At 51.4% G+C, this 142,565-nt stretch overlaps 1 protein-coding gene across 2 annotated transcripts; it reads left to right on the top strand.

The window, feature by feature from the left end:
* The first annotated feature begins 69,328 nt into the window (after window positions 1–69,328).
* Window positions 69,329–121,530, top strand: CD82 (CD82 molecule). 2 transcript variants are annotated; one of them, XM_080687946.1, is made up of 10 exons: window positions 69,329–69,639; window positions 91,509–91,576; window positions 96,724–96,805; window positions 102,238–102,310; window positions 107,148–107,272; window positions 107,394–107,468; window positions 116,945–117,046; window positions 119,598–119,816; window positions 120,060–120,143; window positions 120,637–121,530. In XM_080687946.1, exons 3-10 carry the CDS (start codon window positions 96,743–96,745, stop codon window positions 120,712–120,714), a joined length of 819 nt encoding a protein of 272 aa, XP_080544072.1. In that variant the 5' UTR covers window positions 69,329–69,639; window positions 91,509–91,576; window positions 96,724–96,742; the 3' UTR covers window positions 120,715–121,530. The 2 variants fall into 2 exon arrangements, with proteins under 2 accessions (XP_080544072.1, XP_080544073.1); XM_080687947.1 differs by lacking the exon at window positions 91,509–91,576 and having other exon boundaries at window positions 69,367–69,639; window positions 120,637–121,529.
* Window positions 121,531–142,565: the final 21,035 nt, after the last annotated feature.

The following is a 142,565-nucleotide window of genomic DNA, read 5'->3' as shown; positions in this document are numbered from 1 at the left end:
CCTAGATGTGGAGCATTATAAGTCATGGGGGGAAACTGGAGTAGATTCTAAATGGACTAGGAAGCCACTAGCAAGCTGTAAAGAGGCATGATGTGATCTGGCTTTTTAAAAAAATATTTTTATTTTTATTGATTTCAGAGAGGAAGGGAGAGAGAGAGAGAGAGAGAGAGAGAGAGAGAGAGAGAGAGAAACATCAAAGATGAGAGAGAATCAAAGATTGTCTGCCTCCTGCATGCCCCCTACTGGGGATTGAGCCCACTACCCAGGCATGTACTCTTGACCAGAAATGAACCTGGGACCCTTCAGTCCACAGGCCGACGCTCTATCCACTGAGCCAAACCAGCTAGGGCCTGGCTTTTGTTTTCAAGCGCCCACTGTAGCAGTGGGAGGCAAGTGGGTTGCAGAGTGGCAGTGGGAAGAAGCAGGGAGATCTGGCAGTTGTGTTTCAGTTCCAGCCAGAGAGGATGGTGGCTTGGACAGGAGAGAGAGCAGTGGGCAGAATGAGGCTGCATTCTGGAAGGTTGCGCTGCTGGGAGCTGCTGATGTAAGATGGGATGGAAAGTAGAGGATGAAGATCTGAGGCCTGAGCAGCTGGATGAATGATGATGTCCACTTGCTGCAGGGGTTGGGGTCAAAGAGTGCCACCTTCAACAGGAAGCGGATGTCAGGGGGTTGGGCTGGACTCACGTTCTCACAGAGTTCAGGAAGGTTTCCAGGGTCATGGAGCTGCTGCAAGGTGGGAGGAATCAGATCTCAATTCAAACACAACGACTCCTTTTTTACCTATTTTGTAGACAAAATGTTTTTCACTGAATCAGAAAAACAGAACAACAGTTTAGCCTGGTGGTCAAGGCTGTAGCCGCTGACACCCATGCTCATAGCAACGTGATTCACAGTAACCAAAGGTGGAAACAACCCAGATGCCCACCAACAGATGAATGGGTAAATGAAAGGTAGTACCAGTCACCCACAAAGAGGAGTGAAATTCTACGCTACAACATAGATGGACCGTGAAGCTAAATGAAATCAGCCAAATATTTGTCCCCAGAAGGAGAAACAGTATATGATTCCGTTTACATGAGGTACCTAAAATAGGCAAACTCATAAAGACAGACAGGAGAATTGATGTAATAAGGGACTGGGGGAAGGAGAAGGGGAGTTATTTCATGGGTCTAGACATTTTGTTTGGGATGATAAAAGTTTGAGTGTAGGCAGTGGTGATGGTTACACCTGATCCTCTGGGTACTTGGCCCCAGGTCCAGGCAGGCCTGCATCCCTAAGAGTGTTCCCAGGTGGAGTCTCACCCAAGTTCACTTCCACCTAAAGCAGCCATGGGCAAACTACGGCCCGCGGGCCGGATTCGGCCCGTTCAGCTATTCTATCTGGCCCGCGGAGCCGAAAAAGCGGAGGGTTCTCTTGCTCTCTCCTCCGCTCCTTTACTTTGAATTTATATTAGTTCACACAAACACTCCATCCATGCTTTTGTTCCGGCCCTCCGGTCCAGTTTAAGAACCCATTGTGGCCCTCGAGTCAAAAAGTTTGCCCACCCCTGAGTCCTAAAGGGTCTTGTCTGAGTCAGCTCGAGCTGCCATAACAGAATACCATAGTCCAGGTGACTGAAACAGTAGACGTTTTTCTTGTAGTTCCGGAGACTGGAAGTCCAAGATCAGGTGCTGATCAGCTCTGTTCCTGGTGAGAGCACTCTCCCTGGCTTGCAGACCTCGCTTTGTCCTCACAGGGCTCTCTGGTGTCTCCTCTTACAAAAACACTGATCCTGTGGAACCAGGGCTCCACCTTTATGACCTTATTTAACCTCAATTGCTTCCTTACTCTAAATACAGCCACACTGGGATTTGGGGGCTCCCACATATGAATGTAGGGGCTGGGAGACACAATTCAATACATAGCAGGCCTCAACCTCAGTGTGGTCTAATCCAATGTGTCCTCCTGATCCCAAATCAGCATCTCCTTACTTCTCCGTTGCACTGGTGGCAGCTCTGTGCTCCCAGTCATTCAGAGGTGTGTCCTCCCTCTCCTCTGCACTCCACCTGTCACCTGCTGTCAGAGAGGCCTTCCTAAAACACCAGTCAGACCATACCATTCCTTTTCTATCCCCATCAGCCAAGCTCAAATGCCTTCATTGGCTCCCCATGGCCAACCAAATGACATTTAAGCCTTTGGCCCTGGTATTCAAGATCATCCCACAGAATATTCCAAAGCTGTCTTTCTGTTATTCACCTGTCCTCTAGTCAATTGTTAAACTACTTTTTCCATCCCCCTGTCTTTGCTCAAGCCATCCCTTCTGCATGCAATGCTCTGCCACCTCCTATTTAGAGGATTTACAGCCTCTGAGATAACTTCTCTGACTCCTCTAGATGGAAAAGGCCTTCCTCTCCCTGGCTTTTTTTGTTTCTTGCATTATTTAATAACACCTTTGATAACACATGACCAGAGTTCAGCTCTATTAGTGTAAGCTTCTAAAGGGGAATTCATTGGTTCGTGTACCTGGAAAGTGCAGGCATGGAGCAGGTCCCCAAAATGAAGACATGAGGATTTTCTTGTCTTTTATCAGTTGACCCTTCATTTCACAGGGTCCTGCTTCACTCATTCCTCCTACAGATGGAGTACCTCCATGTCAAGGGGTGGGACAAAGAGGACATGGTCATGGTCAACTGCAGGTTCCTGCCACCACAATGTAATGACTTCACATGAAAGAGAGCATCTGTCTACAATCCTAGGGAATAATTCTAATTGGCCAGGTATGGGTCATGTGCCCTTCCAGGTCAGTCACTGAGACCGGGAGAATAGGGCACTGTGATTTCCAGGCAAGAGTCACAGAAACATGGAATATTGGGATTGGCACCTTGCTGGCAATGGTGTCAGGGAGAGGCAGGTTCCCAAAGAAAGGGGTGTATGGCAAATAAAAAACAAGCATCCATGATACCACTTGTCCTTCTTGCATACTTTTCATATTTATACTTCCCTTTACATGTGTTTATGTGAGTCTCACATGCCAGGCATGAACCCCTTGGGGACAAGAAGGTGTGCCTTATTTTTCCTCTATGGTCCCACACTTGGCTCAGGGTCTGACCCTAAGAGTTGTCTTCTTCCCCCCTGCATTGACCTTTCAAATGACCCTTGGTGGGGTGGGGAGACAGAGTAGGAGGACTGTGTTTCCCAAATGGAGCCATATAATTCCCTAGGAGTTCTGAGATACCTCTCCAGGGAGCCCCTGGGAGGGACGAGGAATCATCAGGCTCTGTATTATCCCATCTCATTGGTTCTCTGAGTTGTCCTTCATTAAAGGATTCCATAGTCATATGAACTTGGGAAACTGTTCACTATAGCCCCCTCTTAAAGATAAATAATGTACATGAATATATTAAATGCTCTAAGGAGTCCTGCAGCGGAGAGCATCTTGGATTTGTTTAACTCACTGGTTCCCAAGAAAAATTCATCACAAGATTCTTTAGTCTAGTAAATACCCTGAAGAACCAGTGTCCCATGGAACCCACATTAGGGACTCCTGGGCTGGGATCTTTAGAGCTGCTTTTGGCCCTCTCATTCTTGGGAAGTCGCCGAAGGACCTGGGGGCAGGGAGCCTGTAAAAGAGGACCCATGGTCAGGGTCTCCATATCTCTGAACAGCTGTCATTGGCAGAGGAGGCTGTTTTATACGATGCCCGCCTGTCCCCAGCAATGCCTGCCTTGAACACCGAGCCCTTCTAACTTACTGGTGAAAGTACGAGTTGGGTCAGCTTATTTCTTTCCATCATTTTAGCAACAGGTGCCTCAGATCTTAAAAAGGTGTGCATCCTTTGCTCCAGCAATTCCACTTCTGAAATTTTATCTGAAGGAAACAATGGCACAAATGCACAAAGAGAGAACAAAGACATTCATCAGCTGTTGCTTGTTCTCTCGAAAACTGAAAACTATCTGAATTGCCAGGATTAAGGACTGGTCAACGAAATTGCAGCACATCCCCTACCAGCCACTGAACACGTGACATGGTAAAGAAAACACATATGAAGACGTGGTGGGGAGCAGGCTACAAAACAGAATAAGAACCCACTTTTATTAAAATATCTATATTAGTGCTTCTTCAACTAGCTATGCTGAAGGACCACTTTCGGCTGGTTTCCAATCTCCTATAAGTCGGTGCTTTCGTGAAACACAATGAATAAAAATGTGGTGGCCATGTCAGATTGCTGTAGAAGTCTCTAACAGCTTACTCTCCTTTCCCATACCTATCTCTTCCTGCCCCAGGAGCACACAGTTTCCAGACCACACTTTGAATTGCCTTGTTTTATATCCTATATAAAAGCCTGGGGAGAAATGCAACGCTAGGTCAAGAGTGTTTTTCTCTAAATACTTAGTTAGGGGTAATAATTCATTTTTTTCTTATCTGTACTTCAGCATCACTACAATGACTGCATTCTTGAGTAATAAGATAGAGCTGCAGGTGTCCGAGGTGGAGGCTGGATGAGCAGTTAATAAGGAGGTTGTACGGGCTGTTCTGGCACAGGGTGGGAAGCTGGGAGCAGATGGCCATGGCGGCTGCCTGTGTAGGAGGAGACACCAGTGGGTCAGCAGTTTTCTGCAGGAGGCAGAGCCGGCAAAGGCAGAAGGCTTTGGTTGTCTTCTGAGTCTAGAGCAGCCGTAGGCAAACTACGGCCCACAGGCCGGATCCGGCTGTTCTATCCGGTTCTCTTGCTCTCCCCTCCGCTCCTTTACTTTGAATTTATATTAGTTCACACAAACACTCCATCCACGCTTTTGTTCCGGCCCTCCGGTCCAGTTTAAGAAGCCATTGTGGCCCTCGAGTCAAAAAGTTTGCCCACCCCTGGAGAGCATCGTCCCCGGCCCCCATCCCTGCTGTCCCCAACACTCCATCTCCATCCCTGGGCACTGAACTCTCTGGCCATCCTTTTCCTGGCCAGACAAGCCTCGCCCTGGGAAACACAGAGCAGATGTGTGTGCATCACCTGCACAGCACCCCGACACACCAGACATCACGTCAGCGCATCCCCACCGGAGGCTGAGCCGTGGAGGAGGCATCCTGAATTCAGGCCCCTGCCAAGGCCGCAGGCACCGTCTGCCGGCTCCTCAGCTCGGCTCCTCCGGGTAGTTTTCCCAGGGACCTCCACCCTGCCGGCTGCCAGCCCCAGGAGGAGGAAAGAAAGGCAGGGGCAGCACATTTGTGGTTAGCGTGGGGCGGGAGGAGGGTGGGAAAAGCTCTCTCCCCACCATTCCTGCAGGGTACAGGCAATGCCGTCCCCTAAGACAGGAATGTGGCTTTGTTGTTGTTGTTTCCTAAAGAGAAGAAAGGGCAGCGATGAGTTTCCAGACGCCAAGGATCCAGAAGAATGTAAACCGCTGCTGGGATGACAAGGCCTTCGCCTCCCTAGTACCCAGGCCCCAAGGATGCCTGAGGGCCAGGGGGACCTCGGCAAACAAAGTTGCCACTCATTCTGGCCTCAAAGCGGAGGGCAGGGTGACCTTGAGTGACTGCTGGCCTCTTGGTGCCTCCTCAAAGTCGGGCCCATCATGACAGGCAGGGCACACATCTGGGAATTAAGACTCTTTCAGAGTTTGCACCAACTCTGTTTTGCAGGTGAGGAACCTGAGGCTCAGAGCAAGCAGTGGTTGGATTGCCCAAGGCCACAGAGCTGGGGAGTGGTAGGCCAGACTGACTGGGAGATGTCACTCTCTTGGACAGGATGCTGCGTCTCTGAAGACAGTAAAGTCAGGAAGTCTCATTCTGGTTTGCACCCACACCCCCATCCAGATACCCTGGGCCCATCCAGGGGCTCTAACACCTGGCATGTAGACGGTGCTTCTTCCTAGCCTCCAGCCCTGTTGTCAGGTGCCGGGAAGCCAGTCATCAATGTGCCCATTGTAATAATTTAGTAAGTTTCCATCCCAGAAAGATTAGCATTTTCAGAGTGGACTCTGGGAAACCCCAAATCTTTAAGGCCTGAAGGAATAACTGCCTAAGAGTGGAATTTCGGACATGGTGGCAGGTCTGTGATTGTGGGGTCCCTCCTGGGGTTCTTCAGATTGTCCTTGACCATGTATATATCCAGCCCTCCCCGCACTGGCCTGCCTTGAGCTGGATTCTTCCCTGAGATTTGACTCCCACTAGCAGTGAGACATTGAATATTACCTACCATCTCTGAGCCTCCAGAAACCAAGGAGGGTGTACGAGAAAGTGGCCCAGAGTTCACCTTTTTCAGAATCACCCGCGAGGGATGTGACAATTGCAGGTGCCTGTGCCCCACCCCAGCCCTAATGGACGAGCCTGTCTGGAGGGTGGCCACTGGAAATCTGCCTTTGGAACAGAACAGGTTCCTCAAAGGATTCTAACAGCCACTGGGGTTTGACAATCACTGACATAGAGGATGTTCAAGGTCAGTTTCAGGCTCTGCATGTGACCCTAAGGTGGGTAAGCATTGTGTCTCTCTGTCTGCCTCCCGACCTCTACCCCACTTTAGCAGCAGGACAGCGGTGGGTGAAAGCAGGCGCCTGGGTGGAGCAGGAGCTCTGTGCTGGGCCTCCAGGCTGGATCTCTGCTCCAGGGCTGGCTGGGCCTGGCCCTAAGTCCAGAAGGCCATGTGGGCTGCAGCCTGGGTGGAGCCATCGCTTCAGCCCACATTGTCCTGGTCTTCTCCAGACCCTTCCCTGCGCCACAGCTCTGACCAGGGGCGCCTGCCATCCCCGCTCTGCAGACTTGCCATAGGCCTGCGTCTCTCTGCCCACACTTAGCGCTGCTAAGCCAACCTTGTCCTTCTTCAGGCTTCTGGATGATGTTGGGGACAAGCGCTAAGTATGGGACTAGGAGCCAGATAAAGGGTGAGAGGCTGAGGCTGGGCCATCCCATCTGTCCTAAACCTGGGAAAACAAATGGAATCCTAGAGTTCTGGCTGGATTACTGGAGTAACCTAGAATTTAGATCAAATTCTTGGAAAGACATCAGCAACAAATGAAGTAAGAGAAAAAACACACTTTATAAAAGAGGATTTAGAGAGAAACCAAGATGGTGGCATAGGTAAATACCTAAACTGCTGCCTCACACAACAATATCAAAACTACAACTAAAAGACAACACAGACACCATCCAGAACCACAGGAAAGCTGGCTGAGTGGAAATTCTACAACTAGAAGGAAAGAGGAAAGCACATTGAGAATCAAAGGAGCTGCAAAAGGCTGAGGTATGGAGACGCGTGAGCCCGTAGAGAGGACTGACTGCTGAGTGCACAGGCGGCTGAGTGCGTGGCTGGCTTTCTAAAGCGGGAGGGAGACGGAAGCTCCTGACTGCACTGAACTCCAGTTCCAGGTGAGTTACCAGGAACCCAGACTCATTCGGGGAGAAACTGGACTGTCTGGCAGTGGCTTTCTCTCTTTGTCTGGTTTGCACCCACATGAGGTGCAGCTTTCTCTCAGAGGTGCTTACAGCGATTACTGAGGGATACTGAGACCCAGGGGCCTCATAGGGCAGGGCTGACGGGAAGCCAAGGTTGTCTGCTCCGCCCTGAGACTTCGCCCCATCCAAGCTGAGCACAGAGGCTATTGCAATTTTGCAAGTCTTGTCCCATAAGGGTGTCTCCAGCACAGAAGTTCTCCCAGCGTAGACACAGCTGATCCTCACAGCCAATTGGCCTGGAGGTCAATTCCTCCCAGTGATACTAACAACAATCAAGACTTAACTACAACAAGGCTGTACACACAGTCCACAAAGGGGTGCACCAAGAGTGTCCACCTCAGGTAACTGAGGAGGCTGAGCCACTGGGCCATATAGGACACCTAGCACACAAAGCTACTCTACCAATTCAGGGAATCAACGAAAATGCGGAGACAAAGAAACAGAACACAAATGAAAGAAATGGAGGAAAGCAAATGACTGAATATAGAGTTCAAAACCATGGTTATATGGGCTTTCTTTTTCAAGAATTTCCTAGAAAAGGCCAATAAATTTAGCGATACCCATGAGAATATGAAAAAGGACCAACTAGAAATTAATCATACACTGACTGAAATAAAAAATATTGTACAGAGACCTAACAGCAGACTAGAGGAACGCAAAAATCAAGTCAAAGATTTGAAATACAAAGAAGCAAAAAACACTCAAACGGAAAAGCAAAAAGCAAAAAGAATCCAAAAATTTGAAGATAGTGTAAGGAGCCTCTGGGACAACTTCAAGCATACCAACATCAGAATTATGGGGGTGCCAGAAGAAGAGAGAGAGCAAGATACTGAAAACGTATTTGAAGAAATAATGACCGAAAACTTCCCCCACCTGGTGAAAGAAATAGACTTATAAGTCCAGGAAGCGCACAGAACCCCAAACAAAAGGAATCCAAAGAGGATCACACCAAGACACATCATAATTAAAATGCCAAGAGCAAAAGACAAAGAGAGAATCTTAAAAGCAGCAAGAGAAAAACAGATAGTTACCTACAAGAGAGCACCCATACAATTGTCAATGGATTTCTTAACAGAAACTATGGAGGCCAGAAGGGAGTGGCAAGAAATATTCAAACTGATGAATAGCAAGAACCTACAACCAAGACTACTCTACCCAGCAAAGCTATCATTCAGAATTGAAGGTCAGATAAAGAGCTTCACAGATAAGAAAAAGCTAAAGGAGTTCATCAACACCAAACCAGTATTATATGAAATGCTGAAAGGTATTCTTTAAGAAGAGGAAGAAGAAGAAAAAGGTAAAGATAAAAATTATGAACAACAAATACATATCTGTCAACAAGTGAATCTAAAAATCAAGTGAATTAAAAATCTGATGAACAGAATAAACTGGTGAATATAATAGAATCAGAGGCATAGAAAGGGAGTGGACTGACAATTCTCAGGGGAAAAGGGGTGTGGGCGGTGCAGGAAAAGACTGTACAAAAATCATATACCTATGCATGAGGACAGTGCGGGGGAGGTAAGGGCAGAGGGTGGGGTGGGAACAGGGTGGAGGGGAGCTATGGGGGGGAAAAAGAGGAACATTGTAATAACCTGAACAATAAAGATTTATTAAATAAAAAAAAGAGGATTTATAGAGTGATCCCATATCTACACTAACAAGAGAGTAACATGCTAATTGACCATACCTTTGAAATGCCCACCAGCTAATCAGGAGTGAGTATGCAAATTAACCCAACAAGGATGGAGGGTTAATTTGCATACACAGGTTCTGAGCAGCCGGGGGCGGGGTGAGACGCTTATGGCAACGACACAGGCGTTCCGCACCACCCCAGCCGCTCTGGGCCTTTGGGCAGCGTGGGAAAGCAGAAAGGTGGTTCCAGGTCACAGTGGAAAGGCAGCTCTGGGAGGAGTGAAAAGGCAGCTCTGGCCAGAGCGAGGGCAGTGCCGGCAGCCAGGGGAAGGAAGGCCCATTCTTGAACGAATCTTTATGCATTGGGCCTCTAGTTTTATATATGTGCATTTCAATCAGCAGTATATTGTGAATCTACATATTCATATGGACCCAGAGTTGGGCCCAAATTGGCCGTAAGGGCATGGTCTTCCACAAGACTGTCCTAACGTCAGACACTGGGGTCTTCAGGGATCCCTTCACTTCAGACCAGCTAGTTAGAAACTCAGAGGCCCCGGTGGATTCCCTCAGGTTTGATAATTCACTTGAAACACTAACAAAACTAGGAAAGCACTGTAATTATAATTACTGTTTTATTATGGCAAAAGGACACAAACTAGGAGAGACATGGGGCTAAGCCTGGGAGAGTTCCAGAAACAAAGCACCCAGTTCCCAGGACCACATTTCCCTCCCGGCATTGACATTTGACAAAGCGTACTACCAACCAGGAATTTCAACAGAGCTTCAGTGTCCAAAGTTTTTAATGAGGCTTCATTACATAGACATGATTGATTGAACTCAGTCTCCATGCCCCTCCCCTTCCCAGAGGTTGGGCTTATTTCATGGGGCTCAAAGCCCCAACCTTCTAATCCCATGACTGGTTTTTCAGATGTGGCCAGCCGCCACCCTGAGCCATCCTGTTAGCATAACCTATCAGGTGTGGTCCCAGTAGACACCAGGAATATTAAGGGAACTCTTATTACTCTGAAAATTCCAAGGGCTTAGAGCAGTGGTTCTCAACCTTCCTAATGCCATGGCCCTTTAATACAGTTCCTCATGTTGTGGTGACACCCAACCATAAAATTATTTTCGTTGCTACTTCATAACTGTAATTTTGCTACTGTTATGAATCATAATGTAAACATCTGTGTTTTCCGATGGTCTTAGGTGACCCTGCTAGCGGTTCTCAACCTGTGGGTTGCGACCCCTTTCACAGGGGTCGCCTAAGACCATCAGAAAACACAGATATGTACATTACGATTCATAACAGTAGCAAAATTATAGTTATGAAGTAGCAACGAAAATAATTTTATGGTTGGGGGTCACTACAACATGAGGAACTGTATTAAAGGACCATGGCATTAAGTAAGGTTGAGAACCACTGGCTTAGAGATTGCCTCCCAGGAACTGGTGACTTAGGCCAGCCTAATGCTTTATTACACAAAATGTATATGACATAGAAAAAGGAATGGAAGGAAAGCCCTCAAAATTTGAATAGTAATTCTCTCAGGATGCTGAAGTTCAGGTTGTGGCAGACATCATGTGACAGGTTCACCAGGACCCACCTCTCTTTTCCTGACACAGTTAGACTACATTTCCCAGCCTCCCTTGCAGTCCAATGTGGCCGTGTGACACAATTCTGGCCAACGAAATGTGAGCAGAAATAATGTTTGCCATTTCCAAGCCTAACCCATAAAACCCACTTCACAATCTTTACTCTCTTCCCCAACCACTGGTTAGAGACAAAGCCCCCAGAGCCTTAGAGGATGATGGAGCCATAAGATACAAGGATTCTGAGTCCCTGAATCATCAAGAGAAAGGCTATGCAACAAATATTGTCACTAGACTTTCACATGAGCAGAAATAATCCTATATAATAAAAGTCTAATACACAAATTGTCCCCTCAACTGGGAGTTCTACCAGGAGTTCAAACAGGGAGCGGGGCCAGCCGGCCAACCACCCGTGGCCCCTCCCCACAGCTGGCCTGGCTCGATTGGCCCTATCGGGGCGGGCCAGCCGGACCCCACTCATGCACGAATTCGTGCACTGGGCCTCTGGTCTAGTATATTAAGCCACTGAAATTTGGAGGTTGTTTATTAACAACAGGTGGTCTGTCCTAATGAGTGCATTGGCAATTTTCTTTCCCCCTTATGCTAATTTTCTTAACATTCTATAATAAATACTTATTATTTTTGTAAAAAGAAAGCAAACATTAAAGTTATTCTTTTTAATGACGACATACAAAAAAATTAAATTAGATGGTTAGAGAGGAGGGTGCCTGAATAATTTAAAAATGCTTTTGAAGAAAATTTTAATAGAAACATTTGATAGCACAGGCAAAATCTTTTTTTTTCTTCTGGATCTCTGAAATCCAAAGGGTTCCTCCTTCTCCCAGAGACCCACCAGCAAGCCTTGGAGAAGCTTTTCTCATCGATCCTTGCCAGGGTTAAGGAATGCTTCTCCAAGGGATCTGTTCCCAGCCTGCTACTTGAGTGGCATTCCCTAAAGCTGCTTCCACTCCTGCCCAGTGTCCTCTGCCTGGGTCACTGTCCTGCCCAGCAACCCTGCTGGCAGGTGCCTTAGAGATTATAAAGCCTTAGCCTCCATCACACATTGTATGTGGTTAGACTGAGGCCCAGGGATCCAGAAGGGAACTAGGCTAGGACCCAGGCTTCTCTTCTTCCACAGTGTTTCACCCAAGGTGAGTCCTTGGGTGTAGACAACAGTCTGAGCTCCATTGGCCTTCTCACCAACCTCATTGCCTTGACATTTTCACCATGAGGGTGTTTCCTTGCCTTCTGCTGAATCTGCTGTGGTTTCACAGAGTAGCCAGACCCATGTCTGAGGCCAGTCCCCACCCTCCACCCCTACAACCAAGCAGGACTTCTCCAGGGCCTGGACCCCTGAAGGTCTATTTCCTGGGGATACATTTTCAGTTCACTTCTAAAGACACCTTGCTAAGGACTCCCGTTTCCCATTTTTCATCTACAAGGTGGCTTGTCCTAGACATACTTTTTATTATCAACAAACACAGGATCTGTATTAGTTAAGGTTCTCCAGAGAAACAGAACCAGTAAGGTGTGTGTGTGGAGGGAGGGAGGGAGGAAGGGAGAGAGAGAGAGAGAGAGAGAGAGAGAGAGAGAGAGAGAGAGAGAGAGAGGAAGATGGGGGGGGAGATTTTAAGAAATTGACTCAAGATTATGGGGGTTGAGAAATTCAAAATCTGCAGGGTTGATCAGCAAGTGAGACCTAGGGACTAGCCAAGTCCGAAGGCCATCTGCTAGCAGAATTTCCTCTCATTTGGGGGAAGTTAGTCTTTTGTTTATTCAGGCCCTCAACTGATTGGATGAGGCCCACCCACATTATGGAGGGCAATCTGCTTTAACCAAAGTCCACTGATTTAAGTATTAATTTCATCCAAAAGCACCTTTACAGAAACATCAGGAATAATATTTGACAAAATATCTGGGCACCGTGCCAATCAAGTTGACACATACTAGTCACAAGATCCTTGAAAGCCCAGTCTTTAGGTTAGTTTTTCTTGACAATAAGGCCTCATACCCCAGGAGAGCTCAGGCCACGGTAACCATATGAAGCAGCCACCTGCTGAGCGCTACAATTTAATGCTCACAGCATCCGCATAATCATCACCACCACCACCACCATCATCACCATCCTCCCCACTTTACAGAGCAAGTGTCCAAAGTTGAGAGAAGCTTAGTGACTCATGCACGATTACATAGCTGGAAAAGAGAGGAAATTGGATTTTAACTCAGATATGGAACTTAAATCCATGTATTTCCATTATGCCAACCTGTCTCTCTTCAAGCAAACACAAAAACCATTTCCAACAAGGCATGGCACTGCTCTGGCATTAATAGGTGTTAACTCACTAAATCCCTACAGTAGCCCTATGACATCAGTACCTCTAACACCCCATTTATCAAAGGAGAAAAATGGAGCACAGTGAGGTGGGGCAGCAGGCACTGCAGAGTGCTGAGGTCTGATCCCAGCAGTCTGACCCCAGGGCCCACAGCTGACCTCTGTCTCATCCTGCCTCTCCGTGATACCCCTCTGTCCTCCATCCCACATAGACTTTTTCTTCCTAAAAAATGTTTTAGCCCTAGCTGGTTTGGCTCAGTGGATAAAGTGTTGGCCTGTGGACTGAAGAGTCCCGGGTATTTTTTCCAGTCAAGGGCACATGGCTGGGTTGCGGGCTCGATCCCCAGTAGAGGGTGTGCAGGAGGCAGCCAATCAATGATTCTCTCTCATCATTGATGTCTCTCTCTCCCTCTCCCTCTCCCTTCCTTTCTGAAATCAATAAAAATATATTTTAAAAAAAGAATTAAAAAATATATAATTGGTGAATATCATTTTTTATTAAATTTATTGGGGCAACATTGGTTAATAAGATCATAGATTTCAAGTGTACATGTCTATGGTACATGATCTGTACATTGCATTGTGGAAAGAAATTTCCTGAAAAAGAAGAATCTAGAAATTATTAAGCTCCAGCTCTCTGCAACCCCCTGAACTCTGAGCCCGAGTCTGAAACGTGTGCTTGTTGGTCACTGTGGCACCAGCTCCGTGGGGATCTGCCTGTTGTCCCCCATCGGTTCCCTATCCTCAGAGTCTACATACTGTCCCCTCATGGAACAGTGTCTCCCACTCTGCCAGTTTCCCCCAGCTACTTGCCAGCCCCCAGACAATTAAAGGTGACTGAGAGTAACCATTTTTTTGAGCCAATGCTGGGCCAAGTGTGGGGTTAGGGTTATGTGCATGGACTTCTGGAACCCCAGCAGTGCTGTGAGGCAAGCAACGTAGCAGCCGCATTACACAGATGAGGCGACCGAGGCACAGAGCCATCGGGTGATGTGGTCAAGGCTGTGCATCTGCCAAGTGTGGCCCACTTCAGGTCTGACTGGCTTGGCAGCTGGAGCTGGTCCGGGAGCTAGCTGGTCAGTATTTTAGGAGACATCGACTGAGGTGCCACTAGGAACCTGGCCTCAGCACATGCTGGGAACCCAGATACGAGTGAGATGTGGGCCCTGCCCTCCTCTGGCTCACTGTCTGGCCAGGCAGCACAAAAATACCTTTCCTGACAAGCACCCAGCCCTCCGGACCCCACGTTGCAATCCCTGGCCGGCCTTCACCTTCCCACTCTGTAGTCTGCCCTCCCAGCCCCCAGGCTGCTGCCCAGTGCCAAGGCCTGGCCTCCTGGGGGGTGGTGGCATCTGGTTCTGCTTTGCCTGGGAAAACAGCTCCGTTTACAAATATTTGGACTGTGGAGCTTCTCTCCCCACCCAGCCTCACTTGGGCCTCTAGATGAAGCCTTCCTGTAAGGCTTGAGATGAGGCTCCAAGCCGGGAAAGGGGGGGCCTCTGTTTAAGTCATCGTTTTCCTTCATGGAAAACGCACTCCCAAGCTCCCCCGGAGCAGAGTTGCCAGTGGTCTGGAGCCCTGAGGCGGGCAGTGTGTCCAGATACCAGGGCTAAAGGGACAGCATGCCATGCTGAGACCTCGGGCCCTGCCTGTGACACCTCAACAGTAGCTTTCGACTCCTCTTTCCCATAACTCCCCTCCTGGGTCTCCCGCCACCTCCCCCACCACCCCCGCCAGTCCTGGCAGCCGTGCTGGCCTTTCTGGAGCGCTGTGGCCTGGAAAGCAAGTGACTTGGGAATAAGGCTCTGGCTGTACGGAGACCAGGATGGTTCTTCCAGGGGGAAGTGCCAGGTATTGCGAGGCAGGAGTCCCAGCCAGAAGTCTCTTCTGAGGACCCACAGAGGAGGCAGAGCAGTTTGACGTTGCCAAGAGACATGATTCATTCACTTGCCAATTACTGAGCTCCTACTCAGTGCCAGCTCTGAGCTAAGACCTGGGATACCTCAATTCCTCCTCCTAGCACCTCCCTCCCTAGTGGGAAAATGGAGGGAAATCACACTGATGGGTAGGAATTAAAAACGAAGGGAAGTGTTGAGAAGAAGAGTTGGATTCCATGAGGCTTGAAACAAAAAATCAGATGGGAGTCCTGGGAGGACTCCCTGGAGGAGGTGATGCTCGACTGTGTTCTGTCTTACGAGCAGGAGTTCACCAAGGGAGGGGGCAGAGGAGTGAAGATCCCAGGTTTGGATGAGCAGGGAGTTTGGGAGGAAAGGAACGAAGTTCCAGTCAGTGGGAGGACAGAGATGAGGGGGCAGGTCATGGGGGATGGGCTGGAAAGCCTGGAGGAGAGGCAGATCAGGCCGGGCCTGAAAAGCATGTGAAAGGTCTGGGTCCCGGCCACTGAGAGGCAACCCGTGTCTTCCGTGCGCCTATGGACCACTTGCCTAATGGCCAGAGTGTCTAATGCCCGTCCCTCACTGGAGTCGTTGGCATCCGTATAGACTTTTTATTATTTCCTTTACTTCCCTTTGTCTAATCTTTTGGAATTTTTTTTTAAAGTAATGTTAACTTACCAAGTAACAAAATTTGCTGAAAAAGAGTATAATGTTTCCACAACAGTTTTTAAAATCCTATTATTTATAAAAGTTTACTTCTAAAGCTACCATTGGGTCTAACAGTGAAGAGCAGGCAGACTCGGGTTCGAATCTCAGGTCTGTCCTTCATAATCTGAGTGTCACTTCCCCTCTCTGAAACTCTTTTCTCGTCTGAAAAATGGGAAAGTATCTATTTCACAGTGTCACTGATAAATTAATGAAGCTAATGATATGAGCAAATGGTGAGCACACTGTGTCCCATTAACGATAGTAATCCTTATTGTCATTATATTCATGAACTTTTCATTTCCTCTCACCAAAAACCTGCTCTGTCCTCTGTGTTTCTCTCTTAGACCACAGCCTCGCCATTTGTCTAGTATTGTTCAAGCTAAAATCCCAGGAGTCGCCTTTGATACTTCACTTTCTTTCTCTTTTTTTTAAAAAAAAATATATTTTGATTTTTTGCAGAGAGGAAGGGAGATGGATAGAGAGTTAGAAACATCGATGAGAGAGAAACATTGATCAGCTGCCTCCTACACATCCCCCACTGGGGATGTGCCCGCAACCAAGGTACATGCCCTTGACTGGAATCGAACCTGGGACCCTTCAGTCCATAGGCCGACACTTTATCCACTGAGCCAAACCGGTTAGGGCTACTTCACTCTCTTTTCTCCCAAGGGCTGACCCATGTGCAGATGGTACCACTTCCTAAATCTGTCCCTTAAGGGCCATGTCTCTGCATTTCCCCCACTTCCTCTCCTTCCGATTCCCCATCATCACACCCTTGGCTCACTGCTCTGCTTCCTAAGTGGTCTCCCACTTTCCCCTGCCCCCCCAATCCCCAGTTCATTCTCCACACAGTGGCCTAATGACCCCCAGATCCTCACAGCTCTGGCTCTTAACATTCAGGTATAATTTAATTTCAGCTCCTCAGAAAAGAATCCTGACTGTCCTAAGTCACTCCTCCCCACCTCTCACTTTCTATTCCTTTATACAGCATTTCTCACTATTTGAAATTATTTTATTCGTTCATTTGTTTACTTGTTAGTGTCTAGAACATAAGATTTTTTTAGGGTAAGGACCCTTCTATCCCATTTATCACTATATCCTCAGCACATAGTAAGGGCTTGGTAAATATTTATTTGTTCAGTGAAGGAATTAATATCAATACTGTTTATATAAAATTAATTTGGAAATGCCTCAAATGTCATCTCCTCTCTGAAGCCATCTCTGGTTTCCCAGGGCACTTTGTGCCTGGTGACATATAGACATACAGACACTGGCCAGCTGACCTGTGGTTGGACTGGTTTTAGGTGAGTTGGTCCAGAGCTGCTGAGAGGAGCTGTAGGGTTTTTCTTAGAGAATAGCTCAGCCCTGTTGCCTCAGAGGCCTGGAAACCCCGCCCAGGAACAGGCTGGTCCATGGGTCAGGGAGCAAGAGGTCAGGATCAAAAACCAGCAACAATTTTCAAAAGAGGAAGAAAACTCTGACCATCAACCACAATGTAATGAAATGAGAAAGCCACCCAGAGAATATTTTCATTTTAAAAAGTGAGATCTTCCAGGGCTTGGCCATAACATGTCAGTGTCTGCTTGCTGCCCTGTAACTCATCTCCGCACCCTGTCCTTGGAACCTGCCCAAATGGCTCTGCTTGGCCGGTCCAATGTCCTGAGGCTGCCTAGAAAGCTGGGAGTCCATGACCTCCTGAGCTGGTGGCCGGGTCGAAGGAAATGCAAAAAAGAGAAGGCAAACCCTGTGGTGAATCTGAACTGGGAATCAGAGGTTATTCTGCAGCTTTGACTAAAGAGCAGATTTGTACTGAGTTAGCCCATAATGCTCTATTTACTATGGGCAATGGACTCTGGAGTCACTGGATTCAAATTCGGATTCTGTCAACTATAAGCTGTATGACCATGGGCAACTCACTTAACTTTCCTGGGCCGCACTTTCTCCATGTGTAAAATAGGTCCAGTAATACCCACCTCAGAGAAATGCCTAGAAGATTAAATGAGGGGGTGGGGGGAGAGATGGGAGGTTTAGGACAGTGTCTGGCACACAGTTAGTACTCTGTCAGTGTCCGCTTTCATTATTGTGCTTTATCCACACTGATTGATTTTCTGCAATACAACATCAGAGTTCATCAGAACCAAGTTGCATCTCAAGAAATTGAAGATTCATTTTACCTTATTGTCAATCCATTGCTGGATTCTTGTCAACAAACCTGAGAGTTTTCTGTCCTAATGTAGACTGTGAGAAAAAAACATACTTGATATGATAGGCAGCCAGGGCTAAGCCACGCTGTGCCTCCAACCTCTCTCACCCCATTTTTGTTTCTAGAGAATCACCTTTCTGAAGCATAGATCTGGGAGGCTGGGAAGAGAAGATAACTAATGGAAAAATTATTATAAACAATAGACAGCTTGTATAGTGCCTAGTTACAAAAATTATACAAAAATCAGTAGCTTTCTTATATAGCAACAATAACCAGTACAATGGAGACAAAGAGCCTGTTTACCAAGGCAACAATAATAACAATGACAACGAATAAAATATTGGGAGTAAATTTGACAAGAAATGCGCAGGTTCACATGAAAAAATATATCTCTACATATAGCATAGAGAGGAAGACTCAAATAAATAGATATGTATCTTGTTCTTATCTAGAAGGATTCAAAATTATTCAATTGTTAATTCTCCTAAAATGTATTGAAAAGTTCAACCCAATCTCAATCAAAACTCCAGTGTGATTATGTTTGAAGATGTCAGAGTTTTCTACGTTTTATCTGGAAGAAGGTATAGGAGAGAATAAAAATCTGGGGCAAAAAAATGAGAAAAGAGGGAGAAGTTGTACTAGCAGATTATTGAAACCTAAAGATAGAATAATATAGATGCTTTGATATGGGATCAAAAATAGGCAGATCAATATAATAGAGAAGAAAGTTCAACTTAATACGGCAACCTAGTAACTAGAAGACATGCTTCTAGTCAGAGAGGAGGAATGTATTATTTAATAGATGATGTGGGCAACTGGCTGGCCATTTGGGGCGGGGGGAGGGTGAAGAGATGGATTCAAATTTCTCTCACCAGAATAAATTCCAGATGGAATAAAATCCAAATGTAAAAACCCAAACCATAAAAATATTAGAAAAAAAACTATGGAAGAATATTTTATAAGGATAAAGCCTTGCTAAGTGGCAAATGAGACCCAGAAGCCATAATGGAAAAGATAGGCAGTTTGAGGCTTTACAGATTTTATAGTAAAATACATTGCAGATAAAGTTGAAAGACAAGCTTCACTTGGGGAAAAATATGACAGAGATACATTTACTATTCATAAGATAGAAATAGCTGCTACACATCAGTGAGGGGGGAAAGCAAGGAATATGAACAGCATTCAAAAAGATGATCAACTTCTCTAGAAATAAAAGAATTGAAAACTACAACAATGAAATGTATTCCCCCCCCCCCCCATCATATTGACAGTTTTCAAAGATCAGATACTCAAAGTTGGCGAAGAGGTCGGAAAATAGGCATTTTCATACACTGCTAATAGAAGTATAAATGGTTCAAGCTTTTTGGAAAGAAATTTGACATCATCAATCAACATTTTAAATGTGCAAAATGTGTAGAATACATTTCTATTCTTTCGGGGGTCTTTTATACATCTCTTCATGTGAACAAAATTGTGGTGTAATGGATGCTGTGCTGGATGACCCAGATCCTCCTTCAGCTACTAAGAGGGTTGACAGCTGAGAGCTCAGAGCTGAGTACCACACCATGTCAAGGATTGCACCCCCGGGACTGTTCTTGGCAGAAAAGAAACATCTTGCCCAAAGGGCAGCCTGAATCCAATGAATGGTTAATGGAGGTCTATAAACACCTAACCCTCTTGCCCCACTTTGGGGTAACCACAGGTTCCAGAACTCCCTGTGGGATTGGCCGAGGCTCTTGTTGTGTCTGCAGTGCAGCCCAACTTCTTTCTGTGCCCAAACATGCTCCCTTCTCTCCCTGGCAGATGTGGATGCTGAGAGCATCTTCCAGTAAACCTTCCACAAGCAAGTGTCTGTTTCAGAGTCTGGTTCCCAGGGAATCGGCCCTGTGCTATTTGGTGCTATGAGTGATCCAAGAAGACAGACTTCAAAGTGGGGTTTTGGAGCTGGATTATCTGCTGCCAGACTGACACTGAGGGCCCCCTCACTGTTGGTATGTGGAGCACGGATCATCATGAGAACACTGTAGCAGTGAAGTTACTAGTCTTTGACTGGTGGTGAACTGGGAGGGCTTGTGCGTAGAAGAGAACAGATGGTGTGGACCATGTAACAAGAGTTTGATAAGTATGGGGAAAGTAGTCATTCTAGGAACAATGGAATCGAAAGACTGTTGCAATAGATGCTTTGGAGATAGACAAGGAAAGGCTAAGGGTGTTTAACCAGCAATGAAAGGCTGATTGTGAAAGCCAGAAGGTCTCTTTTGCAGTTTGAAAAGAGACCCTAATCTCTGGAGGCCAGAAGGCAAGAACAAATGAAGATCAGGTGCAGGACTGACTAGCTCCAGGAAAGCAGCTTCTATGAAAGGGCAGAGTTGTGTAAAGGAAGTAGGGGCTATGACAAGGGGCTATCTGGATCGATACACTTGAAAATCATCTGTCCCCAAATGACCTTGGATCTTTGGGCGCTGCTTGAAGGCAATGCAGAGGCCTCTGACTTACAAGGCAATATACGTGTATCTCCCTTAGGATGTGCCCCTACCTTCTCTCCTGCCTGTCAGACAAATAACTGGGATTCATTCACAATATAACGTAGGCGGAGAGGTACATGGTAGGTAATGGAGGAAAGGTACTCTACTCGGAAGTATAGCCAACCAGAGTTGGTTAAGAGAAAATGACATCCAACCAACCAGGGTATTTCTTAAATTCAGGAATGAATGACCAGGAATCTGAGAGTAGCCACAATTCTTTGACCAGTTTCTGATCCTGAGTCAGTTTTTAGACCTAGACCCCTCGGGCTGGAGAAGAGGCTGGGTCTCCAGGAGAAAGGAGCCTGCAGCACTGTGGCAGGTGAACTTGATAAGGATTTCTCCAGCCCAGTTTACCTGGGTAACTGGACACTGGGGAAAAGATAGTCCTAAACATTTGGAGGGCTGTTAGACCCAGGGCATGCGTTGACATTGACACCGAAAGCATTATCACGGGCTTTCTGTTAGAATGGAGACATGTGGGAGCCAGGCCAGCCCAGTGGGTCTGTTTGGTCTCTGGACTTATTCAGATCATTTGCCCCAAACCCCCAATTTATCACTGGAATGTCTTTACTTAGAAGTTGGCAAAACGCATTGGTTGCTTAGCATGTGGAGTGCGATCCAAGTGTAAACTTCGGAAACTGCTTCCCTCGCCCCAGCAAAAGCAGTAAATAAAAAGCAGTACTAGATCCCAGAGTTGGGGTGAGGGATGGAGAATGGCAGCAATCAGGGCCACTCTTAAAGTTCCAAAGGATGCATAAAAGGTGGCCGCCGTCATGTTTCCATTTAATTCCTCAGTCTGGCCCCTGTAAAAGCCAGGCAGAATATGGAGGAGGACAAGGGACCCCTGCAAACTTAAGCAAGTAGTAGCCTCTCTTGTAGCTCTTGTATCAGATGCGGTTTCTTTGTTGGAGCAGATTAATATGGCCTCCAGGTATAGTATATACGACCAGCCCTTTGACCAGAGAGACCTACAGCCATTTACTTGGGTAACTGAACACTGAATGTGTTTTTCCCCACATCTAGCAGACAGGAGGATCAGAAACAGTTTGCATTCACTTGGAAGGAACAATAGTGCACATTTACTGTCATGCCCCAGGGCTATGTCAATTCTTCCACCCTCTGTCATAATATAATCTGAAGGTAACGGACCATGCAGACATTCTACAGAACATTGCATTAGTCTACTCTGTTGATGACATCATGTTAATCAGACAAGATGAACAAGAAGTAGCAAATATACCGGAAGCCTTGGGGCAACGTGCTCAAGGGGTGGGAGGTAGTTGTAGAAGGTTCACGAGCCACATTAGTAAAGTTTTGGGGTCCAGTTTGGTCATGATCTAGAGCAGTGGTTCTCAACCTTTCTAATGCAATGACCCTTTAATACAGTTCCTCATGTTGTGGTGACCCCCAATCATAAAATTATTTTCGTTGCTACTTCATAACTGTAATTTTGCTACTGTTATGAATTGTAATGTAAATATCTGCGTTTTCTGATGGTCTTAGGCGACCCTGCTAGCGGTTCTCAACCTGTGGGTGGCGACCCACAGGTTGAGAACCGCTGCTGTAGAGCCTAAGATCATCGGAAAACACAGATATTGACATTACGATTCATAACAGTAGCAAAATTACAGTTATGAAGTAGCAACGAAAATAATTTTATGGTTGGGGGTCACCACAACATGAGGAACTGTATTAAAGGGTCATGGCATTAGAAAGGTTGAGAACCACTGATCTAAAGCATTCCAAGCAACTCCCTCTGACTTTGATCCTCCTGCCTTCTTCTTATAAGGACCCTTGTGATTATCTTGAGCCCACCTCAATAATCCAGGGGCATCTCCCCATCTTAAAATCCTTGTTAACCACATCTTCAATTTCCCCTTTGCCAAGTAAGGTAACTTATTCACAGGCTCTGGGGGACTGAAATGTGGACAACTTTGTGGGGAGAGCATCATTCTGTCTTCTACAGGGGTAACTCTGGCAGCCACAGTGATCAAGACAGCCACACATGAACTGTAGGGTCCTATAGTTCTTTCACACACTATGCTTTGAAATCTGGTATGCTTGTCTGCCTGTCTTGGCTAGGGCAGAGAGCAGAGCAAAGCCATGTTAATTTAGAGCCATAGAAAGGCTAATAGCCTGGTGAGAGCTGAGGGTTGATGATGGTGGTCACTCTGGGCAGGGATATTAGCCCTGGGTCGCTGCTCAGATGGGTGATGGAGAGGGTGCAATGCAGAAGCTGACAGGATGGCACTGTTGTGTTGGTAAGACAGCACCAATGCTCAGCCTTCAAGCCAGGGTCCATAGTGGACCCAGCCACCTTGTCAGCACAGTGAGAATGTGGGAGAAACTGCTGCTTCTGAGAGCCAGGACTGCAGCTAGGGCTCATCTCTCAGGGCCTCACTCCGTAGCTGGAAGATGTGGTGATAATATGAATTCTCCCTCATGAACATCCATGAATGATGGGCATAAAGGGCATCATCACCTGGTGCAGGCACATAATAGGTGCTCAGGGAGTGCTAGCCACTGAGGCAGTGGCAGCCATCTGTCCACTTCCAGAATGCAGTCATTTCTGGCAAACAGCAGTCAACCCAGGGACTACATTTCCCAGACCCCCTTGCATCTGAGTGTGGTCATGTTACTGGTTCTTGTAGATGGAATATGGGCAAAAGTGATTGTTCCTCCCACACTGGGCCCATACAATCCCTCCCCACGGGCCTCCACACTCTCTCTTCCTTGTCTCTTAGTCTGCTGACTGAAATGTTAAGGACCTTTGATCATAGAGGGTGAAGCTGGCAGAGACTCCATCAGCCTTGGGTCCATGATAATATACAGTGAGCATCTCCCTGGAGTCTGCTGCCATGTAGACTTTACATAGATGAGAAATGAACGACTACATGTTAAACCAACCACTAAGATCTCAGGACTTTACCTGTAAAATCAACTAACCTGACCTTCACTGATCCATTTGTCAATGGTTACTCTGGTTATGCTGAAAATGAACCCAGGAAACAAAACTGCCATGAAGTTCAGAGAAGAAAATCAACAAATCTGAAAATAGAAGGATGGGACCGTGCATTTATGATAACCCTCAGGTGCCAGGACTGACCCTGGGGCCACAGTTAGGCGGCATGCAGGCTAGGTGCCGTACCTGGGACAAATGGACTCATTCAACACGGCAGCTCCAAATCATTCACTTCCCTTGGTTTTTATCACTGATTCCTAGGAGACAGGTACCAAGTTTATGTCCATCTTTACAGAGGAGCTTCTGTAAAAGCCTCACGGAGATGTTCTGTGATTTGCTTACACTTGCACAGCCGGAGAGCAGGAGGGCTGGGATTCGAGTCCAGGGTACCTGATGCCAAACCATGCTCTCAGCCCTGTGCCAGCCTCCCTCCACGATAAACTGGTGGGAGCTAAGTGGATTGCAGACTCAGGAGATTCTTAGTTTCAACGATGGACAATTGCCCAGGAGGTGGATAAAGCCATCATATTAAGATGCTTATAATCAGATTTGTATATCAGCAAGGAAGGTCCTCAGGAGAGAGCTCTAATTTATTATTCCAGGGCCAAGGAGTTTACAGAAATTTGGGTTAGGAGACAGAAAGAGCAGTGGCCTGGCCTGCTTCCCCCTCTCACTTCTTCTGTCTGGCCAACATCATCATGTTTCTGGCATTTTTTATTCTTGGCTCTTTATCTCAAACAAAACAAGGAGGCTTATTTACTATATTTCAGATTTAGAGATTTATGGGTTCACTGTCAAAAAATCTTATGGGGATTAGGACAAGAGTGAACTCTCATTACAAATGTCAATATCTTTGGGTCCCAGAGGCCCCAAGATCCATCTAAAAGAGTCTGTGTTTCATAAGCAAGTGTCAATAATGTGGCATATTCCTATCTGTATCCATTATCTATTGCCACAGTAATGCTGGGTTACAGCCACAGAGGCTTGGATGCATACAATGAGAAATGTGTGTTTGGCTCAAGGGTCTGTAGGGTTCTGCTGACCTGGGCTGGGCTTGGCTGTCCTGGGCTGGACCCGCTCCTGCATCTGCAGCCAGTCATGGGGTGTCTGGGCAGCTCCATGCTGGTGGAGCTGCATACATGTCTGGAGCTGGCTGGCTCTCCGCTGATCCGGGATGGCTTTGTCTGAGCTGCCTGGGCTGACTCAGCTCTGCAGCACAGGTCGCATCTTCCCGCAGGGGGTCCTCGTCTTCTGGCAGGTGCAGAGGAGCAAGAGACAGGAAGCAGAAACATGCAAGTGCTTTTGGAAGCAGGTGCTGGTGTCATATCTGCTGACAGATATGACATTGGTCAAAGCAAGTCACAGTCAGAGAGGAAGGGCACGAAAGGTAGAGGGCGAGCATGTAGGGAGGGTCAAGAATTTGGCAGTGGGGGGAGGAAGAGGAAGCATCACTGCCATCCATCTACCACAACACCTATCACTACTGTGCGTTCACCATGTTCACCACGAGCCATGTCTTAGGCCAGGCTCTGTAGTCCTGTCGTCCTGACCCTGATTTAAGGCCTCAGAGAGGTGTGTAACTTGCCCAGAGTCCCACAGCTAGTAAACCGCAGAGATGAGATTAGAATTCCAGGCCTGTGGACAGCAGTAAGTGATCTGTCCACACCAGCACATGGCTTGGATATGCACTGAGTGGCTAGATTATTATGATCTCTGAACGCATAATAATCTGGCCACTCAGTGTATATCCTATATAATAAAAGGCTAATATGCAAATTGTCCCCTCAACCAGGAGTTCGACCAGCAGGCAGGCCGGCCAACTGCCCATGTCCCCTCCCCCTGGCCAGGCTGGCTGGACCCCACCCATGCAAAAATTCATGCAACGGACCTCGAATACACACACACACACACACACACACACACACACACACTGAGTGGCCAGATTATTATGCGTTCAGAGATCATAATAATCTGGCCACTCAGTGTAAATACTTTAATGCTAATTTTGAGGATGATAAGACCACAACTGCTTAAATTTCTAACTTAAGCAGAGCATCAGTGTAGGAGTTGGAGCCTTTGTTGTTTTGTTAGTGCGAACATTTTAAATATAAAATTTCAATATGAGATGATTACCCTCCAATAACAAGAATAACAGTAACAGTAATAAATAACTTAGCAAGAACGTATTACGTGACAAACACTGTACTGAGAACTTTCCATGTATTACACCTCATTTAGGCCTCACAATTACTTTATATATGGGTATTATTTCTCCCTACTTTTTACAGAGCAGCGAGGAGAGGCAGATCCAGGCTCTAACACAAGTGGCTGATGTCAGAAGTTACGCTTCTAACCATCTTGCTAAATGGCTCCCTTCCTCTATTATTAAGTAGAATTGAACGTGCTTGGGGCTCACTTTGGGGACAGTCAGCCTTGGCCCCCGGAGCCTCTCCCCCTCTGCTTTTGCAGCGCCCCTCTTCATCTCAGGTGGTTGATCTGCCCGGGCAGGGGTGAGGGCCTGGGCAGAGGGGGAATCTCCAAAGCTGCAGCCCCGAAATTGTGCTGAGAGGGCGGGCGGGGTGGGGGTGTTCCTGCACACGCAGTGAGCAGACGCTGGCTACAGGGACCCGGCTTCCTGGCAGTGTAGACTCCAAGATGGATGGCCGTGGCCTTCAGGGCTGAACAACCTCTTCTCAGGCCTTTGATGCTGAAAGCAGAACAAATGTGAGCCGGCCGCCCGGCCACAGCTGCCTCTCATTAGAGCCTGCTTCCTCCAGCCCAGGACAAGGTGGACCCGCGAGGTAAGCCGGGGCAAACGCCAGATGTGTCCGCCACAGCTGGCTGCAAAACCTTGCTCTTGACTTCTTGCCCCCAGACCTACTTCCCTGAACTCCCCCCGCCCCGCCCCATCCCACCCAACCTCCCCTTGGTTCTTCAAGTGAGAGTCTGAAGTCTGAATGGGTCTCCTCTCCCTGCTACAACCACTTTCCATCACACATCCGATCCATCAGCAAAACCCATCAGCTCTGCTTTCGAGATATGTCTTCTGTCTAATCGCTCTCTCCATCTGCGCTGACACCCCCAGGCACAGGCTATTGCTCCCGGACCATTGCAGTAGCCTCCTGTTTTGCTTTGAAATGTTCATAAATTTTGAATTCATACGTCGGAGTCCGAAATGGGATCTTATTTGGAAATAGGGTCATTGCAGACGTAATTCATCATGATGGGGCCATAGTGGAGTAGGGTGAGCTCCAATCCAATAGGGCTGGTGTCCCTGTAGAAAGGGAAAATTCGGACCCAGACATGCACACGGGGAGAAGGCCATGTGAAGGTCAGGGTGAAGCATCCATAAACCAGGAAAGCCAAAGACGCCTGCAAAGCACCGGAAGCTCGGGAAAAGGCACCCAGTAGATCGTCCCTCACAGGATCTGCATTCCCCAGCCTCCAGAACTGTGAGACGATGACTTTCTATTGTCCAAGCCGCCCAGCCCGTGGTTCATTGCTGCTGCAGCTCCAGCAAATGAATATACCTCTGACCCTGATTCTCTGCTTTCTCTCTTGCCTCTCTCCCCTCCCAGGCACATTATACTCTACAGAAAAAGGGCATTTTAGAAGTCAAGTCTGGACTGTGTAATCTTCCTGCGTTGAACTACGAAATAGCTTGCCATGCCCTGCAAGGCCCTGGAAGACCCGGCCCTGTTGAGTTCTCTGACTTCCTCTCTTCCGCGCTCTCCCCAGACCGCTACACGTCACTCACACCAGCCTTGGTGTCAGTCATGCCAAGTCCTTCCAGCTGAGGGCCTTTGCACATGCTATGCCTCTCACCCCTCCTCCAAGCCTTTGCATGGTCACCTTGTCCAAAGAGCTATGGAGACATAGACACCAATGATATCACTGTGATGGGGAGGAAGACACCCATGGAGAAAGGGGAGGGGCAGGCAAGGAAACCGATGGAAGGCTCAGGGGTCTAAGCCCAGCTCTGGGAGTGGAGGTTAGTTCTCCAGGGATTTGGTTTGTTCTCCAGCGATGTTCAAGTTTTGACGTGAAGAGCCAGACTCAGCCTGATTCTTCTCTAGGGACTTGTGTAGCCTTAGATGGGTCTCTGGTATCATGTTGTGGGCCTCAGTTTACCCACCTGTAAAATGGATCTGTACATGACCTCATTTAATGATCCTGACAGCAGTGTAAGGGACGTGTTATCTTGACAACAGGTGCTATTGGTATCCTCATTTGTTAGAGGAGGAAATTGAAGCTGAAGCCGATGAAACAACTTGCCCAAGATCACCCACCACGAGGAATGCAGAGCGGGGGGATTTAAGCCGGAGTCTCCCTGGCTCCAGAATGCACATCTTTGGTCTTGGCGCTACAGTGCCTCTAAGAGTTGGGCCCTGAGTATCCACCTGTAAAATGGGCAGGTGTCGGTGCACGCACTGTTCTGAGGGGTCCCATGCATCCATTGGTGTAAGTCCATGAGCCTTTCCAAAAGGTGAAGTCCATCTAGATTTAGTGCGAGCTGGGAGAGCACCCGCCAAGTGCACACACCACAGGTAACGTGCCCATTAAACATGCCATGCGCCCTCTGCTGTGCATCTTAAGCAGGAAGAAACCCCAAAGCTACACAGGCCACACCTGTGGGCTCTCCCCAAAGCCAGTGGTCACTGCTTTAAAGGAGAGGGAGACAGCACTGGGGTAACCTGTTCCCATGAGGATTTCATGTTTTCAACTTTATAGCAGCTCTGTGTTTTTAAAAAATGAGTCTAAGCAAGATCACACATTAGAAGTGCTTGGAGCAAAGTTTTAATCTACTGTACATCAACTGCTTGCCAGCACTGCATATTATTAGTGGGAGTCCCCTGATACAGCTGACCTGTCACCTGAGAATGGCAGCTGTGACCTGTGACCCCCCTGGCCAGCCTGTGTAGGGTGCCAGGCTCTGGGCTGACACTCACACAAGTGCTTCTGGTTGACCCTCAGACAACCTTCTGAGGTACACGCAACATTCCTCTACCCATTCTACAGGAAGGGAAACTGAGCTGCGGCACCCAGATCAGGGAGCCCACGCATCCATCACGCCAGGACCATGGCAGGCTGATAAGTGACACCTTAGTTAATAGGGTTTTCTATAACTTTCTCAACCCTCACTTGTGCCTTTAAATAGTCATTCGCTATTGTCCCCAGGGATGTGACACAATCAACCTCGAAAGAACAGAAATTCTGAGATTTCGTAATTCGCTGAGATTTAGGTGATTAGTTAAGCAATGTGGGAAGAGGGTTTGTTTTGGGAAAGGCAGAATTTGGGGGGTAGCAGGAGGCTTTGACTCAGAATCGGGGCTCTGCCAGCACTGGCCGGAACCTGGAGGTGAGAATAACAGTCCCCTGTGCATTGGGAGACGGACAGGCAGAAGGAGCAGCGCCTTCCTGCCTCATCTGCCTAGGGAACCCCGGGCAGGCCTGGAGCGCAGCCCTTTGTCCCCAGGTATGACAATAGCCCCAGGAGGACTGTGCCAGCATCCCCTGAGCTAGATGTGCGGGTCTCCCGTGGCCCCAGAGTGGGGTGGACAGCCTCTAGGTGGGTGTCTAGAGACACCACCCCACTGCCTCTGTGGGACTCAAGTTGGCTAACCAACCGAACACAGACAGGCGGTGGCCCAAAGTGGGTCCCGTTGGGAAGGGTTATGAACCCCAAGCTATAAAGAGCTGCAAGGAGAGGCCCTTGGAGGCCCAGCTGCCTCCTCAGGCACCAGCCTGAGGAACTGAGGTCTGAGGGCCACATCGAAGGATGGAAGGTCGGGGCAGTGGCCCTCAGCGGGGTCAGCCTGCCTCAGCAAAAGCCTGGGAATCGCATGGCTGTCAGGGTCTGCCTGGATGTGACGACGTTTTATTGCATCAGCAGAATGAGGCTTCTGGACACAAGTGAAGGTTCATGGCAGAAAAACAGCGAGTTTACACGTATTTGCACACCTGAGCCTATAACCTGTAACATGTATACCTGCGCTATTGTTCCCCTCACACGGTGAGCTGGTTCCTGCTAGAATGTCCAGTTCCCTGCGCTCACACGCGCGTGCAGACACTCTCAGGAGTGTCTCCCTGACTCTGTGTGATAGGCAGGACATGGCTCCCCAAATAGGTCCCTGTCCTAATTCCCAGGACCTGTGATATGTGGCGAGATGGGAGAATTAAGGCTCGTCTGGCAATGGGCACCTCCCAAATTCCAGTCCCCACCGGCAGGGCCTTCTTAGTGTTCTCTGAGGCAGGACCAGTTGCCCGAGCCCTGGGCCGGAGCGGAGCGCCCCTGACTGTGATGGCTCAGTTGTGGGCTGGGCAGGAAAGGGGCCGGGCAGGGGCCTCCTGAAGGGAGCAGAGTGTGTCACACCTCGTAAAACCATGGCACCGAGTGCAGAGAGGGACTGCCCCCGGCACTTTCATCTCCCGTCAATAAAGTGTTATCAGCGCTGAGCTGGGTTTTCAGCTCTTAATTCCAGATGTGGCCCGAGGCCCATCCCCAGCAGGGACCCCTTCCCCTTGCCCTCTTCCCACCGCTCAGGGCGATGCTGGGCCGGGTGAAGGAGAGGGACAAAAGGCCTTTAGGGACTGGGTCCTGGGGTCCCAGGAGCCTGGCCAGTGGTGGAATGTCCTGATGCACAGATTCCTGCACCATGAGCTGCTGGTGCCTCCAAGAGTCTGTCTGTCCCCACTGAGATGTGGGTGCAGACACACCCTGGACTGGGTGCTGGGAGTCCGGGACCCCAGGGCTGTCCTTGATCTGAACGGTAGCCTTGGGAAAGGCAGTTTCCTTGTTGGGCCTCAATAGTCTTGGTAAAATGACGCTTGCTCCAGTTCCTTCGTTCCTTAGTCAGTGCCCACGCAGTAAGCCCACAGTGCAGCTGACTCCTGTCTAGTCTTGGAGATGCAGATGGACAAAGAGCCGGGCTCTCTACTCTTGTAAAGTACCCATCCTGGGGGGAAGCAGCAGTAAATCCCAGGTAAACACATAAAGGAGCAACAAACCCAGACTGCGAGAAAGGCTGTGCAGGAAAGGAAGTAGGACGATATGACAGAGGACAGACACCTCGGGGAAGGGTCTTGGTGGGAAAGGTGGTCAGGACACCGTCTCTGTAGAGGGGATGCTCGACTGGAGCCCGGTGGGAAGATGCATAGGAACAGCATTCCAGGCAGAAGAGACAGGGAATGCCAAGTCTCCGAGGGGAAACAAGCCTGGAGCCTCAGAACAGAGAAGCCACTGTTGCCGGCATGGAGGGAGAGGGAGGGGGTAGGAGGTGAGGACAGTCCCATAGTCAAGGGGTCCAAGTTCCCAATCTTGATTAGGGCCTGGCCAGGTCCATGGCAGAGAAATCCAGAGGTATGTAGTTCGGGGCTGGTGTGGCTCTACACTGTCACGTCCCCAGCTCGTCCACGTTGCTGCTACTCTACATTCTCAGCATGTGACGTACTCCTCATTGTCCATATGGCTGCTTGAGCTGCAGACATCAAGTCCACCTTCCAGTTATACAGAAAGAGGAAGAAAAACAAAAGAGAGCGGACCATTTCCTGTTCTGGGCACTGGGCACTAGTCGAACACAGCATTTCTGCTTACGTCTGGTTAGCAGGAATGCTGGGAAGTGTGTTCAGTATTTCAGGTGGTTACATGCCCCACTAAGAACCAGAGTTTATATTACTCAGGAGGAAGAGGAGAATAGGTATTGAGGTAAATAAGTGACAACTCTGCCACCTGCCTACAAGGTAGGGCATTCCCATCCAGAGCCCCCCCTGCTGGTTCCATAACTCATACCCACATCCAGTGATAAACGAATCCCGAATCCCTCTCCCCATAAACCTAGTCTTCCCCCATCTCAGGAACTGGCACTATCTCCTCTCTCTTTCTCTCTCCTCCTGCCACATTGGACTACTTTCAAAGTCACCCAGCACTCCAAGTACCCTCCTGTCACAGGGCCTTTGCACATGCAGTTTCCTCTACAGGAGTGCTTCTCTCATGGTTAAATCCTGCATAAGAGGGCCCTCTTACCACCCTAACCTAGATGACATTATTTGCTCCCATGCACCTGTATGTCTCACACATAACATTTATCACAATCAGCTGTTTCATGTCTGCTCTCCTGCCAGAACATCCACTCCTGGGGCAGGGAATGTAGCACATTTACAGTGTGTGTGGTGGCGGCGCGGGTGGGGGGGGTGGGAAGGAAGGGGGAAGGAGGGGGAGTCCAATAAACATTGGTTCAATGAGTGCATTCAACTTCTCTGTCAGTCCCTGAGCCCAGCCCTGCACCAGCGGATGCTGCTCCATCCTGAAAAGGGACACGCAAACATCTGGGAGTTGAGAAACTACGTGTTAATGGTGGGGCTCCGTTTGTATGGGCTGCTCACTGCGTAATAGACCTTATGTCTCCTTAAAGGGGCCTTAATAGTTTCATGAAGTGCTGGGTCAGCCACAGGATTAGACCTCACTTGAGACCTCCAACAGAGAATTTCAGAAGGCAAACGAGGGAGGGGTGGTCAAGGGCCTGGGAGGGGGAACAGGGGTCTCAGCAGGGTTTGTGGGAAGCCAGGGTGGTCTACAGTGAGCTCCCAGAGGCAGGCAGCATCTGGGAGACCAGAAGCCCGACCGCAAACAAGATGTCTTTTTAGGCCTCTTTTAAGGAGCAAGTCTCTTGAGCTCTTAGAGTATTTTTCACTGAAATTTATATTTGATCAGAGTGGTTAAGATGGGCTGTGGATCAGGGGCCCAGCTGTGGACTCACCCGTGCACCACCTGATTGCAACAGTGGGCATGTTGCTTCCACTCTCTGGGCCTGCCTCAGTTTCTCCATCTGTGGAAAGGGGGTGATTGAATGAATATCCTTGCAATTAGCTCTCATGTTGACAAAACTATGAGCTCTTGACTATCTCTGTATTTAGGTGTGAAATCTATTAGTCAGGTTAGGCTAGGCTGTGCTGTGATGACTGATAAACCCTGACGCCTCAGCAGCCTAGCACATAGAGTCTGCTGTGTGTTAGCTGCATCATCTGTAACATGTGGCCAGCAAGGACGTGGGGCAGGGGAGGAAAAGTTGAGGAAGGGGCGCTGCTGGCTCTCACTGCCTCTGCCTGGAAGGGACAACCCAAAATTTCCATTCATAGTCCACAGGCTAAAGGAGCCCTATGGCCCTACCCCAGCTGCAAGGGAGTCTGGGAGATGGGAGGAGCACTTGGAATATTTGGTGGGCCCAATTGCCTCTGACATTCCATGACATCATGGTAGGGTGATGAGCCTTTGTTGCAACACGTAGGCATTGAGCACCTTCCCAATGCTCCCCGAAGCTGGGCTTCATCCCCTGCACTGTGCTTTGCTCCCATTCTCATGCCAGCTGACATTCAGAGACCCTGACCTCTCATCCATACCTGCCACTCCTCAACTGAGCATCGAGCTCCTCAGAAACATCTGGAATCCCAGTGGGAGACCTGGAGCTGGCCACAGATGGTGTCTCGCAATTCTGGGACATCCTTGGTATGACTAAGGGGACATCTGTTCTCCCTTTGTCTGGAGCATGGTCCAAGTGAGTGAAAAAGGATAGTGGTTGTTCAACTGGAGAGAAACATTTGAAATATTTAACTTGCTATGCCTGTCATTCATTCTTCCACCACACAGCCCATCCACCCATCCAGTCAGTTACTCAAGAGCCATTTCACACCAGACACTGGATGACACTTTGGAGGGTAGTGTCCCTAAAATATGCCAAGTACCATTGAGGGCACAAGAGCACAGTAGAGAGGACTTTTCTTCGGGAACAAGGCTAACTGGCTCGCTGAGACTCATAATAAGAAAGTAACCATAATGATGATGAGATGTGAAGACCGCAGCGGTAGCTGCCATTTCCTGAGTGGTTGTGTGCCAGGCACTGGGGCACAGTAAGGAGTGCTCAGGGATGGTGGCGGCATGAACCAGTCCTCCCATGTGACTGAGGCATTGTTCCTCGTGGCATCACCTCCAAGCCTGGTTCCAGCACTTATCTGCTTGAATTAGCCACATGTGGTTTCTGTTGCTTGCCACCAGGAGCTCTGTGTAGTTGGTGTCAACCAGCAGGGAAATGCCCCAGCACACATGGGGAGGAATTTAACAGTCTTCAAAGGTGCCATCTTTTCTTTCCCCTCTGCCTCTGGCTGGGTCTAAAGCCGCACCATCTCCCCCAGGATTATTAAGACGGCCACCCACATAGTCTCCTAGGCGGCTCCTCACATCCTGCACACAGCCACCAGAAGGTGCTATCTAATATGGAAACTGACCCACCCTCACCCTCAAAGTGGACATGTGGCCAGCAAGGACAAAGGACCCCTCCTCCACCAGGCCTTCCAGGCCCCTCAGATTCGCCATGACTTGCCTGTGGCCTCAGCCCCAGTCCTGCCTTCTCTTGGCCACCTCTGGACTGTACCATCGACCTCCAGCCTCAGAGCCTGTATTTACACTGTCCTACCCAGCAAGTAGTTGTTGAATGTTGAGCCCTGAGCTGGTCTTACAGCATCCACAGTGTCTGGTAGATATCGAGCTCCCCCCAAATGGTTATTGAAGGGACTGAACTAAAATTAGATGGGCCCTGGAGTGTCATCTCATTCAGAGGTCTCAAGCAGGTGGCCATGGGCTGGATGCAATCAGCATGGTTTAAAATTTTAGTGAACTAGCTGCCAGCATTTTTAAAAGGGAGAATTCCACGTAGAAATGAATCCCACTTTCTGACTTCACTTCAACCAGCAGAAAAGCAGCCCTCATCCCCTTCCCAGGACCAATTCTGACAATCATCCGGTTGGCTGGAGCTGAGTGGTGGCCACTTCTTACAAACACTGAATGCTCTCTATTTTTTTTTAACAGCTCCTACCAAGCCCACTCCCTTCATTTATGCAAAATCTGTCCTGGGCTCCTGTAGGCACCCACATCTTCAGTGCCCGATCTGTTTGAAACCTTATTTCACTAGTGGACACAGATGCCCTGCGAGGGGCGGGTGCCCCGCTGCATTTAGTGGCAAAGCTGGGGCAGGAGCCAAGGTGCCTGGTGCTCGCTTGGCTGCACCATCTGCCTCACGTTCTCCACGCATCCTTTCCGGGACACGGAATCGCCCTGCGCACACCCGACACATGCTTGGAATCTCCGTTTTGGATTTGCCTTAAGCTCCTTTTGCTACAAGGTTGGGATGTTTTAGAGCCTCCTAAGTCTACACGGGCTCTTCCCATTACCACCCCCAACAAGGCCCCCGGTGCCCCTGAGCTGGGCGTCCAGAGCCGCATCCATCACGGACACTGGGCTGTCAGCACGGCCACGCGCCACCTCAAAGGCCTGGATCCAGAACGGATTTATCCCAGGGGGACCTTGTTATGCTTTTATGTCTTCAGTTCATTAGATTTTCTGTCAGCAGCATAAATCAGGGCTGGACCCTCTTCTCACACACGCGCGGATGGGAAGACACCAGGAACAGATAGAAAACTCACGGAGGGCTTGATGCGGCACACGGTGACTTTACCCCCCATATTAATTCCTTTGTTCTATAACCAAAAATACATCTCAGGGAGATCCTTTAGAGGGTCGGGGTGGAGGGGGGGAGGATGAATGGGGAAACTGAGGCTGAAATTGTTGCTGTCCCCATAATCCTACCAGATTGCCCCTATTTTTCCCCAATGCCACAGTCAAAAATTCTCTCCTTTTAGGGTGTGCTTGAAGATTGATTTAGTAAAGATTAAATTTCTTAGCTGCTGACAGACAATCTGGGCAAGATGAGTATACACTTGATTTTCTTATATTGAATTTTAAAATATGTGAAAATTATCCCCTTTTATTCTGCCCTAGCGTGACTAAGGAGAGTTATCTTTAAAATTTAACAAAACTATCACATTAAACCGTCAGTAGCTCCCCATTGCAATCATTTCGAAATCCAAACTCCCTACCAGGGTCTTGCAGACCGCCTGTGGTCTGGTCCCTTCCTTCTCTCTCATCTCACCGTATACAATCTTTGCTGTATACATTGCAAAAATGCTTTTCTTTCATTCACTTATTCATTCATTCGTTAGCCAAATGTTTAATGAGCACTTGCTGGTGCCAGCTACTTTGATCAGCCCTGAATGTGCAGTAGAAAACAGAGAAATTTCCTGCCCTTACAGAGCTTACATTTTGGTGCAGGAAAGGCAATATTACAAATAAACATATATGTCAAGTTGTGACAAGTATATTAAAAGAAAGCAGAGATAAGGGCTAGAGAGTGAAAGGGAGCTATTTCAGATGGGGTGGCACAAGGAGATCTCTTTGAAGCCTTGTCTTTTGGGCAGAGGCCAGAGTGAAATGAGGGAGTGAGTCACTGGGGTAAAGGGAGGGAGAGAGAACAGCGAGTGCCAAGGCCCTGTGGTGGGAGTGTGCAAGGTGTGTTCAAGCAAGGGCAAGAAGGCCCCTGTGTCAGGCAAAGGCTGGGATAGGAGTGAAGTTGGAAGAGGTGGCCAGAAGCCAACCTGGGCCATGACAGAGACTTTGGGTATATTCTGCGTGTGGGAGAAGCTCTGGGTATTTCATGGGAAAGTGACATGCTCCTCTGTATGTTTTCAAAGGATCACTCTCTGTGCTATTCTCCCATGGGACAGACCATGACAGTGCCCGAGTGGGTCCTGGAGCTATGCAGGTGGAGCCTGAGCTGGGGCAGGAGAGGCTGGAGAGGGAGGAGTGGGTGGAGGTTTGCGGCAGCAGGAGACTGAAGACTCCAGCTTCATGCCTTGGGTGTTTGTTTGGGGCACTCACATTACACCTCTGCTACATTTTTATATTATGGTCACCTCCATTGAGCCATTCCACTGTCCAGAAACCCCCATGGGCCTGGAACCTCCTCTCACATTCTGACTCTACCTCCCACATTGTTTTGTGCATCTGAATGGGTATTCGGTCCACACCAACATGAAGTTGGACTAGATGGAAGAAATGCCTTTCTAAGAATAGAGGATGAAAGAGAAGAACTTTTGTTCCTTATAGTTCCAAATTCATTCCCATGTCAGGGCTTTTGAAGCAGCTACTGCTTTAGAACGTGGGCCTCCCTCCCCCTAGCACCTTCACTCAGATCCTCAGCCCCATCCTCCTTTAGGTAGGGGTGTGCCCCCTCCCCAAATTCATATGTTGAAGCCCTAACCCCCAAAGTAATTTATTTGAAGACTAGTGTCCCAGTGCACGCATTCATGCACATCTAAAGGAAATTAATTAGAAGAAATATTTTAATATTGCTAATCGCCCTTTCTCTATAATAGAAGGGTCGACCAATTTCATGATGGATAATGACAGATTGAAACACACGCATGCGATTGGTGCCAGCGAGAGCTTTATATGTATTGCGCGTGTTCAAGTCAACTTAGCTTTTTATATATATAGAATAAACTTGCTTAATTAGACCTGCTTTCTGATTTAGCTAAACGTTTTCCAGCCCAGTGAAATACCCCAACTTCTCTTTCAAGTAATTGTCAGCAACACAGCAGTAAATATCAACACGAAGTAGATTATTATTGTAGATCACGCAGGGAGAACAAAGGGTAAAATATTTAACTGTAGCAGTGTTTGATTATATTCTGCACAGTGAGAAAACCTGAAGTCATTTTCAAGGTCCACCATTTCTTACTTGTTTTCAGCTTGGTCAACTTTCTAAACTTTTTAAATCTTCATTTTCCGGCTAATGAAAAGAAAATAGGATTCTACCGAGTCTCCTATCTCTACCTACTCCAAGACTTTTGTGAGGATCAAATGAGATGAGGCATGGGAAAACACTTCACAAACATTTGGTTAAAGTGTAAAATGTTTGTACCTGGCTATAAAGCAAGTTTCTTCCTGGGCTGAAGAAACTCCAAGGAGGCTAGCCACTAGGGAGAGAAAGCCGAGTGTTGCTACATGATGTCATTACCTGATGCCCATAGTGACAGTTTCTCTGCTGGGCTGGGCTGTGGACCGCATTTTGCACCATGGGGTCTTGGCAGCATTGGCTGCGATTTGGTGTGTGTGTGTGTGTGGCGGGGGGGTGGTGGCGGGGCCTGTATCCCACTTGGGGGAAGCCAAACGTTGGTTTGTCAGTGCCAGGTCCGTGGTGCCGTTTCTTTTTAAATGGCCAGTGCACATCTTGGCAGCTCCTGCATTGAGCATCTGTCCCCTGGTAGTCAGTGCGCATCATAGCTACTGGTTGGATGGCCGGACGGACACTTAGGCATGCATATATATATATATATATATATATATATATATATATATATATATATATATATAAATATTTTAGGAGGTAATTAAGGTTAAATGATAGGTGGCCTTTTAGAAAAGAGAGAACTCTGTCTCCCCACTCATGTGCACACAAGCCGTGTGAGGTCACAGGGAGAAGGTGGCTGTCTGCAAGCCAGGAAGAGAGCTCTCACCAGGAACCAAGTGGCCAACACCTTGATCTTGGACTTCTGAGCCTCTAGAAGTGTGAGAAATAAATGTCTGTTGTTTAGCCACATTTTCTCTGTGTTCCACTTGCCCACTCTACTTTGGAGACATTGTTCTAGAACTCAATCTCTGTTCTTTAGGAAGGCCTCCTCTGATCTACAACTCATTTGTTCATTCATTTACTGAACAAATATTCATAAAGGACCTACCAGGGACCAAGTATAAGTAGAATGAAGACAACAATCCAGTCTTGGCAGGCCTTCCTGCAATGCACTTTTCCTCTGTAATTCGCTGTAATAAATTAAGTGTTTAATTACCTTTTTTACAAGACATCTGCCTTTCCTACCAGAAGACACAGGCTGTGAGGACAGAGGTCGTGAGGACAGAAACCATGACTGGCCTCATTCACTGTTGCATCTTCAGTGCTTGGTGCATAGTAGGCACTCAGTAATTAGTGAATGGGTGAGTGATGAATGATGAGTGATGAATGAATGAATGAGTGAACAAAAAATGAATGACTGAGTTTACTCCCCCTTTTCCTCAGGTCAGTCCTGCCATGGAGAAATGTTGACGTTGTTCAGGGGCAGGCGGACTGGCCACAGAGTGGAGCAAGGGGGAGAGATTTGCGAGCAGGGCCAGGTTAGCAGTGGTTTTATTACATCCCATTAAGCATATGGTCATGATTATAATAAGCGCATGAGTTATGGCGAGTGACATATGTTTCTTAAAATAAGAGAGAGAGGAGGAGGAGGAGAAAAAGAAACACAGCAAGCCCCCAGAAGCTGCCTGCTGGCTGGGCAGGAAAGTGGACCTGGGAGTAGGCATGCTCTGCCCCCTGCTATTTAACCCCTTCCCATCCTGGGTGGGTCAGGCAGGGAGAGAGGGACGCCCGGAGACCAGTCAGGGCCTGGGCATCCTCAAGAGGATGTTGCCCACTTGTCTGAGCACCACCAGAGGACAGGGATGTGGTCAGCTCCCTTTGATGGGGGTGTGTATAAAGGTTAGGAGGACCAAGGGGGTACAGGAAGAAGGAGAAAGAAAGGAAAAATTAAAGGAAGGAAGGAGGGAGGGAGTGAGGGAGGGGAGGAGGAGCCTGAAGGTTCTCAATGTACATCATTCATTCATTCATTCATTCAACAACTGGCATCTCTTTGGCACAAAGCATGGTATAGCAGGTAAGCCCCAGGCTAGGGTCCGGACACCTGGGTTGCTCCCTGGTCTTGGCCATGCACATCCTGTGTGGCCTTGGGTGAGTCCCTTTCCTTCTCTGTGTCTCATTTGCAAAAGGAAGTGTTCACTCAAGTCTCCCCTGGCTCTGATTTTGTGGGGGCTGCAAGTCTCAGGGTGACAAGGAGCCCAGAGACGCCTGTCTCCTGCCCCAGCCTCAGGAAGGTCTGCACCCAGCCCTCAGCTGGACAGGGCCTAAGAGATCATCTAATCACCTTCCTTCTCACCCATTTTACAGGTGTGGAAGTGGAGGCCTGGGGGTCTGTGCTGCCTAACGATGAACTCGCCAGGTCTCCTTCACGTCCTTTCCTTCCTCCTCCTCGCCCCAAGGTCAAAGGGGATTCTAACCAGAGAGTCAAAGACGTGAATATCTTCAGCCCATTGTCTGTGACAGACAAGATCCCCACATCTGGGCAGCAGCAGCAGACAAGGCCTCTGTCCTGGGAAGCTTCACCTCACCCGGCAGCCAGGCCGTGGCTCTCGGCTCCAGGAGCAGGCATCGCGACTGCGATGGAGGGTGTGGGAGCTGGACCGCAGACCCTCGGGTGTCAGAAATGCCAGGCCCCGTCTCTGAAATGTGCCCAGGAGCCGGATCACCTGGAGACTTGCTCCTGGACTCACTGAAGTGGTTTCACACCCTCTTTCCAGATGAGGATATGTGGTTTGCTCAAAATCTCCCAGCAGCAGGTGGCAGAGCCGGGCTGAGATCCAGGTCTGCCTGGCTCCAAAGCCCACGCTCGGGTCCCCCTCCAGAAGGCCTCTACCTCTGCTAGGTAGAGGCCTGGCCTCGACTCCATCATTGTGACCGCGGGCAAGTCACGTCACTTCCATAACTCTCGCCTTCCTCAGCTGGATGTGACCACACTCAGAGGCCGACAGGGGGGCGTCAGAGCAGCCTGGACACAGAGCTGGGCCGGTGCACAGGGCTCGGCGCTGAACTGAATGAGGGCTTCCTAGCCTTTTCCCCAAGGAAGGTGGCTTTTAGTATCCTGTGCTTTGAAAGATCTTCTCTCTTGAACAAACTCTGTTTTTAAAGTAATCATGAACCTATCTCCCTGTTCTTCTGCCTTGAGTGTGCTTGGAGCCGTCCTCTGAGGTGACAGTCATGTCCGCACTGGGCCGTGGGAATTCCAGTCACCTGCAGACCAGCTCTGTCTGTCCGGCTGGGATTCCCTGAGAGGGGCTGTACAGGCCTCAGAACTGTCGGGACTGTGGGTTGACACCCACCATTATCACCTCTCCCTGGATCTCGGGTAGAGAGTCTCTGGGAGGTTGACTGTAAGAGTAAACACAGTCACACGCCTTCTGTGCCTGCACCGTCCCAGTAAGTTTCCATGGGCTACTTCCCAGGCTCTTTGCTTGCCCTCACTCTGCACGGGAGGAACTGAGACTGGAGACATCAGCAGCTCCCCAAGGTCACGGGCAGGGATGTGGAGAGACTGGGCTGAAGCCTGTGTGATTCCCAAATGACTCCTCTGACCCCTCTAACTAGTAAGTCCCCTTCCCAGTCCTGCAGCGGACATGGACATGACCTCATCCGCCCAGACCCGCAGGGCAGTAACACAAAGGCTCCCCCAGGCCCCATGTGCTTGGCCAAAGGCCGGCCACTGGTACCCGCAGCAGAGCCAGGCAGCCAGGGAAGCCCTGAGCTGAAGGGCTCGCCTCTCTGTGCCTCAGTTTCCCCCGGTGCAGAACGCAGGCACTAATGTTTCAAAGGGCTGCTGTCAGGCTGCCAAGGGATGGCAGAGGCCCAGACGCCCGGCGAGCGTGGCCTGTGACTAAGATGCATCGCCCTCAGCTGCAGGCCTTCTCTGTGCTGCCAGGTGGGGACGGGAGAGGAAGCCGGAGGAGGATCGCATTCTGGGGGCCTGTCCTGAGAACTGGGGCCGCCCTGCAGAGTGATGGCCACAGGGGGACAAACCTGAAGATAAATAAGAACAGTCCGCGTGAGCCGGGGCTCATCTTAACACTAAGCAGAGAGGCCTGGGGCTGGACTTGAAAGCCTGTGGCCGAGATGGATGGGCTGCTGCCGAGGCGGGGGCAGCTGGGCGTGGGGGATGAGTGATGGGGTGCCGGGGCGCTCAGTCACCGCCAGCCAGAGATGCCGGCCTCTGTCCGGCCGCCAGGACATATGCGGGGGCCTGCCCCTCCCGCCACCCTGCCAGAGGATTTATGGCTTCGTTAAGGCCCAGAGAGGGGCTGAGGCCAGGCCTGCGGTGGGAGAGTTTGATGTCAGCTGGCTGCCCCGCTGGATTTCCGCCCTGCGCAGTGGAGGGGAAGCCGGGCCAGGCCCCACGGGGCTGCAGTGGCTCAGGGTCACGCACAGAGGGGCGTCAAGCCTGGCCTCCTTCCTCTGTTGTCTGGCCCCTGAGGACTTCTGGGTAGATCGCCTCCAGGCGACTCCCTCAGTTGCCCATCCTCAGCCAACGCATGTCCCTGCTTCTCCAGCCTCCTTGCCTTTACCCACGCAGGTTCCTCTGCCTGGAGTGCGGGAGCCTGTAAAAGTGCCACCCATCTTTGCAGCCTTGGCATCCGTACCATTGCAACCTTGGCATCTGTGCCACCTGCTGTATGGGGCTTTCTCCTCAGGATCCTGCCCCACTCCTAGCCTTACCAACCTCTTCCACAGTCATTTGGTATGTCCCCATAACCATGAGCTTGAGGGCAGGGAGCCTGTTTTTCTCCATCTGGACAACTCCCAGAATTTATTATGATAAATTCCATGATATTAACCAATCGGCCATTTATTGGGTTTTGCTGCATGCCAGCAGCTGAGCAATGTGTTTTCTCTTTCGCTATTTACTGTTTCATCTGTGGTACAGGCGTGGGAACGAGGCTCAGAGCATCGTCAGTCAGGAGGCAAATGGAATCACCTGGTTCCAAAACACAAGTGCTCGGCGATTCAGCTCAGCACCGCCCGGGAGAAAGCATCAGCAAACGCGAGGCACGTTTTCTCTTTTTGCTCTGAGCCTACCACCCAATGCCCACCCTTTGCATTTGAACCATAATGCGGCTTCACACATATTCTCCCATTTGACCCCCATAGCAATCCTGTGAGGTCAGTGTTATTGGGATCATCTCATTTTACACTGAAAAAAAGTGAGGTCCGCAGAGGGGACATGCCTCGCAGGGTCACAGCCAGTGGGCGGTGAGCCAGGGATATCACGCGTTCTGCCCTCTCCCCACCACCCCTCAGCGAGTCCCACACCCCCTCCCTCTCAGGCCAGTCCCAGCTTAGGAGAGCCACACCTAGTGGATGCCAAGACTCTTGGCCTTTCCACTGGGGGACCAGAGGAGCTTCCCGAAGCCCAGGCCCTCACTCACAACCCCCACTCTGGGAGGGGTCTGTCCCTTTGGTAGAATAAAGCCCCTGTCAGCCAGCCAGCCTTTCCTGAGCCCAGGATGGTCCCAAGTGGCCCTGACCTCCTGCCCACCTTCAGCCCTCTGTGCTGGGGTTGGAGGTACCACCACATTCCCCTTCCTGTCCAGGCCTGCAGCTCCAGAGTCAGCACAGCTGTTAGGAGGCAGCCTTCTCCCGCCACCGCGGCGTCCCTGTGGGGGCTCCGAGCGCTGCAAGTGGGGGTGTGGATGACGGCCCATTGAGGCAGTCTGGGAGAAGCTGGAGCAATGCAAGCTGGTCCCCTCTCCAGCTTTCCCCCTTGGTCCTCCAGACCCCGCAGCCTTGCTGCTTGCTGGCTCTCTTAACTGCCTATTTCGGGTCCAGACATTTAATGAGTTGGCATTCTCAACACCTGTCCCAAAAGATCAGTCCAGTCCCCACTTCACTCACCATTTGGAAGTGGGGGGGCTTTGAGGAGGAAACTGATGTTTTTGCAACTTCTTCAGGCCTGGAGTGAGGTTAGAACTTGATCCTGCAAAGATTTTCTGCCTGTCATTCATTCATTCATTCATCATTCATTCATTCATTCGCCCATTCACCTACTGCGTGCAAAGCACTGTTTGTTGAGCACATACTATATGTGAGGCACTGTTCTAAGCACGGAGACACCCTCATGAACAAGACAGGCAAATGTTTTGTTTTCATGGCGCAACAGTCCAGTGGGAAAGACAGACATCAAAGGGATCACAAGAGAATAATTAATGCATGCTGGGATAAATTACTTCCCTCACAGCTCTGCTCAAGTGTCACCTCCTCAGAGACTTTCCTTGGCCCCCCAAGTCTATAATGCCACCCATTTCATTTCCATCCCCTTTCTTTTTTAAAATACATCATTGATTTCAGAGAGGAAGGGTCAGGGAGAGATAGAAATATCAATGATGAAAGAATCATTGATCAGCTACCTCCTGCACGCCCCCCACCTGGGCATGTGCCCTGACCAGGAATCAAACGGTGACCTCCTGGCGACGCTCAACCACTGAGCCACGCCAGCCAGGCTCCATCCCCTTTCTTGATACTGGATAGCAGTATGAGTATTTGGTATTGTAATGTGCATTTCTCGGTTTATTTTCTCTCTCTCCCACTAGAATGTAAGCACCATGAAAGTGGAGATGATGACTGTTTTGTGCTCAATCTCCAGCCCCTGGCACGCGGTAAATGCTTAGTAAATACCTGTTGAATGAGAATGAAGGAAGGAAGAGGGATAATAGCATGTGCAGAGCCCAGGATGCCAATGAGAACTGACAAGGCCCCCGTGGCTGCCTCAAGGGCACATGAAGGTGACCATTTCCCAGGGAGTCTTGGGTGGCACCACAGAGGGCTCTGGATCTCTGAGTTAAATCCTGGACCTGCCACCTCCTAGCTGAGTGATCTTGGGCAAAGACTTAACTTCACTTACCTGCAGTTTCTTCATCTGTAAAGTGGACATGAGTACAGCACCTACCTCGTAGGGTTACTGTGAGGACACAAGGAATGCCAGCTGTGAGTTCTTTAGGTGGTGGGGGCTTAATAAATGCTGGCTATTGGAAAATTAGCCATGGGAAATTAGGCTAAGGCGTTTCGAATTTTAAAGAAGTGGTTCCTGGTTAGCTTTGATCTGGGAATGATGGGGTACAAAGTGGGAAGAACTAGTTCATTCTCAGCCTCTGTCTCAAACAAATCATCCGCCTCCCGGCCTCAGTGTCCCCATCTGCTCAAGGAGGCATCCGCCTGCTTCTCTCAACAGCTGAGGGTCCCTCCCCCAGCCCATCCCAAGCCAAGCTCCCTGCTCTCTAAGGCCTTCACTTCCCATCCGAGATCTCAGGGCCATGCACAGCCAGGCCTTCACCTCCTGCACAAATACTTTGCACCTTCCCCCAGCCCAGATGTCCTGGAGTCTTGCCTCTCTGGCTCTCCCTGGGCCTGCTCTCTGTCCCCACCGGCTCCTAGCCAGAAACTGAGGACCCCTTTCCATGTCCCCAGCACCGGTTGCAGGGACTGGTCGGCCCTGAAAAGCCCCCACATTCCCAGCTCTCACCCATCCATGCCCTTGGCAGCAGGAGGTCACCCCCAAACTTTCAGTAATTAATTTGAGGGGGGCTGACTCCCAATGAGGGTTGGGGGCTTCTCTAATCTTAGAAATGACTCTATTTCTAAGAGAACCCCCCCACCTCCTACTGCAGGGGAGACATGCCCCAGGTAAGCGCATGCGCGCACATACACACACACACACACACACACACACTGTGAAGCTTTCCCTGGAGACAGGGAGGAGTTTCAGAAACCCAGGACAGTGGGAAGGGGGTCGCTGAGGGGGCAGGCTCTGGCAGTGGGCCCAGAACTGTGGTTTCAGATGCTGCCTCAGCCTTGGGGCTGGAGGGAAGCTGGGGAGGGAGAAGGGAGAAGAGGAAGCGCTGAGTCTGCAGCTGAGCCATGAAGAATCATTTCCCAGGGCAGAGGCGGTCCTGGGACCTACACCAGGGCGAGGTGACCTGGGTCTCCTACTTCGGGGGCTCTAGGAAAGTCACTGTCCTTCTCTCGGCCTGTTCCCACCTCTGCGAAACCCTGGCTTCCAGCGGCAGGTAGCGTGGAGCCATGCACAGAGCAGGCCGAGCTGGGTCCCAGTCCCGCCCAGGATGATAACCTTACCTCGCAGAACTGCCACGAGCTGGGGAAACGTGTATGGAGGGCATGTGCTGCAGTGCCGGGAAAGCACACCCCTTCCCAGGGAGCCCGCCTGAGCCAGGGCAGGAGCCAGGCCCCTCGGTAGGGCCTTTGCTCACGGATCTGTCCCTCATGGCACTGAGCCCCTGTTCTTACCTGTGTATTTATGTGATGGTTTGGTGAATGCCCTTCTTCCCCGCTAGGTTATAAACTTTTTGAAGGCAGGGACCTGGATGTGGCACATAGTAGGGGCTTCTGTTCAATCCAGTCAGGAAACCAGAACTCAGGCAGGTATTTCAACAGAGGGAATTTAGTGCAGGGAACGCACTCTGTGGGGGTCGGAATTGCTGACTGGCCTGAATGGTTTGGGGGGCAACTCAGAGACCAGCAGCAGCAGGAAGCTTCCACATCTCCAGGACCCGAGGGAACAGGGAGGGCGTGATGGCATCAAAGCCCAGGGGCCAAGGTCAGTGGGGACACTGGACCCAGAGTCAGGCGGGGATCTGGGCTGAGGGCCTGTCCCCAGGACCTGGAACCAAGGCGGTGGCCTAGTCATTGCCCGGATCCCACCAAAAGAGGGGGTGGATAATTACCCTGGCCCCTCCCATTGGCCAACGCTTGACAGGAGGCTGGTTGGCAAAGGAGCCTGGGAGATGCGGTTTGGCAGGTGTCAGCCCTAGGACACAGAGTAGGACAAAGGAAGAACAGGGGACAGAGTTGAACAGACACATGGGAGGCCCAAGCCTCAATTTATTACCCATTCACAAATGCACATACATCTAGTATTCACTAGGCACTGAGCACTGTTCTAAGATTTTCACTAAGACCAACTTAGTGAATAAGCATGTGTTTAAAGAATAAACAGCAGGCATTCAATAAATGCTGCCCATCCTTGTTGATGGTGCTGCTGTTGTCAGGCTTACTGGGAATCTGGAATTTTCCTGTGGACACTCCAGGACCTCCACCCGGGCCCTGGCCTCCCGGGACCCATGCCCCAGGCTTTCCTGGGCAGAGAGGAAGGGCAAGGGGTGCTGGCCCTGGAGCCTGAGCCCCTGTGGAGCCCCCGCATCTCAGCCCCAGCTCCACGGGGAGCCCTGCGGCCTTTCCCTGCCTGTCAGTCAAACCCAGCGCTTGGAAGTTCAAGCGTGGCCAAAAGGAAGCAGATTTCAAAATACACCTCTGCTTGCTGCTTTCCTCCCACCCCCTCGTGGCCTCTGCTCCAGCCTCCCCGGGGGCTCCATGGCCTTAGCCTGTCCCAGGCAGAGCTGAAACCATACGGTCCTGAGGCAGAGGTGAGGATGGAAGGGGAGGGGGAGAGGATGGCTGTGGAGAGGGAGGAAGGGAGAGGTACCAGCCAATGTTCACAGGGTCCCATGCCTCTCCGGGGACTGCTCCTGGGGGTGGAGGAGGAATCTGGGTCAGATCAGGGCCACCGCTGTCCCTTCTCCAGTGAGCAGGGATCCTGGGGGTGGCAGGGAAAGGGACCTGACCACCCCAAAATCAAAGACACTGAGGGTCTTTTTATCACTCCCTGCACTAGCACAAGCCTCGGCTTCTAGAAGATTATCCAAAGCATCTGTTGAATAAATGAGAAATGAATTCCCACTAAGGAGAAGCTGGCCTAATTTTGTCACTGAAGGTAAAAGCGGGGATAGGGCTGGAGGGGACTCCTGACTGCCGAGCCCAGGCCGCCTCTTTCCTCTGTCTGCTTCCTCCCACTCTCTCTCTCTCAACAATGGGGTTTGGGACAGCGTCCTGACTCTGTACCTTCTGGCTGTGTGACACGGGACAAGCCGGACAAGCCGGTGGCCTCGGCAAGCCTCGCTTTCCCACCTGTGATACCGGAGACCAGCCCCCGCCACAGTGGCTGAAGGAGGCCCACGGGCAATGACCTTGGGGAGTTGGGGAAGGAGCCAGAATGTCAAGGCGGACCTTGACGGTGGGAGTTTGCCCTTCCTGGTTGGCTGGTTGGTGTTTGTCTGTTTCTTCTCCCCAGCACTCCCTCCCGGCTCAAAGCCTAGCCTGACAGCGGGGACAGCCAGGCCCACACGGCTCCCTCAGTTGCAGTGTTGTTTTCCATTTGGGAAAGCTCTCCGCGGCGACGTGCCTGAAATTTTGAAGAAGTGAGTTAACAGATCGATGATGTCTTTATTGTCAGGACACTTCCTGAATTAGAAATGAAAGGCTCTGCTGAAGTCAATACAATGACATGGGGCGGGACAGTTCCTTTCCCAGGATGAAAGCCCTGCTTTTGTGGCTCACTCGGAGCGGGTGGGCCAAACGTTTTGAAGCTCAGAAGATTCCTCTGAAAACTCAGGAGCCCAGCTTCCTCAGGCAAAAGAGAAATCCCTGCCCTCCGGGAAGCGCAAAGCTAGGCCCCTGGATGCCCAAGGTGTGCCCACCTCTGGCCCTTGCCTGCTCCACCCTCCCCTGTTCTGTGAACTGGGAGGAGACAAACTCAGCCCTTCCCTCCCCCCCCCCGCCCCCGCCCCCCCCCCGCCCCCTGCAGAGTGCCACTTCCCTTCTCCAGGCCCTGCCAGCCGGCACCCTCAGCTTCATGGTCCCAGTGCCCCCCCCCCCCCCCCGCCCCATCTTGTTGATCTTTTTGAGTCTGAAGTCTGTCCATGATTCATTAGAAGAGGCAGATGGCCGGGTGGACTGGAAACATCTGGACTTGAGTCTCTGTAGTCTCTTTGCTGCTGTGTGACCTTGAGTAAGTGACTTTACCTCTCTGAGCTTCAGTTAGTTTCCTCGGCAGTGACAGAAACACTGAGCACAGGGCCTGGCAGCTTCTGCTGCTGCTGAGTCCCTTCCCTGGTCTTGTTATCCCGGGGGAAGAAGCAAGTTGCGAGGAGAAAAAGCCTGTGGAATATTGGCAGCAGAAGTTTCCTCTCAGGAGGAAACAAGTGAAGGGGATGGTGACACCTACTATGTGTCAAGCATACAGTTATCCTTATTTTACAGACTCGGAGAGGTCAAATTACTTGCCCAAGGCCACACAGCTAACAAAAGAGATTCAGATCCATACCTGGGTCCCTCAGGTTCCCAGCTCATGCTGAGTTGACTCCACCCTTGAGAATTCCTCCCCGAAAGCGGTCACAGAGTGAGTCTGCATTGGTGGGGGCTCCAAGAGTGGGTGAAGGAGGGAGGGAGGGGGGGTGGGATCGAGGCAGAGGCTCCCGCAGCAGCGGCCCTTCCTCCAGCAGCCACTGCAGTGTGTGATGGGGAGTCTGTGCCCCTGTCAGTCATGTTCTGGGCGGCCCTGCTTTCCCCGAGGGAAGCCCCACGTGTCCTGGGAACATCTTGTTGACTCCCACACCTGAATGAGGTCTGCCTCCCAAGGTCCCAGTGTTTCTGACTCCCTTTCTTATCTCCTGTGGGTGGATTTGCCTTTGCATCCCAACCCCCTGCCACTTTGAGCTTCTATGTTCCATTTCTCTCTGCCACCTTGGTCCCCACGAGGACCCCAGAACAGGAAGCCGGGGACAGCCGATTTCACTGGCCCACTTCCCCTGCACTGCTGTCAGGGACACTGGGAGGGACTCCCAAGATTTGGGACTCCCCGGGGGGAGGGAGCGAGGAGGGGGTTGGCTGGATGGGGAGGAAAGCCGCAGTCACCCCTGACTGGTCACAGGGTCTGGGAGCAGGGAGGGGACCCTTGGGCCAAAGTTGCACCGCAGCCAAGGACAAGGGAGGCTCAGATCTCAGGCTCAGCAGCACCTTCTCTCACCCCAGACAGGCTGGGAAGAAGCCAAGGTATCAAATCCCTTTGCTATGAGTCCATCCAACTGCTGTGCTCTTGGAATGAATGGCTGCCCCTCCCTGCGCCTCGTTCTTCCTACTGAACCCCCTCCCCTCCCCACCCTTTCTCTAGTTTCATCGTAGGAATCTTTCCGCTAAAATAGGACTGCCTCCTGATGCTCTCCCCTCAGGCAGCCCAGCTCTTCTGCAGTGAAACGCCAGCTACCCCAAGGAGGGCAGGCCCCGCGTGCTGTGTGCGCTCCCCTCCTCCCTGAGCCATCCTCCCAGCTCTGTTGAGGAGGGGGCCTGGGCCTCTGGGCAATGGCCAGCCCTGGGGACAAACCCGGTTCTACTGCACCAGCCAGCAGCCTTGGGCACGTGTCCTGGTGCGTGCAGCGATGACCAGCCTAGCTCCTGGGGCTGTTGGGGACATAACCTGAGCTGCCATGGCCCGAGTCACCCCTCCTCATGCCCAGCCATGCCCAGGGCTGAGCGAGTGCCAAAAGACCAGCCTTTGGTTTCAGACCCAGTTGCTAAGTCTCAGGTGGCCCCTGGGGGACACGACTCTACCTCTTTGTGACTTGATTTCTCCATCTGAGCAATGAAAGTGTCCCTCCTCTCCACCCCACCCATCTCTCTCATTGCCCAGACACTCCAAGGAGCCTGCAGGAGAGGGTTTCAATGGCTGTTGCCTGGGCGCTGGGGCGGTGGGGGGGGATGAGTTGAGGGGATGGGGAGGAGAATAGTCAGCCGGCCTGGCTTGGAGGCCCAAGGAGGGTGAGGAGGTGGGGAGGAGGCCATGGGGCAGCCCCGCCCCCTGCAGGCACATGTGCAGCCCCATCTGGAAGAGCCGGGCCCCACCCGCACACATGGTCCTGCAGCCAGACCTCCAGCACGCCCCCACCCCGCTGGCTGCCTTCCCTGCCACCCCCGGATTTGTACCCATAATCTGCATATTTAGCAGTTCACCACATAGCAGGCCCAACCATAAATCCTCCTCCTCCTCCTCCTCCTCCTCCGGGGGCCGGGAAAGCGCTCCCCACGCCCTGCAGCACCCCGAGGCCTGGCTTCTGAGAGCCCGCCCCCCAAGCCTCCTGGCGGGTAGGGGTGTTGGCTCTGTCCTCAGGTGTCTCTCGGCTTCCAGGGGCTGAGCCAGGCAGCTTAGAAATCAGAGTGATAAAACAATTGGGAGAAAAATACAAGGGAATAAGAAGAATTTCCTTTGACCTGCAGGACGCTCCGTGAGATGACCTGGGCAGCACCTTTCTCCCCGTCGTGCAGAGGGGTCACCTGAGGCTCAGGTCAGTCCCCCGTTGTTCAGGGCCCACTCAGCAGCAAAGCAGGCGAGGCTGCCGGGTCTTGGAGGCCTGGCCAAGGCAAGTGAAGTGCTAGCCCTTGAGTCTGGAAGCAGCTGGAAACTAGGGGCGGGTCATAGCGTGCGGAGCCCACACGTGGCCTCCAATCCCAGCTCTGCCCAGCCAGCGGTGTGGCCACGGTCCTGGGCTTGACCCTCTGACACAGGTTCCATCCCCCCCTTGCTCCTGGGCCCTCTCCAGCCTCCTGATTCAGTGCCCAGCCTCCACCTTCCTGCCCCAGCCCCACAGAGGCAGGGCCTTCACTGTCGCTGATTCTCTTCAATGCAATGCCCATGGACAGCCTTAGAATGCTGCTACCAAGAAATATGCACAGCAGACGTCCTGGTGCCCTTAAGTCGTCCTTGAACCTGATCTCTATCCTGACATGCCAGCCACTTGCAGTTCTGAGCTCCATGTAAGGACCAGCCGCTCAGTGAGCACCCTGACCTAGCCCTTTGGGGAGGGAGGAGGATGAGGAAGATGCTGGTCGGTGAGCAGTGGAGGCTGTGCTCCAGCCAGAGCTGTCAGATTCGGGGCCTGAGCCTCCAGGCCACGCTGGAGAGCCCACGGCCCTGAGCATCCCAGGGAGGAAGGAATCCTCCCGCTTTCTGCTTTAGGGGCTCCTGCAGCTCAGTCCGCGTGTGGTCTGACCTCTCCCCATCCCAAAGGGCATGCCCACCCCCAATTTTCACACCCACCGCCTCCTCGGTCCTCTGTCCGGAGGTATCTACTACTCACCGTAGAGATCTACCAACAGGTGACTCCCTCCATAGCCTGGCTGTGTGCCATAGGCCGGTCTCTCCCCAGCAGCACCGGGTGCTCGGCCGGGCGGGACATGGGGTTCTAGGTCTTCTCTTCTCTCTCCTACTCATTCCTCTAACAAGCACCTCATGCCAGGCACTGTTCTGATGAGGGAGATAAAGTCACTTTAAAAATGCCTCAGGCGTATCCTCTCCAGCCCAGGTTGCCCCTGCCCACCCCCCTTAAGTGTCCACTCCTGGGTGAAATGGAAATTTAGAACAAAGATGGAAAAACCATGCCTGGAATCAGAAGACCAAGGTGTAGGTGCTCACCTTGGCATTAACTTGTGTGACCTTGAACGAGTCACTGGACTTCTGGGGGTCAGCTTGCCCAGCTGTCACATGGGGGCCTGGACTCCAGCCAGCAGGCAGCCTCGGTCACTCGGGCCCCACCTTCCTAATTTTTGTCCTGTTCACCTACTCCCGTAACTTTATTAACTGAATATTATTCTTTAAATAAATGTACTTCCCCCAGTTAAATAAATGTGTTTTAAAAGGAAGTTTTAAATCACTTCCACAAATGAAAAACCCAGTATCACTTGCCATAAGAAATAAAAGGTAACCAGAAAAATAAATACAATGAAGACAAAAATCATGTAATAGCTTCAGTGGAAACCGTTCCCTGCCAAAGGCTGCGGTCCCAACACCCCGCTCTCCTTCCACTCATTCATCTACTAAACGTTCCCGAGCTCCTTTCCTGGGCCAGGCATTGCTCTGGTTCTGGAGATAAGGAAACTGAAAAGAAATAGACCACGTTCCTACCTGTTGGAGCCCATGCCCTGGTGGAGAGGGACAGAAAATAAGTAAAATAAGCACAGTCTGGGAGAGGCACATGCTATGGAAGAAAAGCAAAGCAAATGAGAAGGGGCCATTACCTTACCCAAAATGGCCAGGGAAGGTGTTGATGTGAGTTTGAGCAAAATTCTGAAGGCAGCAAAGGCATGAGCTGCGTGAATAGCTAAGAAAAGAGCATTGGGTCAGAGAAAAGAGGACGTGCAAAGGCCCTGGGGCAGGAGGAGTGTGTTCATGTGTCTGAGAAATCTCGAGGAGCCCAAGGTGAAGTGAACTGGGGGATTGTTGCTCAGAGGGGCCTCCAGGGCTAAAGAAGTCAAAGAAATCAAAGCTTTGAGCTCACCCCGGGGCTGCCCTCAAAGTAGGGAGGCAGACCCCAAACTCCTCTTTCCAGAAGAATCCAGGCTGGGAGAGGGATTGAGGGAGAGGCCCAGAGCTGGGACCAGGGTGAGGCAAGTTGGTGTCCAGGGCACAGAACTGAATGAAGGAGGCACTCCTGGCAGGGTGGGCACTTGCACACACAGAGAAGCACCTCCTTACATTTTGCTTCCCGGTGTCTGGCTTGCCTCCCCCCAGTCCTGGCCCTGAGCTGGTATCCCACTGTCTAGCTCCACCTGAGGCAGAAGGAGCCTACCCACCCCTCACCCTTCCCCGAAGCTCAATGCCTCAGGCTTGCAGAGCTGACACTGCTCGTGAACGGCGTGCTGCCTCCTACCCTCTGTGTGATCTGAGGCCAGCTCCTCCCCTCTCGGAGCCTCAGTTTCCCCATCTGAGAAAGTGAAACTACATTAAACTGCCACAGCATCAGCATCACTTGGGACTCATGCAGGGGTCGGGTGGGGGAGCCCCACTTATTTCAGGTCTCCACTCCAAACCTACAAATCAGAATCTCAGGGGGAGGGGCCCAGAAATCTATTTTAAGTTCATGGACCATTTGCTCTGTGAGCTACTTAGAGCCTTCCGGCTCTGACTGTCTTTGGGTTTATATGTCCCAATTTAGAGAAAAATGCCATTGCTGGGTTCATTCCTTCCTGTACCCTTCCAAGCAAGCAACACATATTTCTTGAGCGGTTACGGAGGGCCAGGACGTATTCTAGGTTCACAATCCTGTACTCACAAGGCTCACACACTGGTGGCGGAGGGGGTGAGACATAAGAAACAGGGCAGGATGGTTTAGATGACAAGAGCTGTGAGGAAAAGACACTGCGGAATGGGACTGGATGAGGGGCAGGGCCACCTTAGGGTCCTTATAGATGCCTCCTTGAGAAGAGACATTTGAGCTGGCACCTGGATGACAAAGAAAAGGTGCTCCGGGCAGCGCGAACAGCCAGTGCAAGGGTCCTGGGGCAGGAGCAAATCTGGTGCATGTGAGCAATAGATAGAAGGCCAGTGCAGCAGGAACATGGTGAGCAGGGAAGAGGAGGAGGTGACAGGGATAGAGAAGACCAGGGGACAGGGCGTGCAGGGTGAACCTGGACAAAGTGCCCAGCAGGTTGTAGCAGGATGGGATCTTCTTCAACAGGTGACTCTGATACTGGCTGGGAACAAACTGGAAGGCACAGTAGAATCGGAGAGGCAGCCCCAGATGTTCAACTGAGATGGTCTGGTGGCTGAGCTGGAGGTAACTAAACACTAGCCTGCCTGCAAGCTATGCAGAGCACAGGTAATTCCAGCTGTGTCCACAAGATGGCAGAATTCCAGCCAGTACAGGGGAAGTCAGACACCGGGTCAGGCAGGGGGGCCTGTGGGACCAATGGGCGGTACAGTTCCAGGGGGCACCCCTCATGCTGCATTCCACGTGAACTGTGCCTCCTGGGGTTGTACAGTGCACTGTCTGGCCTGGAATCTGAATTCTGCTTTGCCTGGTGGTGCTAACCAGTAAGTGGGACTGAGGCAGGCCTAACGTGGCCCCCTGTTCACAGCAACCCAGCACCTCTGAAAAGCCCAGACTCAAGCTGGCCTGGCCGGGCCTGAAGCCTGCCTCTGCTACATACCAACTATGCAACCTGGACATGCTGCTTACTCTCTCTGTGCTTCAACTTCTTCATCTGTCAAATGGGGCCGCTAATAGCCCCCCCCCCCCCACCGCCTCAGTGTTGCTGGGCAGATTACAACAGCGAATATGCAAAAAGTGCTTGGGATAGGGCCTAGGTCATTGTTAGCTCTCACCACATGCGAGCTTTTACGTGTAGTGAGAACTCCTTTCTTTGGCAAGTGAGCTGAGAAAGGGTTCAGTGAGTGGGTCGAGAAGGTCCCCATGACCCAGGAGGCCTGGAGCAGATGGTGATGGCTGAGCAGATACTGGACAAGCAGAGAAGAGGGAAGGAGTGGACTCTTGATTTGCATGGAGGCAGGGTCAGGGAGGAACAGCAGCAGCGGCAAAGGTGGGTGTTTGTGGGAGGATCGAAGGAGCTGGTACCTGGAAGTGAGAGTTTGGTGAGGTGGTGTGGAAGGGGAGAGGCTAGGCAGACTGAAGACCCTTGAATGCTGAGAAGAGAAGCTGTGATCTCTCTCACTCGGAGGCCCTGGGAAAAAAATAATAAAATGATTTAACAATAGCATATGTTGTACATAGTCTCTCATTTAATATTCCAAACAAACCCGTTGTTATCAACAACTGTTATTACCTCTGTTAGGGATGAATCCCAGGCTGAGGAATTTTTTGTTTCAGTTTCACTCAGAGAGGCAGAATCGGTGAGGTGGGGAGGTCTGCAAATGCCCTGGCCTTCTCCAGCAAAGGCGGGGAAAGGCCAACTTAAACACAAACAGAGGAGCAAGAAAACAAGTCAAATGCTTTTCAACTATCAGACAGGGTCCTGTCATAGCATTATGGGCCCCACTTGGCAGATGAGGAAACTGAGGCCCAGAGGGGGAATGGACTCTTCGGCGTTCCCAGCTGGATCTAGAACAGCCGTGGGCAAACTACGGCCCGCGGGCCGGATCTGGCCCGTTCAGCTGTTCTATCCAGCCCGCGGAGCCGAAAGAGCGGAGGGTTCTCTTGCTCTCCCCTCCGCTCCTTCACCAGCAGCAGTGTTAACATGGCAACCTCGGGAAACACAGCCGCAGCTCCTTCTTCTGAGTGGGCGGATTTATATCCACCCATTCAGTAGAAGGAACAACCTCTCAATCTTCCAGAGGCTCCTTGTAATGCCCGCGGACGCGTCCCCCGACATCACCCTGGGAATGCGTAGACACGTTATCGTGGTGATGTAGGGAGACACGCCCCTGGAGAGCACAGTATCAGAGCATTAGCTAAAAAGGAGACCAACAACACTGTTCCCACTGAAGTTGATGTTTTAAAGACCAAAAACCTTTCAACCCAGTCTACATTGCCATCTACATCTACGTCCCGGGCATAATTTGGAAGTTGCACTAAAGAAAATGTTTAATTTACTGTTTACACATTTTGTTCTTTTCTATTTGTTTTAGTTTTAAATTATTTTATTATATTTAAGTTTAATTTGAAAGGCTTTTGTACCTTTCCTTTGTTAGGCAATTTTATTTTGCCTTTGCCATCTTCAATATAAGGTATGTTATTGTGCTATGATTCCTCCACTTTTTGAAGTTTCAAATTATAATAATTAGTGTTTACATTCTTCTTGTTAAAATGTTTGACATGAATAAAACTATTGAAATAAAAAAAAAAAGACCGTACCCTTTTATGTAATGATGTTTACTTTGAATTTATATTAGTTCACACAAACACTCCATCCATGCTTTTGTTCCGGCCCTCCGGTCCAGTTTAAGAACCCATTGTGGCCCTCGAGTCAAAAAGTTTGCCCACCCCTGATCTAGAACCCACACCTAAGACTCCACTGCCCATGTGGTCTGCTATGGTGAGGCTTTGCACACCTCTCCCAGTGCCTCCTGCTGAATGCAGCCCCAACCCTCCCCCGCCCCCCCGAATCTGCTGGGTCAGCGGCATCCTCAGGTATACCTGCCCCTCCATAGGCTTGGCAGCTTGGTGCAGTGTGCCCACTTTTAGGGACAAGTGCGACACCTTGTGGAAACGTGTGAGCATGGCATCCTGTTAAATGTTAATGGGCGTTTTCCTGGAAGGTGCCTGGGCACATTCACTCCCTCACTTCCTTCCTCTCGGTGAATATTTATTGAAGGCCTACCATGTGCCAGGCACAGTCTAGGTGTTATAAACACAGAACTAAATGTGATCCTTTCCCTAAAGAAACTTCCAGCATAGGAGAGGTATTTCCCTCAAGAACCTTGCAGCATACAATGTTGTTATATTATGTAACAATCATTGCAATCACCATTATCAGCCACTATCATCAATGTCACCGTGATGCCACCCATGTCACCACAACACATCACCATTCTCACCATTATTGTTACCATCTACTATCACCATCCTCATACAACCTCTACTATACCCATTGTCTTATCATCATCATCTTTATCACTGCCACCACCATCAGTGTCACTATTAACAACATCCGTTTATGTAGTTCTTCTTCAACGTCACTAATCAGGGGTTTGTAGTTTTCCTCATATAGATTTTATACGTGTTTTTTAGATTTATACCTACATATTTCATTTTGGGGATGCTGATGGAAATGGTATTGTTTTTTTAATTTCAAATTCCACTTGTTCATTGCTGGTATATAGAAAAGCAACTGACTTTTGTATATTAATCTTGTATCCTACAACCTATAATTACCTAACAGTTCTAGGAGGTATTTTCATTATTACCCCTCATTTTCTACATAAATGATCACGTCATCCATGAACAAAGACAATTTTATTTCTTCCTTATCAATCTGCATACATTTTATTTCCTTTTCTTGTCTTATTGCATTAGCTAGGACTTCCAATATGGTGTTGAAAAGGAGTGGTGAGAGGGGACATCCTTGCCTTGTACCTGACTTTAGTAAGAAAGTTTCAAATTTCTTACCATGAAGTACAATGTTAGCTGTAGTTTGTGTGCGTGTGCGTGTTAATGCATGTGTGTGTATGTGTGTGAGTGTATGTTTGGTAGGTATTCTTTATGAGGTTGGGGAAGTTCCCCTCTATTCCTAGTTTACTGAGAGTTTTTGTCATGCATGAGTGTTGGTTCTTCTTCTTCAGAAATCCCTGCTGGTGGATACTTTTTCTGTCAATTGCTTTTCTGCATCTGTTGATATGATCATGTGATTTTTCTTTTTTCAGCTTATTAATGTGATGGATTACATTAATTGACTTTTGAAAGTTGAACCAGACTTACAGACCTAGGTTAAATCTCACTTGGTCCCACTGTATAATTCTTTTTATACATTGCTGGATTTGATTTGCAAATATTTTATTAAGGATTTTTACATCTAGGTTCATGGAGGCTATTGGTCTGTAGCTTCCTTTTCTTTTTGTAATGTCTTTGGTTTTGGTATCACAGTAATGCTGGCCTCCTAGAGTTAGGAATCATTCCCTCTACTTCTACCTCCTTTTACTTTTATTTATGATGAAATTTAGAACGCACATACATGTGTATATGAAAACGTGTATGTCCACCATAAGGACAATATTAAAAACAAATGTCTGTCTACCCAAGCCAGGAATTGTGACCTTGGGATAGTTACTCAGCCTCTTTCTTCTTTTTCCTCATTTTTAAACTAGCATTAATCATAACAAGCATATTGAACCTCAGGCCAATTTCAAATATCAAATAAATTACAGCATGTTAAAGGTTTAGCACAGTCTCAGGGCAGGGGAAGGACTCGTTAATATCAGGTATCACTATGACCAGGTCTTTAATTTTATATATGGAAGTATGTCTCAGCCTAAAAATTGAATCCATGCCTGAAGTGTTACACAGTGAATTTTGCATAACGAGGAACTACATTCTTCTGTGTCTACATGGCAAAAATAACGCATTCCTAACCCACCCCAAATTCCCAACCAAGTCCCCAATTATTATTTAAACATAAAGTGGCTAAAACACCAATCGCCTAATTACTCAACCCCGAATGGACTCATTGGTGTGCCTGCTTGTCCGCTGGGCACACACTGTGTGGACACAATGATCAGGGGCTCCTTGGTGGGTGAAGGTTGTCAGTACACCACTAACCATTTCTCTAGGTTTTTAAAAAAACATGTCATGCTCAGGAAATGTGGTAATGCATTCCAGAACCAACAGCACATTTATAAGTGTCCTTTACTTTTTTATTCATAAAAATATATGTGTGTGTGTGCCATAGATGGAGGCACATGTGTGGTGCAGTGAACAGCTTTATCCATACATTTTTTTCTTTTCTTTTTTTCTAGTTAAACAATGACATTATTGCTTGAGTACGTAATCATTTGATGCAACCAAGACAGGTTGTGGATGGACTTGTGTTTCCAATGAGGGGGGAGGACTCGTTTGGTCTTATAATATTGAGCCAACTGGTAAATACAACTGGTGAGTAATATAGCTCTCGATCAGAATCAGGTGGAATTCACATTCTTATCCTTTCTGGTCCTCTCAAGATGCTTTCAAACAGAAACCACTCCCCGCCCCCCCAAATATATTTTTACTGATTTCAGAGAGGAAGGGAGAGAGAGATAGAAACATCGATGATGAGAGAGAGTCATTGATCGGCTGCCTCCTGCATGCCCACACTGGGGATTGAGCCTGCAACCCCAGGCATGTGTCCTTGACCAGAATCGAACCTGGGGCCCTTCAATTTGCAAGCCGACGCTCTATTCACTGAGCTAAACCAGCTAGGGCCGCCTTCTTAATTAAATGGTAGAGATCCTCAGGAAGATCAGGCGCAAGTCCTTTGGACTTAAGAATTCTCAAGATCTTACTGCGTGTTACAGAACGTCCTTGTTCCATGCCATGTGAGTCTCCTGGGATCACAGTAGTTTCGGAGGGAGTCGGACCCTTGGCCAGTTTGTAGGCCTGCTCCTTCTCCTCATCAGATGTCCACTTCAGCCAGGTGGGGGCGCTGCAGCGGGGAGGGAGGGCCCCCTGGGGCAGGCCCTTCCTGGGAGCACGCCCGCGCCCCCTGGTGGCAGCAGACAGGCTCCGGAAATGAGCTCCATTCATGTCTTTCCTCACCAAACGTTTCTATTCATAGGTTCGGTTTTCTGGGTTTCTTGTCTCACCTTCTTTCTCCACAGGCTTTTCCTCTTTTGTGGAAAACATCTCCAATGAATGATGTGAGGGAGGCGAGAGAGGTGGCACGTGGCCCATCACGCAGCGTAGATGATGGACCTGGATCCCCGGGAAGACCCACTGAGGCCAACGACACTGGGTCCACCCGCAGCATGGACGTGCTCCTGCCATTCTGCTGCTGAGTCATCCGAGCAGGCTTTTTGTTCCTTAGAGTGAATTTGGGGAAAAGACGGCTAAAGTCATGGTGTGTACCCTCTCTTCAGAGGAAATCTTGTTCCGATGTAAACAGAACAGCTGGAAGCGGAGCTGCGGGAAGAGGGCCTGGAACCCCCACGCTGGACGCCGGGCGCGTCCCCCGCGATGTCAAGGTGTCCATGGCCATCACGCTTTCTGGGAAGCGCGCCGAACCGGATTGTTTCCGTGTTTCCAGCATCGCACCCGCGGCCAAAGGCCCGGGACTCCGTTTTATGCTCACCTGTCGGAGCTTTCCTCAGCTGGGCCTTTTATGGGCACGGCTTCCCTTTCCCTTTACGCCACGGCTCCCACGTGCAGGTGTTGGTGATGTTTTCCAGTTTCCTCTCTTGTGACAGCTGACAGTGGTCGCCATGGATAGATGTGCCCTGGATGCTCACTGCACCACCTTGGATGCATGCAGTGGCCTCCTCCCTGGCCTCCCTTCCTCTAGGCTTGCCTCTCTCAGGCCTCTTCTCAGCAGCAGCCTGAGGAACCTGTTAAAACACAGTCAGATCATTCCCTCTGACTAAAGCCCACGCCTGTCAGACCCTCCCTCATTGGGCCTGTCACCTCTCTGGACTCATTTCCTATTACTTTCCCTGCATACAACCTGTTCCAACCTAGCTCAGCCTCAGGGCCTTTGCACATGCAACCCCTGTGCCTGGGATGCCCTGTGCCCAGGTAGCCTCGAGGGCTCGCCCTCACCTCGTTCAGGTCTCTGCTCACATGTCATCTCAGGCTTCCCTGACCTGTTACATGAAACAGCTTTCCTCTTCCGGAAACTCCCTACCCTTTACTCCGCTTCACTCTTCCAATCCACTTACTGCCACCCACCATGTTATATATTATTACTAGAGGCCCAGTGAATGACATTCGTGCACTCGGGGGGAGGGGGGGAGGTTCTCTCAGCCCAGCCTGCGCCCTCTCACAGTCTGGGACCCCTTGGGGGATGTCCAACTGCCAGCTTAGGCCCGCTCCCCACAAGCCGGCAGTTGGACATCCCCCAAGGGGTCCTTAGCACTGCCACAGAGGCAGGAGAGGCTCCCGCCACCGCCGCTGCGCTCGCCAGCCGTGAGCCCGGCTTCTGGCTGAGTGGCGCTCCCCCTGTGGGAGCGCATTGACCACCAGGGGGGCAGCTCCTGCGTTGAGTGTCTGCCCCCTGGTGGTCAGTGCACATCATAGCAACTGGTCATTGTGGTCCTTCGGTCAATTTACATATTAGCCTTTTATTATATAGGATTGTCTGTCCTTCACTGGAAAGTAAGAAGCTTCAAGAGGGCACGGCCCTTGACTGTTTTGCTTGCAGCTGTCTCCTCGGTGTGAGAATATTGCCCAGTACACAGAAGGCACTCAACAAAAAATTGTGGGATTGAAGGAATGAATTCTAGTCAAATGAGAGTATTAAGCATGATTTCTTGCATTATGTTGTTTTGTAACTGGCGTAGGTGGTAATTCTGCTACCTGGAATGTAGCTATGGTAGCAGTCTGGAGAGGCTGGTGGTAGAATGTCCTTTTGTTCCCAATGATCCACTCCCCATCCCTGTAAGATTAGATAGTCCTGCCTATTGTCATGTGATTGATTAACATGAGAGAGGACACTTCTCTGTCCACTGATGTGGAGCTCAGTGACTTGCCTTAACCAATAGAATGTGGGCAAAAGGGACAGATGCCACAGCTGAGCAGAAGCTTTGAGAGCCATCATGGGGCTTGGCCATTCTTTTTCCTTCTCCCATAAGAAAAGCATATCCCAAATGGGGGCCAATTTTTCATCTTGAATCTAGGAATAAGAAAGACAAAAGGAAGAAGACTCTCATCTGACTCCTAGCAATCTTTAGTGGTCATTTAACATAAAAGAAATAACTCTTTGTTCTAAGTCAATGAGGTTGTCAGGGTTCTTTGTTACTGCAGCTTAACCTCACAAAAACGGACTAATACAGGGCTAAATGGTAGCGCTGGAGAAGCAGTTAAAATAGGTGACCTCTGAAGTCCCTTCTAGGCCCTTATCCTAGACTCTACGGCTCATTCTCAGAAATGGGACATGAGTCCTGAAAAGGGAGGCATTCTGGGGAGACAGTAGAGCCTATTTATTGGGTTTTGAGTCAGACAGTCCTGGCTTGCTCCAACCTTTGCCACTTACCAGCCATGAGATCTTATTCAAATTATTTATAAACTCACTGAGCCTTCGTTTCCCGCTCCATAAAATGGGGATGGTAATTGTTCCCACCGCAAGGGGTCAGTGTGAGGATCAGATGAGACAGTGCCCAGCACGCACGCAGCACGCCCTCCAGCAGTAGGAGCTGTTGTAGACATCTGTCATATTCAAACTGTCTTGCGTCTTTTAAATAGCCTTTCCAGATTTGACGAAATTCCTGCATTACAAGTTCTACCACCCAAAGTGGACATGGGAACTCCAACTCCCAGCCTCCCAGCAGCCAGCCCTTCAGGCAAGTGGCCTAGGCTCCTCCAGTCAGACCCTCCGTGCAAGGCTTGTACTGGAGGGAACAGCTCTGCCAGCTCTGTGTTTTGCTGGTGGTGGTCTGCCAGGGGTTCCTGGGGAAAACGGGTGTCAGATGGAGGAGGGTGAAGACAATTGTCTTGTTAGGCCAGTTCTGCAGTAATCTGAGACCTTATTCTTGGAAACTGAGCTTGATCCTGACTCTCCAGCCAACCCCAACCTTCCTCCCTGCCTCCATCTCCCAATAGCTCAGGGGGCTTTGCAAATGCCTTTTAGCACATTTTTCTGCATTAACCACCAGATTACACTTCCTATGCTAATAATGCCAACTAGACTTAATATTATTTCATCACCATTGTTAAATAAGAGTCATTGGGTCCTTGAGGCTCCAGACACCCAGGGGGACTGTCGGCTGGCTAGCATTGGCTTGTAAACCCCATACCCCGAGTTTCCTTGGGTGGGGAATCTGCAGCTGGAACCTGCTAAGGAGACCTAATTCCATGTCTACCTTCGCCTGGCCCTCCTGCCACCAGAACCCGAGAGGGGGTGCGGGCCTTACCCCTCCCTCCAGCCTTCTCTCTCCTAGTCTCTCTAGGCTTCTCTTGATTGGCTGCACTGAGTGCTGTGGACACCAGAGGGCGATAAATACCCACTTTGGAGAGAAGAGTATGGCGAGTTACGTTTCTTTTTTTCCACTCAATTTCTGTTGGTGAAAGTAATGACTTGGAGACAGCAAACTAGTCTGTCTTAGAGCCCTAATGTAGCAAATGTTGTGTGTGCATTGCCTGCAGCTTACAGGTGGGGAAACAGACCCATAGAGGTGACTAAGGTCACATGACCAGGAAGTTAGCCCAGCAGGGACTTGAGCTAAACCATCTCTCAGAGGAAAGCTGTGCTAACACTGCAGCTTTCCAGGGGAGCATGGTGGAGAGTAGGAAACAAGAGAATGGGGGGTCCCTGTTTTCCTGCAAAGGTCTGTTTGGCACTGCCCCTACGTAGAAAGCTCATCAATTCAACCAGCATCTGCTGACACCAGGACTGCAAACTCCGTTGCCCGCAGGGACCAGGCGGGTCACCAAAATGAGAAAAGCAGGTTGAGTGGGCAACAGGGAGTGGTGGGGACTGTGGCCAGCTGGAGGGTGTATATTACGACTGAAGGGGGCACCCACACTCAGCTCCAGCCAGCTGCTGCTCCATGAGAATACACATCAGGCTGTTTGGAAAAGTTCTACATCTCAATGTTCATTTGAAATTTCCCAATTTTGAAATGCTGGTGACAAATTCAAAACTTTTCAACTCAGTTCTCTGAGTTCTCACCTGTACAGTGGGGAGTATGCCCGCCACATGTGTCTGGGGCCACAGGAGTGTTCTTGATAGCGTTGGCTAATTAGGGAAGGGTTTCAGTCTGGTTCTGTGCAGCTCCACCCAGAGGTAGGTGCGAGGTCTCCCATGCCTGGTCCCCTTTCTTTCTTTTTCTTTTTCGTTATTTTCTTCTTTTATTTTTGTTGTTGTTAATCCTCGCCCACATATATTTTTACATTGATTTTAGGGAAAGTGGAAGAGAGAGGGAAAGACAGAGAGAAACATCGATGTGAGAGAAACACATCGATTGGTTGCCTCCTGCACAAGCCCTGACCAGGGCCCGGGCTGGGGAGAAGCCTGCACCCAAGGTATGTGCCCCTGACCGGAACTGAACTCGGGACCTTTTGGTCTGCAGGCTGACCCTCTATCCACTGAGCCAAACTGGCTAGGGCGCCTAATCCTCTTCCTGCTGCATCTCCCTGTCCATCTCAGGGACTGAGGAGTATTTTGAGACACAGAGAAAGGGGTGTCCAGAGGAGGCGTCTCTGCTTTCTGACCCAACAATTCTTCCCTGTGGGAATGGGAGTCATGGTAGTCAATGAGAAAATAATAGAATTTCTTTATTTTTTAAAATATATCGAATATTTTAAGTAATTTTTAAAAATTTGTCTTTCTCCATTTTGTTTTTATGTATGGTTCAGAATATGCAAAATGGCTAGCAAGTTGGTACATACTAGTACATCTTAATTATAAGTAAATAAACTAACATATATTGGGGTGTGGGATCACGACTGTTCGGGTGCCCAAACCCTGCTAGAGTTAAGCTGATATCCAAAAGTGGAAAACAGGTATAGAAATTGTGGATGGGGAGACATCATTTAAGAGTTTCAACTATTACCCTAGTGCCACAGTTGTTTTTAAAAGCTTCATAATATGTAAAGTGCAACAAAAAGCTAATTATCCAGATAGTTAAAAATACACAAAGGCATTTTAAAAACATCTGGTGCATGGAAACAGCTTATTTTAAAAATGATAACTCCTATTGTTATTGTTGTCATCGCTACTGCTATTGTGACATTGCAGGGCACCACTGCACAGGCTTATGGGTCAGCGTCCCCACTGCGCCCAAAGCCCCCTGAGGCCAGGGCGGGTGGGACTAACCCCTGGACCTTCAGATGTAGCAGGGGCAGGTGGGAACGATGATCTTCCTTCAGTGGCTGAGACTGAAGGAATCAATGGCTCAGTCTCTCTGGTGTGAACTTGGGTCACATCCCAGCTACAACTCAGCTATAATGGGTTCAGAGTTCAGATCCTCCTTCAGTCCTTTGGAGAAGACAGTAAAAGTCATCGTCCTGCTGAGCCCGTTCAAATGCAGAAAAAGACTCCTTAGAAACAGACTCAAGCTTGAGGAACTGCTATTAACCACTTCCTGGCCAGAGGCTCAGCAAGAGGACAAAATGTGGGGCAGACTTTTGCCCAAGGGGCCAACATTCTTTTTTCTCGCCTGAAGGAGCAGGGTCCCTTCTAGGCCCTAAGGGAGGGGGTGGCGTAGGGGGCTCTTAGATCAATGAGAGCCTTTGGGGATGGACCATGTGGCTCACTGTTGGGTGCTCAGAATCTGGGTACCCGTGTCCTACCCAGCTCGGGCCTTTCTCCTGGGGTTCGGTTTCTGCAACAAAACTGGGTTGGCCATCAACTTTCACTTCTCTTTCCTCCATCACTTACTATTTGTGACCTTGGGCAAGTTACGTACCTTCTCAGTGCCTCTATTCCCACATCTGGGAAATTCACAGCCTCATAGGGTCATTGTTATAAGGACCAAATGAGTGCTATTTAAACTGATAACTTTAAATAAATAAATAAATTTATAACTTTGAAGGAAACAGTGCAGGATGAGGAAAAGAAGGTGCTAACTCTACTCTGAGGAAGGACTCTGAAGAAGGAAGATCCTAAATAACCCAAGTACTGAAGACTCATTGTCTGCTGTGGGGCTTATGCATTCATGCACAAATGGTTATGTGAGAAATATTGTCTACTTGCCTTCTTTAAATCTGCTTAATTCATATGTACCACAGCCTTTTCTATCCACGCATCCATCAGTGGACCCTTGGGCTGCTTCCACATCTTGGCTATTGTAAATAATGCTGCAATGAACAGAGTGGTGCATACCATTCTTTTGAATTAGTGTTTTGAGTTCCTTCGGATAAATCCCCAGAAGTGGAATCAGCTTACTTCAGACTCTCAGTTCCCATCAGAGGAATTTCTACTCCAGTCCTTCTAACAACCTACTTGGGGGAGGGTGTATTTTCTTGACTGAGGCCCCAGCCAGCAAGAAAATGTGCAACAATAGCATCCATCCTACAAGGTCTTCTTAAACTTTGCCACATCACCCCCATCAAGAGAGGGAGTATGTCCTCTCCCCTTGAACTGGGTGGGCCTTGGTGACTGCCTCCACGAATAGAATACGAAAGAAGCAATGCTACATGATTAAAGTCTAGGTCAGAAAAGGCTATGAGCTTCTACCTTGTTCTCTGTTTGCTCTTGAAACCCAGCTGTCTTGCAATGAGAAAGCCCACGTTGCGTGCAGAGAGGCCTCATGGAGAGAAACTGAGACCTTGGTCCACAGCTCTGGCTCAGCACCAACTTGCTAGCCATCTTAGAAATGGATTCTCAAGATCCGGCTGAACCAGTTGACATTGCACAGAGCAGAGATAAGCCCTTCCCACCGAATCACCCTAAATTGCAGATTTATGGGCTAAATGATTGGGTGGTTTGTTACCCAGCAATAGGAAACAGATGCAGCACTCTTCCTGTCTCCCTTCCTCCCTCCCTGCAGGCGCCAATGAGACCCTGACAGCCATGTTCTTGCCCACAAGAACCTTCAGGTCCCCTGCTCTGCAGCTCCTGTGCCACACTTGGTGTGGGGGATTCTCTGAGAAGCTGGGAACCTTCTGAGGTCTTGCCATCCTACCATCTCCCCTGCCTCCAAGTTGGCCATTTGATATCTTCTCTCAAGGCTTCTAGAGTGGTTCTTCTTGCCCCTTTTCCCACCTCCAGAATTTCCAGCTTCACTTCTGGATGGAGGAGAATTTCACAAGAGATGCAAGTAGTCTCTCACTAGAGGGGGCTCTGCTCTCTGCCGGCAAAATGCCCAGGTGAGCCGCAACAAATAATGACTCCTACTGGAAAGAGGAAATGCTGGGACAACCAGCCCGATTCGGTGTCAGTAAAGAACTCAGACACGCATCTACTCAGTGACTGTCCCTTAAGCTTCCAATATGAGTGAGCATTGTGCTAGGTGCTGGGGAGACAAGGACAAATGGCAGTGCCATGCATAGACCTGTGTCCACTCAGAGTCTGCACCCCACCCCATCCCTCTCCTCAATCATGCTTTAGGTATATAAAACCCTGGAAATCTCTGCCTAGAGGACCCAACACCAGTCTTAGGGCTTACACAAGCACTTTCTCCAGGATCATCCTTCTGAGGGTACAATGTGGCCCTGTGTGCACCCCTAGAAAGTTGACCAAGTACAAACTTTAGGCAAGACAGGTGGACAGTTTGGCCACATGGGCTGGGATGTTAATATGCTTGGGTCCTAGGCCACGTGTAACTTAGGACAGACATGGGGCTAGGAGGAGAATCAAGATGGGTGGGCTGAGAGCTGGGGTTAGGACTGGCCCACCCCACACTGTCAGTTCCTGCAGAGAATTCCAAGAGTCCAAGAATTCTAAATTTGAACATAGCCTTCTTGGTCATTATCCTATATAATAAAAGCCTAATATGCTAAGTGTCCGACCATTCGTTTGGCCAGTCACTATGATGCGCACTGACCACCAGGGGGCAGATGCTCCAACCGGTAGGTTAGCTTGCTGCTGGGGTCTGGCTGATTGGGACTGGGTGAGATGGGCCCTCCCGCCATCCCTCCCCGGCCCTGATCGTGCATTGGTGGGGTCCCTCAGCCTGGCCTGCACCCTCTGGCAATCTGGGACCCTTCAGGGGATGTCAGAGAGCCGGTTTCAGCCTGATCCCCACAGTCCAGTCAATGGGACCCCACCAGTGCACGAATGCATGCATCAGGTCTCTAGTAAAGAATATTTCTCAAGACAGGAGAATAAACATGTTTTACTTTCCAGTCTGATAAAGGTTTATATGTAAGGTATGTGGGCCTTAATTTGCACTATTAACATGTTAGGGTAGTTCATGTTAGGGAATGGGACCAGTGCCCCAGTGGGGGTGGGTGGCAGGAGTATGGCAGAAATTCCAGAAGCTGCCTGTAGTCTGCCCTTCATGTTGCCACAGCTGCTCCCATCTCTAATCTGGAGTGACAGAAGCCTGAATGGGTAGCAGCTGGGACTACTGTGATCAGATGTCTGTATGGAGGAGGGAGGGGCCAATGGGATCCAGCTGTTTTGCCAACAGCCAATCACCATCACCAACACACCCAGTTTGAGGGGAGGGGACATGAGCACAGAAGAGGAGGGCATTTTATGCCCATTTTGCATGGGTTGGCTGCGAACCCAGCCCAAGTCAGAATAGCACAGTGGTTCTCACAGTATGTCCCTGAACCAGGAGCATCGACATCATCTGGGAGTGGGTCAGGCTCTTGGCCTCTTGCAGGGTAAATGGTGTCCCTCTGTGGGAAGAACAATTTAGTATGGAGATTCTATGAAGAAGACTTTTTACTGGGAAAAGAACATTTGTTGGGCATGTACAGTGTCCAAGTGTGGGCTAACGCTTCATGAATACTATCAGAGGTGATCCTCAACAGACACTCTCAACATTGGTATTATTACCCCTTTAAGGGCTTATCACAGAAAAGTGAAGTACTGTGGATGAAAAGGGGCTCTATAGAAAGTAACCTCACAGGGTGATCTGATCATAAATTCCTAATTGGCAGGCCATGGTGGGTAGGCACCTGCCAGGCATATAACTTCTTTAATAAAAGGTTTATATTTGCCTTAAGCAAGCCCTGTCCATTGTTCTTGTGCATCTAAATATACACATCTTTGAAATAATCATAACCACCTTCAAGAGGGCACAGAATCTTGTTAACGACCCTGTAATCCAATCCCCACCTTGCTCTCATCTCACCTTCCTGTAACCTTTCTTCCCACGTAATTTCAAGTGCATAATGGAAACTGCTAAACTGTCCTCTGAAGCATTTAAGATCTTGCTTCCCCGAAATTGTCATCAGTTTTGGCTCATATATCTCAGAAAAAATCTCTACAGGTTTGGACCTGCCTTGGACCACAAGGTTCCCAGGAGGCTGTCTGGTCTGTATTGTCCGACCACCCTAACTTCTTTTCAAATTTGAGTGGGATTCAAAATCACCTCGAGACCTTGTTAAAACAAATTTCGAGGCTCCTCCGTCAGAATTTCTCATTCAGTAGGGCTGGGATGGGGCCCCAAAACACACATACCTAGCAAGTTCCCAGGTGCTGCTGCGGTGCAAGGACCATTCTTTGGGAAGGACCATGCTGGCTGAGATCCAGTTTCCTCCTCCACCCATGCAGAATGACGTCCACAGGAGATTCCAATGAGATAATGGGAATGAAAGAGCTTTGTCAACTGTGCAAGTAAATGGCCCTGGTCAGTAACCTGCCAGGTAACCTTCCTGAGGCTGGTCCCTGGGGTCTGAGAATGCAGAGGGCTGGAATGCAGGTGGGGGCACCACAGCCATCTGGAGATCTTTTGCAGCCCATCTTAATTGTGGGCCATTTCTTCTCAAGGGAGAAAGTCACCTTCTGAGGGCTCTGGTCTACAACCCCTCCTGCCATTCCCCCCCCCCCCCCATCAACCCACGCCTCCTCCCTCACCACAGTCAGCCTGTTGGGCATTGCCCCAACATCTGGCTGGGCCAGGCCACTTCCCCAGGGGCCAGCCAGTCCAGGCAAGCTGGGGCAGCATCAAGCCTATGATTCAGGGCTTGGGGCTGGATCCCACTCACATCTCCACGACTTCCCTTCCCTCAGCTTCAGGTTGCTTTTGGGTAAAATGGGCGCAATATCGGCATAGAGTTGTGCAAATTCAAGAGCCAGTAGTTTTTACAGAGCTTGGCATAGAGCCCGGCCCCTGGCGAGAGTTCTATCGGTGGTAGCTGTTAGTATTTTCAAAAAGTGCTTGGGCCCAAGCCGCCTCCTGATAGAGGTTCGGACTTGGAACGCAAACCGCTCCCACACCGTTCACCGGTCACACCCGGATACACCCGCCCTGGGATGCCAGCGTGGGGGCCGGAGGCTCGCCCGCCCGCCGGGTTTGGGTTGGCAGGGCAGGACAGAATTTGGTAGGCGCTGAGGAAGGGAGGGCGTGGCCTCATCCTAGCGGGGCGGGGCCAGGGTAAGACGGGAAAGGCCGAGGAGGGACAGGCCCTTTGGTAGCTCTGTGAGTGGGGCTTCCCACCCTGCAGGGCTCGAGCGTGGAGCCCCGCCAGGCGGGGAGTCAGGCTTTATCCCGGCGGCCTGGAAGCTGGAAGGGCACAGAGGACCGAGCTGCGGGGGCGGGCCCGGGGGCGGACCTCAGCCTCTGCGTGCTGGGGCGGGGCTTAGCGGTGTAGATTGGGCGGCCGCAGCGAGGCGGGGAAAGGGGCGGGGAAAGGGGCGGGGCCCCACCCCCAGCAGGGTCCAGGGCGGAGTTGGCCGGTTCGAAGTCGGGGAGGACATGGTGGGCGGAGCCTGATCTGGCCTGCAGGCGGGCTACAATCCAGCAGCGCCCGGGGGCGGGGCCGGCGAACTGGCGTCTGGAAGGCAGGGGGCGTGTCCGGGGCGTGTCCTCGGCGGGGGCGGGGCTTGGCCGAGGCTTCTGCTTTCTCCGAGGACCGCGGGGAGTGGGTGAGCCCTTCTCTGCACAGTCGGACGCTGACAGGGTTGCGATCGCGCGACCCCAGGCTTGCTGCGCCGAACAAAAAGCAGAACCAGCAGGTGAGAAGGGGCAGGGGTCCGGGGGTGCTGGCCGGTAGCAAAGTTAGTTTTCGTCACCACTTCCAGAGCGCGCTTGGGCAGCTTTCTCGGAACAAGTGACAGGTCGGGCCAGGAAGGCAGCTGGTGGGTGAGAAGAAGCTTAAGTTCCGGAGTCCTGAACCCCAGTTCTCCAGCTCCGCCATGCACCAGCTGTGTGTCCTTCAGCACATCCCTCCCCTGGGCTCTAGACCTCTCGGGTTCCAGTAAAAGGAGGTTGAACCAGCTGAACTTCATGGTCCCGTTGCCCTTTCTCACTAAAACCCCGGAAGGTGAGGGCTGGCAGGTGAGAGCCAAGTGCAGTTCAGCCACAGACATTCAAATCGCGTTGCTCAGACCGCAGTTTTCTGCCTGCTGAGCGGCACTGAGCAAAGCAACGTCTTCGGGACCGTGAAGCGAATCGCTTCAAAGGCCACACTAGTTACTCAGATGGGGCTTGAACCCACAAGCCCAGAGGGAGTGGAGCCCAAGTCAGGGAGCTTTCAGTCTCCCCGCCCCCCCCCCCCCCCCAACTCTGAGAGCCCAGTATGACTTTGGGCCAGAAACTCAAGGGGGTTTTTGTCCACCTCCAAGGGCTTTTTTTCCCCCAGGTGAGTTGGCCTGGGGGGCCCAGGGCAAAAAGCAGGGGACAAGTTCTCATCCGGTGAATGGGAAAGATAAGGGGAAACCCCGCCAAACTTTGGATCCAGATTAAGCCCAGGGCCTGGGGTTCTTGCTGCATGCCCAGGGTTAGGTTAGTTCCTGGTTCTGGAGGTTTCTGTCCTTGGTGGTTGTGGGTCCCCTGTGCCAGGGCCGTGGTAGTTGGGCAGCCGAAATCAGTGGCCAGGGGCTTGGGCTTTGGGACCAAACTGACTTGGATTACTCTTCCCTGTAAGCTTCAGTTTCCTCATCTGTAAAATGGGGGTAATGACAGCACCCAATGGTAGCAGCGAGGACTTAATGGAATAATGTGAATACAGTGCTTAGCCAGGCGCCAGGCTCTCAGTGAGGCCACACTACATGCCAGCTGCTCTGATGTGGATGGGCAGGTGGTGGGCTGGCTTCCTGCCTGGGAATGAGCTAGGATTTGGAGGGTCAGAGACTGGCTGCATCCCCTTCTGACCTTGTGTGAGCCAGAAATTGCCACCTGCCACCAGCATCACTTGGTCCATTTCAGGATTGAGGTTCAGATTGTCATCTGAACCAAGGAGTCGCTGAGTTTTCTGTAATATTGCTTGAGGTTGGTGGGTGTCCAGTTAAATAAACACAAAAATGTGTTCTGAGCACCTACTATCTATTAGGTGTTGTTTCGGAGGTGAACTAGCCCGACCTGGTCTCTGCCCTCACTTTGAGCTGCTGACAGTGAGGACTCCCCATCCCCACCATGGTCCTTCGGGAGAGGGTAATTCAGATCCAGGGCTCGAGGCCAGATGAGATTTCATGGGTCTGTACTGCTCTGGTGGCTGGAATCCAGCTCTTCTACTGCACACTGGGCTTGGGTGGAGGTATGGGGCAGTGTGGGCACCTGTTATCTGTCTGATCAGAGATGGGCACCGGAGGAGATTGGGAATGCTGTGTGCCGGCTGCCAGCATCTCCTGGGGAGATGAGCCCTATACTTTAGAACCAGCTGGGAAATACAATGGGACAGAGTCTGATTGAAGGCTGCATCAACTGGAAGAGAGAGAGAGAGAGAGAGAGAGAGAGAGAGAGAGAGAGAGAGAGAGAGAGAGAGAGAGAAAGTATGCGGTAAATGTGGTGCTTAGAGGTGAGACACTGGAGAAAGTAGGGCAGAAAATGAGGGTACTTCTTAGAGTTGGTGAGACTTGAGCAGGACTTTCTACCTGAGCTCCCAAGTCCAGTTTGGGCTTGAATCAGCTTGGGGCTACAGACTCCCCTCTCCAAGCATTTGACATAAGATTGGAGTTTGGTGTGGTGGGGAGGGAGAGGTCAGTAGGTGGTGCCTGTCGGGGGAGATGCTTAGTAAGCATCGCCTGGAAAGTCGTATGCACCACTCTCTTCCCACATGATGAATGACCAACGGTGACACACTGATCCCATCCTTAGTTGCTTACAGTCTGGGGAGGAACTTAGACAAGGATCCCAGTGCTTCTGAAGGAGATAAATGAAAAAAGGTCTAGCAGGGGTCCTCAAACTTTTTAAACAGGGGGCCAGTTCACTGTCCCTCAGACCGTTGGAGGGCCGGACTATAGTTTAAAAAAAAAACTATGAACAAATTTCTATGTGCACTGCAGGCCCGGGACGAGTCGGCTGCTAAGCAGGACAGGCAGCGGCACCCAGCGGGCTGGATAAATGTCTTCGGTGGGCCGCATGTGGCCCGGGGCCGTAGTTTGAGGACCCCTGAGGGATCGTTAGCAAAGCTTCATGGAAGAGGTGGAGTTTGGGTGGGCCTGACGGATTGAGGGGGCGGGGGAGGTTTCAGCAACCACAAGGAAGACAGTGTTTGGGGCAGCAGAAAATGTCTAGTCAGAGGCAAGGAGGTCAGAGTGTTCAGGGAGATTTAAAGAAACTTCTGGGCTGATCAGTCCAGCTGAAGAGTTGGGACTGTGCAGGGATGTGAAGGGGGAACGGTAGGTTGGGTCAACTCGTGGAGGGCCTTGAATGCCAAGGTGAGATATTTGGATTTGATTTGTAGAAAGTGAGAGCCACTGGAGGTTTTTGAGCATGGGAGTGACACAGTCAGAGTGGCACTTTAGGAAAGGCGGTCTGCCAGATATGCTGGAGCGGCTGACCCAGCGGTTAAGGGATAATGAACTGATGGCTGTGGTGACAGGGAAGGAGGGGCCTGGGAGGTTTGGGGATAGCTGCAGCTGGGGGTTAGAAAAGGCACCATCAGAGGAGTGGGAGGGACCCAGGTGACATGGGGGAAGTGAGAGTGTCCCTGTGTTTCTTTCTGTTCTCCACCCAGGCTAGATCATGGTGCATAGCAGGGGCTCAGAAGGTGCTAGACGGGGTGGGCAGGGGAGGTGCTGGGAGGGTGATGAGTGCTACAGAGTGATATGGAGGAGCCACCCAAGGAGGCCCCGTGTTTGCCATGATGGGAGGCACCTGGGCCAAGTGGCAGAGCTTTAGCCAATCAGCAGTGGGTTTGGGAGCAGGGTAGATGGGGAGAAATGTCTGTGGCTCTCCCCCTCATAGCCCTAGCCCAGGGAGGGCCCGGGTCAGAGGTTAGCCAGTGGGGGCACAAGTTTCCTATGTGTGGGGGTGGATTTGGGTTCCTCCAGGTTCCTCAGAAGTTTCTGCCATGTGGGGCAGTCCCCTCTCTCTTGAGGCCTCAGACTTTTAAGCCATGGAATGGAAGCTTCTCCTCCCCATTTACCCTCTACCCCCAACCCTGGGCCCAACCCGTTTTCCCTGAGGACTAGACAGGCCCTCCTGGCACAGGGCCAAGCAGACCCAAGCCTTGAGGGCTCCTTTGGATTTGGAGTTTCTGGGGTCAGCTGGCACCCCCTGGTTTTGGCTTGGCCTTGACCCCCTGCTCCAAACTGTTCTACCCACTTCCTCCACCCCAGGGGAAGATCAGAGGGGGCGGTTATGATGTAATCAAGTGCATCAAACCCTCAGGAGTTGACTCTGTGGGAGGCAGGAGGGAGGGGAGAGTCTGGGCCCCTTCTGGGAACAAGGCAGGGGTCAGGGGTGAAGGGCTGGTTTAATCTCTGTAGGAACTGCCCTGCCCACCACTTCCCCTCCTCCAAGCCTCGATCCAAGGAGCCAGGAGGGAAGTCCAGAGGTAAACATAAGTGTATGGGACATGTCGCTTCCCTCTTCCCTTCGCCCTGATGCTGCCTGTGAAGAGGAGGCCAGCCACAGACCCAGTTGGTGTCTGGGTTTCTGGCTGGTTCCTGCCTCACCCCTGGGGTTCCCCCTACACCATGGTTTTCCTGTCTGCAGCTGATTCACTCTGTGCTGACATGGAGAAGCAGCTGAGGGGAGGGGAGAGGCCTGTACTCTCGGTCATGAAGTTCATTCCGAGTCCTCCGTTTACAGGCTGTGTGACCTTCTATAAGTGCCTTCTCCTCTCAGGGCTTCCCTTCTGCTCTGCTAATGGCCTGTTCTCTACTTGGCTCTCACAGGGTTCTATAGCCAGGATCTGTCCTTTGTAAAGTAGGGTACATGTGCACACACGCATGCGCGTGCGTGTGTGCATATGCAGACGCACACGTACACAACACAGGCTCTCAATACAGAGTGGAAGTGGGTGGCTCCTTTCAAACCTACAATAATCAGTCCCCCCTCCTCACCCTTGCTTATTCCTCCACTAGAAGCACCCTCACCTACCTCCCGCCTGGCTGCCGCTTAGGTTCATGGGGTAGCATGGCGGTGAAGAATTGGACTTGGAGCCACAATCTTGACCCTGCTCATTCCTCGCTATGTGACTCTTTCTGAGCCTCAGTTTCTGAATCTGAGAATTGGGGTTAATAATGGTAACTACCTCACAGGGGAACATGAGAAAAAAACAAAGACGTGTCCATGAAGCTTAGCAGCTTTATACCTAGCACTCAGTGAGAACTCCATCAAGGAGAGCTGTTGTTCTTTTCTGCCCCTGGCCCATCTTTCAAAGCTCGGGCCAGGCTGCTTCTGGGGTCTCCAGGATCATTTCCTGGAGCACCTACCTATGGCATGGGCCCTCTGTGCTCTCCACCAGGTGTCTGTGCCACAAGACACTAGTCATATCCCGCTGTGTGGTGCCGCCTGGCTGTGTGGTGCTGCCTGCCTCTTCCTGGTGGTGTCTGGGACTCCCCAACGTGACTCTACGCTTCCTGAGGGGAAGTAGGTCTGAACGTCAGTGGCCGATTTTCCCCAACCCACTTCCTCTGTGCTTATTTATGTACACCCAGTACCCTGCTCTTTGCTGCTGTGTTTTGGCATACTGAGTGTGTCCGTGAAGCCCCCAGGCTGGGACTGCCCTGCCCGTCTCTGTATCCTTGACTTCTGGCTCAAGGCCTGGCACACAGCAGGCAGTCGGGAAATGATGGTTGAATGAATAAGTGATTCTCCTTGGGGCAGCCCAGCAGGACCCAGCTCGGTGCCAGGTCCTTGGCGAGTCCTTGGCAACGGCGAAGCCTGGAAGCAGGGTCTGAGTGCCCCTGCCTTGCCCTTCAGGCCAGCCCTCCCCGTTCCTGGAACCTGGGTCCAGGGAGGCGGGAATGGTCTGCTGGCCTGGTATTGCTCAGTTGGCATTTCAGTTTCCCTTGTGAGGCCTGGCCTTTGGCCTCCTGAGAGGGGAACAACCAGACTTCCTCCAGCCTCAGCCTGTTGAGGGGTCACTCTGGTCCTTAGTGAACCTTGACTCAGCCAGAGAAGGCACCTTCAACTCACCAGTTATTTTCGGAAAGTGCTACTGCCCTTGTGAGGGCACGGGCTCAGGGTTGGGGGAATGGGAGGCCCATTCCTCCAAGAAGTCCACCCCTGATATTATCCCTCCAGACCTCCAAGTGGGACGCTCTGGGAAGCACCTCCACTCTCCCCTGTCTTCTTTCCCGGTAGTGGGGGCTCCTGCCCCTTCTTTGGGCACCACCCCTGGCTTTCCCTCATGTGTGAAGGGTGATCCGGGGTGGAAGTTGTTGAGAATCTAGACCTGGGCTCACAGAGCCAATGCAGAGAAGTAGACGGAGGGCTGGAGGCCGGGCTTGAGGAAGCCTGGCTTCAGATCTGGCCTGGGGTCCAGCTGGCCTTGGCCCAGGAGAGTGGGGAAGGAACCATGGCAATGTCATGGACTCTGGAACCAAACGGCCTATAAATGATTCCCGCCTCTGCTATTTAGCTGCGGGGCGTGACTTTCGGCAAGCGTTTTAACCTTTCTGTGCATCAGTCTCGGCACCTAAAATGGAGGTGGTGATATACTGGCCTCACAGCGCTGTTTGAGGACGGTATGAATTCATGTACGTGAATCATTTATGAAGTGTGCCTGGCCCAGAGTAAGTGCTATATGGGTACAAGCTGGTTTTGGTAGGCTGGCTATAGGAAGCAGGATTGAAGTCTCTGGGCGGGGGGGGGGGGGGGGGGGGGGGGGGGCAGAAAAACTTGGTGAATAGCTTGTGTCTGGAGATCAGGAGACCTGGGTTCTCATCCCAGCTCATCCTTTACCTGCCATGTGACCTTGGCCAAGTTACAGCCCTTCTTGGGCTACAAAATTATAGCTATTATGCTGCACTTGGTGTTTGTAAGCGAGGCCCATATGATGTCACAGTGGGCATCTGCAGGGTTTTATTCTCGAAGGGACCTCTGGGTGCTTGGCCCATTCTGCAGTCATTCTGTAGGTGGGCAGGTCCTGGCACTACCATGGAGACACAACAGGCACAGAATGGCAGAGCTGTCCCAACCCCCACGACTGTACTCAACAAGTAGATGAATCCACTTAAATATACACATAACTGTGAGATTATATAGATCAGATTACAGATATTTATTTATTTATTTATTTACTTTCTCCTGTTTTCTGAATCTTCTGTAGTGAGCCCATATTATTTTTATGCTTAAGAAAGAAGACACAATAAAGCTATCAAAAATCTTTATTATACACAGTTAAACAAAAATTTATTATTATATGAACTTGGGATCACATTGAGCTTTTTGTTGTTAGTAAAGCATATGTTTTTTCAAAGGGGGTGGGGTTTGAAATGAATATCAGTTTGTCAATCTGCAAAAGACAGAGGGAATGTCTATGGAAGGAGTGGCTTTGGCCGCGGGCCTCAGATCCTGGGAGATAAGAGCCTGATATGGATGGGAGTTTCACCAGTTTCCATTGTGGTGGACACGCCCCGAGTGCTGCTTGGCGTTTAGACAACTTTTCAACAAGCTTTTCCACAGTCGTTGACACCAACAGACTTAATTTCCTCACGTCAAAATTGGGGGAAATAATAATACTTAATTCAGGGAGGTGCTATGAGGGTTTAAGGAGCTTAAACATGTTGCGGTTTTCAAAGGAACCCCCTTTTTCCTCCTGAATTTGGAAGCAAGCAAAAAGAAAACAGTTGACAAAGATGGAGTGCCAAACGTCAGCGTCATTACTGAGAAGGCCAGCCGGAGAACGTGGCTGTAAATCCGGGACCCAGAGGGCTTGCTAGCCGCCTTCCCTGGCACTGGCAGAGTTACCCGTCCGTCCGGTCCCAGGCGGCGCTGGACAGGTGCCAGCCTCGCTGCAGAAGCAGGTGGTAGCAGCGGAGAGGAGCTCAGATGATGGAACGCTCCAGCAGGCAGCTCGGCTCTGCCGCAGGCGGGCCTACTGAGCATGCTCAGTGTGCCTTCCAGACGAACCAATCAGATAAGCCACTGTTGGTCCTGGCATGAAGGGGGCGGGGCGAGGCCAGAGGTGTTCTCCCAGTAGAGGTTCCTGATCAAGGAAAAAAATATGTGTTCCCCCTCATAAATATGAGGCACTTTGAACGATGCCGGGTATGCAATGGGCACTCAGTAAGTGTTCATTTGTCGCTGCTGATAATGATAACAATGAATAATTCTACTACTGAGGTTGGAAAAACCACTCTCCCACTCACTGTCTTAGGAGATGGAATATTAGAATGTTGTTGCAATGGGACCCGATGAGACATCCTGAACAGAGGAAATAGAAACTCATGCGGAGTGAGGTGCCTTGGTATGTAGGAGGTTCTGTGGCAAGGGAATGAGTGGATAGGCCTTAGGTCACTTGGTCATATAGGCAACTAACCTCCCTGACCTCTGGCCTCTCTGAATATGCAGCAGAAATGTAACTGGGGCAGGAAGGACGTGTCGTCTACTTTTTTTCCCTCCAAAGCTTCTCAGGTTCCCTTTTTCTCTGCCCTACACCTTGTCATGGAATGGAAGGAGTGGCTTTAACAAATGCTCCAGATATAGCAGGGTCCAGCAGAGGATTTCTGTTTTGTTTTGCCAGGAGACTGTATAACATGGTATCATGTGTATCAAACTTTGTGCATATCAGAAATCCCCACAAGGGGTAGAGGGGTGCGAGCTGCATGTAGGGAACCACTGGGGTTGTACTTATAGCTTGGGCTTCTTTCTGGCTTCTTAGGACTTGCCATTGGCCAGACCTCGGTACGGCCCACCTCTTCCTCCCACTATCTGCTCACCTTTGGGCAGGTTTTGCAGCCTCTCAGAGCTTTGGTTCGTTACCGTGAAATGGAGAATGATAATGGTACCTCTCTTGTGGACTTGCATGAGGATTAAATGAGACAATTAGTGTGGGTAAATCGCTTGGTGCGGGGCACAGCTCAGAATGCATCCTCCCTCCAAGCCAAAAGCTAATGAGATTGATAATGATGAGCAAAGGCTGCCCCTGCCATTCCTTTGGGGAAATGGCAACGAGTGAGGTCCTAATCTGGAGTGGAGATTCCCCAGGCTGTTGGGAGCTCTGGGGGTCAGGAGGGCCTTGGGTTTCTGCCGGCTTGGTCCTTGATCAGAATGTGCGAGCCCCAGCCTCAATCTGGGCGCTCTTGGCTTAGCGTTGAAGGCCAAGCTGGGTGCTTGTGACTAGACTCACAGGATTGTGGTTTTGTGGGTAGCTCTATGGTTCATTGAGTGAACCCACCTACCAAGTCTGATCCCGTGGAAAACATCCAGTTTTTGCTTACATATCTCAAGGCTTGGAGAGTTCACTACCTTTTCTCTCTGGACAGATCTAACTCTTTAAAAATATGGTATAGAATTTAAGCACACCCACCCTCCCTTTGCTTCCACTCGTTGATCCTGATCATTCTTGTTGGGACCATATGGGATGATGGATACTCTCTGAGAGGACTAAGTCTCTCTTGTAATCAAGGCCACCCCAGGCCAGTGAATCTGATGTACAAAAGAGATGTTTCTGTTAAAAAAAGAGTCATCTCCATAGGAACCAAATGGGCACTTAAAGAATAACTTTCTAATTATTGAAGAAATGGTTTCTGTGGGGAAATTTGCTGGGTGAAGAACAGATGCAAAGAAGGAAATAACCGTTCAGAGATAAGTAGTGTGAACACACACACACACACACACACACAATTGGGAGCATACCACATGAACTACTTCCTGTGCTGTGGCATATCAGTTAACATTGTAAGGGAGGATTTTTCCACATTATTTAATCCTCTCCCACGGCATGCTTCTCTGTGCTCAGCGTTGTGCCACATGGACCTACTGTGACCCAGTTTAGTGCTCCCCTGCTGTTGCACGTGTAGGCCAGTTTGCATTTTTTATTACTATCCACATTGCTACAGTGATCACCTTGTCCAGACATACACTTTGTGCTCAACAACCATGGAGTGAATTCCTCCAAGTGGCTTTCTAGTCAGGTGGTTTTTAAACTCAAGGTCTGAGGGCCAGATTCTCAGGGAAAAGCCCTTTGCCTGACACCCACAAGAATGTACCCCCAAATTTAGCTCCAGTCCCCCTGGGCGGAGGGACAGAGAGACAGTGCCCCTCATTGCTAGTTAGCAGGCCCACAGAAACAAGGGGACAAGCTCTTGCTGTGTGTGTGTGTGTGTGTGTGTGTGTGTGTGTGTGTGTGTGAGAAAGACAGACAGATATGGGGGAGCTTTTTCTCCTCAACTGTAATCTGACTTTTAACCCCCTCTTCAAGGGCCAGTGGTGTCATTTAGTAATTATGGGCTCTCTTTACTGTTTAATGACCTCTCTCCATGGTGACTCCTTCCCCAGCAGCCTTCTGGGAGCCAGGGAATGGGGAGATGAGGCTGTGGGAGGAAGTTTCTCTGGAGTAGGAGTGGGTCATGGATCATGGGGTGGTGCAGTGCCTCTCAAACTGACAGATCCCAGTCTCCTGGAGCATTTTTTTAAAGCACAGATTGTACCCTCAGGTTTTCTGATTGTGTTGGACTTGGGGGATGGAGCGGGCGGGCAGCCTGAGAATGTGCATAGCTAACATGTTCCCAGGAGCGGCTGATGGTCTGGGCACCACACTTTGAGAACCAATGGAGTAGTGGAATGGGGCGTGTGGGGGCAGTGTGGTGAGTTTCAGCTCCTGGTGCTGCTGACAGCAGGAACCTTGCCCTATTTGGTAAAGCCTCATGTGAGGCCTGAACTCACCTTCCCCTGCCCCCACCTCATCACCCTCCACCAGTGTGTGCTCTGTATATATTTATGGGCAGGAGGATAAGATGATTATCACTACCCCTATTTTGCAGAAAGGAAAACTGGGGCTCTGGCAGGGGACCTGATGTGTCCAAGGGTGTGCCCTCAAAGCCAGCAGGAGCACGGATACAGGACCCCTGGCCTTGTCTCCTCCCTGCGCCCTCCCCTCCCCTCCCCAACTCTGGGCTTATTCTGTGCGGGTCCAGTGGAGGAGCAGGGGTACCTTCCTTGAACACTGTGCTTCCCCAGGGGACCCCAAGTGAGGGGGCTGGGAAGGCAGGTTCCCTTACACTGTCTCCGAGCCTGGGTCTTGCTCTACTTTTTACCTCCCTCCCACCCCGCTAGCCATTCAGTAATGTGATCTTCTTCCAAGATCTGGTGTCCTCCTGCCAGTTTATGTTCCCAGTTATAGTTCTGGCCAAGTTTTCCCGGAGGACGGAAAGTTGCTCCTGCCAAGCCTGGGAGCGCCTGGCAGGCAGAGCCGAGGGCGAGGAGAGAACCCTCATCTGTGAGCATCTAATGTGTGCCAGACCCTGCCATGGCACTTTACAGCCATGATGTCAGGTCAACCTCCCACCAGACCCCCAAGTAGAGGTTATTATCAGTCCCCATTTACTGATGAGGAAACTGAGGGTCCTGGAGCTGAAACTATTTATAAAAGGGGCAGAACTGGGCTTTCAATCCCAAACTCCAAGGCAGGGTCCCTGGTCCAGAGTGGCAGCCAATCTTAGACTGAAGGAGCTGGGATGTGGGGAGGCCACCACCCATACAAAGAGGGTCAGCCCCAGGGGCAGGGCTCCCTGGGATTTGGGGTCTTACAGTGGGAGAGCCCTGGCCTCGCCATCAGGAGACCCAGTAAAACCAAGCTCTGCTGCCCCTGACTGTGTGACCGTGGGCAGTCACTCCCATGCCTGAGGCATCCAAATCCTCATTTCTCATAATGATACCTTATGCTTTATAGCTTTTAGCAGTGGACATTTTCTCACATTCTTAGTCCTAAAAGCCTCCCAGCACCTTGTGAAATAGGCAGGGAGGGTGTTATTACTGAGCCCATTTTATAGATGATGACAGAGGCTATGAGTGAGATGCCCAGGATCCTACAGCTAAGGAGGTGCTGGAGCCAGGATTTAAACCATGTTTTCTTTGCTCTCCATCCTGAGCTTGGTCCCTCACCCCACCCTGCCCCCTAACTGAGGAGGGAGAAATCTGGGCTCCTCTCTATTCTCAACCACAGGATTAGGGATCCCAGGGCTCTTATTTGAGCTGGGGAATGGGGGGAAATGTTGGGTGCAAGGGGCCCAGATTTCCAGGAAAGGGTATCCTGAGATTCTTGCTCTGGGCAGGAACCTGGGGAGGCAAGATCGGGTGGGCCAGGCTGTCCCTGTTCCCAGCTCCTGCCCAGACCTGGGCATTTGAGACCCCTGGTGGTGGGGGGAAGTGGGGTTCAGCCCTCTCCCACCTCAGCCCCTGGCTTCTCCTGGAACCTGTACCTGCCCTCCATATGCACAGTACAGAATTTTCCAGACTCAGACATCGGTGTCCAGGCCTTGTGGTTCTGCCTGAATGCCCTCACCTCCTCCCTGTCTCCTGACCGGACTGAGTCTTCCTCATTCTTCCAGGCCCAGGTCCAGCCACCTTCTTCCCCCGAGAGAGCCAAGCCAACTCAACTCTCTCTGCTCTGTCCCATGGGTGAATTGGCTCACTGAGTTAGTAACTCCCCAATGAGGCTGTGAGAGCAAGGGCTGTGGCTGCTGTGGCTGCTGTGGCTTCAAGACCCCTGTGGGGTCTCCCAGGCTGGCAGAACTCGGAGCACTGGGTCTGCATGGTCTGTGGACAGCTGATGACTTCAGGGCAGGGGTGGGCAAACTTTTTGACTAGCGGGCCACAATGGGTTCTTAAACTGGACTGGAGGGCCAGAACAAAAGCATGGATGGAGTGTTTGTGTGAACTAATATAAATTCAAAGTAAAGGAGCGGAGGGGAGAGCAAGAGAACCGGATAGAACAGCCGGATCCGGCCTGCGGGCCGTAGTTTGCCCAGGGCTGCTTCAGGGTCAGCCTCAGACCTGTGACTCCCATATTTTGTGACCCTGAGCAAGTCACTTATCTTCTCTGACTCTTACTTTCCTTCTCCTGAAAATGAAGCTATGTGCCTCACTGACCTCTTGGGAGGTTTGCATAAGACAAAGCATGCAAAATACTACCGCTGATGTAGGTGGATTCCAAGAGCTCAGGAAATGCCGACCCCTCCCCTTCCCTGCAGTCAGCTTCATTCCACCTCCACCCACCTAACCCCTTTGAGAGGGGCGTCTGCTTGGGCCTGGTCTAAGGCCTGAACTCTATCTGCTATAGCTAGGGGTGTTCTCGTCCAATAATGGGGGAAGGATTGGGCAGAGGCACAGAATCAACTCCAAGCAGGCTGTGCCAGTTCCAAGCTGTGACCTTGGGCACAGTACCTCCCTGAGCCTCAGTTGCCAGATCTGTGGGACGGGATCGTATATGTCCTGTGTTCTCAGGATCATATGGGGCTCCCTGGTAGACTTGCATGAGTACGGGTGGGCATCCAGGTGACCTGAAGCTCTGAGTGCCCCTCCCAGGAGCCTGGAGGCTGGCAGTAGTGGTTCATTTACATATCCATTTTCCTGCTGCAAAGCAAACAGTCTACTTTCCCTCTCAACACCCGGAGGCTCACCAGGCTGTTGTGCTCTTGGCTTTGGGCCCAGGGTGCTGGGCCCTCCCCCTGGGAAAGCAGCTTGTCTGAGCTTCTTTATCCTGTGCAGCCTGGGGACCCAGGCCTGAGGCCCTGCCTGACTCTCTGAGACCAAGTTGTCACCACAGATCCCTGTGCTGACCCCTGGAACCCTATGCCAGACCGCATCCTAGAGCACCAAGTACATTTTCTTTCCATTTTTAAAAAATATATTTTTATTGATTTCAGAGAGGAAGGGAGAAGGGGAGAGAGAAACATCAATGATGAGAGAGAATCATTGATCGGCTGCCTCCTGCACGCCTCCCACTGTGGATCAAGCCTGCAACCCAGGCATATGCCCCTGACTGGGAATTGAACCGTGACCTCCTGGTTCATAGGTCGATGCTCAACCACTGAGCCACGCCGGCAGGCTCCATTTCTGTCTTTCTGTACACCCCCTCCTCCCAACTGACTATGGCCCAGAACCTCTCACAGTGATAATAATCACCTTGCTTCCCTTTATTGAGCTAGAGCATTTTTGCTCCTCAACCCTCACACCTCCCTGTAAGGGAAGAATGAACTGTTGTTATCCCAGAGAGGGAAGGTCCTGGAGCTGACCTGCTTGCCCAGGTCACAGCCGAAAGGGGCTTTCCATCCCAAACTCCAAGGCGGAGTCCCCTGGTCCAGAGTGGCAGTGGGGTCTTGGACCAAAGGAGCTGGGATGTGGGGGAGGCACCCAAGGCCCACAGCTGGGCCTCATGATCTCTCCACCACCCCCAGTCCCCAACTCTCAGCAGGTGCTCACATTCTTGGCTAAATGTCTTCCAGGGGAATGCCCTTGAGGAGTAGGAAATGGATCAGAGGAGGTGAGGGTGGCAGAGACCTAGATCTCCAGGGTGGGGGGTCCTAGATGCTCACTCTGCTTTGGGGGCTGGCACAGGGACCATCCCCATTGCAGAGAGAGGGAAGCTGAGGTTTAGGGAAGGGGCGTGATGACAAGGTAGAACTGGCTGGGCATGGCCCCTTCTTTCCCCCCAGGGCCCTGAGGGCTCTATTTCAGGGGATTTCATGGGGCGCTTGGGACCTCGGTGCTCATTTTGGCGTGGCTGCTGCTGGCTGAGGGCAAGTCCCTCTCCCTGCTTCAGCTCCCTTGGTGCCTGTGAATCACTCCAGTAGCCCGTGGGAAAGACCCAGCCTTCTCTGGAATCTCCGTGGAGGAGGGGGTCTCCTTCCAAGGCACTGCCCAGTGCTCACAGGATCTGGGCGAGGCCAGGGCTAAGAAGAATGGGCTGCGGAGGCGCTGGGCCACTATTGATGGCTGGTGGGGGAAGGGTGTTGTGGATAAGACCAGAGGGTCCTGATCCCTCCAGGAGGCCACTTCTCTTGGCTACAGAAGAGGATGAGAGAGAGCATTTGGGGTGGTCTGGGAGGTGGACCTGGGCTGGGCTGGTTCCCAGGGTGGGGCTTTGCCTGGGTCAGCAGGGCTGCATTTCTGAGCAGGTTTTGTCTCTGGCTTCCCTGGGGGCTTTCCATGGAGACCAAAGGGCCTGGGTGCATGAGGTTCCTGCACCGGGGATCTGTCTCTCCCTGCCCTTCTTCCTGTCATTCTCTGTTTGTCTTGGTCTCTTTGTCATATTCTCTTATCTCTTTGTCTCTGCCTCACTCACTCACTCCTTCCCATCTTCCCCTCTCTTTTTACCTCCCACCAATGCCCTCCCACCCCCCTCAGTTTCCCTCTGGATCTAGAGCGTCTCAGGAGGGTCTAGCAGATGCTAAGGCCCGAGGCCATCGGCAGAGTCCAGGCCCAGCTCCCCAGAATCCCAGAGGACCTGAGAGCCCAGGGCTGTCTCTCCTGGGACAGGGAGCCCCGACAGGCTGTGCTGGTCTGTTATCCCTTTCCTGCCCCAACTGCCAGGTGTCTGGTTAAATGGCCATCACCCTGCCTGGGACTTGGGGTTTGGGCTTTATGTGCCGTGTGGATGCTGTGGCCTTTCATCCTATGCTCAGAGGGTCTGGGACCCTGCAGTTGACTGCAAGTGGATTCCTCTGGGCCACTCCTCCCTGGAGCGGCTGCCCGCCTTGGGGAGGGTGGCTAGGCTGGAGCCGCGCCTGTGTGCTGCGTGAGGTTGCCCTGGACACTGCATGTTCAGAGAGGCTCTCGGGATGTGAGAGGGAGAGACTTGAGAGATGGTCTCAGAAACAAGGAGAGTCAGGGCAGAGGGGAAGACTCAGAGGAAGCCACTAACAGAGACAGGGACATATACAGAAGGGAAGGGACAGGTGAGAGGGAAGACCGAAGGACAGATGGGTGAGCCTCTGGAGAGCCCTGCCCTGCCCTCTCCTTGTGTGGGTCTCAGCCAGGAAGACCACGCCCACCCACCTTCAGGCTCTTGGAGTTAGAGTTGTCCCCATATTTTCTGTGTTTTTACCCAAGGACCCACAGGTAAGCAGCACATACAGTATGTTTACTGTGTCTCACTCACGCTCTCCCTCTCCCCCTCTCTCTCCCCCCTCCATCAGGTACCCCTAAAGCCAAAGTGGGGTGTGGAGAACTGCAGCCTTGGGAGGTAGGAAGTATGAGCCCATTTTGTAGAGAAAGGAACCAAGGCTTAGAAAAGCTATGTGACAATTAGGGGCGGACAGAGCCAGTGTTTGAACCCACATCCATCTGATGCCCACCTTACGTACTTATGCTGAGAGGATTAGGGCTGCCAGATAGGGCTCTGTGAGGGTCTGTGCAGGAGAATATTCTGGGAAGGCTGCTTGAAGAAGGGGGCATCTCAGCAGCCCTGTCTTTTCCTCCCTTAGCCCAGTGCCTGGGGAATTGTGACTGAATTACCAGCCTGCTGCTATGTGGGGTCCCTGATCAGTGTCCCCCTCCTTCTTCCTAACTACCCTGCTGAGAGCCCACACCCAACACCCAACCTCCGTCTCTTAGGAACCCCAGTTCTGGCCCAGATGTTAGCCACCTGCTCCCAGCTGGCCAGGCTCGTCGGTGGGTGTGCAAGCTGGCCCCTGGTGCCTAGTGCAGCCACAGGATGTCTTCAATTGGTTAGGTTTAGAGGCTGAGCTATGAAGGCCAATGAACGTAGGCTGGGCCTTGGTCAGGTTATTTTAGTTCCTATCATTTATAACTTTCTGCGGGCAGCACAGCATGACGGGAAAGCACAGGGGCTCTGAGTTAGATGTTGGGCTTCAACCCCCAGCTCCATCGGCTGTAACCTTGGCCTTGGGCCTTAGTCCTTGAGTCTCGGTATCTTCAACTGTAAAATGCTTACCTCATAGGGTCATTAAAGGGAGAGCTGGAGGCTGGGTGGGATCGCCATGCTGCTTTATGATTACGTTGGTGTATAATTGCTTGTTTTCATGTCTGTGCTCCTCCGCTGGGCACTCCCGGGGACAGAGATAGGTCTCATTCATCCATTCCCTGTGTCCAGCTCGGGGACCACCCAGAGTGGAGTGGGGATTCAGCGAATGGAAACGCTGAGCAGAGGACGTCCACTCAGGACCCCCTGGGAGGGCAGCCCCTCAGACCGTCCGTGGGAAGCAGTATTACAAAACAGGGAGACCCTTGGGCTCCCAAGTCAGAGAGTCTGGAGTGCAAAGCTCAGCGAGGCCACTGACTCCATGTGACCAGGACAAGTGCCACCTTCCGGAGCCCAGAGGTCCTGCTAATAAAACGGGGATGATGAAGCCATGTTCTCCACCTGGCGACAGGGAGTGGGGTTAAATGAGATAAGATGAGGGAAACAGGCTCCCATGGGGGTGCTTTCCTATGTCTTTGTTTCATTCACCAGTTCTCCCTCTGTTTCAAGTTCTCGGGTGATGGCAACCTTTTGGGGCAGTTTATAGGAACCTGAGTGTGTCACACATCTCAAGGGGCAGCCTTTCTGCATATTCTCCTCCTGACGTGTGAGGAGGGGACGCTGTCTAACATGAGCTCTCCCCAGAGTCCTCTGTCTCTGTCACACTCACCTTCTGGGGGTTGGCAGCTGATGATGCCATCTTCCTGGGCAAGCCTTGATATCCCCATTTTACAGATGAGGCTCAGAGTAGGTAGGCAACTTGTTAAAGGTCACACAGCTCTACAAGATGGTAGTGGAATTAGGTCTCTCTCAATTCCAAGTCCACAGTATGACCTAGTTCATTGTTCTGCCTCCCTCTGTGGCCTGTAGAGCCTCCCTGGGAATCTGGGTTGCAGGGCCCCTGGAATCTGGGACTCTTGGAAAGTCTTTAATCTTTCTAAATTTTTCTTCAAGTTAGGGCCTCCCAACCGATATGCCCAAATGGGTTACAGATGTGTTGAGATTCCCCTTAGCCCTTGGCCGGTCACCTAAGACCAGGCATAGTTCTGTCTCTCCACCCCAGTACTGAACAAATATGTATACTTCTCTCTGTGTAGCACGATGTGAAACTGGTTGGGAAGTACTGATGGCTCTAACCAATGCCCTCCCTGCCCCACCATACACACTGAACACACACTTTCCCCATAAGGGTAGGGATTTGTGGTACTCTCTGGGCCACAGTCTCTTCGTCTGAGAAATGGGGACCGATGTAGGTGATGTCAAAGGCCTTTCTGGCACTGTGATCTGAGTGTGTGAGCCTTAGAACCCAGTGTTAGGAGGGAGCAGGGTCTGCATGGGGCCCAAGCAGCCTGCTAAGAAGATCAAAAACATCAAGAAAGGGAGCCATGGAGAAGGAGAGGCCAAAGGCAATGCCTCTGCCTCAACTTGAGTCTTTGGTGGCATGAGGGCCAGATGGGGAGGCTGAAAGGCTCCAGGTGTGTGCTCTTCCCCAAGCTGCCAGAGGGGACCCCTTCTTGATGCTAAAGGCTCTCCAGTCTCATTGATTGGATTTCATAGCAAAGCATGCTGGGAAGGGCCACATCTGTCAGCCTCATCAGGCACATTGAAGGAACAGCCTGGCCAGGTTTGGTGGGGCTGATCTTTTCCTTCCTGACAGGAAGCTAAGAGTCAGGCCTCAGAGCTGGGAGAGGGCAGGAGGTCAGGCGGGCAAACAGAGGTATGGAAGGGTAGGGTAGGCAGACCCCACCATCTACCTCATTCCAATAGGCAGCAGGTCGGAAACTCTGAGCAGAAGACGTCCACTGAGATGTCTTTAGAGAGAGAGGGAAAGGGAAGGGGAGAGCGAGGGTAACATCAATGAGTGAGAACCATCAATCAGCTGCCTCTTGCATGCCCCGCCCCCTCCACTGGGGCTCAAGCCCACAACCCAGGCATGTGCTCTGACCAGGAATTGAACCAGCGTCCCCTCAGTGCATGGGACAATGCTCAATCAACTGAGCCACACCAGCCAGGGCCAGACAGGCCTGATTTTTAATCAGGGTTTGGTCACTTACTTGTGTGACCTTAGGCAAGCCACTGAACCTCTGAGTCTCAGTTTTTTTCCTCTGTTAAATGGGGGCAATAATATCTCAAGGGCAGGGTATTAGATTAAATGGAGGACAGTGGGAATGGCATGATACACACTATGAAGTGCTGTCCCTCCTTTGCCACAGTCTGGCCAGGGGTGGCTACTGCCTACATTCCTCTGGTACCCTTGGCCTTCCCGCACATGCCGGGGTCAGTTCCAGCTCCAGGGTGTAAGCCCTCAGGAGAATGGGACCCTATTTTACACGTGGATGGAATCATATGGTAGGAGCCGCTCCTCATGGAGCCTCCAGTTCTGCATCCGTAAGAAGAAAGGAGGCCTTGGGGCTCAGAAATCCCGTGATTCCTGGGAGGGTCTGATCTGAGTATGTTTCTTCCAAGCCATGATGGCAGCGGTGGTGGGATTTGCTCACTTGTATTGAGCAACTGACAGTTTCCCCAAAGCTCTTTACACACCTTATCTCAGTCCCCCAACAATCCTACGAGAGGGTCCTGCTAGTGTCCCTGTGTTAGAGAAGAGATGTTGGGCTCTGGGAGGTTTAATAACTCCCTTGCTCAAGGTCACAACCCAGCTAGTAGGAAGCAGAGCTGGGATTCAAACCCAGGTCTTGGAGGAAACTTGAGAACCTAACCACACCTGTGGCCTCATGATTTTTCTGTTTCCCAGAGTAACAGCCTTTTACTTTTGTTTTTCTTTTTTTGTTTTAACCAGAACAAAAACAAACAAACAAACACACAAAAAACACCAAGATCAGAGGCTGAAAAATAAGATAGTGATGAGTTCAAAAAGCCAGCCCCTGGAGTCAGCCGTGTTTTCAGGAAACACATCACCTGTCACATGTGAAAACAAATACAGCCACCTGTGGCCAGCCTCTGCATGGGTGATCGAGACAAAGTCCAGGCACGGGAGAGCTGGGTGGCCAGGAACGGGCTTGTAGGTGGAGTGCCCGCAGATAGGGCTTCCAAGCAGAGCGGCCAGGCCAGGCTCTCTCGCTCCACTTTCTGCCCAAGGAAGCAGCCTGAGCTCCCACGGGATCAGTTGTCCAACTCACTAGACTGGCTGGACCTCCAGGCCTGAGACAGGCCCTTAGGCACAGCCAGAGGCTCGGAGACAGAGGCCCATCCCCTGTGAGGGCAGAGGTCCTCCTTCCTTAGGCGGCTCAGCCCAGCCCTGTTTAACTTCACCCTCAACCCCTTGCCTCAGAGCAGTGGCAGTCACCCGCTGGCACGGAGCCCTCCAGGCCGGGCACACATCTGGAGGCTGGTCAAGCTCCTCTGAGGGCTTTCAGACTGTTGGTGGAAACTAACAACTTCCGGAGACTAATCATCATCATCGTAATTGGTAGCATTTATTTGACATTTACTGGGTGCCAGGCACTTTACAGATACTAATTCATGTAAGTCTCATCATAACCCATTATTAAGTCCATTTTATAGGTGGGAAAGCTGAGGCACAATGGTGAAGTGGTTGCCCAAGGCCATACAGCTGGTAGGATGCAGCTGATTTGGCATTTCAGGGAGGGAGAGAAGGAGTGGGCTAGGGTGCCAGCACGGTCCTCCTGGGTGCTAGCCTGATAGCAGGTCACCGTCACAGCAGTGTGGGTGGGCGGGTTTGGTATCCCCATTCACTGATAATGAGGGAGCTCTGCAGTGTCTCCCAGGGCTATGTGGCTGATATGTGGCAGGTCCTGGGAGGGAACCAAGGGTCACTGTGCGACTGAGGTCAGTTCTGATACCTTTCTATGCCGAAGGCCTGGTGAGCTGGGACAGGGCCGCAGATGGAGGGAGAAGAGCTCTGGACCCAGACTCTCCCAGGTCTCCATCACGTGCTCAGCCCTGATTTTACTGTGTGACCTGCAGGCTCTTGCTACCTTTGGGCCCCTCTGAAAAATGCACTGATCTAAAAGGTCTTTGCCCGCAGAGCAGAGCGGACATTACCCTGGAGTTGGTGACTCAGGGGGGTTGTGCCTCCTGAGGAAGTCAAGGAAGGAGCAGAGGTGCCGGGAGCTTTGTGGGAATTCTCCCTGGCCAGGCCCTGCTGCACTGGGATCCGGGGTCTGCCTGCATCCCACTCCCAGCAGAGGCACCGGGCCATGCTGGGGGTGGGGCCTATGGCAGTGGGTCTCACACATTAGAGTCCCCAGGAAAGCTTTAAAAAATCCTGATGGTGGGGCTGTTCCCCAGACCAATTATATCAGCATCTCTGGGAGGGGTCCCAGGCACCGGCCAGTCTCAGAGCTCCCAGAGTAATTCCCGTGTGCAGCCATGATTGAGGGCGCTGCTCCACACGAAAGGGAGACAAAAGGGGAAGTAAGCACCTCCTGGCTCTCCCTGCTTATGACCCCCTGGCCAGATGACAGCATCTGCCTGCCCCGCTGTGTGCATCTTTCTTGGGAGACAGTTCACAGCTTCCATTGGCTTTTCTGACCCAAAGGAGATGAAAATCCCACTCTTATGGGAAGCAACCCCCTCCCCACAAGCCAGCCACATCATTTCTAAGGACTAGAAGCCTCCAGTTGCAGGATCAAAGTCGGTTTGTCTTATCTTCTCTAAGAAACCTTTCCTGACCTCTCCAGGCTGCCCCCGCCCTCTCGTTTCCTTTCCTGCAAATACATAGCAAATACTTGCTATGTACTGGGCACTGTCGTAGGCTCTGGGGTATCGGGTGAATAAGACAGACCCAGCCCCTCCCCGTAAGGAGCCATACTCCAATGGGGGCTGCAGACATAGTAGTGAACTAAGAGGAAAAATGCAGCCAACAGGGCGTGTGACAGGGCCATGTGTCAAAGCTGCTGCTCTGTATAGTCATTGGAGGAGTTCCCCCAAGACTTTGATGACTTGCTGGGTTAGGGTTGGGGGGCTGGCATTGGCATATTTTGGTTCTAATGTGCAGCTGGGGGTGAGGCCGAGTGAGTAGATCAGGTGTTCAGGGAAGGCCTCTGGGAGGAGGGAGCTCAGCCTACAAGGAGGTTAGGAGCCAGCCTGGGGTTTTGGGGGAGGAGTGGTCATGGGAGAAGAGGCCGGTCAAGGGCCTGCGATGGACAAGGGCCTGCTCTACTGGAACAACAGGAAAGTGTGGCCTTTATGGCCTGAGGAATGAACGTGTGTGTGGGAAGGGGGAGGTGCTGAGGACAGAGGTGGGCAGGGTGCACCAGGCAGGGCTCCGGGGCCACATAGAGCATGGATGGTATAGCAGACCTCTTGGCTGTATCACCGTTGCAGGGCTGCAGGGTTGGGGAGCAGCAAGATCTGGCCTACATTTTGCAAAGCCCTTCCTGGGGTGTGGATAACAGGTGGGGAAGGGCAGGAGTGGAACCCATGACCAGCCAGGGAACTGTACTGGTCCAGGGGGAGGTGAGGCGTGGGGCCGGGAGGGGCCCTGGATTGGGCTGTGGGAGGACGGGAGGAGGCAGAGACCTGCCTGAGGCTCTTAGGTGTTTAGCTGGAGGATGGAAGGGCCATCTCGTCCCCTCCTCTGAATCCTGTGGTACATAGAATCCTGGAGCACCGCCCCCCAGGAACCTTGAGAGCTTACTAGGATGTGTTCCATGGTGTTAAGGGCTATAAGGTGAACAATGGTTTTAAGTCAGCGGTGTTTATAGCCAGTGTGGAGTCCTTAACAGCCTAATATATGGTGACTCTTGGAAAGAACTGTTGCTTCCCAAACTTGGTGACGGTAAAACCTTTTGTTCTTAACAGGGATCTCCTAGGACTCGTATTCGGAGGAACTAATCCAGAAACACTGCTCTGGTCCTGTCATTTGACAGGTGAGGAGGGTGGGGTGGGTGTGGGAGGGTAGGAGGGTGGGAGTGGGGACAGTCACCTGTGCTAGGTTTCCTACTGAGTGACCCATCAGAGCAGACCTCAGCCCGCACCTCCTGACTCCGGGCCTTGAGGTACAATGCTGCAGGCCCCACCTAGTGTCCCCAAGGCTAGGTGGGGACATCCAGGTTCTAGGGTCTGGGTGGAAGGCTCCTCCTCCTCCTCCTCAGCTGAGGGACAAACCAAACCTCCTCCTCTACCTCCTCCTCTACAGGTGCAGGGGCTCTGGGGAAGGCAAGGGAGCCTTGGGCATGGGTCTGACTTTCAGAGCTGGCCCAGGGTGCTCACCCTACACAACCCCCACTCATCCCTTGGGTGCGGACAAAAGAGGCCTGAAAATAGAGTCTCAGCTGACCCAGGGGCAGTGGGTCTCAACCCCCTTCAGGTGGCTGAGTACTTGAAAGTCCTGGTATTCGATGTGGAAGTTCTTCCCCCTCCCCTTCACCTCTCCATCCATCCATCCCTTCATCCATCCCTTCATTCATCCATCCATCCATCCATCCCTCTATCCATTCCTCCATCTATCCATCCACCCCTCTATCCCTCCATCCTCCTAGCCCTCGATCCACCCATGCTCCAGTTGGCAATATTTTCTGGGAGCCTACTTTGTTCTCATAAATAATACATAGTCTTTCCCCTCAAGGTACCACAACCCATAGGGGAGATGGACAAGTGAGTAGAAAATTACTGTACAGCATTCTGAGTTGGAATACTAACCTCCATTTGTTGAAAGCCTACCAGATACTTTACCCACATCGTCTGAGCAAATCTGCCGAATAGATTTCATTTTCCTCTTTCCATAGATGAGTCAGGTGAGGCTCAGAGAGGTGAATTTCTTTGTCAAAGTCACACAGCTAGGTGATAGGATCCCATTCAAACCCAGGCAGTCTGATGCCACAGCCTGTTCTGGGAACTGCTCCAGCATCCAGTGCTACTGGAAGGGAGCAGAGAGGGAGCGCCCCTAACCAACGTGTGCTGGTGCCTGGGAGGGGTGGCCGTGGCAGTGGTGATAGGACTGGCTGGAGTAGGAGGGCTCCTGGAGGAGGTGGATGTCTGAGGTGAGACTGAAGGATGAGTAGGAATTAGTAATATATTAGCATAATAATTTCACTGTACAAACTGGTTTGGCATAAAAGTATATATATGGTCAATTTAAATGATAGATGCTTAGAAATGGTCAATTTACATGCTGTAAAGCCTAACATAAAATCAGTACCTTCTTCCTCCTACCGCTCACACAGATGTCAGTGACTGTCCTGGAATTTTCCAAATAAAATGTGCTTGTTTTGTTAAGGCATTCTCATAGGAAAGCCTGGGCAGACGCTCCAGTGTTTACAGAAAGTGTATACAAGGAAGCATAACACCGGGAGAGGCTCTCTGTTTAATTTCATCTGCAAATGAGACGCTCACCCTCACTTCTTCCAGAAGTCCCAGTGTAGATGCTTAGCCAGCTCCACTCACTGCGTCCTGACTGCCAGCTGTGACCTCACTGTCTTCATAACAGGGGCTTCAGTTGGGAGCCCCACTCTACAGGTGAAGAGAATGAGGCCCGGAAGTCCTTCCCTGTGGCCATGGACTGGCAGAGCCAGGATTTGCACCTTGTCCAGAGATCCTGTGTCACCACCATTTGCTTCCCTACACCAGGGACCAGCAAACATTTTCCATAAGGGGCCGGGCAGTGAATGTATCGGGCTCTGTGGGCCGAGGGTCTGCCGCAGCTGCCCTGCTCTGCCCCCACAGCGCCACAGCAGCCTCCGATGAGGCACACGAGAGGGTGTGGCTGTGTGCCAACCCACTTTATTTACAGACATCGACATTTCAATTTCATGTGTTACAAATACTCTTCTTTTTATTTTTTCCCAACCATTTAAAAATGTGAAATCTGTTCTTACTTTGTAAGCCATACAAACATAGGGGTGGGGCTGGATTTGATCCATAGGCCTGGCAGGCCACCCCCTGCCCTACCCTAGCCCTTACTCATATCTGTGAATGAGGATACTGAGGCTCAGACCCCTCAGCATGAGCAGGTAGCTCGAATGGAACCCCAAGCCCTCTGATTCCAACTTTGGAGTCTCCTTGGGGCCTGGTGGTGGTGGTGGGCTCCCTAAAGTTGATGCCACACGCCATTGTGGGGCGACATGGGTGTGTTCCCAGCCTGCGCTGACCCCCTGCCCTTCGTGGAACCACGCATCTCCTGTCGGGCATGGAGAGCCCTGCTCCCTGTGGCTTAAAGGAAAATGTCTAGGCAGAAAGACTTTGCATCCTGGATCCAGGCCCATGAGCCCAGGAGCCACCCACCCCACACTCTGGTTCTCAGCACCTTCTCCTCTCTCAGGCGATTCCCAGGTAGGCTCTGTACCTTCCCCGGTTGGCCAAGCTGCCCGCCAGTCATGGGGCTGCCTGGCTCCAGCTCCAGCATCTAAACCCAACCAGCTGCCTCCTGAAGAGGAGGGGGCGGCCCTGGCTCAGCGGCCTGGGTTCTGCCTTGGCCAGTCCACATGCTGGAAACTGGACAAGCTCCTTTACCCCCCTGTGCTCTGTGCCTTAGTTCGATCATAGGATATTGAAAGGCTTTGCCCAACGCCTGATACAATTTGTGTGAGTGACCAAGAGGCCGGTGAAGTGACCCGGGGGCTGGAGTATTGGGGATGCCAGCCCAGCAGCCTCTGCCTCCTTCTTGCCCACCAAACCAGAGCGCCTTCGAGCAGTCAGTCACCTTGGTCCTCACCACCCGCGTGGTCAACGGAATCCCAGCCATCCCCAGATAGAGCGGCAACCACTCCCTGCAGACCGCGTTTCATGGTGGAAAGAACGCAGGCTGCTTAAGGAGCTGTGTGACTTGGGCAAGTGACTGCACCTGCCTGAGCTTGTCCCACCCCCTCCCCGGGATAGGAATACCCTCCTCACCTTCCCACCTTCTGGGCAGGTTGTGAGGCTTACAAGGATGACCGAGGCCAACGGCTGTTCACAGGCAGCCCCTCCTGCTTACTGGGCAGTGCCTGCTGTTCACTCTTGTCTAAAAGCTGCCCCATCCCAGCCCGGCCGGTGTGGCTCAGTGGTTGAGTATCAACCCATGAATCAGAAGGTCCCGGTTTGATTCCCTGTCAGGGCACAGGCCCGGGTTGCGGGCTTGATCCCCAGTGTGGGGTGTGCAGGAGGCTGATCAATGATTCTCTCAAATCATTGATGTTTCTAGCCCCCCCCCCCACCCCGCCCCTTTTTCTCTCTCTGAAATCAATGGAAAAGAAAAAACATTTAAAAAAATTTTAAAAGCTGCCCTGGACACCTGGCCCGAGAGCAGGATGTGGGAGCCGGAAAGTGTACAAACTCCCTTCCCAGGCTCCGAGGCCGCTGCAGTTGCCAAAGGGCTGTTTCCACACTTCTCCAGTTTCACAAGCACCGACTGGCACCGCCGCTCGTGCCTCTGGGCCCCTCCACCCTGGGACGCGGTGACTGAAAAGCTCTTCTGGTGAAATTCCGCCTATTCTATCTCGTTTGGCTGAGCCTGTGTCAGCCCGTGGGGCGGGCATCACGTGTCATTTACTGGGAGGAAACCCAGGCAGGCAAGCCGGCCCCGGGAGGAAAGAAAAGCATGCCTCCCTCCACGGGAGGACCTTTCCTCGCTGGCTGTTTGTTCCCTGCAAGTGTGTGAAGTGCCTGTGGTGTGTCAGGCGCTGTGCTGGGAGGGGACAGAGGAAAACAGTAGCTCTCCTGTATGCAGACCGTCCCCGCCCCCCGCCCCCCTGCAGGACTACTCTCAGATCTCTGTGTCTCCTGACGTGGGGGTGGCCGGCCTGTTTTCTCCCCTCGGGGTCTGGGGGGGGGGCGGGGTTTCCTAGGCAGAGTTGCTAAGGCTGGACTTTCATGGTTCCTAAGTCACTGCCCTCTTTCCATTTCTCAGACCCAGACCGTGGGCCCCCATGGCTTGGAAGAGCCATTTAGTCTAATTTCCCCATAGAGCACTCGAACCCCCTATGTCTTGACTCAGACTGTGTTTCCATGACACTTGGGATGGGGCGCTCACCACCAACCAGGCAGCCTTTTCCCTCCTCTCGGGGTCTTTGCTTCATGGGCCCAAATCTGACCCCTAGAAAGGCAGCTAGCTAAAGACAGGGATGTTAGGAAACTGAACTGGGCCCCTTGGCGGCGGTGAGCCCTCCCTCTGCCCCCTCCCCTGTCCCTGGAAGCGTATAAAGTTGAAGCCGAGCTTCCACTTGGCAGGGATGATGGAAGATTGTTATTATGTGCAGAGCACATGAGGGACCTCCGCATGGACAGGGGAGATTCCCATGACTTAGGATGCCCTTCACCCTGCAAGGGCCTCCGGGCCCCTATTCTCTCTGCTCTGTGGCGCCCTCCCCCCCCCCACCCCCCCCCCCCCGCCCCTGCTTTCATTGGGTGGTGGGAACATGGCTGGGTCTGGTGCCTGCTTCCCCCACCCCCAGCCTGGCTCTAGCCATGCAGCTGCCCTGGCCAGCTGTCCCAGCCCTAGCTGCCTGGCTCTGGTTCCGTCATTCCTGGGTTGTCTGGCCTGGGGGAGGGCACAGGGGCAGCCAGCTTGCAGCTTCCCCCTTCCGCCCCAGTCCGGCCCTGGCCTGGGGTCCTGAGTAAAGGGTTACAGCATGCTCAAGCGTGGTGCGTGTTGTTCAGAAGCATGAGCTGTGTCGGAGGGGATCTGAAAATGCGTGGGACAAACCACAGGTCTCATCCGCTGGGTATCCAGCAGTCACTCACTAACTTCCTGGACTTCCATGAGCCCATCTGGGCAATCTCAGACCCTGCGGTTCTCCATATAATTTTCCTCCAGGCCTGGCCCCAGTAGAGTGGCTGACTCAGACCCTGACCGCCAAGCATCTAACAGCCGAAACTACTCAGGACCATACCTCCCAGCTGTGTGGCTTTGGACCAGTCATCTAACCTCTCCCGGCCTCAAGGTGCCGTAAAACGGGACCTCACATTAGTACCACCTCCTGGGATTGTTGTGAGGATTTGGGGCCAGCAGATGGTCGGCGCCCACTAGCATTGGTTCTCTCTCCCTCCTGCCCCACCCAGTCCCACCCTACACTGACCTACCTGCCTCCTCTCTCCACAGGGAGCTCCAGGGCCGCAGGATGGGGTCAGCCTGTGTCAAAGTCACCAAATACTTCCTCTTCCTCTTCAACTTGCTCTTCTTTGTAAGTATGGCCAGCGCTGCTTGACTGTCTCCAACAGGACTCTTGTCCCTGGTGCATCCCAGCCTGAGACCCTTCTGAGCTGCCAGGCCTGGGGATGGTGGTGGGGCGTGGTAGGTGCGGGCTGAGGGCAGACCATTCCCAGTGGAACCGGCTCGGGGTGGGGAGGAGATTCCTGGCATGCCCAGCTGGCTCCATGCAGAGCCCTGGACTCCTGGCCCAGCGTCCCCTCTCCTGGAGCACTGAGGCCAGGCCGGGCTGCCAGGGCTGGAGCCTGGTGTGGGGGAAGGAAGCCCTCTGGGCATCCCCTAAATTCTTGTCCTCAGGGAACTGTGTGTGAGGGGGTGTCTCTGGAATCCTTCTTGTCCCACCCTGACCCACCACCTTCCTCTGCCACTCTGAGAACTTGTCTGTTACAGTTCTGGGTCTCTGCTGCCCTCACCACACTCCCACCCGCATTGTGGAGGATGTGCCCTGAGTCGCAGAGGGTGTGGGGAGGCTGGGCTCTGGGCCAGGGGGAGGCACAGTTCCCTTCCCCCAGACCCTTCTTGGCAGGCATCACTAGGTCCCTGAGCCAGGGGATGCCCCGATGTGAGCTCCATGCACATCTGGACCTGGTTTTTCTGGGGCCTTGGTTCTCTTCGCTGGCCTGGCACCGACTGAATCCTCTGCCTTGGAGTTGCCAGGATGATGGTGTGTGTGTGAGAGAGAGTGTATGAGTGTGTGAGAGAGAGAGTGTGTGAGTGTATGTGAGAGAGAGTGTATGAGTGTGTGTGTGAGAGAGAGTGTATGAGTGTGTGTGAGAGAGAGTGTATGAGTGTGTGTGAGAGAGAGTGTATGAGTGTGTGTGTGTGTGAGAGAGAGTATATGAGTGTGTGAGAGAGAGAGTGTATGAGTATGTGTGTGAGAGAGAGAGTGTATGAGTGTGTGAGAGAGAGAGAGTGTATGAGTGTGTGTGTGAGAGAGAGAGTGTATGAGTGTGTGTGAGAGAGAGTGTATGAGTGTGTGTGAGAGAGAGTGTATGAGTATGTGAGAGAGTGTATGAGTGTGAGAGAGAGAGTGTGTGTATGAGTGTATGTGAGAGAGTGTATGAGTGTGTGTGAGAGAGAGAGAGAGTGTATGAGTGTGTGTGAGAGAGAGTGTATGAGTGTGTGTGAGAGAGAGTGTATGAGTGTGTGTGTGAGAGAATGTGTATGAGTGTGTGTGAGAGAGTGTATGAGTGTGTGTGTGAGAGAGTGTATGAGTGTGTGTGAGAGAGAGTGTATGAGTGTGTGTGTGAGAGAGAGTATGAGTGTGTGTGAGAGAGAGTGTATGAGTAGGTGTGAGAGAGTGTGTATGAGTGTACATGTGTGTGAGAGTGTATAAGTAGGTGTGTGAGAGACAGTGTATGAGTGTGAGAGAGAGTGTATGAGTAGGTGTAAGAGAGAGTGTATGAGTGTGTGTGAGAGCGTATATAAGTGTGTGCGAGAGAGTGTGTGAGTATATGTGTGTGAGAGAGTGTATGAGTGTGTGTGAGAGAGAGTGTATGAGTGTGTGAGAGAGAGTGTATGAGTGTGAGAGAGAGAGAGTGTGTATGAGTGTATGTGAGAGAGTGTATGAGTGTGTGTGAGAGAGAGTGTATGAGTGTGTGTGAGAGAGAGTGTATGAGTGTGTGTGTGAGAGAGTGTGTATGAGTGTGTGTGAGAGAGTGTATGAGTGTGTGTGAGAGAGAGAGAGTGTATGAGTGTGTGTGAGAGAGAGTGTATGAGTGTGTGTGTGAGAGAGAGTATGAGTGTGTGTGAGAGAGAGTGTATGAGTAGGTGTGAGAGAGTGTGTATGAGTGTACATGTGTGTGAGAGTGTATAAGTAGGTGTGTGAGAGACAGTGTATGAGTGTGAGAGAGAGTGTATGAGTAGGTGTAAGAGAGAGTGTATGAGTGTGTGTGAGAGCGTATATAAGTGTGTGCGAGAGAGTGTGTGAGTATATGTGTGTGAGAGAGTGTATGAGTAGGTGTGTGTGTGAGTGAGTGTATGAGTAGGTGTGTGAGAGTGTATGAATGTGTGTGAGAGTGTATGAGTAGGTGTGTGAGAGTGTATGAATGTGTGTGAGAGTGTATGAGTAGGTGTGTGAGAGAGGGTGTATGAGTGTGTGTGTGTGTGTGTGAGAGAGTGTATGAATAGGTGTGAGAGAGAGTGTATGAGTAGGTGTGTGAGAGAGAGTGTATGAGTAGGTGTGTGTGAGAGAGAGTGTATGAGTGTGTGTGTGAGAGAGAGTGTATGAATAGGTGTGTGAGAGAGAGTATATGAGTAGGTGTGTGAGAGAGAGTGTATGAGTAGGTGTGTGTGTTGAGAGTATATGAGTAGGAGTGTGTGTGTGAGTGTGTGAGGGAGAGAGAATGTGTGCACAAGAACGTATGTATGAGTGTGTGTGTGTGTGATGGGGTGGGGGTGAGGGTGACCTAGAGGGTCCTTCACAGCCTAGACTGGTGCTGGAGGCTGCCGCCTCTCCATGCTGGTTCACCCCATGCTGTTAAAACCAGGTTCTGCAATAGGATGTTTCTTATGAACCAATTTAATTTCTAAAAATTGTACACATGCATGAACATTTTTAAGAGGAGAAAAAATACCTCTGAATGTTAATGTTGGGTTCCTGGGAATTTGGGGTTTATTCTTTGTGCCTCTGCATTTTTCAAATTTTCTACAATAGATATGAATTACTTGTGTGGGGGGATTGCTTTATATTACAAGTTACCTAGGATTACGGAAAGTTTAGAAAGTAAAGAATCATTCTAAATTCCTCCTCATAACTTTAACTGAACACACAGATACTCACAAGTGAGTTCCTGGCATATGTAAGCTCACATGTGTCACATATGCACATTCACATGCACATGCACATGGACCACCCTGGCTCCAGCGCCCCCTCCCTCCTGAGGACCATGCTGAGGCCCTCCACTGATGGCAGCCAGGCCTGGAAGCCACCCGGGCAGGGCCTGGGCACCTGGGCTTCCCCAGCTTGGCAGTCCGGCCCTCCTGGCTGGCCCAGGTCAGTGGAAAGCAGCTGCCCAAGCAGCCGGAGCCAAGCCTTCCTGGCAGGCAGGAGACTCCCTGGTTTCTAAGGCCTGTGGGATGGGGTGGGAATGCTATGGCTCCATCCCTGGGGCTCTAGGCACAGGAGAGAAGGGTCTAGAGACTCTATACTATACCCTAGACGGTGACGTGGCTTGGGGTTCAGGACGGTAGACCCCCTCTCCCCATGCAGTAGGAGGGAGGGTAAAGACTTTGTGGAGAGAGGCCTCGGGCTTGATGGTTTTGGCCGACTGTCCTTTCCTGTTCTATGAGGCAGCCCTATGCACCCAGCGATTGGAAAATTCTCTCTGGCCAGAGCCTGGGGCTGCTCTTGGGGCTTGGCTCCCTCCCAGCTACTCCAGGGGGCTGGCAGGAATCAGCTGTTAACTCCCTGTGTGCTGGGGCCAGAATGGCCCCTCAGGATGTGGGGGTGTGGTGGGGCGGGAAGCTTTTATTACAGAGGACGAGAAGGAAAGGAGAGAGCTGGAGGCAACAGTGTGTGTTTGCGGTTCACTCATCCACCAGATGTGTATTTGACACCTCTGTGTATTCACACCCTGTGGGGCTGCCAGGTACACACAACCAGCAGAAGAGCCGGTCATGGGGTTTATGTCCGGGCGGTGGTGGGTTCCAAACAAAGACTTACTCAAATGGGTGATGAATTCGCAGTTGTAGGTTCTGGGAAGGAAGGATGCCGCCCTAGGAGAGCGGATAAGGCGCGTGACCTCAGCTGGGCCATCAGCAAAGCTTCCTGGAGTTCCGTGTGGCTGGGGAGAGAGGGTGGCTGCAGCAGGAACTGAGGTCCAGTGGGGAATGGGACAGAGGCTGCTTCTCCAGGGCACACCCGCAGGCTTCCCAGAGCGATTCTAATCTTTGATTTATGCACAGTGGGAAGCAGTTACGTGATCAGACTTGTGGTTTGGAAATATTGCTCTCGCTGCCGTTTATGCTCACACATGCACATGTGTACACGTGTACATTTTTGCCTACACCCTCCTGACCCCAGACTCCTCATAAATTGCCCCATCAGCTTTTCTGACATCAGAGAATCCTGAGGCTGCTGGTGCGGGCTTTTGGGGAAGAACGCTGACTGTCAGGACCCCAGTTCCCGGAGAGCCCTGAAGGAGGAGGAGGAGAGATTCTGGCAGGGCTGGAGGGGGGGCATTAATGTGGGGTGTGTCCCAGGGCCCTAGTCTTGGTTCTCAGAGAAAGGGGGTACCGTGGTGCCTCCCCCATTCTGGTCAGCCACCTGGCCCGGCCTCCTTTCTGGCTGCAGCATGACCTGATGGCTGACCTGCCATACCTGCGGGTTAGGCTGCAGTCATGGGACCTGCAGAGAAACTGACAGGGCCGCACCAGGGCCTTCCCTCGGGTTTCTCCAGGAGAGCCGAGGAGCTTAGCCGGGCAGCCTGAGATTTACTCTGTTTGGGATTACATTTGCCCAGAGGGAATTTTCTGCCCTGCCTCTCATCCCTCTTTGGAAGGGGGCTCGCCCCACCCTGCCCTGCCCTCTGAGCACAGGAGGTGGGTGAGACAGGGACTCCCTCTCCCTCGTGGGTTTGAGGTGACAGGAACAGATCTTGGGCCTCACTGGGGTGCTTGCCCAGCTGTGCTGTGAGTTTTGGGATGGGGAGAGCAAGGATTCAGGAGTCTTTGGTAACCTAACTGCCAGGTTCTGTAAAGCGCCCCCTCCTCCCTCCCAGTAAGCTGTGCAGTCTGAGGCACCCCCACTCCTTGTCAAAAGGAAAAATCGGCCCTGGCTGGTGTGGCTCAGTTTGTTGGGCATCGTCCCAATGCACCGAAAGGTTGCTGGTTCGATTCCAGCAGGTCAGGGCACATGCCCTGGTTGCAGTCCCTGGTAGGGCATTGCAGAAGGAGGACACTGATGGATATTTCTCTCACATCAATGTCTCTCTCCCTCTCCCTTTCTCTTTCTAAAAATCAATAGAAGTATGTTTTTAAAGGGAAAAATCAGTAACACTGAGATAGTTTTTATTTAGAAGTTGTTTTGTTCATCATGGGTCTTTTTTTTGCATTAATTTTGTTTTTGTTTTTTAAATAATTGCTGTAAACTCTTATTTATCTTGGTGAGTCTTTTGGTGTCTCCTTAATTTTTAACACCTGAAGCAAATGCCCCATTCGCTTTCCTCAGGGTCCCAGCTCTGGTCTTTAGTGATACAATGGTCCTGCTGTCTGGATTGCTGGGGTTCACTGAGACTTGGGGTTCAGGGCCAGAGGCCACTTTGACATCCTGGGTTGGGCAAGGATAGCGGTGGCTCCCCTGTATCCCCCTGGCCTGGGCTACAGGGACAGCTGGGCAGGGTTCTCTCCCCCACCTGCTCTCAGTCCCCGCATTAACCACCCTCCCCCGCCTTCTTCTTCTTCCAGATCCTGGGCGGAGTGATCCTGGGCTTCGGGGTGTGGATCCTGGCCGACAGGAGCAGTTTCATCTCTGTCCTGCGTAAGGATCCCTGCTTCCCCTGCCCTGCCGGCCCTGGAGGGGAGGGCCAGGCGCAGACAGGGCTGGCCCACAAGGACTTCAGCTCCAGAGCTGCTGGTCACTTTCCCATCTGACCTCTGGCCCTGCCCAGTCCTGTCGCTGACTGCTGCGGGGGTTCCAGAAGGAATTTCTCTCCCTCCCCAAACAAAGTGGCTGTTGTCTGGAGAACACTGGGGTGTGGGGAGGCTTGTTCTCCCATCCTGGCCCCTTCCCTCAGCCCTGACCTTGAGAAAGCCTCTTACATTCTCCATTGGCCGTTCAGCAACGTGTGGGCAGCAGTGCCTCCCCTTCCCAGCTCAGAGAGACGTAGGAAAGCCAGGAATAGCAGGTTGTCGGGTGTTGATGAGGTGCCTGCTGTATGCCTGGCACTGCCTAGGTGGGCCAGGCACGTGCACTGAGGAGGAAGGTACCAGATACAACTTCTGTTGTTCGTGCTCTCACAGGCCTAAGCATGTTACATACATCAATTGTCTTAATCCCACAACAGCTCTGCAAGGTAGGAACTGTGCTATTCCTGCCTCACAAATGAAGAAATGAGGTCCAAAGGACTCACGTCCCTTGCTCAGGTTCACACAGCTTATGAGGGATAGGTGTGGGGCGTGAGCTCAGAGAGCTTTGGTCCTAAACGCTGCACAGGGTGAGAGAGCCACAACACAGAAGGCCCTTCTCTCACTATTTAGAAGCAGGAAGAAAGACACCCAAGATGATAAGAGCCATTCCCAGTCTACTCAAAGTTTCCTCCAGGAAGCCCACCAGGCTTGCTGCACTGACCTCTCATGGACGCCTGTGTTGGGAGGGAAGCCAAGCCCCAAGTAGCACAGTGATGCTACTCCCATCAGCGAGTGTGTCGTCCTTGGCTTACTTCCCCTCCCAGCAGCTGTGGAGGTAGCAGGTTTGGACTCAGGCCCACGACAGCTGCTTGATTTGAATAAAACAGAACCGGGCTGGGATGGGTGATGGAGGGGCACACCTGTCACCGTGGCCCCAGGGGACTAGGCCTTCTCCCCTCAGAGGGTGAGGGGAGCAAGGATGATCCACCCTCCAGCCACATCAGATTCGACCTGGGGCTGTCAGTCTTTCCTCCTACTGGGGGGGCAGCAGATTGCTTCCCTATTCCGGGGCTAGGGTCCAGGTTTCCTGTCTCAGCCGGGTGCTCACACTCCCATGCCCTCCCAAGAGGGGACCTATCCTCCTTGGCCTTGACTAAGCCCAGACTCACTACTTCCTGGGCCATGGCCCACACCCAGTAGGCACTGTGCCACAGGGCAAAGTCTTGAGGCCCAGCCCACCCACCGCATTTCTGCCCTCTGCACCCTGCACCCTGCTTGCTACTCCTCCTGCCTCCTCTTGCTTCCTCCCTGTTCAAGTCTGAGAATCTCAAGCTGGCCAGCCTTTAGAGGCTCCTGGATGCACACTGTGTGTTTTACCAATGCCAGGCCTGGGACCCACCCCAAGGGTGTGGGTGGGGCCTGGAGCACCGTGGTTTTTACAAAGCTCCCCAGGTGGTTCCCCAGGCAGCCAGGGTTCAGAAACACTGATCAGATCTGCCAGCCCAGTCACTCTACCCTTGGGTAAACTGAAGCTTGGCAAGGGGGAAACGACTTGGTAAGTCACATAGCAAATAAGGATGGGAGCTGGGAACCCAGGGCTCCTGACCTACTATGTGCAGGCTGTGTGACACAGCGCTTCTCTTACCTCAGCGAATCCTCCCTGCGTTACTATCCACGTTTTACAGTGGAGGAAACTGAGCACAGGGAGGGAAGGAACTTACCTGAGGGCACACGGCCAGAAGGTGGAGAGCCGGGATGTGAACCAGGTGGCATGGCTCCTGAGCCCCCACTTCCCGAACCCCTGCAGTTCTGGGGACACCACGGGTTCACAGGGTTCACACAGTGAGCGGAAGCAAGCACTGTGTAAGAGTGCAGGTTCTGGATACAGGCTCCTCTGCTTCCAATCCCGGCTCTGCTGCCTGTGAGCTCTGTGAACCTGGTGCATTACTTCACCTCTCTGTGCCCCTTTGTCTGTAAACTAGAAGTAATAGAATGTACCTCATCAGGTTATTGTGAGAAATTAAATGAGTTAATATTCAAAAACAGTTTAGAAAACTAAGTGATGGTTAAAGATTAATATTTATAACAATTGTTATATTATTTATAATAATTATAATTGTTAAAGAATAACATTAGTAATACCATCTAATCCTTATAACATCTTTAGGAGGCAGGACTTGGTTCCTTTTTACAGAGAAAGAAATAGAGGCCAGGGAAATGGGTGCAGCACAAGACCGCCTGGAGTCTGCATTTTCGGTGCGCTTCCATGAGGACTCGGCACAGTCAGGGAAGAGCTGGTCAAGTGCCCAGAGGCTGTGGGCAGCAGAGCTGGGATTAGAGCTCCCTCCTCGTGATCCCCAGTCCCTTTCGGTTTGGCCACTTCCCTCGCCCTCGCTGGTACCTGCTTGGCCCAGTAAGATCAAGGTGTTTGTGCCACACACAGCGGATGGGTCTCCCGGGAATAGTCAGTCACAGGTCCCCTCTTCATTCAGCTGCTCAGATAGGGGCCGGCCTGAGACCTGGGTGAGGACAGGGACTGGTATTGACGAAATGTTCTGAGAAACCAGGACCTCGAGGCTTAGCTGCCTCCCAGGGGCAGAGCCTGAGTTGGGGTCTCAGCCTTGGGCCTGGCCTGCTGGCCACCTCGGCCGGCCGCCTCTCAGCCTCTCTGGGCCTCGGGCCCTTAGGGACCAATCAGGATGTGAGCCCACCCTCGTTGGGGCTGTGGTGGAAGTGAAGCAGGATGATGGGTAAAGGGCCTTGTGGGGCTGCCACACACCAGGCAGTGCCAGTTCCTTTGTTCGATGAGTCGTCGCTGGGAAGGTCTGTCGGAACCCAAGCCCAGGAAGTTCAGGAAAAGTGAAATTTGTGGGCTCCTACTGCCCATGGAGATTGCCCAGAGCCAGGGTGGTGAGGGCCTGGAACCAAAGGAAGCCCCACCCTCACTCAGCAGGGCTCTGCCCAGATTCCTGGGGGCCTGTGAGGAGCCAGCAGAGGCAGCCCTGCCCTGGCACCCTGAGAGTAGGGTGGGCGGGCCAGGCTCTTCCTGAGTTCCAGAACATTCTGTCTGCCACCAGGAAGTGGAGCTGGATCAGGCCCTCCTCCCACCCACACTCCAGCTGTGTGGTTATTCCTTAAGAGCACTAACCCCCTCAGTGGTTTCCCAGGCCCCCCAGGGGCAGGCCTGTGTTCTCCCTGGGCCAGCTCCGACTGGGCCCCAGTCCTGTGGAAGCGCATCAAACATGCAGACTCCAGGCAGTCTTGTGCTGCACCCAGGAATCCGAATCCGTATCCCTAGGAAGTTCCTCCGATCGCTAGTGTGGTCTCCAGCCTCTGCTCCCAGCTGCCTCCTGGGAGTGAGCCCTCAGCCCCCGCCTGTGCGGGCACATTTACCCTGGCCTCCTGGTGTGTCTCAGCCTCAGGCTAGTGGGTACCTCACACCTACAGGCCAGAGGTGGACATGCGCTCTGCCCTGTGTGATCTGTTGGGCTTCTTGGGAAATGCCGGTCAAATGCCTGCACAGAACTGCCCATCTACACCCTCAGGGGCGGGCTCTGTCTGCCCATGGCCCTGGGGAGGGACTCTTGCCATCGCCTATCACACTCCTCTCTCACTCACGCTGGTCAGTTCTTTCTCCCCTTCTTTCCATTCTTCAAATACATCAAGCTTACTCCTTCCTCAGGCCTTTGCACCTGCTGTTCCCACTGCCTGGAATGCTTTTCCCTTCACTTGAGGTCTTCACTTGACTGACCTCTCCTTTCTCGTCTGAGCTCAGATGTCATCTGCTCAGACCAGCCTTCCCCACACCGCAACCCACTCCCCGCTCCGTAGTTCTCTACGTCAGCCGGCTTAGCACCTCCGTGGCCCTTTATGCAGTCAGAAGATTATACTGTTTTCTCGTTGTCCCCCCCTCCCCCACTGCCCCACGTAATGTCAGCTCCGGGGTGTGGGAACCTCTGCCGTCTGACTGCATCCCCAGCAGCCGGCACAGTGTCTGGCAGGTGGTGAGCACCTGTCAACATTTGTTGGCTGAATGAATGAACAAGCGCCACACCCGTGCCAGGACATGTGCCCCGTGCATTGGTGGAAAGAGCGGCCTTAAAAGTCTGCACATTTCCAAAGCCCAGCTCTGCTCTGTGCTGGTGCAGCTCTCTGAGCCTCCGCTGCCTCTGCTGCCTCCGCTGGAAGTGGCTGTGCCAAGTTATGTCAGAGTTGGAGGTGGCCTGAAGCCCTCGAGGCACAGGGAGTGGGCAAGAGAGGCTGGTGTTTATGACTATATTACTATATGTGGACGAGGAGGAAGGCAGGCAGTGGTGTCTGTGGCCCCAACAGGACCTGCCAGTCCGTGGTTCGTTAATTCAGCAGCTGTTCGCTCATCCTTTTGCTGTGCCAGACACGGCTCGGGATCTGGGGGTTCAGCAGGAGCAAACCTGAGTCCCTGCCCTCCTGGAGCTCTCATTCTTGTGGGGCTGCAGACAGGAGCAAGAGAGATTAGTCAAAGGTCGTCTTCTCACTCCTGGTCAGTGCTGAGGAGATCAAGTAAAACAGGGATGGGGGTTAGGATAGATTGAGGGAGGCACATCCAAGCAGCTTCCAAAGGCGGAGAGGAGCAAGTTCCTTGCTGGGAGGCTGACCCAGCACCCTGACTCCAAGGAAGGTTCTGGACCTTTGGGCCCTGCCCCTGATTCTGTACTTCATGAGAGTGAGACAGCCAGGCTGGATGGATCACCCTCCTTTCCATCCCCCAGAGGCCTCCTCCCCCTCGCTCAATGTGGGCGCCTACATCTTCATCGGCGTGGGGGCCGTCACCATGCTCATGGGCTTCCTGGGCTGCGTCGGCGCGGTGAACGAGGTTCGCTGCCTGCTGGGACTGGTGAGTAGTGCCCCCTCCGCCTGCCCTGCCCTGAGCCCTGCCCGGCCCGGGCTGGGTGGGGAGCACCTGAGTGGGGACCAGGTGAGGGCTTCTAGCTAACCTGCCTGCTCTGTATCCCCAGTACTTCGTCTTCCTTCTCCTGATCCTCATCGCCCAGGTGGCTGCTGGCATCCTCTTCTATTTCAACATGGACAAGGTACGCACCCCTCCCTCCGTCCCCAACCGGCATTGGACAGCCGTGTGGGGGGTCGGCCCGGGGGTGGGGGGGTAGACCAGAAGCCTCAGCTGTCCCAGACGAGCCCAGTGGGTGCAGGCAGCCTTCCTGTGGTTACACTGCGGACCCTTAGCCTGGAAGGTGGGGTCTGTGGGCAGAGTCCCTCTTGGTCCAGGATCCCCCTCCACCCCACCTCGTTCTAGGCCTTAGCCACTGTGCGCAAGCCGCTTGCCTCTCTCTGCCCATTTCACCCTCTGTAAACTGGAGACAATAATGAAATCTAACTCTTTGGGTTGCTGGGAGGGTTCAGTGAGTTATGTTAGCGCTTGGCGTGGTAAGGACTCAATAAACGTTTCCATTAATGTAAAGGCTCCTTAGCAACTGTTAAATCCATGCCACTCCCCCACAGAGGAGGCCCAGGGAGGAGACTGTGAATAAAAACACCAGTCCTGCGCCAGAGGGGAGGTGCGCAGCTTTGAGGAAGAGAACTTTAGACTCACTGGGCTTCAGATCTAAGGACACTGGTGGGCGTGGCCAGCAGTCAAGTGTGGAAGCTCAGGGACCGTGGTCCTGGCTGTCTCTTCAGCATCCTTATTGTGACGGCTTTTCTACAGCATGCCACTCACCCTGTCGTCCCAAGGTGGCTGCCACAGCCCCATCTTGTGCTGCTGTGGCCAGATCAGGGGGAGAAGAGCAAGGCCCCTAAAAGTGTGCCCCAGATTGCATTACAAAGGCACCCCTGGCTTTTAGGGTGGCTGAGAAAGTATCTGGCTTTCCGACTCGAAAGACAGGGATACAAGGAGCCGGGAGTGGCTGCTGGGTGAGCCAGTCAATTGTGGTAATCACAGTTATTTAAGGAACACCTACTATGTGCACATGGTAACTTCTAGAAGCTTTACACACACAGTGTCTCCTCACAGCAGCTCTGTACAGTAAGTGTTACGTTGTCAGACAGGGAAGCAGATGCTCAGAGAGATGAACAGCAGTAGCAACATCAGCAATAGTAACAGTAGCCTCCACCATCCCTACACTGGGTCAGCACAAAGCAATGCTGGGTCAGTGTTGGTTTACATTCATTCTTTCACTGATCCCCACCCACCACGCTCTCCCAAGTGTGAGAATCCCATCCTACAGGTGGGGGCGTGAGGGCACCCAGCAGGTCAATGGCCAGAGCAGGAAGAGCTCAGGCTTCCGGACTCCAGGAGGAGTTCACCGGGGCCCAGCTGGGCCGGGGCCTGCCTGCCTCCAGGGCTACAGATCTGATCCACTGAGCAGGTGCAGAGCCGGCAGCCATGTGGGCTCCTGCATTTTACCGTTTGAAGGTCAAGTTACCTCCAATCCCTCTTAGAAGGAAGCTGAGAAAACATAACACCATCAACAGCCAACACTTAGAACTGAATGTTGTGCTCTTGCTGCATTTAATATTTGATCCTCACAGAAATTCCATGAGATCATGGATATGAAAACCCTCATGTTCACATATGGAAGCTGAGGCACAGAGAGGTTAAGCAACTTGGCCAAAGGTCACACAGCTAGTAAATGGCAGAGCTGAGATTCAAACCCCAGCAACCTGGTTTCTGGGTCCCCGCGGGTGAAATTTTTCACTGTTGTGGTTCCTACCTAAATCTGCTTTACTTATTTACAATCCACACCCAGCCTGTTTCCCAGGAGGGTTGACCCTGACTTCCTACAGAAAATCAAATTGGGGAGATCAGAATGCACACTGAGAGAGAGGAAGACCACTGTTCCTAAAGCCATGGGATGAGATTCTCATGTAACTGAGGGCTAACTTGGACACTGAGCTTCCTGGCAGTCAAGGAAAAAGGGGAAAGAGTTTCAGTAAATGAAAGGAAGCTTGTTTGGCCATCACACAGGAAGCAAATGCTTAGGGCAGGGACTATCCTTTTCCAGAGACAGGGTTTTGGGATCAGTACCTGGGGCTTTTCTGGGACCCAGTCAGTTGCACATTATCATCAGGTTAGATCAGAACTGGGCTCCCATGAGGTGGTTCCTATGACTCCGAAGCTAGTCGGCTCTGCAGGGTGTCGGACAGTCCACCTTCTCACCCCGTCTGCTTCCCCATCTCACAGTACTAAAGGTGGCGCCCATCTGTGGACACCAACCACATGCCAGGAGCTGACTTCGTAACTTGACACACGTTTCCGTTTTGCAAGCATTTTCCACTTTAGGAAACTGAGGCCCAAAAAAGTAAAGTGACTTTTGGTCACGGCACCCACAGGTTGGAGGTGTCAGAGTGGAGATTTCCCTCCGCTTCCTCTGCCTCGAGGCCCGTGCCTACCCCTGCACCACGCCGCCTGCCCACAGGATGGCACAGTCTCTGCTTGGCTCACGACCAGGAGCTACACCTCCGAGGTGTCCCCAGCTCCAGAGCAGGGCTTGGCGGGGAGGATCGCCCCTCCTGACTCCAGGCTAGACTCTGTCCCCTTATTTGCCTCCTTCACCACCCCCAGACTTGACACCCCTCTCCCCTGGTCCCAGCCCCCTCCCCTTGGCCCACCTCCTCTCTGGAAGGCAAGGGAAATTTTCTGGCTTTTCTGGGGAAGTTCTGGCGCCACCCTATCGCCCAAGTTGGAACAAATGATTTATTTTTTCTTTCCCGACACATTGTAAATCCCAGCTAAAGACTAAACATGCCCTTGATGGTGTTTATTCCTGCAGATGAGGCCCAGCTGGGGAGGGGAGCTGGGAACCTGAAGGAAAGGCCTGTTCCAAGGAGGGGGGCTTCTCCCCCCTCTCCAGGCCCCCTGGGCAGGTGGGAGGGAAGGAACCCCTGGGCTGCCATCTGTCTTTCCTGCCCCTCGTTTCCAGCGGCCACTGTTTCCAGGGCAGAGCCGAGGGCAGCTGGGTCCTTGGACAAGGCATGTGGGCTCTCCAGCCTTGGGTTCCTCGATTATAAATCAGGAATAAACCTGTCTGGCCCCACCCCCACCCAGGTGCACCGACTGCAACGCGTTTGTAAAATACAGAGTGGTGGCCCAGCCTGACTCCAGAGTAAACCCACCCATGTTGGAAGCTCTGTGCTGAGACCCTCAGCACATTACCTAGCCTCTCTGTGCCTCAGTTGCCTTGTGTGTCAAATGGCAATAAGCAATTGTCTGCAATTCTGAAACCCCAAACCACTTTGAAATCGCTCCCCCCACAAAAAAAATAAAAAAAATTTGCAGCTCATTTGGTGGCAAAATGGACCTGAACCGAAGTGGGGCTCTTTGTGGCCTTTGTGTACCCCATTCAGGTGTCCCCCGGGAAATGGGAATGGGAGAGACTTTGGGCTGTGACACAGCCCGATTCCTTTGTGAAACTGGGGATCTCAGTGCCAGAGCATGTGGACCCCAAGAGCCACCTTCCAGGGATCCTCAAACTTTTTAAACAGGGGGCCAGTTCACTGTCCCTCAGACCATTGGAGGGCCGGACTATAGTTAAAAAAAAAAAACTATGAACAAATTCCTATGCGCACTGCGGGCCCGGGACGAGTCGGCTGCTAAGCAGGACAGGCAGCGGCACCTGGCGGGCCGGATAAATGTCCTCGGCGGGCCGCATGTGGCCCGAGGGCCGTAGTTTGAGGACGCCTGTATAGGCCGTGGTGAGGGTGAAGGGCGCTGACATGGGGGAGGGGCTCAGTGTAGTACTGGCCCCGAGCAGATGTTCGCTGGCATCATTGCAAGTGTTATTGCTGCTGTCACCATTATTAATTTCATTGATGCCTAATAAGGGCTCAATAAATGGCAGCTGTTCCTGTTGTTGTTGGTATCAATATTGATATTAGCAAGGACTGTGGGACCGGAAGTGTGAGGTTGAGATTCCCCTGGCTGCTTCCTTGCCTGTTTATCCAGCCTCCATTTAGTGGGCAAAGGGCAGGTCTGGGATTCAGGGACCCTGTGTTGTAGGGTGGGCTCTGCCACTGGTGGCTGTGTGTGTTTAGACAGGTTCCCTAGCCTCTCTGAGCCTCAGGTGACTGACAGTCTGGGGTTCTGATGTGTTCCCTGCAGGCAGTGGAGTGTGGGAGGAGGGGAGGAGGAAGGAAGTGGGCTGATAGTGCTGCCTATGACGTGCTGGGCACCGGGCTGACTGCACTCACGCAGTGCACACTTCTAACCTGCCCAGCAGCATGCACAGATGAAGTTGTTATATCAAGGGCTCAGGAGAAGGCCTGGAAGATGAGAGCTTGACGGGGGAGGGGCTCGCATGGTCTGGGTGGGAGCTGGGGGTGGGGGGTCAGGACACTGTCTGAGCCGACTGCCCTGGGGTCCTCAGAGGGTGTGGTCAGCAGAGCTGTGATCCTTCCTCCTCTCTCCCCGAGAAGCCCACATAGGCACCGGGCACACGTCCTAAGCACAGGCGGTGAAGCGGGTTCCTTGGGGACAATGCGAGTCTGGGAGATGCCTGCTCGCGGAGATGAAACTTCCCGGGGGACTAGTCTGGAGGCAGCTGGAGCGGGGCAGGGAGAGGGCGCCCTTTCTCGCCGCTTTAGGGAAGGAAGTATCCAGGCTGTCCCTCTGGGAAGGGATCACAGGGAAAGTGGGACAAAGACTTGCAGCACCTGCTGGGTGCCGGGTGGCTCCAGCGCAGGGCCTGCCCTCAGGACCTTCCGAGGTGACTGGGGACGTGGCGTGGCCTCCTGCTGAACTCGAGGTCTCTGGTTGTTTGGATTGCAGTGGAATTTCAGGAAAGACCCCGGTGGTCATTAAGAGTCAATATGCCATCCCTCCACATTAGCCACTGCAAAGGGTGCTTGTTTCCTCTCAGGACACCGGGGTGAAGCCTGGAAGCATTCAGCAACATGGCCTGTGAAACCCAGGGAGAAGACAGGAGAATGTAGCCATTATATTGCGCCTGTGGCACCCATTCTAAGGGGATTTGACAGGTTAGACCAGGGGTTGGGAACCTTTTTTCTGACAAGGGCCCTTAATATAATTCACTTTATATAAATTTATTAGAGGCTCAGTGCAAGAAATTCATGCACGGGTAGGGTCCCTAGGCCTGGCCAGTGATCAGGGCCGATGGAAGGGGGGGGGCCTTCTGGCTGTTGGCTGGGGCCTTCTGTCATTCCACGCCGCCCCCTGGTGGTCAGCGCACATCATAGCAAGCGATCGAACTCCTGGTCTCCCGGTTGAACTCCCGAGGGGACACTTTGCATATTAGCCTTTTATATATATAGATGTTGCTATGAAAAGAAGCTCCTAGATTTATTGAATTTCGAGTCCCACCTGCGGTTGCCTTAGCAGGGCAAGACCAAATGATTTCGTGGGCCTTATATGGCCCATGGGCAGGATGTCTCCTACCTCTGAGTTAGTATAAAGAGTGTGGGGAGAAGTCTGGACACCATCTCAAAGGGTGACCAAAGGAACCTAGAAACTTCCCCTGGAAAGAAGGGGGTAAGGGGAGACGTGGTCTGGTCTCGAATATCTGAAACATCATTGTCCTGGGAGAGAGCGGTTTGATCTGTTCCCCGTTGGGACTTGGGGAGGAAAAGGGAAGACGAGAACTAACACAAATGGTGGAAATCATTTGGGCTCAACTTAAAATGAATTGCTTCTGTCAAGAGGCCCTCAACCCTGTAGTGTGCTGTTTTGTGTGGTATTGAGTTCCCCATCAAAGGGAGCATTTAAGTAGAACCTGGAAAAGTACGAGAGGGATTCTTACATGTAGATGATACGCTGGACTCAAAGTTCTCTTCTAACTTAGCCTCTCTGTGAAAAGTCACACTACAGGGTGACATAAAAGCATAGCATTGGTGGGGAAAGGCGGGGAGGTGTCGATCCGGGGGACGGTGGAGACAGTGAGGGCTTGTTGTGGTTAAGATCTTGGGGTTCTGGAGCTGCACACATCAGGTTACAGTCATATCTTTGCTGCCTGCAGCTGTGTGACCTTGGGAAGTGGTTCTGACCCTGGGGGCCTCCGTCTGCCCTCCTGGAAATGGGAGGATGGTATTGGGCAGGACCAGAGCTGGCTTCTGAGGCACGTGACCTGGGCAGCCCCGCAGGGCCCCGCACGTAGAAGGGTCCTGTGCTCGGCCTGCTGCCCTGCTACTTCGAAATTCTTAGTCCTTTTTGAGCAAGGGCCCTGCATTTCCATCTCGCACTGGCTGTAAAGGTGCAGTTCTTCCTGGGCAGGACTCGATCGCCTGTGGCAGTGCCCCACGGAGAGTAGCCGGCCGGCCACAGGCTCAGCTGGGCCCAGGCATCCCGAGGCTGCCAGCAGGTCTCTCCCTCTCCCTCCTCCACTCTCTCTCCTCCATTGGCTCCCTTCTCAGGCGGGCTGTCCCCAGTGGAGCCCAAGGAGGCGGCCCTCCTCCCATCAGATTAGTAGAAAGAGAGAGCCTATGCGTGTGGCCATGGGACACATGCTCATCCCTAAGCACCCGCTGTTCCAACGATGTGGAAGGCATTAAAGTGGCAGCCTGGGTCTTTGCCTGCCCATAGCAGCAGGGGTGTGGGGTGGGGGGAGGCCTGCCAGGCACATGGATGGATTGAGGGGTGCTGACGCTTAAGGAAAGGGGCTGTTATTTCAAGAAGAAGGGAGAATGGGTGCAGGGCAGTCAGAAACCACAGAGGCAGCCTGCAGAGGCGAAGCGAGATGGTGAGCATCCTCTCACTCTATCTCCCTGCTCCTCCTTGTCTCAGGAGCAGCCTGGTTGCCAGGGTGACCTCCCTGGGCTCCCAACACAGCGTTGGGATTGGGATCCCAAGACATTAGCTGCCAGCTGAACCAGCCCCTGCGGCCGTGGTCGCTGTGGCTCAGCTGTGGCCTTCAGCCACATTCTGGGCTGGAGGATGATATGGTGTTTCCATGGAAACCACCCAGTGTCAGTGGAAAGCACGCAGTTCCCATCACCTTCTCATTTCAGGAGGGCCTGCAACAGGGAAGTCCAGGCTGCTGTGGCAACCACACTGGGGTGTAAATAGAGCCTGGGTCAGTGGGGAAAGGCCGTGAGAGGATGTGGGAGAGGTGGCTTTCCAAGCAAATGCCTCTGGGGAACCCCCTTCTTTCCTCACCTCAGAGATCATCCGTTCACTGGGGCAGAGGTGGGGAGCAGAGACGGTGGGGGCAGAAAGATACCAGATCTGCAGGTGGACAGCCCCAGCTATGTGGCAGAGGCCAACACTAGGCTTCTCTGGGCCCTTCTTAAAGGTGCTATGACCCACTTCAAGGTATAGCCATATGCTTAAAATGCCAGTAGAGTTGAATGGGTAAAAGCTTGGGTTTTTGAATCAGTTCAAACCTCAGCTATTGTACTTGTTGGCTGTGTGACTTTGAGCAAGTTAACGAATCTCTCAGCCTCGTTTTCTATCTCTGAAAGGAGGGAACAAGGTCCGTACCAGATGATAGGTCTGCTCTGGGGGTTGAAGTGAGATGCCGCATGAAAAGTGCTTAGCTCAGCCCTGGTGCAAAGCAAGCATTCGGCCCACATTAGCCACTGGGCTTGTTGTTACTGACCAGAAAGCGTGGTAAACTGTAGAGAGCTCTGGGCAGTAAACAAGAAGCAACATGCAAAGAGTTTTATCAAGAGGGAGAGGGCAGAGCGAGGTCCTCGGGCTGGTTTCCCCAGGTTAGTGACGGAGGCCCAGAAGCCAGGGCCGCAGGTCCATCCGGAGGATGTGGTTTCTCTGAACAGCAGGCACGGCTGCCTGTGGGGCGCTGGCGGAAGTCCCACGCACAGGGTTCAGAGCTAGGCTGTGAAAGCCCCTGCCTGGAAGCACCTGTCCCCTCTCCCTAATCCCCTTTTCTCAGGGACTGAGGGGCAGGTGTGCAGCTGTCCTCGGTGCCCCTGCGCCTCTCGGGCCCCTCACCCTGGGGTGACCACAACCAGCCTGTGCATGCTGAGCCAGGCCTTGGCAAGGTCCACGGGAGAGGCCAGGTGGGGCCAGGCCAGGGCTGGCTCCGGGGCCCCATCCACATGGGGCCGTTCTAGTCACTGGGGAAAGCCCTGTCCTCAGCCACCTGGGCTGGCTTCGGTTTGCTTCCCTTCGCTCAGCTGACTCGTTCCTGAAAAGCTGCTGTAGTGAGGTCCTCAGTTCAGAACCCCTGTGAGAGGCCTTTGGGGTGAATTCTTTGGATCCTGCACCCCTCATCTGCCTTATTTGTAAACCAGTGCTTCTCTGTGCATTTAGTGAAAAGCGGGTGTGCTTTTCTCTTCTTCATTGTGGGCCTCTGAATTCCTGAGCATGGCAAACAGCACTGCCAGGATGTGGATTCTGTGGGGCCCAGGGAAGGTGTGAGAGTGGACAGGGTGCGTGCATGAAGACTGTGGGTGCGTGCATGAGGACTGTGGGTGCATGCATGAGGACTGTGGGGTGCGTGCAGATAGAGGTGGTTATGAGGACTGTGGGGTGCGTGTATGAGGTCTGTGGGTGCATGCATGAGGACTATGTGGTGCGTGCATGAGGACTTCGGGGAGCGTGCAGATAGAGGTGGTTATGAGGACTGTGGGGTGCATGCATGAGGACTTGGGGTGCATGCAGATAGAGGTGGTTATGAGGACTATGGGGTGCATGCATGAGAACCTCGGGGTGCATGCATGAGGACTGTGGGGTACGTGCATGAGGACTTGGGGTGCATGCAGATAGAGGTGGTTATAAGAACTGTGGGGTGCATGCATGAGGACTGTGGGGTGTGTGCAGATAGCAGCAGTTCTGCACATGTTCCTTATTGTGGACACTGCACACCTACTCTGGCCAGGCTCACAGACACAGTCCCTGCTCCCACGGAGCTGACGTTCTCAGCGGGGAGAAGTGGCGGATGATAAATCCTGGAAACAAACGATCATGTCATGACAATGCTATGGAGAGAATACAAGACAAGGAGGGCCTGGGAGGGTGGGGGGAGGGGAGGGGCGCTATCCTGTAGCGTGGTCCAGGAAGGCCTGTCTGAGGAGGTGACGTTTGGGCAGAGCCCTGAAGGAAGTAAAGAAGGGAGTCATGTTGATGTTTGGGGGAAGAGGATTCTGGGTAGAATGACAGCGAGCGCAAAGGCCCTGAGGCAGGAGTGAGCCTAGTACAGAGACTGCTAGGAGACTGGTGGAATAGAAGCAGAGGAGGCAAGAACAGAAGGAACAAGGTCTGGGGAGAGCAGGAGACAGATGAGGCAGGGCCTTGTGGGCATTGAGAGGATGTTGGCATTTGTCCTGAGAGCTGCAGGGAGCGACTGGGAGGTTTTCAGCAGTGACATGGAAAGATTCACATTTAAAGGGTCCTGCGGCTGCTGAGTGCCGAATAGAATGCAGGGCAGGAGTTGTTGGTCCTGGCTGCACTGGGCATAGCGTGGTGACCGACAGGAAGTGCCAGGAAAGTGGTTGGAATAGACAATGAAATGCGGTGGCCCCGCGAGCATGTCCCCGGGCTCGGGGGTGAGGGAGGGGGAGAGGTGGTTTAAGTCTATGTGACCAGAGGTGGGCATGGGTTTCCAGAAATCAGACCTGACCCTGGCTCTCCTCTCTGCAGGTGAAGCAGGAGATGGGCAGCATCGTGACCAAGCTCATTCGGGACTACAAGGATGGGCAGGAGGACAGCCTGCAGCAGGGCTGGGACTACGTGCAGGCTCAGGTAAGCTGGGTGGGGAGGGGTGGCCAGCGTGAGGTTCCGGGCCTGTGGGTATCTGTGTGTCTGGGTCTGGTCGTCCGTGTGCCTGTATGCACCTGGCAGAATATGTTAGCGAGTTTGTGTGAGTGTGCATCTGATGGTGGCGGGGGGGCCTCCTGGCACACAGCTCCTTGCTCAGGGGCCCTGGGTCTTGGAGGCTGTCCCATGGCTCACAGTGCTCCCACCTGTGGCCAGAGAGCGGGGGGTCAGCTCTCGGCCCTCTCACCACAAGCCAGGCTGGCCAGTGTTGGGAGCTCTACCCTGGAAGTTAAGAAACGGGGTGCCAAGTCTGAATGGAGGCTACCTCTAGGGAGGAGCCCGTGGGAACTTCTGGGGTAAAAGGGATGTTCTAGTCATTGATCCAGGTGGTTATGCCGGCATGCATATAAAACTCACAGATTGAATTCGTGTACTTCAGTGTATGTGTATTCCACCTCAATTAAAGTGGGAGAGGCAGAGACCAATGACTGACTAACAGAATGAAGGACTACGTGACAGACAGACTGGCATGCTGACTGAATGACTGATGGAATAACTGACTGACTGAATAAATGACTGATTGACTGACTGACTGAATGAATGAATGGCCATCTGACTGGGCTCCCAGCCTGCCTTGGTGATGAGCCAATCATCACATACACATCGGCTCAGTGATCAGGTCCCGGCAGCCCCCTCTCTCGTGTGCCCTTGGCCAGGACCCCTCCTCTGGGCTGCAGCCTCCTCCTCTCTCCTGAGGACAGTGGGCACAGCAATCACATAGGACCTGCTGGCACCGATTGGCAGGAACGTCTGGCAACTGAGGAGGGACTTTGTCCAGGAGACGTGAGCACAGTCTTCTGAGCTGCGAAAAGGGGAGGGTGATGTTATCTGGCCTGAGTGCCTCACGGATTTCCTGGTGAGGCCCAGGTGAGGCCAGGTAGGAGGGCCTGGGTCACCTGGAGGGCTGGGTGCACACAGGAGGCTGTTGTCATCACACCATTAGTTTGACCCATAATTCCTGAGATGCTTTGCTCAGATTGGAGGGAGTCGCTGTCCCAGGATAAACAAGTGCCACCTTTCAAGGAGCCTGGGGGGAGCAGTGAGTCCCTTGGGAGCTGAGGAGCATCCCACCGGGGGAGGTAGTTGGCTGGTTGGGGGTTCCCTGCAGCTGTCAAGGCTCTAGATGATTCTGATGTCTGTCAGACACCACTTGGGAAGGTGGTCAAGAACGTAGACTGTGAGTCAGGCTCCCGATGACTGGGATACTAACTCTGCCCCTTCCTGGCCAGACCTTCTCTGAGCCTCAGTTTCCTCATCTGTAAAATGGGGCTATTGATCCATACTCATTTGGATATCTATAATATCATTCGTGGGATGAACTTTTAAAGCCCGTGGCACTTAGGCAGCACTTAGCACTTATGTGGTGTTTTATTCGCCATGCACAACCCCTGAGACACAGGGTGGGTGGTGGCTGGGTTCAGACCTCGGCACAAGGTCCTGGAGAGGCGGGCTCCGCCTGGCGCAGTAGAAGGCCAAGGAAAGCCGCCTCCTTTTGTGGGCGGGTCTCCGAGGTGCCAACCTTTCTGCCAGAGAGAAGGCCGACAGGCAACTACCACGTAAAAAGTACAACCTGAAGCCCCAGAACACCCGAGATGCTTGGCACGCCCCCTGCTGGCGACCGGGCTGCTTGGCAAGGGGCTCATCACTGAGATGGGAAGGAAGCAGGCGAGGAACTGACCATGTGCTGGGCACGGTGGCACGCAGCTCGCCCAGCTCACCCATGCAGCTCATTTAGTCCTCCCAGGGATCCTAGCATAGTGGCTATTGCCATCCCATTCTCCAGGCGAGGAGTCGAGCCCAGAGAAAGGCAGCGGCTTGCCCATGCACGGGACAGGGCCAGGATTAGAAAGGAGCCCTGCCCCCACTCTGCTCTGCCTTCCTGGGGTATTTCCAGCATGGGCCCAGCCCCTGGCAGTGGAACTGGCCTTTCCTGAGCAATTACTGTGCTCTCCAGACCTGTGCTGGGCGCTCCGCCTGCCTCGTCCCGTTTAGTCCTAGTAACAGGGAGTTAGAAAACGTATTACCCCTTTTTGCAGATGAGGAAACTGAGGTCAGTACTTTGACCAAAGTTGAGCAGCTGGTAGGTGGCAGAGCTGGGATTTGAACTCAGGAGCCTGACTCCAGACCCCACACTCTTAGCTGAATGCCATCTGCCCTCCTACTTGTCCCCACACCTGTGTTCTGCCTTTCAACCTGAACTTCCCTCCTGTTCCGCTTCATATTTTTGCTGGTCCTGATTTTTTTCCTTCTTACTGTTTAGCAGTTTATGGTATGCGTTTCCCGAAAGCCCCTTTAAATTCTTCGTGGCTCACAGAAGCCCAAGCGAAACTTATATTCGAGTCCTGGACGTGTGGCTGGGACCGGGGAGAGCTAGAAGTAGCAGATCTGAGCCTCTTCCCAGGCGGCCCCACCTCTGCCAGGAGGGCAGCCTGCCTGATGGGCATGGGCATGAGCATCCTGTCCCCTCTCTGCCCAGGGCAAGTGCTGTGGCTGGGTCAACTTCTACAACTGGACAGAAAATGCTGAGCTCATGAATCGCACCACCGTCACCTACCCCTGCTCCTGCGAGAAGGGGAAGGACGATAGTCCCCTCATGAAGAAGGGCTTCTGCAAGGCTTCCGACGGCAATAGGACCCTGAGTGACAACGAGACCCAGGGTGGCAACAGTCCCGAGCAGTGGCCTGTGTACCAGGAGGTACGTAGAGGCCTGTGGGGTCGAGGGGCTGGGCTCCCGCTCCATCCTTTCGCCTTCCTTCACTTAGTTATTCCTGCCTTTGATCCATTTGTCTGTCTGTCAGTTGTACCTTCCTCACCTATTCACTAATATATCTATTCAAGATACACACAGACCCCTCTGGGCTGGGGTGGCCCCCAGTGGTTCTGCATGATGGGGTGAGGCGCGTGACGTGGGTGACGTGGCTGTGTTCTTCCCTCGCAGGGCTGCATGGAGAAGGTGCAGTCGTGGCTGCAGGACAACCTGGGCACCATCCTAGGCGTGTGTGTGGGCGTTGCTGTCATTGAGGTTCGTGTCCCCTCCCTGCAGCCCTCCCCATGCTTTGTCCCCGTGGATTGTCCCTGCTGTGCTGATGTCCTGGGGGAGGCCCTGTGGCAAGCCTGGCCTGAGCACTGTCCCGCCCTGGCCCTCTGCCACCTGAATCTCAGGCTGGTCACGAGGCCATAGCTGAGGAATCTCTCTCTCTCTCTCTCTCTCTCTCTCTCAACCTTTTATTGATTTCAGAGAGGAAGGGAGAGGGAGAGAGAGAGAAACATCAATGATGGGAGAGAATCATCGATAGGCTGCCTCCTGCACGTCCCCCCAGCCCACCCTGGAATGGAGCCTGTAACCTGGGCATGTGCCCTGACCGGGAAATGAACCGTGGTCTGGTTCATAGGTTGATGCTCGGGCGAGGGTCCCCTTACTCCCTGTGTGTGGACCTGGACAGTGGGGTGCTGCCCTAGGGCCTCAGGGGGCTGGGCAGCCCACCTCCGCTGACTCTCGCCCTCTCCCTCAACAGCTCCTGGGGATGCTCCTGTCCATCTGCTTGTGCCGGAACGTGCACTCCGAAGACTACAGCAAGGTCCCCAAGTACTGAGGCAGCTGCTGTCCCCACCTCCCTGCCTGTCCCCCAACCTCAGGGCTCCCAGGGTGTCCCTGGCTCCCTCCTCCCGGCCCGCCTCCCACCTCACTGCCAAGGCACCTGTGCGCCCTGTGCTGCTGGAAGTGGGGTGCTGTCTGGGGCCTGGACCCCTCCCTGCCTTTCTGCCTCCAGCCTTGAGTCCGGCTGGCTGCGCTGTGGCTCCTCCGCTCGCTGCCCGCCAGGGTTCTCTGAGCAACTCAACGAAAACCCTCCCTGCAGCATTTCTGCGCAGGTGGGCTGGGTTTCTACCTGCCTCGGGGGATGTATATATTGTAAGGGGGAAAGTGTATTAAAAATGGGGGGGGGGTAGATAAGGCACCCTGGGCTGTCAGGGGACTACCCACTGCGTGGGTCAACTGTTTTTCCACTATAAGGCTTATACCTTGGCTTTCATATTTTCATTAAAGGTTGTGGGAAAGGGGAGGCTTTACCTGACGTTAGGGATGGCACCCCTCCCCAGGCCTGACCCAGCCCCACCCAGGCAGCTCCGATCGGCCTGGGCCACCTCGTGGGAGCAAGGCCTAGATGGGCCAGGCTGAAGGGGGCTTGGCCTGGCCCTGGGCTGCTTAGGGAATCATAGGGGTGCGTCCTCGGGATGTGGCACAGAGCTGGCCCTGCGTTCCCAGAACCTGAGCTGTTCAGGAGTGGGTGGGTGAGGCTGTGCTTTGTAGGGCGAGGAGGGCTCCGTGCGCCGCTCTGTAAAGCACGCCGCTCTGTAAACACGCTGCATATCTGAAGACTGACTATTAAAGAGGATTTGTAAGAATCTGGTCTGACTTGGGGATGCTGCGTCCTGGGCCCCGGAGGACCAGAGGGGGGAGAATGGGTGTGAGTGGAGTCGCTGGGTCTGCAGGGAAGCGTGGTGGCACCCACTACTGTCCCCAGGGCAGGGGCCCTTTCTTGGCATCTCTGGCCCCCTCTTCGGCCCGGTGTCTTGGTCCATCTGCCTGGCTGCCCATGTGGCTGGAATTTGATTTGTATATCGAAACAGGTGTAGATTGTACCTCTAGGTTCCTGCCTCTGAGACCAGGTGGCCCCAGAAGGTACAGAAAGTGGACTGGTGAGGGAGGGGTCAGTGAGGCCGCAGGACAAGCCTGGCCTCTGTCTGAGCATCTGGTTTTGACAAAGGAAGGAAGCATTTTTGTGTTAAAGAAATGTGATGGCGTAAGATGTGCAGAATTCAGGAGCTTTCACAATGCAACGTTGACCTTGAAGGAAGCCCCTACTTGTACACAGAGGGAGACCCGGCACTCCCCAGGCCTGGCTCCGTGAGCCTGCACAGTGACTGTGAGGCATGTCCCGGGAGGTCCCTCTCCGCTGAGATGGGTGTGGAAGTCGGGGAAAAGGTTGACATAGGAGGACACTTGCCCCACCATCTTCTCTCCAACTTCTTGGGGCCCTGGAAGAGGCAGAGGGGTTGCGGGGGAGGGACTTGCCTCCCTACCTTAGGGCAGGAAGGGCAACGGATGGGAAGTATTCCAGAAGAATCCACCAGGTGGCGCTGCTGCCCCAGCCTAGGAGCCAGGGCTTGTCCTGGTTCAGTGGTCGGCAAACCGCGGCTCGCGAGCCACATGCGGCTCTTTGGCCCCTTGAGTGTGGCTCTTCCACAAAATACCACGTGCGGGCGCGCGCACGTACAGTGCGATTGAAACTTCGTGGCCCGTGCGCAGAAGTCGGTTTTCGGCTCTCAAAAGAAATTTCAATCGTTGTACTGTTGATATTTGGCTCTGTTGACTAACGAGTTTGCCGACCACTGTCCTGGTTACTGCAGGTCCCTCACCAGCCCCAGGCCTGCGGTCTCTCCTTCCAGTGGGAGCACTGGTGGAATGCAGATTCCAGGGCCTGGGAATTCTGATGCAGCCGTTCTGAGCCGGGGACAAGAAATCTGCATTGTTAGCAGCCCTCGGAGGTGGTTACTAAATCACAGTACTTTAGATTCTCAGGCCCTGATTCAATGTAGCCACCGATGTACCCCAAAGAGAGAATGGAGAGCTCACAGCAGACATCACTAATTGATCACTGTTCTCTTCTTAGCCCAGATGCTCCCAACCATTCTTGTGGCCCTCACTCGCTGTAGCCTCAGAATCCTGCTCAGCTCAGCACGAGCCATCAACCAGGTTGAATTGCAAAACGAAAGCAGCCACCACCCTTGAGCTCCCGTTGTTTAGCTGAACTGTACAGGGTTGGGCAGACCCCCTATATAATTTTGCCTCTGAGCTTCCCAGTGGTCAAAGCAAAAAAAAAGGAACTATTGTCAGTTATACGGCTCTCCTTCCCCACGGCTTCATCATGCCTAGCTACTAGGAAGAATGTGGCTGGCTGGAATCTAGAATTCAAACCACAATCCAATGCACAAACCTCAATAGCCCTTCATGACCAAAGCCAAAAGAGCCTACTGTGTGACTTTGTGCTGGTTATTGTCAGTGTGGAGAGGAGCTGGGCCTCTGCCAAGGAGGAACCAGGAAGACCCAGTGGATGCACGTGGAACAGTTGGGCGACGATTTCACATACCGTGGTGCTTAGGCAGCACCCGCTCCATCCTAGTCCCACTGACACATGTTAACCGATTTGCTCACTGCAGTCCTATGAGGCGCATGCTCATTGTTATACCCATTTTAGAGATAAGGCAATGAAGACAGGTTCAATAATTTCCTCAGCATCCCATTCTTGGTAGGAGGAGCTGGGAGCCACCCTCTAGCCATTTGGTTGCAGACCAGGGGACTCTGGGGCTTCAGCTGGACTTGGGGCTGTGTGGGGTAGGGAGGGTGTTCAATTTCACTCAGGGGTCCCTCTGTGCGCACGCGGCAATTCCACATCACTAGGTTTTGGGAGGGGGTGCAGCCGCCCATCCCTTTTGCCCTGAGAAGGCCTGGCTCCGGAGTTGGGCAGACCTGAGTTCCAAGGGAGGCTCTGGTGTCTTGTAGCCACGTGGCCCCTGGCAAACCCCTCTCTTTTCTCCTCTGTACTGGGATGTTGACGTGGTTGTGTGAAGCTCAGGTGACATGGAGGCACCTGGCCCCAGGACCCCTGAACCAGAGTGATCTGACCCTAATTAATTAGGGTCCCTTGGCTTGGCCCACCTCATAGTGCCCCCTGCTGAGCAGACATCTTTCCGGTCTCTGCCTGAGACCGTGGCAGTGGAGGGCAGTGGGAGCCATACAGAGGGCGAGGGTCTGCAGGGGCCGGGGACTGAGGAGCACAGGGTCCTCTGGGAAGGTGTCAGGAGAGTCTGGGCTGCCAGATGGTGGAGCTTAACTGCCCTTCAGGCCACCTGTGGGTGGCAGCCCCCAGCATGACACTGGGGAGAAGTAGGCATGTATGAACCAGGCTTGGGGTTTCCAGACAGGGGGTCTGCCCGGCCATCTCTCAGGGTTCCATCGGGGCCTTTTCCCCCCATGCTGATTTCACTTTCCGGCCTGGGTGGTGGGAAGAAGGGGTGCCGGGATGGTCTGGGAAGCTGAGAGCCCCCTCCCCAAAGAGCAGCAGCAGATGGTAGCTGGCCAAGAATGGAGCATGAAATCGGAGTAAGCCCAGGGCTCTGGGGCTTAGGCTGGGCACCTTGAGAAGGTGGGGGCAAGGGAGACCCGAGCTAACCCTGTCCTGGCCCCCTGCTGACCTCCAACTTAAATGGGACCAGCTGAGAGGGATCAACAGCAGGTCCCCTCGGTGGCCTTGGCCACCTCCCTCTCAGGGCACGGAGGGGAGGAGAGAGGCCGGGCCCTCCCCCGCCAGCTTCCCCCTCAGGGAGGGCACAGGGGCCTTCTCAGGATGGCTTGTCATAAATGCCATGTATTAGGAGCCAGGGGACCTGGGTTGCAATCTAGCTCCACCCCTGTCTTCCTGTGCAGCCCTGGCCACATAGCGTGGGGGTGGGCTCAATATGTTTGCAAAAGACGTCAGCGGGGACTGAGAAAAGGCAGCAGTTACTGAGGGGGCGGGCTCAGTCCCCCAGCCTGCCTCCTCTGGCGGGTCCACCCCTGATGGCAAGGCCCAGGCCACCCAGCCGGCAAGTGCCAGGGCCAGGACCGGAACCAGACGGCCCTGACTCAAGGCACCCTCAGTCCTCCCACCGCCCAGGTGTCCTCGGACAACCCCACGGTCGTGTTGTGTTGTCAGACCATGGCCCTGACTTTTGTGGAATCTGGTCACCAAACACCGACCAGTGGGGCCCTTCCTGCTTTCTCCTGGGGAGGACCCCGCGTCAGCCTGAAGTTCCACACGGAAGGGTCAGTCCAGCTTCCCTGACTCCTGGTGGGCCCTAGAGCCCGTCCTCTGTCTGGAGACAGTCTGAGGCTTCCAGACTCCCTCTCCGAGCTGCTGGGCGAGCTGAGCTGCTCTCAGGCCTTCTGTGGGGATAGAGGTCACCCCCGGCTGCTCTCTCTCCCCACGACGTCCAAGCATATGAGCCCCACAGTGGCCTGGCTGCTGAACCAGTAGGCAAGGTACCCCTGGGCAGTGCCCACCCACAGCTCCCTGGGGCCAGGCAGGAAACAGGTGGGTGCCAGCTTGCTCTCTGGTCTTTGGGGAGCCAGTGTTGGTGCCCTGGGAGTGTCTAGGAAGCTGGACTCAGAGGGTGCAGGGCTGGACACTGACCCGTGGGAATGAAAACCAGACGTAAGCTGGAATAGGGGCCTGCTCGGTGGACTGGTGGGAGGTGCAGGGCCGCTTGGGGGTTGGCCTGGGGGCACTGTCAGTCAATCAGGAAAGGAATACTACAATATTTTAGTAATTGGTGTGGCTGTGTGGGTACCAATGAACGTCAGTACACACACACACACACACACACACACACACACACACACACACACACACAGGACTGAGCCCCTGAGAGCGCAGTCCATTTCCAGGTGTGAGAGATTAAGCCGCGATGGCCGGTGGTGAGTAGGAAAGGCAGAATGTCTGCCAGCCTAGAATGTTCCAGGCCTGCGCTGGGAGAGCACCTGGCCACCCATCCCAATCCTGCCTGTGTCCTAGCAGAGCCTCCACCAGCTTCTGCCATGGGGTCTCCAGGTGAGCAGGTCCCCAGGCTGAGGAGCAGCGGGGTGAAGGGGGACACTCGTGACATGGGGGTGTTGTGCACCAGGGCATCTCTGGGGCCAGGATGACCGCCGCCTCCTTCCTCTGAAGAGGGACAGAAACCTAAGTGGCCAAGCTGCCTCAGGCCAACATCTGGCTGCCCCCTGGGGTCTTTGGAACCTGTGGGTTAAGGTTCATTCATTCATTCATTCATTCATCCCGTGAATACTTAATGGACACCTACCAGTTGGTGGGAAGTGCAGTTAACTTGGCTCAGGGACTCCTCCGCTTGCTGAGCCCCAGGCTGCAGGATGATGGAGGATGGTCCAAAGCTCTGCCCTTACCTCCCAGGTCTTTGCCTGAACAGGGGTCAGGGCTTGTGATCAGCCAGCAACTGGGTTTTTGTGTCCGGATTCTAGAGGCCAAAACTGAGGCTCAGAGAGAGGGAGCGGAGGTCCCTAGCCTTGGCCCACCTCCCAGTCAACTCAGCCCAGCTGAAAGGAGGCTCCACCCGCTGCCAAGGGGGTGGGAACACATGACCAGGCAGAAGTGGGCACCTGAACAAGAGGGCAGGGGCATGAAATCCGGAAGTCAGCACAGCTGGATGTGGGCATGTGAACAGGGGGTCGGGGATTGTGACCAACCCCAAGTGGGCACAGCCAGAAGTGGGCGGGTGACCAGGGAGCAGGGGCATGTGATCAGCCGGAAGTGGGCACAGCCAGAAATGGGCACTTAAACAGGGGGCAGGGACAAGTGATCAGCCCTAAGTGGGCACCTGAACAAAGGGATGGGGGCTCCTGATCAGCAGGAAGTGGGCAGGTGAACAGGGGGGTGGGGGCACTTCATTATGCGAAAGATGATCTGCAAGAAGGAGGAGGGCTCACATGAAGATTGAAGAGATGTGGCCAGGAGCCCACAGCCGTGGGCAAACTACAACCCGCGGGCCAGATCTGGCTGTTGTATCCGGTTCTCTTGCTCTCCCCTCCGCTCCTTTACTTTGAATTTATATTAGTTCACACAAACACTCCATCCATGCTTTTGTTCCGGCCCTCCGGTCCAGTTTAAGAACCCATTGTGGCCCTGGAGTCAAAAAGTTTGCCCACCTCTGCCCTAGAAGCTGAAGAGGCAGGAAGGACCCTCCCCTGAAGCCCTTGAAGGGAGCACAGCCCCAGACACCCAGATTTCAGATTCTGGCCCCATAACGGGAGAGCACGTGTTCCTGTTTCTTTAAGCCAGTCTGTTTTATCAGAGCAGCAGCCTCAGGTAATATTCACCTACTTGCCCCTCCTTTTGGGGCTTGACCGGGTTCTGGGGACAGCTGGGGTTCACAGGGAGATTCATCCCTGTGTCTGTGCCTTGGTCCTTTCTCCCGCCCGCCCCCCACCCCGTACCCCCTGGGGCTCCTTGGCAGTGACTGTGCAGTGGGCACACCAGGGCAGGCTGCGCCAGTGTTGTAAGCTGTGAGAGCGCAGTGGCGAAGACGCTGTATGGCAGCTGTGCTCTGGTGAATGCAGGGAGTCTTGCACACACCTCGGTACATACTTGTACCACCGACACATGCACACACAGCACACGCATGCACACAGCTGCCAACTCCTGACAGCATGGGCCATGCCAATGTTGCTGGGGACCCCCGGGGCCCATCCCGGGCCTCTGGCATCCTGTGGAAGGAAGCTGAATAATGAACATTGGGTGGAACAAACAGGATAGAGGGTGGAAGCGCCCATCACTCAGCCCCCACCCCCCAGCCACACTGCATAATTAGCCATTCTCACGGTAAACCCCTTCCCAGCTGAAATGAAAGAAAATCAAAACAGCGCTTGGCAGAGTGGCATCACCTGTCTTCGTGTCATCTGTGAGACGGGACTGCAGTTCCGACCTCCAGTGTTACTGTTACTGTGGAGCAAGTGAGGGCATGTGCTTCCGGAGCTGCTTCCCAGTGTAGCCTGTCCCAGGACTGGATCCCTCCCTCAGTGCTGCCACCCCCTGGACAGGACCGGGCAGGCCAGGCAGGTGTGTCTGTGCCTCCAGGTCAGGAACTGCTGGTTGGTCCAGAGTCTGGCCAGGAAGGAATCAGTGCCCGGGCCCCTGCCCGGTGGGGCGAAGCCTCCTGGCTTCTGGGGAAGGTGCAGCCAGGTAGGATGGGCCGCTAGAGGACACCTGATCTGGAAAGCCCACTCCCACCCCCAGCTGACCCCTCTGAAGTCATTTCCCCAGCATCTGCTGTCTGGCCTGGAGCAATGTCAGGCCCAGAGCCAAGCCAGTCACCCCACCCCCTAATGTTCCCTGAGATGCTTCTCGCAGCACCCTCTGTAGACAGAAATGGGCTTCCTGCAGGATGTGGGGGTGGGGGGGGGGGTGGCAGGAACAGCTGGACGTGCAGAGGGGCCAGAGGGGAGGGCTGGGGAGGATGGGAGGTGGGAACAGCCTCCTGGGATGCTGGGGGGGTGGGAAGGGGAAGTGGTGGCAGCTGACAGCGGTGCAGGGGTCTAGCCTCTGCCCCTGCATCACGCACCTGGTGAGCCCAGCTTGCGGCGTCCAGGTTGACAGCAACCTTGTGATCCCGGCAGCTAATCCTCTTGGTTCTCTTGGACACACAGAATTATGAGCTAAATCAATCGTGGTTGTTTAGGCCCCCAAATTTGAGGGTAGTCATTACCCGGCAGTAGCTAACTGATACAATGATGACCTCAGATAGTAATAATGATAGCATCACCTGCAGAGGGCCTACTGTATGCCAGGCCCAGGCCCATGCTCTCATATGACATAGATGACCTCATTTCATCCTCCCAGCAGCTCTGAGAATTGGTACTGGGACCCTCACTTTATAGACAAAAAAAAAATACAACAACAGAGGCTTGGAGGGGACATGGGCCTCATCTAAGACTGCCTGACAGGAAGAGGCGGAGCCAAGGTTAGAACCTAAAGTCTGTCTTCTTGGACTCAGTTCTGAATCTCCTTCCCAGACCAGCCTCAATGTCAGAGAGAGCTTGAGGGAGTGTAATGTATTCTGCACACAGGGGCTGACGTCATTGAGAATGTTCTCAGCCTTCCCTGCCCAAGAATTATGCCGTAGCTCACCCTGCTGTCTCTCACCCCAGCCCGTGCCTCTAAGGAAAGGAAGACGAAGGCAGCGATGTTGGGACCGTTTATTTCTTTTTTATGCCGCCTCCTATTTAACCAGCCAGTATTTATTGGGAGCCTGTGCCCATTTCTACAGTGGTCTTTCTTTTGTGACATTTCCTGGACCCCTTGCATGCCAGGCCCTCACTCGGTGCACACCGAGGTAGTTAGGATCATCCCCTCTTTACAGATGGGGAAACTGAGACCTCAGAGAGGTGAAGTGATCACCTGAGGCCACCTATCTAGTAAGTGGTCGAGATAGAATTCGTTCCAGGTTTGGCTGGATTTAGGGAGGGCCTCTCCTTACTCTATCACCACAGCTGTGGCTTCTTAAAAAGGGATTCCGAAACTTCCCCTGGGTCCTGTGTGTGATATGTTGGGGCTGGGAAGCTGAGAGGAGAAAGAAAGGGGAGGGGGGTGCTGGAAGGTGTCCCCGACTCTAAGAGCTGGTTTGCTCCCTGCCTCAATGATGCCCAGGCCTCAATGATGCCCAGGAGTTATGCTGTGAGTGGCAGCAGGTGAAGGAGGAGGTGGCATGTGCTGGAGGGGCAGAGAGAGAAGCACAGGCTGCATCCTGCTCCCCAGTGTCCATAGCTGACAAGCCACAGCCATCCTTCATCCCCACCCATCTCCCTGGCCCTCTGCTTTAGCTGCTGGACCACAGCCATCTTCCACCACCAGGCACTGGGCATGGCGCCCTTCATCTCCTGGCCGCACTGTTTCCAAATGGGAATGCAGGGTCAGTCGGGCTATCTCTTGCTCCCAGGGCGATCACACCCCTGGGGGGGGGGGGCGGGCGGGGTAGCCACAGACCTCCCAAAAGTTCCCAGAGCCAGCCCCTGCCAAGGTTGCCTCCTCCAGGCTGTCAGCAGGCCTGGGCCAGGTGCCCTGGCCTGTCAGAATCTAGCTGCCAGGAGCCTTTGTGTGGCCTGGGAGCCCAGCAGATGTTCTGTGAGAGCAGACAGGTGCCCAGGTGAGAGGCTGGGGGAGGCCTCGCATCCCACACATGGCTGCCCTCCTCTGGGACAGCCTGCCAAAACCCCTGCACTGGAGCTGAGAAACCTCAGCCACTCTCCATCTCTGGCCCTCCGTCTCCTCACCTTTCAATCGGAGAGGATGCTCAGAGCCACGTACCAGCAGATACTGAAAACTAATGTTTCCTGTCAGCACTTTGCACACATTATCTTAATTATTCCCCCAAACAACACGAAGATCTGAGAATTCCTAGTGTCATCTTCATTCTAACTGATGAGGCTTAGCCTGCCCAGGGTCACACAGCTGGTGAGTGGGTGGCTACAGGGCATGTGAATCTAGTCACCCCCGCTCCCAACCCTGGGGCTCAGACTCATGGCTGCCGGCCTCCTTGGTGTGTGTGTGGGGGGGAGATAAGATTTACAAATGCCTGGACCACACCTGCCAGACTCATCAGCTGCTGATCAGGTGGGTCTCCCACACTTGTTTGCCTGGTGTCTTAGACTAAGTAGCCAGCCCCAAACTCCCTTAGTGCTCTGACCTTCTCTCAGAAAGGAGCCCTGCTCTTCCAGCCCCCCCAAAAATTATCCCTCTGTTCTCCTGCCTAACCTTGCTCCCCCTTGGATCAACCTTCAGGCGGCTTCCCTGACCATGCCCCCAATGATATCAGGGTTTTGCTATGCCCATCCCCCTCCCATGGTTCCCTCCTCTAGCACTGCCTCCTGTCCGCACACACAGGCCATGGGTTCAAATCCAAGCTCTGCCCTCCTGAGCTATGTGACCATCAGCAAGTGAGTTAACCTTTTAGCTCCTCCTCTCAAAAGCGGGCATACTGCCGGTCCCAACCTCACACTGACTAAATGAGTTGGCAGCTCGGCAGGCTTGGAACTTCTGCCCGAGGGAGCAAGCTCTCCTGCCCGGTTCCAGGCACTGTTCTCCCCATGGGGCTCTCCTGGCAGAAAATTGTAATTGCTGGTTAGGGTTTGGGTCTTCTGGTTTGAACTCTGAGTTCCTTGAGGGCAGGGAAGGCTTCTGGCTTGTCCCTTGCCCTTCCCCCAGCTTGGAACACTATGCCTAACACATTAAAGGCATTTAATACATATTTTTTTGGATGGATGGATGGATGGATGGATGGATGGATGGATGGATGAGTGGATGGATGAGTTGATGGATGGATGGATGGATGGATGGATGGATGGATGGATGGATGGATGGATGAGTGGATAGATGGATGAGTGGATGGATGGATGGATGGATGGATGGATGGATGGATGGATGGATGAGTGGATAGATGGATGGATGGATGGATGGATGGATGGATGGATGGATGGATGGATGAGTGGATGGATGAGTGGATGGATGGATGGATAGATGGATGGATGGATGGATGGATGGATGGATGGATGAGTGGATGGATGGATGAGTGGATGGATGGATGAGTGGATGGATGGATGGATGGATGGATGGATGGATGGATGGATGGATGAGTGGATGGATGGATGGATGGATGGATGGATGGATGGATGAGTGGATGGATGGATGGATGGGTGGATGGATGGATGAGTGGATGGATGGATGAGTGGATGGATGGATGGATGCATGGATGGATGGATGGATGAGTGGATGGATGGATGAGTGGATGGGTGGATGGATGGATGGATGGATGGATGGATGGATGGATGAGTGGATGGATGGATGGATGGATGGATGGATGAGTGGATGAGTGGATGGATGGATGAATAGATGGATGGATGAGTGGATGGTTGGATGGATGAATGGATGGATGGATGGATGGATGAATATAAAGGATCCCTTTCTCGGTGTTAGAATGAAATAAGGTGATGCAGAAAAGAACTTGGGCTACCGTCCTGCTAGCAGTGCCCCATGCTTGCTGTATGTAACAATCATTGGAGCCTCGTCTTAGAAATCTAGGTTCCTGGGCCCACCCTGGAGGATCTGGCTCCTTGAGGGTGAGGGGCTCTAGGAACCTGTGAAGAATCAACAGCATTCCTACATACAGTCAGGAGCCCTACAGGTGAAGAGCAGGATGAGGGCCTAGGGGCGAGGAGCAAGGACACGTGCTGGGTGGAGGAAGGTCAACCCCCCTCAGCTCACTGCCTGCAGAGGAGAGCCAGGGCAGTGTACTAACTCTAATTCAAGTTCACAGTTGTGAGTGACTATCACCTGGGACCCGGGGCTTTGCATGGTTAATCAGACTCTGTGTGTTGCAACTTAAAGTGACCTAAGCATCTTTGTCACCGAACAGAGGTCAGAACACTGTGGGGCTGCATAGTTCTCACCCAGGCACAGGGAAGAGCTTCCTCCTGTGAATGCGCCAGAAACAGATGTCAGGAGACAAGAATCAAGTTGCTTTCCTCTCCCAGCCCATGAGGCCAGCTCAGCCAAGGCACCAGTGCCAGTCAGTCACCACAGGTAGGAATCCAGTTCCTTGAAGGCAGGCCCTGTCCAACCCAGCTTTGTTCCTCCGGCACCTGGCCCCTGGCCCCTGGCACCTGTAGATGTTCATTTCCTCCCTTGCTGCCACCTGACCCTGGTTGTTCAGAAGGGTCAGCATCAGGCACCTGTGAAAAGTTAGCGAAAGGTCTCACAGAAGTGGGCAGAGATCCCGGCCATCCCTGCTGACATCTGCAAGTGTCAGTCATGTAAATGAGACAGTGCACCAAGCAGTGAAGAAATCAGGCCATCAGACAGTCAGGCACCAATCAAGGGACAGCTGGCCACTAGACTTGCTAGTTACACAGACAGAGAGACAGAAAGACCACTGACAATCATCCACATCCATCTGATATGGACACTGCTTTCTAGAGTCCCCTCCCAGGACTCTGAAATTGTCTCTCCTCTACTGGAGGCCCCTCCCCAGGAGGCCGGGTCCCGGGTGCTCCTGGCACAGCGCCCGCTCCTGATCACCGACTTGGCAGCCTCCTAACTGCCGGCTCCAGCACTGCCCCTCCTCCTTCCTCTCTCCCTCCCAAGGTGGGAGCTTCAGGCTCTGCCAAAGCATTACTAAGAGTGGGGGTGACGTCACCCTCCCTGGTCCCACCCTACCCCAGACCCTGCTTACCTTTCACCTTTGGCTGCCCCTGAGAATATGACACATCCTGGGTGGGGGAGGGGCCATCCCCGGGACAGACACGGCTGGTCCTTGGCCCCAGGCTAGCACACTCAGACCACCCTGCCTCCCCCAGCGGCAGGCTGCTCAGCAGCTCTGCTCCCAGAGACCATGCTGGACAGATCCAAACGCACACACAGGCTCCTCCACTCACCAGCTGGGTGGCCCTGGGCAGGGGCCTTTACCTAACTGGGCCTCCTCTCTAAAATGAGGATAATAATCAGACCTGCCTCAGAGGGCCAGTGTGAGGCTTAAATGAGGTCATGTCCATCAGCACCCTGCCCCCAGGGAGGGGAACTTGGCTCCATTTTGATTGCCTGTGGGATGTTCACTCCTGAGATACACCTATACACACCACTACCACCAAAAACAAAACAAGTGTAGGGAGGGTGCGTGGTCCACTAAATTTGAGGAATGATGCCCAAAACCTTCCCAACATACTCCCCATCTACCCAACCCCACTCAGCCTTTCACAATGAACGCTCCAAGTTTTCATTGGTGTTTTTATTATAAAAATAACACAGGATTACTGTCAAAAGCCACCATGGAGGCAAATATAAAGCTGTAGAAGAAGCTCCTCAATTCACTTAAAAATGTGAACAAGTAACAAGAGTCCAACAAACTAGATAGATCTGGAAATTGATCAAATACAGCTTCTAGAAATGAAAAATACAACCCTTGAAATTGCAGAATTCAAAGCCAAAGAGGAGATTATATAAAGCTGAAGACATAATTAGTAAAACATGAGCTAGAGGTGCAGAAATTATTCTGAATGCAGCTCAAAGAGAAAAGTGTTGGAGAATGTAGAGGACAAGTAAAAAGAGGTATGATCATCTAACATGTTTCATTAGAATACTGGACAGAAAGGAGAGGAATATAGGGAAGAGGAAATATTTGAGGAGATCATAACAACATTTCAAGAGTTGTGGAAAGACAGCAAAGCTTACATGCAGAAAACCCAATAATTCTTAAGTGCTAAAAGTTAAAAGAGCCACACCTATACACATTACAGTAAACCAACAGAACTAAGTGAGTGTGTGTGTGTGTGTGTGTGTGTGTGTGTGTGTGAGAGAGAGAGAGAGAGAGAGAGAGAGAGAGAGAGAATGAAAGCAGTCAGAGAGACAAAAGTCACCTCTAATGGAACAGCATTTAAGCAGATGGCTGACTTCTGAAGAGCAATGATTCAATCCAGAAGACAACAGAATGATTTTTTAGTATACTTAAAATTTATATAGCTGAAATAAAATAGTTGTTAACCTAAAATTCTCTAATGGATCTATATTTCAAGAACAAAAATGTACTAACACTGATTGGATTTACCACCAACAGACCTCACTAAAGGACATTCCTCCTAAAGTCAAGAGCAAGATGTCTCCTCTCACCACTTCTGTTTAACATTGTACCAGAGCAGTTAGGCAAGAAAAAGAAATTAAAGGCCTGCAGATTGGAAAGGAAGAAGTACAACTATATTTTCAGATGAGCATGTTCTTGCACATAGAAAATCCTAAGGAATCAACTAAAAAACTACTAGAAACAATAAGCAAATTCAGTAAGGTTGCAGTACAAGATCAATGTACAAAAAAAGAATTGTATTTCTATATATTAACAATGAATAATCAAAAAATGGACTTAAGCCGAAACCGGTTTGGCTCAGTGGATAGAGCGTCGGCCTGCGGACTCAAGGGTCCCAGGTTCGATTCCGGTCAAGGGCATGTACCTGGGTTGCGGGCACATCCCCAGTAGGGGGCGTGCAAGAGGCAGCTGATCGATGTCTCTCTCTCATCGATGTTTCTAACTCTCTATCCCTCTCCCTCCTCTCTGTAAAAAATCAATAAAATATATTTTAAAAAAATGGACTTAAGAAAATTTCATTTACAATAACATCAAAAAGAATAAAATACTTGGAAATACCTTTCACAAAAGAAGGGCAAATTGTACTCTGAAAATTACCAAATAAATAAATTAAGGAAGACCTAAATAGGCAGATATCTCCTATTCATTAATTTGAAAACTTAATATTGTTAAGATGGTAATGCATTCCAAATTGATTTACAAATTCAATGAAAACTCTATTAAAACTCTAGCTGGTTGTTTTACAGAAATAGCCCTGATCTTAAAATTGAATTGGTCCTAAAATTCATATGGAAATTTAAGGGACCAAGAATAGCTAAGACAAACTTGAAGAAGAACAAAATTGGAAGGCTCACACCTCCTCATTTTAAAACTTACTACAAACTTAACTGAAAGACGACATAGTACTGCCATAAGGATAGACATATAGTTCAATGGAACAGAATTGAGAAACCAGAAATAAACTAGTACATTAATGCAAAAGGGTGCCAAGACAATTCAGTGCGGGGGAGGGGAAATAGTCTTTTCAACAGATGGTGCTAGGACAACTCCATAGTCACATGCAGGATAAAGAAGTTGGAACCCCTTCCTTAAAGCACACATGAAAATCAACTCAGAATGGGTCCTCAACCTAAAGTAAGAGCTAAAACTATAAAAATCTTAAAAGAAAACATAGGTGTAAATCTTAGTGACCTTGAGTTAGGCAGAGCCTTCTTAGATACAACACCAAAAGCACAGCAGCCAAAGAAATAATTGGTAAGTTGGACTTCATCAACATGTAAAACTTGTGTGCTTCAAAGGACACCATCAAGATAGTGAACAAACAAATACTGAATGGGGGAATATATTTTGAAATCATCTATCTGGTAAGAGCTAGAATATATAAAGAACGATTACAATTCCATATTAAAAAGACAAATAGACTAATTAAAAAATAGGCAAAGGATTTACACATACATTTGTCTAAAGGACATATATAAACGGCCAATAAGTACAAGAACACATAAGTATATGCCCTGCATATTTAGCTATCAAAGAAATAAAAATCAAAACTACAATAAGAACCCACTTCACACCCACTAGGATGGTTATAATAAAAAAACTTTTTTTTTAAAAAAAAATGAAAGAATAAAGAAAGAAAATATCAAGTATTGGCAAGGACATGGGGAAGTTGGAACCCTCAGACATTGCTGATAGGAATGTAGTTTGGAAAACAGTTTGACAGTTCCTCAAACTATTAAACATGGGGTTTCCATATGACCCAGCAATTCTGCTCCTAGGTATATATACTCAAGAGAAATAAAAGCATCAATCCATATAAAAATTGCATATAAATGTTCATAGCTGCATTATTCATTTAAAAAGTGAGAAAACACCAGATGTCCTTTGGTTGATGAGCAGATAAATAAAATGTAGTATATTCATACAAGGGAACATTATTTGGCAATAAAAAGGACTGAAGTACTAATACATGTACAATTGTGAGGAACCCTGAAAGCATTATGCTAAGTGAAAGAAACCAATCACAAAAAACCACATACTGCATGATTCAATTTAGGTGAGATGTCCAGAATAGCAAATCTAAAAAGACAGAAAAAAAAGTTAGTGGGTGCCTAGGCCTGGGGGATTTTGGGGGAAATATGAAGTGACTACTGGTGATTACAAGATTTCTTATTGGGGTGATGAAAATGTTGAGAAGCTGATCATGGTAATGGCTGCATAACTCTGTGCCTATACTAAAAACCATCGAATTGTACCATTAAAATGATGAATTATGTGGCAGACGAATTATAGCTCAATAAAGCTGCTTTTAAAAAAATGTACTCTAGGTAGAAGAAAAATACCTCAGAGTTGGAAGGCCTAAGATTCGAGGAAGAATGTTGAGCAAAGATGATGGTAAATGTGTGCTTAAATTCAAGACACAGTGACTGTGATGCATCGGTAATAATGTCTAATGTGGGGGAGTCTAATACAACAAAAGAGAACTTACTTAGCTTTGCTATGCTAAGTAAGAATGTGAAAATATTAAGGGTAACAGCCAGAAGAATAAAGAAAGAAAATAAAACTGCTTAACTAGTAAAGGGGGAAATGAAACTCAATACACATAGAAATCTGAACCGCGTCTTATTACTGTTCACAGGAGCAGGTCCCGGAGTAGAGTTCTACAGAGGAGGCAGCTCACCCCAAGCAGACAGCTCCTCCCCGAGCTGGATTTGGGGACACTGGCGGGTCACATTACTTATTGTTCCCATTGTTTGTTTTCCTTCTGTTAAGATGTTTTTTTCAATGAGGGTCAAATTCATTTAATTCCAAGTGAGGCACGAAGGAAAAGAAAAGAGAAAAAGCTGTTCAAATAGACAACACAAAATAAGATGGTGGGAATAAACCCAGATATTACAATCAGTGTAAATGGACTAAACGTTCTGGTGAGAAGACAACATTTTCAGACTAAATTAAAAATTAAATTTCAGCTCTAAGCCAGTTTTTTTTTTTTTCATCTTTGAGCCTACATTTGCTTGTTGTTGGTTTGTTTGCTGCTCTCTTTAAATAGCAGCTCAATTTAGATGTGACTCACATATCACACAATTGACCAGTTTAAAGTGTACAGTTCCAGGTTTTTAGCATGTGCACAGAGTTGTGTAACAGTCAGCATGAGGACAGTTTCATCACTCCAAGAAGATGCTCCATGCCCATTAACTCTCCCCATTTCCCTCAGACTTCCTCAGTCCTAGGTTCCACTACTTTCTACTTTGTCTCTAGCGTTTTCCCTACTCTGGACACGTCACTGAACGGAATCACGCAAGATGTGGTGCTTTGTGGCTGGCTTCTTTCACTTTGCATACTCTCTCTGAGGTTGTAGCATGGCTCAATACTTCATTCTTTTTTATTGCCAAATGATAGTCCACTGTAAGGAATATTGTCTGTCCATTTTATTTGTCCATTCATCAGTGAAAGGACAGTTGGGCTATTTTTACCTTTTGAATTTTATGAATAATGTTGCGATGAATATTCATGTACAGTCATTAGGCGATTTTGTCGTTGTGCGAGTATCACAGAGCACAATTCCGCACACCTAGGTGGTACAGCCTGCTGCACACCTGGGCTGTGTGGGATAGCCTACTGCTCCGAGGCTACGGGCCTCTGCAGCACGTTACTGTACAAAACAACTCGAGATTAAATCAAGCGCAAGAAGACAGGGTGCAATCCAGAGACGCAGTTAACACGAGATGCATGAGGTTGTTGCAGGTACTTATCTCATAGCAGATGTTTAAAGAAAGAGAACACCTTAAAATAATGTCTAAAAGCTTAGTATAGTAAATACATAACTTAGTGGCATAGCCATTTATTATCACTATCAAGTATTATGTCCTGTCCATAATTTCACGTGTTGACGTTCACACGACTGGCAGCGCAGTGGGTTTGTTTACACCAGCAGCACCACAAACACGTGAGGAATGCGTTGCACTATGATGTTATGATGGTTACGGCATCCCAGCTCCACTATAATCTTGTGAGATCATTGTCATATATGCGGTCCATCATTGACTAAAACGTTGTTAGGCAGTGCGTGACTGTACAAGTTTTTGTGGGGGTGTGTTTTATTTTTCATACGTTTTGTGTGAATGCCTGTTTTCTAAGACTGGAATGGCTGAGTCATACGTTTAACTGTTTGAAGAACCAACGGAGTGGCTGAACCATTTTTTATATTCTCTTTAGCAATATGTTAGGGTTCTAATTTCTCCACCTCCTCTCTAACACTTGTTATTATCTGACTTTTTTATTATAGCCACTAAGTTGATAATGCATCATGACCAAGTAGTGTTTTATTACAGAACATAAGGGTGGCTTCATATTAAAAAATCCATCACTATAATTCACATTTTAACAGACTAAAAAATAGAGGTCATTTGGTTACCTAAATGGAAGCAATAAAAGCATTTGTCAAATTCAACATCCATTCCTGATTTAAAACAAAAACAAAACAAAACAAAAAAACCTTTCAGCAATAGAATAGAAGGGAACTTCCTCAATATGACAAACAGTAACTATAAAAAAACTAAAACTATCATCATGCTTAACAATGAAAGACTGAATGTTTTCCCTCTGAAATTGGGAGCAAGTCAAAGATGTCCACTGTCACTCCTTCAATTCATATTGTACTGGAGGTTTCTGGCCAGTGCATTTAGGCAAAAATAAAACAAACATCCTGATAAGAAAGGAAGAAGTAAAACTGTCTTTATTTTGCAGATGACGTGATAACCCATGCAACAAATACTCTGGAATCTACAAAAATACTGTTATAACTAATTAGTGAGTTAAGAAAGGTGACAAGATATAAGATCAACATGCAAAATTTGATACTACTCACAATAGGGAATTGAAACAAAAATTAGCATTTACAATCATATCAAATAATATGAAATACGTAGGGATACATCTGAGAAAAGATGTGAAAAGCCTGTATGCTGAAGCTATAAAACACTGCTGGTAGAAGTTAAAGAGACCTATATAAGTGAAGAGATACACTGTGTTCATGGATGGGAGGCTCAATGTTGTTAAGGTGTCAGTTCTCCCCAGATGGATCTGCAGATTCAACTCAATCCCAATCAAAGCCTTGGCATGCTATTTTTTGTAGACATTGACAAGCTAATTCCAAAATGTATCTGGACATGCAGAGAACCTAGAACAGTGAAAACCATTTTGAAAAAGAACAAAGTTGGAGGGCTTGCACTACCTCACTTAGTATAAAGCTACAGTAATCAAATCAGTGTGCTACTAGCATCAAAATAGATGCATAGATTAATGAAAAAAAAAATGAAGCGTCTGTACTAGACCCACACATGCATGGTTAATTGATTTTGAAAAAGGTACAAAGGCAATTCAGTGGAGAAGGATAGTTCTCAAGAATTTAGCTAAGCTTCCATGGTATTGCTGCTTTGATGTCCATTTTGTTTGGCCAAGTGCCTTCAAGGGCTTTAACCTGACACTAGCCCCTCCTGCAAGAGCATGCCTGAGAGAACAGCCTGTGGACTCACAACTTCCTCAACAGCCTTTGTGACCAGCAGTCTCCGCCACCTCCCAGGGCCTTCCCCTGTGTGCCCCTTACGTAAGACCTTCAGAGAGTTTCCCAAAGTCCTGCTTTTCATATTTGAATTGGTAATCCAGCCTTAGCCCAGGAACTCAAATCCTCTACCCATGGACCCTAACAAAGGCATGTGCCCCCATTCCTATTGCTCTCTATCTGCACTCTGCCTTGACCTCCACATGGGGCCCCTCAAGGCATGTGGTGTACTTCCTCCAAGACCTGGGGATAATAAACTTCCCTATTTCCATTTCTCTTGTGGTCTGTTATTGAACCTTGACTCACCCTGTGCTCCACTTAACACATGTTAATTAAACAAAGTCATAACAACAGTCTTGTCAACACAAGATGCTAAAACAATTGGATGTCCGTATTTAAAAAAACAGTTTTGATCCATACCTCACACCATACACAAAAAATTAACTCAGAATGAACAATAGACCAAAATGTAAAACATAAAATTATAAAACTGTGGAAGAAAACATAACAGAAGATATGTGTGACATTTTGGACCATTAAAGAAAAAAAACTGAAAATCTGGTCTTTATCAAAATTAAGAACTTTTGCTCTTTCAAAGACATTGTAAGAGAATAAAAAGAAATCATAAGCAGGAAAACAATATGTTTGCCAATTACCTATCTGATGAGGAATTTCTATCCAAATTACATAAAGAACACTTAAAACTCAACAAATAAAAATTAGAAAAGGGCAAAAAATTGTACAGACACTTCACCAAGAAAGATATACCATACAGATGTCAAATAGCACATGAAAAGATACTCAACATCATTAGCCAGATAAGGAAATGCTCATTAAAACCACAAGGAGATACCGTTATCCACCATTAGAATGTCTAATGTGAAAAAGTCAATCCTACCAAGTGTGTAAGGGTATGTGAGGATGCTCAGACACAGTTGGTAGGAATGTAAAATAATACAACCACTTTGGGAAAGTTTGGCAGTCTCTTGAAAAGTCAAATATACACCAGTCATACAACCTAGCCATTCCACCTCTATTTACCCAGAAGAAGTAAAAGCATATGTTTCATTAAAAAATTTGTACACTAATGTTCATGGCAGCTTTATTTATAGTAGCCCAGACTAAAAACAACCCAAATGGCCATCAAAAGGTGAAAAAATAAACAAATGGTGGTATATCCATATAATGAAATATTACTCAGCAACAAAAAGGAATGAACTGTTGATAACACAACAACTTAAATGAACTTCTAGATAATTACACTGAGTGAAAGAAGCCAGACAAAGCAGTGTATGCATTATATGGTCCATTTTACAAAAATCTAGAAAATGCAAACAAATGCGCAGAGACATAAAGCAAATCAGTAGTTACCTGGAGGGAAGGTGAAGGATGGGGCTTGAGGAAGCTTTTGAAGGATGATAGATATATTCTGTCCTGAAAGCAGTCATGGTCTCACAGTGTATACATATGTCACAGTCATCAAAAGGTGTGCTTTGCATATGTAAAGTTAGTTTATGTCAATTATACAGCAATTGAGCTGCTGGAATAATCAAAAGATAGTATGAGTTTTCTCCAAATACATATTAAAAATTATGGGACACACCCTAACTGGTTTGACTCAATGGATAGAGCATTGGCTTGTGGACTCAAGGGTCCCAGGTTTGATTCTGGTCAAGGGCACATGCCCAGGTTGTGGGCTCGATCCCCAATAGGGGGCGTGCAGGAGGCAGCCAATCAATGATTCTCTCTCATCATGGATGTTTCTATTGCTCTCGCTCTCTCTCCCCCTTCCTCTCTGAAATGTTTAAAAAAAATTATGGGACATCAATAAATTCTTAGAAAAATAAAACTTGAAAATGGGCACCAGAAGAAATACGATGCAAAACAGTGCCCTCTAAAGTTGTGTGTGAGGGCCCCGGAATAGTCCCACAAAGGACACTGACTCCAACGTTTCAGACTTTTCAGAGTTGAAAACACCAGCCTCAGACATCTTTACAAACAAGTTCTACCAAACAGTCAAGTTTCAGATCATTCTAATCGTGCGCGAAATACTCCAGAGATCAAAGCAGAGAAGGTAACTCCCAGCTCATTTTTATGAGGCGAGTAAAACCTTGCTGGCCAAACCAGACTCAGCACAATGGAGAAGGAAGCTGCTTCACTCGTGGACACAGAGACAAAATGCATGTTAGCAAACAGACTCCTCTAATGAATAAGAATGACCACACATGATGACGTGTTCAGTTTAACCCAGGAAGGCCGTCAGTTTGACTTTGGAAAATGGATTGGAGTCCTTCACCACATCCGACAAGCCAAAGGACAGGACGTATGTAATAATCTCAACTGATGCAGAAAAGAATGCAATACATTTCAACATCCATTCATGAAAAAAGTCTTAGAAGCCTAGGGGGAGAAGAAATCCTGTTAGTCTAATAAGTGGTACCTTTTAGAGCACACACATTATAAAGCCGGAGAAATGATGGAAAACTCTAACATCGGGCATAAGACAAACATGCCACTCCAGTCAGTATTGTATTGGGGGCCCAGCCAGCACAGTAAGACAGAAAATAAGATAAAATAAATTTTTTAAAGCTTGAAGGATATAAATATTGGAAAGAAAGAAGAAATAATAACTACTTGCACATGATGGTGGGC

This window comes from Plecotus auritus (assembly GCF_963455305.1).
Source record: "Plecotus auritus genome assembly, chromosome: 9".
NCBI lineage: Eukaryota > Metazoa > Chordata > Mammalia > Chiroptera > Vespertilionidae > Plecotus > Plecotus auritus.
The sequence above is the reverse complement of the archived record's forward strand: the minus strand, read 5'-3'. Positions and strand labels throughout refer to the sequence as shown.

Excerpts from the sequence above, each read along its gene's own strand:
- CD82 (XM_080687946.1), top strand. The coding sequence starts at position 96,743 with ATGGGGTCAGCCTGTGTCAAAGTCACCAAATACTTCCTCTTCCTCTTC. Across the intron at positions 96,806-102,237 it reads TCTTCAACTTGCTCTTCTTT|ATCCTGGGCGGAGTGATCCT; the intron begins GTAAGTATGGCC and ends TTCTTCTTCCAG. Across the intron at positions 107,469-116,944 it reads TCTATTTCAACATGGACAAG|GTGAAGCAGGAGATGGGCAG; the intron begins GTACGCACCCCT and ends TCCTCTCTGCAG.